This window comes from Triticum aestivum, chromosome 4A, assembly GCF_018294505.1.
Source record: "Triticum aestivum cultivar Chinese Spring chromosome 4A, IWGSC CS RefSeq v2.1, whole genome shotgun sequence".
NCBI lineage: Eukaryota > Viridiplantae > Streptophyta > Magnoliopsida > Poales > Poaceae > Triticum > Triticum aestivum.
Window position 1 is genome coordinate 751,001,487 of NC_057803.1, and position 129,769 is coordinate 751,131,255.

The 129,769-nt window shown below is 47.4% G+C and overlaps 4 protein-coding genes, 1 long non-coding RNA gene and 3 pseudogenes across 5 annotated transcripts; 3 read left to right on the forward strand and 5 right to left on the reverse strand.

Moving 5' to 3' along the window:
* Positions 1-56,062: 56,062 nt before the first annotated feature.
* On the reverse strand, positions 56,063-57,271 carry LOC123083645 (uncharacterized). The gene is made up of 3 exons (XR_006439345.1): positions 56,840-57,271; positions 56,547-56,730; positions 56,063-56,444 (listed from the first exon to the last, which is right to left on the reverse strand). It is a non-coding gene; the product is annotated as an uncharacterized lncRNA (long non-coding RNA).
* Positions 57,272-57,656: 385 nt separating this feature from the next.
* LOC123083647 (MDIS1-interacting receptor like kinase 2-like) lies at positions 57,657-59,183 on the reverse strand. Its single transcript, XM_044505623.1, has one exon. The coding sequence runs from the start codon at positions 58,968-58,970 to the stop codon at positions 58,419-58,421; it is 552 nt and encodes a 183-aa protein (XP_044361558.1). The 5' UTR covers positions 58,971-59,183; the 3' UTR covers positions 57,657-58,418.
* A 926-nt stretch (positions 59,184-60,109) lies between these two features.
* LOC123083646 (LRR receptor-like serine/threonine-protein kinase RGI3) lies at positions 60,110-61,011 on the reverse strand. The gene has a single exon (XM_044505622.1). The coding sequence runs from the start codon at positions 60,882-60,884 to the stop codon at positions 60,273-60,275; it is 612 nt and encodes a 203-aa protein (XP_044361557.1). The 5' UTR covers positions 60,885-61,011; the 3' UTR covers positions 60,110-60,272.
* Positions 61,012-65,945: 4,934 nt separating this feature from the next.
* On the reverse strand, positions 65,946-76,971 carry LOC123084605 (disease resistance protein RGA5-like; annotated as a pseudogene).
* A 5,155-nt stretch (positions 76,972-82,126) lies between these two features.
* LOC123084606 (probable disease resistance RPP8-like protein 2) lies at positions 82,127-86,281 on the forward strand (annotated as a pseudogene).
* Positions 86,282-87,320: 1,039 nt separating this feature from the next.
* Positions 87,321-88,176, forward strand: LOC123084608 (reticulon-like protein B10). Its single transcript, XM_044506115.1, has one exon. The coding sequence runs from the start codon at positions 87,321-87,323 to the stop codon at positions 87,786-87,788; it is 468 nt and encodes a 155-aa protein (XP_044362050.1). The 3' UTR covers positions 87,789-88,176.
* Positions 88,177-91,514: 3,338 nt separating this feature from the next.
* Positions 91,515-98,476, reverse strand: LOC123084609 (disease resistance protein RGA5-like; annotated as a pseudogene).
* A 93-nt stretch (positions 98,477-98,569) lies between these two features.
* LOC123084610 (disease resistance protein PIK6-NP-like) lies at positions 98,570-99,553 on the forward strand. Its single transcript, XM_044506116.1, has one exon. It carries the CDS (start codon positions 98,570-98,572, stop codon positions 99,551-99,553), a length of 984 nt encoding a protein of 327 aa, XP_044362051.1.
* Positions 99,554-129,769: the final 30,216 nt, after the last annotated feature.

The following is a 129,769-nucleotide window of genomic DNA, read 5'->3' on the forward strand; positions in this document are numbered from 1 at the left end:
TATGTATGGTGCCCCGCCCCCTACGCCTACAAGTATTTAGATGTGAGTTGCAAACACCACACATTACAAAAAATTCAAATGAAATGTGAGAATGTTCGATATATAGTATTGTTTAGATTGTTCGATATTTAGTTGTAAGCTGCAAACGCCACACATTATCACAAATTCAAATAAAATGTGAGATTGTTTGATGTATAGTATGGTTTAGATTGTTCGGCATTTAGTTGTGGGTTGCAAACGCCATGCATTATCACATTTTGGTATAACATGTGCACAACACGTCTATCACCTCTATATTCATGCATGCAATGTTTAAAACACTATGTTCTCCTGTTCAAATATACGAATCCGCTTTCATATCAAATTATGATCTTTGTTAGTCTCTTACACCCACACAATCCTCTAACCTTTGTAGCTACCACTAACTTTCTCTCATGCATGCACACGCCCTCCTCGCCCTCCCCCTCCCTCGGCATTCTATCCACCAGGCACATTCATTTTTTTCTTTAGGTCGTTCTCCCAGAGTCTCCACAACTCCTTTCCGACACACACCGGTCGATAAACCTCTCCAGCGATGCCTGCCTACAACATACACACACACCTTCAATCTCCTCCTTTATGTGTCCTTGCCTCGTGTCTCTCATACGGTCAGACACACGTGTAAACTCTCGCCCCTCCTTTCATCGATCTCACAACAGCACACTCCTCCCCCTATCTAGCTAGTAGTTGGGCCTCTCGCACCACCTCCTAGCTCCATTCTCTCTGTCTATCCATCTCGCTGGGCCTTATTTGCCTCTAACAAATGGACGTACACCGACCGGTCTCTCGCTATACATATAGCTAGCTAGGTCCTAGTAACTCGTTTTTACCCACATGTCGATCGATCTACCTAATTAGTTGTGTCTCTCCCTTCATCAGACAAACAACAATTGTTCTACCGATCTAGTTAGGTTTGCTTACCAAACACATGGTTCCCCTTCATCATCCATGGATGCGTCCCGACAGATCTATCACGCACAGGCACACACAGAAACACATCCCCACTCTTATTGATAACATTGCAGTTCCACCCTTAGTTTGTCTAGTAGGCCTCTCCCACCATTTCCGAGAAGCAACTCCATCACCCTTCCAGCACTCTACCCCTCTCCCTCCCTCTCCATCCCTTTCTCTCTCTCCTCTCTCTCTCTCTCTCTCTCTCTCTGTCCCATCATATTTCTCGTCCTTCATTTATGTATGGATGTCGACTGATCTCCCTCAAGACATAGCTGGGTCTCTCCTTCTCAACACATATATGAGTCGTTCTACCTCTATAGTTAGGCCTCGCCCTCCCCCTCGCCCCCCCCCACACACACACACCGATACATCGAGCACTCTAGTCATGTCTCCCTGCCACACACAAACTTGACATGTGCCCTCTACCGTTCCGGTAGGCCAGTCGCCCTATATCTTTGACTTGCACACACACACAATTTCGATGGCTCTCTTCATCGATCTCGCACCCACCCACTTGATCCTCTCTTCAACTCTATCGATAGCTATGACCCCTCCCTCTCTTCTCGTGGATTGCCCAACCCTCTATGTATGATATGGATAGGCCTCCATTTCACACACATTGCATGCAAAATTTTGTTTGAGATGTCATCAACACATATTCCCACAAATAATTCACGAAATCAACCCCCACCCCAAAACAAAAAACACTCACGAACGCGGTTCATATCTCTCACACACACCCACGTAGGTGGGGGACGTGCAGGAAGAGAAGAGGTGCATGCACGGCGCACGTACTCCCGCCTCTTTCCCAACCACACCCGCGCGGGTACACGGTGGAGCTCAATTCTGTACGAAAAAGGCAGCCCACGTGGTAATTTGGCACGTGTACTGGTTGTCCACTTGGTGGAGGGAGGATCGTCTACCACGGGTGAACAAACAAATTGCGACTTGACGTGTTATGTCAAAAAAAGAGGCAAACCATGTGGGGCCTACCTTAGAGGCAAGACTTTTGATGTGTCCCGTCAACTCGCAGAATGAGGAGAAGCTTGCTTAGTACGCCGTCTCCCCCGCCCACGGGCGCGGTGGCTCGCAGGATGAGGTGAAGCTTGCTCCGCCTTGCGCCCGCTCCCTCGCCCATGCGTGCGGTGGCTCGCAGGATGAGGAGAAAATTTTACTACTCCCTCCATTTACTCCTCGTCCCTACCAGCTTTGTTATAGAGATTATATCATGTTGTTTGGAATATATATGTCCTTTAGTAGATTTGAATATGAACTACTAGTACATACTCCAAACACTGATGTATATAGACGTATTTTAGAGTGTAGATTCACTCATTTTGCTTCGTATGTAGCACTCTCCCTCGCCCCTCGACCCTCGCCCACGTGGTGGACGTGCAGCAATTCATTCGGTCTCATATAGCCAGAACGATATATACTGCACTACCATTATTGCTCAACTTCCCGAAGAGGCGAAGAGCCAATCGCAAGGTTAATATTTAGGAGATGCCAAGCACAAGGTTATAGGAGAACGAGTAGTAGGTCCGTGTCATTTATAAATAAAGTTTTTTTTCTTCAGTGGCACGTACGCAATATGATAGGTTCATATGGAGAGAAAAGGAAACCGCTCCACTATATACATAGTCAGGACGGGCCAGCCTACACGGTTGCTTGCTGGGGTTGCTCTCTTCACACTCTCTCGCACAAAACGACTGTGGCCACATATCTAACATCCTGGCGGATCACGTCCGCTTGGGGAAGGGGTGTATGCTTAGTGTAGATGCGGTGGCCGTCGCCGACGGTGAAAACCCACTGTCGGCACGTCCCGATCAGGGGTCCCCGCCGTTCTCTCTCACAAAGCCGGTGAGATTGCCTTCGTCCCTTGCTCACTGCCGCGACGTGGGCAGTTGCCGCCTCCCGCCGCCCTCCTCAAGGTTGAGCTACGTCCCTCAATTACAACTCCCTTTACAGCCGGCTTGCACCACTACTCCAGCTGCCCACATCACTCCCTGTGGATATTTCTCTACTTCTTTGCCCCGCACATACCTCTACTGGCTTCTACGTACTGTATTTGTGATGAGTTTATGTCTCATCAACTAGTCCTAGTAATCTTATTCTAATCACGCTTCTTCAATTTCTTTGCCACAGGGATGCTCATCTCGATTTTGGTGAAACTGCACAAAATGATCCGATGGTCAAAAGGTTGCAAACTTCATTTATTAGGAAGCTCGAACATTGCCAGCAAATTGAAGGCCGGTCAGGGTTCACGGTTCAAGGGCTAGGGACTGCATGGATCATTTTTTTCTTTAGCTGCCTCTATTCCAAAATAAGTGTCAACTTTACTAGTAGTACAACTTTGTAGATGATGATGTGGCTCAAAATTAGATGATGGATTATTTTGTAGATTATTTTGATGATGTGGCTCAAAATTGATGATGATCGGGCTAGACGTTGAACTAAATCAGTCCATAATAGCCGTCTGATCTAGACGTTGAGAGGCTCCGCACTAAGCCACATGCAAGCATGCAGAAATACCGTAGCACATGCATGTGAGTGGGTTTTAAATCACATCAACATGTCTGCATGCAAGCATGCACCGGTAGCATGCATGTAAGTGAGCTTTTAAGTCCCATTAACATGTCAAAAAGAAAAATATAATCCCATTATGCAGTAGGAGTTGGCTGATCTTTTTTCCTTACGTGGGATGATCTAAATGATGATGGGAGTTTATTTAGTTTGGCTACCACATTTGTCATGCGGTTATAGAGTTTTTTTAGTTCTATGAAATCGATAATTTTGTGCAGAGAGATATACCGCTGTTCCGCGGCAACGCGCGGGGACTCATCTAGTAATATTTAGGAACGGAGGGAGTACTATGTAAAGAGTTAGCTGTCGCACGGTGATAGTGTGAGGTTGGCCATGTAATCACTGAGCCTGTGTGTTTTCGCTGCTCTTGCACTCCTCCGCTGTAAGAATGGAGAAAATTGTAATCTAGTACGCCGAAAGCATGGGACATCCAGCAGTCCTACCACCTCAGTAATAAAGACCAATAAGCCGTCAAATCACATAGACCCAGCAGTAAGTTGGAAGGGCAAAGCAACCATCACTCTTGCGCCAGTGAGAGGTCGCGTCCGCTCTGCCCAGGCATGCATGCAGCACCGATTCTTTGGAGCGACGCTGACCATTTCGGGCGGGAAGCACGCGCGGGCGATGGAGGGGCTTTGGGTGGGCCAGGCTGGTCAGGAGCGGGCGTGGCAGCTGTCCGCATGTCCCTACCGGACACACCCGGAAACGAGAGGATGCACCGACTCTTGCGGCTAAAATCGTACACTACACACCATCTCTCTGTAGGAGTAGGTCGATCTGTCGCACTCTCTAACACACACATGTTGTTAAACACACACACGCACCTTGGTCCCGTTGCACCTTCTGACGTGACTTATTACACCTAGACGGAGGGAGTAGTAAGTATACGAGATACGGTGGCACACTGACTTAAGTCGAATACAAGTGCCCAAAATTTGTGTGCATGTTATAATAAGGATTCACTTAAAATAGTACGTGAGCGAACAGAGGGATCAATTGGACAGTGTTCCCGAGTAGTAGCGAGATGTGTGAGGTAAGATACACCGCTGGCGCTTTTAATTTTTCTTATTAATTTATCTGTTTCACCCTCTGACTGGTGGGACCCAATGTACTACGTGGAGAGAGGTAAGGTGACTAAGGCTTCATTATTTCTGCACCACTGTGGATAGTCTTACCACCAAAGCCACATGACACGATTATGATTGAAATCTCAATGACTCCCACACACACAAAAAAACACGGCATGCTTGTCACACAAATGCAGGAACGTATAAAAGGTTATTTTCCTCTCTTTGAACATAACGGGGGGGTTGTGTAGCTGGTTAGCCTGTTCGCTCATCAAACTTGAGGTCTCGGGTTCGATAACTACACTTGAGCATAATCCTTGCCAGGAGGATTCTTTGACTGGTCAAAATGTTTTCTAGGGTTTGCACGCTTCACACTCTCTCTCCAGTATATATATACACGCTGGAGCCTCAGCGCTTGTTGTTGCTCTCTTCACACTCTCTCGCCCTCTCCCGCAAGAGCCTCAGTGCTTGTAGTTTCTCTCTTCACACTCTCTCGCCCTCTCCAGATCTAAACAAGACTTCGTTGGCCTCTCTCTCTCCCCTCACTGCTGCTCAAAGAGCCGGCAGGATCCGTCCACCGGGAAGGGAAGGAGGCTTAACGCTGTTGCTGTCGGCGAGGGAGGGAATCCACTACCGGTGCAGTTGTTCACTTTCCACCCAGCGACAATGCGGGAGGGCCTCCGACCCCTTCTTCTTCGCTGCCATCCCGTCGCCCACCGAACCAGGCCCCAAGAACCTTAAGGTACAATTTACTTACTACACATGCATTGCTCTAGCTGCATGTATACCATGAATATAGGACGTGGTTCAAAGAGGAAAGGAGTGGGGGAAAGTAGTGGGAAAAGTTGTATATATAGCATAGATCGAGGATGTGGTTCAAAGAGGAAACGAAGGGGGAAAGTTGTATAGCATGAATCTAGGACGTGTTTCAAAGAGGAAAGGAATGTGGGAAAGTTGTGGGGAAAGTTGTATCGCATAAATCTAGGACGTGGTTCAAAGAGGAAAGGAAGGGACAAGGCTGAAGAGTTTGAGCAGGACTAGATTTGCTACGCTCACATAGGGAAGCACTGTTTCGGAAGCTGACCTGTGGGCCTACTAAGTTGACGTACCAAGGGATTTGTCAACTTAGTCAATATAAACGATTCTAGCAGCAGTGACCGCACGATGTCCATCCAACGTCCGTCGTGCTTCTTCAACCTCTGGTCTTCTTGCTCCAGCCGCCCAAAGCAGCGCCGGTCGTGCCGCCTGCTCCTCCCTCCCATGGCCGGCTGTGCTGCCGCGGAGGCCTCACCGCCCCCTACTACTCCCACCGCTGGCCAGGCCATCCCTCCACTCACCCACACCCCCTGTTATTCTATGGCGACGACAGTGCAGCTGAACCAGTGAACCCTCGTACTCCTCTCCGTGTGTGCATCCACTGCCGCATCTTCCCCGGCTCCGTGTCGTCCCCTTCCTAGGCCTCGCCGTCGTCCACCGCCGTGGTGCTCTCGGCGCGGCATGGTCAACGTGGTCAAGGAAGGACTTCCATCGAACATGGACTGTACGTGGAGAGGCTGGCAGCTGGGTCCACGGCAACCGCAAGGAAGTGCCTCCTTATTACGTGCAAAATAATTATTCCTACACCTGACAGCGGGGACCCACCGGACGGGCCATCGTATTTCGCAAAAAAAATGATTCGCCCCCTGACTTCTGGGACCCACGAGCTACATCTTCGCACGCAAGGAAGTGCGTCCGGGAAAAAAACGATTCGCCCCCCTAACTGCTAGGACCCACCAGCTACATCTTCGCACGTAAGGAAGTGCGTCCGAAAAAAACGATTTGCCCCCCGACTGCTGGGACCCACCTGCTACACCATCGCACGCAAGGAAGTGTGTCCGGGCAAAAAAACGATTCGCCCCCCTGACTGCTGGGACCTAGCAGCTACACCTTCGCACGCAAGGAAGTGCGTCCGGGCAAAAAAAAACAAAACGATTCGCTCCCCTGACTGCTGGGACCCACCAACTGCATCTTCACACGCAAGGAAGTGCGTCCGGGCAAAAAAACGATTCGCCCCCTGACTGCTGGGACCCACCGGCTACATCTTCGCACGCAAGGAAGTGCGTCCGGGCAAAAAAATGATTCGCCCCCCTGACTGCTGGGACCCACCAGCTACATCTTTGCACGCAAGGAAGTGCCCGATAGTCGGGACCCACCTGGTCTGAGCGTACGTGGCGTTGTCATTCTGGTCGTGAACGTGTACGTACATACTGGTCGTTGTAGAGGCGCGCATGATAACCCACAAGTATAGGGGATAGTTGTAGCCTCTTTCAATAAGTAAGAGTGTCGAACCCAACGAGGAGCTAAAGGTAGAACAAATACTCTCTCAAGTCCTATCGGCCACTGATACAACTCTACGCACGCTTGACGTTCGCTTTACCTAGAACAAGTATGAAACTAGAAGTACTTTATAGGTGATAGGATAGGCTTGCAAGAAAGTAAAGAACACGTAAATATAAACTAGGGGCTGTTTAGATAAAGACACAACTAAATTAGTAAAAGAGCTTGTTGTCACGAGAAAGTTATTTGTCCCTAGGCAATCGATAACTAGAAAGGTAATCATTATTGCAATTTTATTTGAGGGAGAGGCATAAGCTAACATACTTTCTCTACTTGGATCATATGCACTTATGATTGGAACTCTAGCAAGCATCCGCAACTACTAAAGATTCATTAAAGTAAAACCCAACCATAGCATTAAAGCATCAAGTCCCCTTTATCCCATACGCAACAATCCCTCTTACTCGGGTTTGTGTTTCAGTCACTCACCAACCCACTATAAGCGAATCATGAACGTATTGCAACACCCTACAGCGGGAATCCCTCACGCTTGCGCGACACGGAGGGCACCATAGGACAGCACTAATAATAAAACATAAAACTCAAACCAATCACGATCATCAAATAGCCATTAGGACAAAACAGATCTACTCAAACATCATAGGATAGCCATACATCATTGGGAAATAATATATAGCGTTGCGCACCATGTTTAAGTAGATATTACAGCGGGTAAGAGAGAGGTTACACCGCTGCATAGAGGGGGGAAGAGTTGGTGATGATGGCAGTGAAGTTGTTGGTGAAGATCGCGGTGATGATGATGGCCCCCGGCGGCGTTCCGGCGCCACCGGAAGCAAGGGGGAGAGGGGCCCCCTTCTTCTTCTTCTTCCTTGACCTCCTCCCTAGATGGGAGAAGGGTTTCCCCTCTGTTCCTTGGCTCCCATGGCTTGGGAGGGGCGAGAGCCCCTTCGAGATTGGATCTATCTCTCTGTTTCTGCGTTCCCTGATTCTACCCCTTCACCGTTTCTTTTATATCCGGAGATCCGTAACTCCGATTGGGGTGAATCTTTTGCTCAGATCTTCCTTGTAAAATTAGCTTTCTTGCGCCAGAAGGAGAGCATCAACGGCCTTACGGGTGGATCACGAGGGTCAGGGGCATGCCTAGGGGGTAGGGCGCGCCCCCCTACCTCGTGACCACCTCGGATACCGTTTCGCGTCGATTTTACTTCCCAAAAATCATAAATATTCCAAAAAAAAATCTCCGTCCGTTTTTATCCTGTTTGGACTCCGTTTGATATTGGGTTTCTGCGAAACAAAAAACATGCAACAGACAGGAACTGGCACTGGGCACTGGATCAATATGTTAGTCCCAAAAATAATATAAAAAGTTGCCAAAAAGTATATGAAAGTGAATAATATTGGCATGGTACAATCAAAAATTATAGATATGACGGAGACGTGTCAGCGCACGTGTCGTAGTAGAGGCGCGCACGTAGCATGTACACGTACGTATAGCGGCCAGGGTGCAAGAAAGAAAATACGGCCACGTATGTGTACATACTGGCGGGGTCTCGAATGCCTACTCGCGCATACGTACGGCCAGGACTCGTGTACATGGCTGGGTCGGAACGGAGAAACAGCGTTATCGTCGTGTTCATGGGGAGGCAACGGAGTGCGTCGTGTTAATGGGGAGGCAACGGAATGCGTCGTGTTCATCGGGAGGCAACAGAACGCGTGGGAGCCAACCGGCTTGGTTGGAACATGCGACGGAAACGAGGCCTGGCGTACCGCACAATGGAGGAAACGGACCTCCTACGTTCGAAACGTGGTCCTGTTGATCAAGAGGGGTGTGGCGTACTGCAAAACGGAGGAAACGGACCTCCTACGGTCGAAACGGGGGTCCTGTTGATCGGGAGAGGTGTGGCGTACCGCAAAACGGACGAAACGGACCTCCTACGGTCGAAACGGGGGTCCTGTTGATCGGGAGGGGTGTGGCGTACCGCAAAACAGATGAAATGGACTTATGTTGGAGCGCTACGGTCAAAACGGGGGTCCTGTTCATCAGGAGGGGTGTGGCGTACTGCAAAATGGGACTCCACGGGATACTGTTCATCTCCACCGTCGACCTCCTCCAGCCTCCACGGGCTACCATCGACCTCCTCCAGCCTCCACGGGCTCCTGTTCATCTAGCCTCCACTGCGCGCTACTCCACCGGCTACTGTTCAACCACCCCCTCCACGGGCACCCCTCCACCGTCTACTGTTCATCCAGCCCTCCACACCATGGGGTCTTGTTCAACCACCCCTCCACGGCCACCCCTCCACCGTCTATTGTTCATTCAGCCCTCCACACCACGGGGTCCTGTTCATCCAGAGGCAACGCCACCGCTCACTGTTCATCCAACCCCCCCCCCTCCCCCGCAACGCTCACTGTTCATCCAATTGATCGGCTTCAGTTAGCAGCAGTAGCGAAAGAATCGCTCCATCGGGTTCAGTTAACAGCCATTGATCGATCGCTCGGGTTTAGTAACGTGTAGCCTGCAGTGCAATCGCTCGGGTTCAGTTAGAGCCCAACGCCTCGCTCGGTTCAGTTAGAGCCAATGCCTCGCACACACGCGCGTATGTGTACGAGAGAAACGCGCATCGCGGCCCCCAACCTCCCACCGTAACCGGCAACTCCCTGAAATTTTCCTCGCCCTCGCTTCCACCACGGTTTTTTCCATCATGGACGGCCCAAAGAATGTCATACAACTATGTCTCCGGCCCGCCCAGGACGAAAAGCTCATTTTCTGTCATGATTTTTTGTCATAGAAGTAGGAGCCCACCACATCTATGATGATACCGGGTTTTGTCACAATTATCGTCACAGAAGTGTTATATGTATGACAGAAATTTTTTTCGTTCGGCCCAAAATGTCACGGATGTGTCTTTTTTTTGTAGTGCAGTAAGCACGAAGGGGAATTAAACAATGTATGAGTTGAAGAGTTACTCTCATTAGAAGGTGGGCACAGGTGATCAATCCGTTCTTCCTCCTTTTGTTCTTCACTCTCCTCCTCATCTTTTTCATCCAATGAGCTCACAGTTTCATCAACTTCTTCTTCCATAGATTCCTGCAAAATATTAGTCTCTCCTTGGACAGCAGAGACTTTCTCAATAAGTGCATTAATTTCGTAATTGTATTCATAATTCTTATAACAATATTTGAGGATAGCTAAATTTTTAGGTCTATAAACAGCATCATCAAAATCTTCAAACTCTTTAAACATAGATTCAATTTCATAAGCACCCATAAAAGCAACAAATTCTTCTATTTGTTCCACATCATAATAATCATATATACCATTAGCATAAAAAGCTAAGGTTTTATTATCATTAAATTTGCATGAAAAGGGAAGGTGTGGAGCCTTCATCCTAGAGCAACAAGTATAATCATAACTCAAGCATACTTGCCGAGCATACCACTTCAATATATGAATTTGATCCCATAATAGTTTCCCTTTTTGTGTCAAGCGGTAATCCCTAAAGTATTCACATTGATCCAACGTTACTCCCATTACATAATTGAATGGGGTTTTCTCAGGATTATCAAAGTAGTACATAATATCTTTCACATAACCAGCATCGAGGGTTCTAGGAGGTTCCCCATCTCCATGGGTAGCAAGTACACCTAATTTTTTTGGTATTTCGTGTTCCATATCCATAACAAAAGATAGATAACAACTAAGAACAACAAATAAAAATTACTTAGTGGTAAAGCAAACAAGCACACACGAGAATATTCACCCCACGCTATGACTCCCCGGCAACGGCGCAAGAAAAAGGTCTTGATAACCCACAAGTATAGGGGATAAATTGTAGCCTCTTTCGATAAGTAAGAGTGTCGAACCCAACGAGGAGCTAAAGGTAGAACAAATATTCCCTCAAGTTCTATCGACCACCGATACAACTCTACGCATGCTTGACGTTCGCTTTACATAGAACAAGTATGAAACTAGAAGTACTTTGTAGGTGTTTTTGGATAGGCTTGCAAGAAAGTAAAGAGCGAGAAAATAAAAGCTAGGGGTTGTTTAGATGAAGACACAACTAAATTAGTTTTAGTAAAGAGCTTTTTGTCACGAGAAAGTTATTTGTTCCTAGGCAATCGATAACTAGACCCGTAATCATTATTGCAATTTTATTTGAGGAAGGGGCATAAGTTAACATACTTTCTCTACTTGGATCATATGCACTTATGATTGGAACTCCAGCAAGCATCCGCAACTACTAAAGATCATTAAGGTAAAACCCAACCATAGCATTGCTACGTCTCGAGCTTGCTTTGGTTTTCCCCGAAGAGGAGAGGATGATGCAGCACACTAGCGTAAGTATTTCCCTCTGTTTTTGAGAACCAAGGTATCAATCCAGTAGGAGGTCACGCGCAAGTCCCTCATACCTGCACAACACGATAGCAACTCGCAACCAACGCTTAGGGGTTGTCAATCCCTTCACGGTTACTTACGAGAGTGAGATATGATAGAGATAATATTTTTGGTATTTTTGATAGATAGATGCAAAGTAAAAAGTAAAGGAAAAGTAAAAGCAAAGCAAGTAAATAAAGTGATATAGAATGATATGATGAGAATAGACCCGGGGGCCATAGGTTTCACTAGTGGCTTCTCCCAAGAGCATAAGTATTCTACGGTGGGTGAACAAATTACTGTTAAGCAATTGACAGAATTGAGCATAGTTATGAGTATATCTAGGCAATGATCATGTATATAGGCATCACATCCGTGACAAGTAGATCGAAACGATTCTGCATCTACTACTATTACTCCACTCATCGACCGCTATCCAGCATGCATCTAGAGTATTAAGTTAAAAACAGAGTAACGCCTTAAGCAAGATGACATGATGTAGAGGGATAAATTCATGCAATATGATAAAAAAACCATCTTGTTATCCTCGATGGCAACAATACAATACGTGCCTTGCAACTCTTTCTGTCACTGAGTAAGGACACCACAAGATTGAACCCAAAGCCATGCACTTCTCCCATTGCAAGAACTACCAATCTAGTTGGCCAAACCAAATGGATAATTCGAAGAGACTTGCAAAGATAACTCAATCATACATAAAAGAATTCAGAGAAGAATCAAATATTTTCCATAGATAATACTGGATCATAAACCCACAATTCATCGGTCTCAACAAACACACCGCAAAAACAAGATTACATCGAATAGATCTCCATGAGAGAGGGGGAGAACATTGTATTGAGATCCAAAAAGAGAGAAGAAGCCATCTAGCTACTAGATATGGACCCGAAGGTCTGAAGTAAACTACTCACACTTCATCGGAGGGGCTATGGTGATGATGTAGAAGCCCTGCATGGTGGATGCCCCCTCTGTCGGAGCTCCGGAACAGGCCCCAAGATGGGATCTCGTGGATATAGAAGGTTGCGGTGGTGGAATTAGGATTTTGGCTCCGTTTCTGGTCTATTGGGGATACGTAGGTATATATAGGAGGAAGGAGTACATCGGTGGAGCTCCGAGGGGCCCACGAGGTAGGGGGCGCGCCCAGGGGGCGCGCCCTCCACACTCGTGACCTCCTTGGAAGCTTCTTGGAGTAGGGTATAAGTCTCCTGGATCACGTTCAGTGAGAAAATCACGTTCCCGAAGGTTTCATTCCGTTTGGACTCCGTTTGATATTCCGTTTCTTCGAAATACTGAAATAGGCAAAAAACAGCAATTCTGAGCTGGGCCTCCGGTTAATAGGTTAGTCCCAAAAATAATATGAAAGTGTAAAATAAAGCCCAATATAGTCCAAAACAGTAGATAAAGTAGCATGGAGCAATCAAAAATTATAGATACGTTGGAGACGTATCAAGCATCGCCAAGCTTAATTCCTGCTCGTCCTCGAGTAGGTAAATGATAAAAAAGAATTTTTGATGCGGAGTGATACTTTGGCATAATTTCAATGTAAATCTTCTTAATCATGGTATGAATATTCAGATCCGAAAGATTCAAGATAAAAGTTCATATTGACATAAAAATAATAATACTTCAAGCATACTAATCAAAGCAATTATGTCTTCTCAAAATAACATGGACAAAGAAAGTTCATCCCTACAAAATCATATAGTTAGGCTATGCTTCATTTTCATTACACAAAGATGTTCCCAACTTCTATACCCCCGATGACAAGCCAAGCAATTGTTTCATACTCAAATAATCTCAAACTTTTTCAACCTTCACGCAATACATGAGCGCGAGCCATGGATATAGCACTATGGGTGGAATAGAATATGATGATGGGGATTGTGTGGAGAAGACAAAAAGGAGAAAGTCTCACATTGACGAGGCTAATCAACGGGCTATGGAGATGCCCATCAATTGATGTCAACATGAGGAGTAGGGATTGCCATGCAACGGATGCACTAGAGCTATGAATGCACAACAAAAGAAAACTAGTGGGTGTGCATCCAACTTGCTTGCTCATGAAGACCTAGGGCATTTGAGGAAGCCCATCGTAGGAATATACAAGCCAAGTTCTATAATGAAAAATTCCCACTAGTATAAAAAGACAACTTATGAGACTCACTACATGAAGAACAAGGTGCTACTTTGAAGCACAATATATGAGACTCACTACATGAAGAACAAGGTGCTACTTTGAAGCACAAGTGTGGTAAAAGGATAGTAACATTGTCCCTTCTCTCTTTTTCTCTCATTTTTTTATTTGGGCCTTTTCTCTTTTTTATGGCCTCTTTTTTTTATTATTATTTGGGCTTCTTTGGCCTCTTTTTTTTCGTCCGGAGTCTCATCCCGACTTGTGCGGGAATCACAGTCTCCATCATCCTTTCCTCACTTGGGACAATGCTCTAATAATGATGATCATCACACTTTTATTTTTCTTACAACTCAACAATTACAACTCGAAACTAGAACAAGACATGACTCTATATGAATGCCTCCGGCGGTGTACCGGGATGGTGCGATGAATCAAAAGTGACATGTATGAAAAATAATGCATGGTAGCTTTGCCACAAATACGATGTCAACTACAAGATCATGCAATGGCAATATGACAAAAGTAAAGTATGTCATGATGAACGGAACAGTGGAAAGTTGCATGGCAATATATCTGGGAATGGATATGGAAATGCCATAATAGGTAGGTATGGTGGCCGTTTTGAGGAAGATATAAGGAGGTTTATGTGTGAAAGAGTGTATCATATCACGGGGTTTGGATGCACCGGCGAAGTTTGCACCAACTCTCAATGTGAGAAAGGGCAATGCACGGTACCGAAGAGGCTAGCAAAGGCGGAAAGGTGAGAGTGCGTATAATCCATGGACTCAACATTAGTCAAAAGAACTCATATACTTATTGCAAAAATTTAGAAGCCATCAAAAATCAAGTACTATGCACAACGCTCCTAGGGGGATAGATTGGTAGGAAAAGACCATCGCTCGTCCCCGACCGCCACTCATAAGGATGCACAAGCCAGGTACACTTCATGCTTCAAATTTGTTACACAACTTTATCCATATGTGCATGCTACGGGACTTACAAACTTCAACACAAGTATTTCTCAATTTCACAACTACTCAACTAGCACGACTTTGATATTATTACCTCCATATCTCAAAACAATTGCTAAGCATTGAATTTATCTTAGTATTCAATTCACTCAAAAGAAAGTTTCACATATCTTGAACACTAAGTATATTAACATTAAGCAAATTACCATGCTAATAATGACTCTCAAAATAATCTAAGTGAAGCATGAGAGATCAAGTTTCTTTAAAACAAATCCACCACCGTGCTCTAAAAGATCTAAATAAAGCACTAGAGCAAAAACTATCAAACTCAAAAGATATATGTGAAGCACATAGAGTATTCTAACAAATTCCAAATCATGTATGGCTCTCTCAAAAGGTGTGTACAGCAAGGATGATTGCGGTAGACTAACAAGCAAAGACACAAATAATACAAGACGCTCCAAGCAAAACACATATCATGTTGGTGAATAAAAATATAGCTCCAAGTAAATTACCGATGGAAGTGGACGAAAGAGGGGATGCCTTCCGGGGCATCCCCAAGCTTTGACTTTTTGGTGTCCTTGTATTATCTTGGGGGTGCCATGTTCATCCCCAAGCTTAGGCTCTTGCCACTCCTTGTTCCATAATCCATCAAAAGAATTCACCCAAAACTTGAAAACTTCACAACACAAAACTCAACAGAAATCTCGTGAGCTCCATTAGAGAAAGAAAACAAAAGACTACTTCAAGGTACTGTAATGAAGTCATTCTTTATTTATATTGGTTTTAAGCCTACTGTATTCCAACTTCTATATGGTTTATAAACTAATTTACTAGCCATAGATTCATCAAAATAAGCAAACAACACACGAAAAACAGAATCTGTCAAAAACAGAACAGTCTGTAGTAATCTGTAACTAACGCAAACTTCTGGAACTCTACAATTTCTACAAAAATAGGAAGTCCTGGAAAATCTGTTTATTGATCAGAAGCAAAAAGAATCAACGCAAAAGCACTCTCCAGTAAAAAATGACAACTAATCTCGGTAGCGCTAAAGTTTCTGTTTTTCAGCAGAATCAAATCAACTATCATCGTAGGTTATCCTATAGGTCTTACTTGGCACAAACACTAATTAAAACATAAAACCACATCCAAACAGAAGGTAGATGGATTATTTATTACTAATCATAAGCAAAAACAAAAAACACAAAATAAAATTGGGTTGCCTCCCAACAAGCGCTATCGTTTAACGCCCCTAGCTAGGCATAAAAGCAAGGATAGATCTAGGTTGTGCCGTAATAATAAGATAGATCTTGAAAGCTCATCTCGTATTCCCTATGTTCGGCAGCAAGTTTCCTTTGAGGCAAGAAAAAATAATCAAAAGGGCTAAATTTAGCGGGACAAAAATCCCCAAGATCAATCACGGGAGGAACGGGTTCCTCCCTTGGCCCTTCATAGTGCACAACTATTTCATCACTGAAAGCATTCTTTTGGCAAAATATTGTGAGCTTATACTCGAGAGAGTATCCTAGCTCATTATTTCTAAGGGCAAAATCATTATTAAGCTCGTTAATGCAATCAACTAAGACATTGATAGGGACCTTTTTTCTAAGGTTTTCATTGAAAGTGACATAGTCCGAAGATTGAAAACGTCTAATTTCCTCTTGATCATAGAGGATTGCTTATATGGGTGGACGACCGGCGTCCACCCTATAGTGCGAAAAGATTTCTTTGGCTTCTCTTATGATAAATCTAAATTCATGAGCCAAAAAGATAGTAACTACGCGCTAAATAGAATAGTGCTCAATATTAGAGAATTCTAAGAAAATTCTCTGTATGCAAGGGTGCATATGCATAAATTGTCTTTCAAGTTCAACCACAAGCATAGCTATAGCATCCGCAAGGCTACTGGTTCTATGAAGAATAGAACAGCCCATGGAAGGTAAAGCACCGACACAAGTAAAAAATCTTGAATAACGCCTTTGCCAATGATGTTACCACTACCGATTCGAAACTTTTTGGTATGCAAGATGGGAGGTTCATCGGCCGGAGCCTTGGGATTTTCTGTATTATCCTTATTGTCCATATCGACGATAATCTCCCCAATTTCAGACATAGCGGTAGAAAAAGTAAGGCGGAAGAAACCAAACAAAAGGGAAAGGAGGAGGAGATTGGGAAAGAGAGCGCGAATAAAACGGCAAGGGTGAAGTGGGGGAGAGGAAAACGAGAGGCAAATGGCAAATAATATAATGCGAGAGATAGGGATTGCGATGGGTACTTGGTATGTTGACTTTTGCGTAAGCCTCCTGGGCAACGGCGCCAGAAATTCTTCTTGCTACGTCTCGAGCTTGCGTTGGTTTTCCCCGAAGAGGAGAGGATGATGCAGCACAATAGCGTAAGTATTTCCTTCAGTTTTTGAGAACCAAGGTATCAATCCAGTAGGAGGTCACGCGCAAGTCCCTCGTACCTGCACAACACGATAGCAACTCGCAACCAACGCTTAGGGGTTGTCAATCCCTTCACGGTTACTTACAAGAGTGAGATATGATAGAGATCATATTTTTGGTATTTTTGATAGATAGATGCAACGTAAAAAGTAAAGGCAAAGTAAAAGCAAACCAAGTAAATAAATTGATATAGATTGATATGATGAGAATAGACCCGAGGGCCATAGGTTTCACTAGTGGCTTCTCCAAGAGCATAAGTATTCTACGGTGGGTGAACAAATTACTGTTGAGCAATTGACAGAATTGAGAATAGTTATGAGTATATCTAGGCAATGATCATGTATATAGGCATCATGTCTGTGACAAGTAGATCGAAACGATTCTGCATCTACTACTATTACTCCACTCATCGACCGCTATCCAGCATGCATCTAGAGTATTAAGTTAAAAACAGAGTAACGCCTTAAGCAAGATGACATGATGTAGAGGGATAAATTCATGCAATATGATAAATAAAACCATCTTGTTATCCTCGATGGCAACAATACAATACGTGCCTTGAAACTCTTTCTGTCACTGAGTAAGGACACCGCAAGATTGAACCCAAAGCCATGCACTTCTCCCATTGCAAGAACTACCAATCTAGTTGGCCAAACCAAACGGATAATTCGAAGAGACTTGCAAAGATAACTCAATCATACATAAAAGAATTCAGAGAAGAATCAAATACTTTCCATAGATAATACTGGATCATAAACCCACAATTCATCGATCTCAACAAACACACCGCAAAAAGAAGATTGCATCGAATAGATCTCCACGAGAGAGGGGGAGAACATTGTATTGAGATCCAAAAAGAGAGAAGAAGCCATCTAGCTACTAGCTATGGACCCGAAGGTCTGAAGTAAACTACTCACACTTCATCGGAGGGGCTATGATGATGATGTAGAAGCCCTCCGTGGTGGATGCCCCCTCCGGCGGAGCTCCGAAACAGGCCCCAAGATGGGATCTCGTGGATACAGAAGGTTGCGGCGGTGGAATTAGGTTTTTGGCTCCATTTCTGGTCTATTGGGGATACGTAGGTATATATAGGAGGAAGGAGTATGTCGGTGGAGCACCGAGGGGCCCACAAGGTAGGTGGGCGCGCCCAGGGGGCGCGCCCTCCACCCTCGTGACCTCCTCGGAAGGTTCTTGGAGTAGGGTCCAAGTCTCTTGGATCACGTTCGGTGAGAAAATCACGTCCCCGAAGGTTTCATTCCGTTTGGACTCCGTTTGATATTCCGTTTCTTCGAAATACTGAAATAGGCAAAAAAACAACAATTCTGGGCTGGGCCTCCGGTTAATAGGTTAGTCCCAAAAATAATATAAAAGTGGAAAATAAAGCCCAATATATTCCAAAACAGTAGATAAAGTAGCATGGAGCAATCAAAAATTATAGATACGTTGGAGACGTATCAAGCATTAAGGCAGCAAGTCCCCTTTATCCCAACAACCTACTTACTCGGGTCTGTGCTTCTGTCACTCACGCCACCCACCATAAGCAAATCATGAACATATTGCAAATCCTACAGCGGGAATCCCTCACGCTTGCGCGACACGGAGAGCACCATAGGACAGCACCAATAATAAAACATGCAACTCAAACAATTCTTGATCATCAAATAGCCCATAGGACAAAACGGATCTAGTCAAACATCATAGGATAGCCATACATCATTGGGAAATAATATATAGCATTGAGCACCATGTTTAAGTAGAGATTACAGCGGGTAAGAGAGAGGTTACACCGCTGCATAGAGGGGCGAAGAGTTGGTGATGATGGTGGTGAAGTTGTTGGTGAAGATTGCGGTGATAATGCTGGCCACGGCGGTGTTCCGGCGCCACTGGAAGAGAAGGGGAGAGGGGGCCCCTTCGTCTTCTTCTTCCTTGACCTCCTCCCTAGATGGGAGAAGGGTTTCCCCTCTGGTCCTTGGCCTCCATGGCGTGGGAGGGGCGAGAGCCCCTCCGAGATTGGATCTATCTCTCTGTTTCTCTCTGTTTCTGCGTTCTGTTTCACCGTTTCGTGTATATATGGAGATCCGTAACTCCGATTGGCCTGAAACCTTCGCCGTGATTTTTTTTCCGAAAATTAGCTTTCTTGCGGCGAAAGAAGAGCGTCAACCGCCTTACAAGTGGGTCATGAGGGTCAGGGGCGTGCCCTAGGGGGGGCCTACCTCGTGCCCACCTCGGACACTGGTTCGCGTTGATTTTTCCTCCAGATTTTCCAAATGTTCCGAAAAGTATCTCCGTCCGTTTTTATCCCGTTTGGACTCCGTTTGATATGGATATTCTGCAAAACCAAAAACATGCAACAGACAGGAATTGGCACTAGGCACTGGATCAATATGTTAGTCCCAAAAATAGTATAAAAAGTTGCCAAAAAGTATATGAAAGTTGAATAATATTGGCATGGAACAATCAAAAATTATAGATACGACGGAGACGTATCAATGATCAAGTTTATCTATGAATAATATTTGAATCTTCTCTGAATTCTTTTATGTATGATTGAGTTATCTTTGCAAGTCTCTTCGAATTATCAGTTTGGTTTGGCCAACTAGATTGATCTTTCTTGCCATGGGAGAAGTGCTTAGCTTTGGGTTCAATCTTGCGGTGTCCTTACCCAATGATAGAAAGGGTTGCAAGGCACGTATTGTATTGTTGCCATCGAGGATCACAAGATGGGGTTTATATCATATAGCTTGAATTTATCCCTCTACATCATGTCATCTTGCTAAATGCGTTACTCTGTTCTTTATGAACATAATACTCTAGATGCAGGAAGTAGTCGGCCGATGTGTAGAGTAATAGTAGTAGATGCAGGCAGGAGTCGGTCTACTTGTTGCGGACGTGATGCCTATATACATGATCATGCCTAGATAATCTCATAATTATTCGCTTTTCTATCAATTGCTCGACAGTAATTTGTTCACCCACCGTAATACGCACCCACCGTAATACTTATGCTATCTTGAGAGAAGACACTAGTGAAACCTATGACCCCCGGGTCTATCTTTTATCATATTTGCTTCCAATCTACTTTTATTTGCATCTTTACTTTTTGCATCTATATTATAAAATACCAAAAATATATTTATCTTATCTTACTATCTTTATTAGATCTCACTTTCGTAAGTGGCCGTGAAGGGATTGACAACCCCTTTATTGCATTGGTTGCGAGTTCTTTGTTTGTTTGTGTAAGTGAGTGGGACTTTTGAGGAGCCTCCTACTGGATTGATACCTTGGTTCTCAAAAACTGAGGAAAATACTTACGCTACTATTGCCGCATCACCCTTTCCTCTTCAAGGAAAACCAACGCAAGCTCAAGACGTAGCATGCTCGGTGACGAGATCTAGAGGGATAGGATCGAACAGGAGGTGGAGATGCAGCTGCCAGTACCCATTGTCGGTGTCAAAACCAGCGGATCTCGGGTAGGGGGGGCAGAACTGTGCATCTAAGGCTAATGGTAACATGAGGCAGGGGACACAATGTTTACCCAGGTTCGGGCCCTCTCGACGTAGGTAATACCCTACTTCCTGCTTGGTTGATCTAGATGATATGAGTATTACAAGAGTTGATCTACCACGAGATCATAGAGGCTAAACCCTAGAAGCTAGCCTATGATTATGATTGTTCTTGTCCAACGGACTAAACCCTTCGGTTTATATAGACACCAGAGGGGCTAGGGTTACACAGAGTCGGTTACAGAGAAGGAGATCTATATATACGAATTGCCAAGCTTTCCTTCCATGCAAAGGAGAGTCCCACCCGGACACGGGACGAAGTCTTCAACCTTGTATCTTCATAGTCCAACAGTACGGCCAAAGTATATAGTCCGGTTGTCCGAGGACCCCCTAATCCAGGACTCCCTCAGTAGCCCCTGAACTAGGCTTCAATGACGATGAGTCCAGCGCGCAGATTGTCTTCGGCATTGCAAGGCGGGTTCCTTCTTCGAATACTCCATAGAAGATTTTGAACACAAGGATCGTGTCCGGCTCTGCAAAAGAAATTCCACATACTACCGTAGAGAGTACAATATTCCAAAAATCTAATCTGCTGACAACTTTTCATAGCGTGACATCACGCTGCGGCCTGGTCATTATCCGAACCGTTTTCCAACCTACTATCGCACATATCACGAGGCGGTTTATCGGCACGTCTTGTCGAAGCAGAGATCGTGTCCCCTTATCACGGGATTTTCATCAATACGGGTTTGGGTAACCCAACCGTGCCATCAACGCGGCGCTTGGGGAACAAGCGAGTTTACCGGGCAACTGGGGAGGCGCAGGATCCCTGCCGCCTTTATAAAGAGATAAGGGCTCCCCTTTTTCACCCATGCCTTCTTCTTCCTCTGCTTATCCATTCTATCTCGCCCGAGCTCTAGCGCCCAAGCATTCGTCTTCTCTGCCCACAAAGGCCCTCCGGAAATGTCCGGATCCGGAGCAGGAGGCAAGTGGATGGCCTCTACCATCCGGGAAAAGGATATCAAAAAGCTTCGGGAGGCTGGGTATCTGGCTAATAACATCAGGCATCGTCTCCCGATGGCGGGACAGATCGTCCCAACCTCGGAACCCCATGAGAGGGTTGTATTCCTCCCTCACTTTGTCCGCGGGTGAGGGAGTCCTGGATTAGGGGGTATCCGGACGGCCGGACTATATTCTTCGTCCGAACTATTGTAGCGTGAAGATACAAGACTCAAGACTACGCCCCCTTTCCGGATGGGACTCTCCTTTGTGTGGAAGACAAGCTTGGCGATCCGAATATTATATTTCCTTCCTTGTAATCGACTCAATGTAAACCCTAGCCCTCTCCGGTGTCTATATAAACCAGAGAGGTTGGTCCTTAGAAGGACGATCAGAATCATACACATCATAGACTAGCTTCTAGGGTTTAGCCTCTACGATCTCGTGGTAGATCAACTCTTGTACTACTCATATCATCAATATCAATCAAGTAGGAAGTAGGGTTTTACCTCCATCGAGAGGGCCCGAACCTGGGTAAACATTGTGTCCCTTGCCTCATGTTACCATTAGCCTAAGACGCACAGATCGGGACCCCCTACCCGAGATCCGCCGGTTTTGACACCGACATTGGTGCTTTCATTGAGAGTTCCTTTGTGTCGTTGCTGCAAGGCTCGATGGCTCCTTCAATCATTGTCAACAACATGGTCCAGGGTGAGACTTTTCTTCCGGGATAGATCTTCGTGTTCGGCGGCTTCGCACTGCGGGCCAATTCGCTTGGACAACTGGAGCAGATCGACAGCTACGCCCCTGGTCACCAGGTCAGATTCAGAAACCTGAACTACACGGCCAATATCCGCGGAGACTTGATCTTCAACGGGTTCAGGCCTGCGCCAGGAGCGCCGGACAATCACGATGAGCACGGCTTAGACCTGCTGTCGGATAACGCTCGGGATATCACCCCTGTAGTAGCCCCGGACCTAAATCCGGAGCAGATTGTGTTGCCCAAGGACGGGTGGATGGACCCCGTCCTGCAAGACGCACACTCATCGGCGGTAGAGCCGAACACAGGCCTCACCCCTAAAGAAGCCTGTGACACTGGACCCCCGGACTCGTATCCGGCTGTAGGTTCCAGTCTGCGCGCTCCCGAGCCCGCCGAACCTGGTTGGGCTCCAGTAATGGAGTTCACCGCCGCGGAGATCTTCCAGCACTCGCCCCTTGGCGACGTACTGAACTCCTTAAAATCCCTCTCTTAGTCAGGAGAATCTCGGCCAAACTATGTCCGGCTCGAGTGGCAAGCAGGCGACGAAGGAATTCGTTGCCAACCCACCACCAACTTCATTGCCACGGTCGATGATTTAACTGACGTGCTTGACTTCGACTCTGAAGACATCGATGGTATGGACGACGATGCAGGAGAAGAACAGGAACCACCGCTCATGGGGCAGTGGACAGCCACCTCCTCATATGATATGTATATATGGTGGACACTCCGACGAAAACCAATGGCGACGAGGCAATGGAGGATAACCCCTCGGGGAAGAAAGCTAAGCATGGGCGGCGTCAACGCCACTCCAAGCCCCGCCACAACAATACCGGCATAGGAAACGAGAACAATCTGAATGGTGCCAAAGATGAATACAACCCTGATCAACCTGCCTTCAAGCAGGCCGGACTGGCCATGGTCGGATACTTAGAGAGGAACAACAATATGCCCTTCTCCGAAGACGAGGTAAGCCTTGCCGATGATGAATTCGGCGTGCCTGAGGATCCCGTGGAACAAGTTCGCTTCAAGCAACGGCTCACGGCCACTGCGAGGAGCCTGCAAGGAAAGCAACAGCAGCTCAAAGTTAACCAAGATTTGCTCATGGACAGATGGACCAAGGTCCTGGCCACCGAGGAACACGGACTCGACCGCCCCGACAAAGGGCACACACGGCACAATTTTCTACCTCAACCTAAGAAGGAGAACCTAAGGCACATACCCCGACGTCAACATACCACCACGATCCAAGACAATACGAAGGAAACACGAGGAGGCATCCTCAAGCCTCGGCGCAATCGTCATAAATGTCAAGTCAGGGAAGTTGGTGCCGAATTCCGCGCCCCCAGTCCGGTCAGCGGAAAAAGAACAGCTCGGGCCAATTCGGCCCTTGCAGGCATACTAGATCAACCATGTGAAATTCATGGTACCCCCAGAAGGGCGACCAAGCATACCAATAGAGAATGTCGGATCTTCCAAACAAAACGGCCGATCTTGCCCCCGAAACAATGAAGGGAGGTCTCAAACAACAAAAGACCATTCAAACATGGTGAGGAAGATCCCCTCACAGTACAAAAATACGGCCGATCGTCCCTTATCACATCGATCGTCCGGACAACACCAGCCATAGCAATTTTATTGCACTCACTATCTACCCAGTGGCTTGGGGGCTCCATTTTACATGAGCCCCCACAGGCATAAAACTATTAATAACATCTCCTCAAAGATGCAAGGTGCAAAGGCCAGGTTTTAACTGACTCACCATATTAATGGTTGTCTTCGAATCACCAAACAAATACCACACTGAAGAATAAGTCTTCAGCATTATCCCCTTATATAGTGATTACCACATACTACCGGGACAAACCACGTTGGCTAGATTCAACGAGGTACAACATCAGGCCAGTCCCGCATGACATAGTCACAGCTATGGGCAAGGCCGAACCCCACCATTAGAGTGGCAATCATACCGCCGCTGGAATAGCGAGTCGTGCATGTTTATCAAATTTTTATTTGGCAGCCAAACACCCGGACACCAATTCAGGAATCGGAACTACTTTATGGCATGGTTCAGCCAGGCTCCGCTCAGGCACCCGCGATTCAACCACAACGGTATATGCAGATGCCTTTAAAGCATTTGTCTTTACAGACTAACTTTGGCGCAGAACAAGACTGGCGGCGCGGAATCAGCTTGGACGCACAAGGCAGGCAGTCCGGATACACCTCAGATCCACACACAGCCTCCTCCAGTCCGGTCACGACAGGTTCTGCCAAAAACACTCCCTTTCATAAGCATAAAACGCACTCATATGCATAGACATGCCATTTTACTACAATGCGTAGACTTAAATAACATTTACGGTTTCTCATTGACGCCTCTTTTTCACAAACAGCACCCACGCCTTGTGTTATGCCCGATTATGCCAGGGGCTTCATAGTACGGCAATAAAGTCCGACCACCTTTTCGGTCGCTCGGCACCCCAAACATATAGCACTATATGCATCAGCTCCGAATCATGTCTTGGGTCATTAGTTGGGTTTGCCCGGCTCCCATGTTTTGGTACCTTACGTTCCGCCCAATCGGCTAAGGTAGCGCTGGGAGAACTACTGCGATTGTGTCCTGGTTCTTCCGGACGAGCACCTCAGTAGAGAAAGCCGAAAACTGACTGTCATGATATAGCGAGAGCTGGTCAGCTGTTCGAGAGGTTGTAAAATCTTTAAGGATTTATTCCGCATAATGCCATTATAAATGCAAAGTGCGATGGATCAGTCTTCCGACCAAGCGCCGATAGAGCCCCTAGTTCGGCCTTCCGAACACTAGGGGCTGCTGAGGGAGTCTTGGATTAGGGGGTATCCGGACAGTCGAACTGTATACATCGTCCGGACTATTGAAGCGTGAAGATACAAGACTCAAGACTTCATCTCGTGTCCGGATGGAATTCTCCTTGGCGTGGAAGGCAAGCTTGGCGATCCGGATATTATATTTCCTTCCTTGTAACCGACTCCGTGTAAACCCTAGCCTTCTCCGAGTCTATATAAACCGGAGAGGTTGGTCCTTAGAAGGCCGATCACAATTACAATCATACCATCACAGGCTAGCTTCTAGGGTTTAGCCTCTACGATCTCGTGGTAGATCTACTCTTGTACTACCCATATCTTCAATATTAATCAAGCAGGAAGTAGGGTTTTACCTCCATCGAGAGGGCCCGAACCTGGGTAAATATTGTGTCCCTTGCTTCCTGTTACCATCAGCCTAAGACACACAGATCGGGACCCCCTACCCGAGATCCGCCGGTTTTGACACCGACATTGGTGCTTCCATTGAGAGTTCCTCTGTGTCGTCGCTACAGGGCTCGATGGCTCCTCCAGTCATCGTCAACAACACGATCCCAGGTGAGACCTTTCTCCCCGGACAGATCTTCGTGTTCGGCGGCTTCGCCCTGCGGGCCAACTCGCTTGGCCATTTGGAGCAGATCGACAGCTACGCCCCTGGCCACCAGATGAAGTTCGGAAACCTGAACTACACGACGGACATTCGCAGAGACTTGATCTTCGACGGATTCGGACCTATGCCAGGAGCACCGGACAGTCACGACGAGCACGGCTTAGACCTGCTGTCGGACAAAGCTCGGGGTATCACCCCCGCAGTAGCCCCGGACCTAAATCCGGAGTAGGCTGCGCTACCTAAGGATGGAGGGATGGACCCCGCCCCACAGGTCGCACACTCATCAGCGGTGGAGCCGAACACGGGTCTTACCTCTGTGGTGGCCTATGACTCCGGACCCCCGGATTCGTATCTGGACGTTGGTTCCAGTCCGCGCACTCCCGAGCCAGTCGAGCCAGGTTGGGCTCCGGTAATGGAGTTCACCGTTGCGGATATCTTCCAGCACTCGCCCTTTGGCGACATGCTGGACTCATTAAAGTCTCTCTCTTTGTCAGGAGGCTCTTGGCCGAACTATGTCTGGCTCGAGTGGGAGGCAGGCGATGAAGGAATTTGTTGCCCACCCACCACCCACTTCATTGCCACGGTCGATGATTTAACCGAGGTACTGGACTTCGAATCCGAAGACATATGGACAACGATGCAGGAGAAGAACATGAACCACCGCTCACTAGGCGGTGGACAGCCACCTCTTCCTATGATATATATATATATATATATATATATATATATATATATATATATATATATATATATATATATATATATATATATGGTGGACACTCCGAAGGAAACAAATGGCGATGAGGCAACGGAGGATAAAACCTCAGGGAAAAAAGCAAAGAATGGGCGTCGTCGGCGCCACTCCAAGCCCCGCCACAGCAATACAGGCCCAGGAGACGAAAACAATCCGAATGGTGCCAAAGAAGAATACAACCCTGATCAGCCCGCCTTTGAGCAGGCCGAATAGGAAGATGAGCAGGTCAACCCAGAAGAATAGGCGACGGACGAATACCTAGAGGAGGACAACTACATGCCCCCCTCCGAAGACGAGATTAGCCTCGGCGACGACAAGTTTGGCGTGCCTGAGGATCCCGTAGAGCAGGAGCGCTTCAAGCATCGACTTATAGCCACTGTGAGGAGCCTGAAAAAGAAGCAGCATCAACTCCAAGCTGATCAAGACCTGCTCACAGACAGATAGACTGAAGTCCTGGCAGCCGAGGAATATGGACTCGAGTGCCATACGGCTGACCGGCCACCTCGTGGCCGGGATAAAACGGCATATCAGCCCGCATACCAGCCAGCACCCCCACGCCAACATACCACGGCCCAGGGCAATAGGCAGGACCTGCAAGATATACTGGAAAACAGAGCAGGACAGCCAAGATCGATCTACGGATCGCAAGGGCCTGCCTCAGCACGCGACGATGACCGTCACGCCGGATACACCTTCAACAAGTCCGGCCGGGCCGGACATAGCCACCCAGAGCAATTCAAACTGCGTAGCCACATAGCCCGGCACAGAGGCGCATCGCACCCCCTCTGCTTCACCGACGAAGTGATGGATCATGAATTCCCAGAAGGGTTCAAACCCGTAAACATTGAATCATACAATGACACAACAGACCCGCGGTATGGATCGAAGATTTCCTTCTCCACATTCACATGGCCCGCGGAGACGATCTACACACCATCAAGTATCTCCTCCTTAAGCTCAAAGGACCAGCCAGGCACTGGCTAAACAGTTTGCCAGCAGATTCCATTGGCTGCTGGGAAAACCTGGAAGACGCATTCCTCAACAAATTCCACGGCACATATGTGTGACCACCAGATTCTGATGACCTGAGCCACATTACTCAAAAACCCGGAGAGTCAACCAGGAAATTCTGGACTCGGTTCCTAACTAAAAAGAACCAAACAGTTGACTGTCCGGACGCCGAAGCCCTGGCGGCTTTTAAGCACAATATCCGTGACGAGTGGCTTGCCCGACACCTCGGCCAGGAAAAACCCAAGTCAATGGCAGCTCTCACAACACTAATGACCCGCTTTTGCGTGGGCGAGGACAGCTGATTGGCTCGCAGCAGCACTACGCCACATTCTGGCACTCCGGACGGCCGCGGCAATAACGACAAGCCATGGCGTAATAGACATAAGCGACAGAACAACGATGACAGCACTGAAGACACGGCAGTCAACGCCAGATTCAGCGGATCCAAGTCTGGTCAGCGGAAGAAGCCGTTCAAAAGAAATAATCAGGGATTGTCTAGTCTAAACCGTATACTGGAGCGCTCATGCCAAATTCATGGCACCCCGGACAAGCCAGCCAACCACACCAATAGAGACTGCTGGGTGTTCAAACAGGCCGGCAAAATAAACGCCAAAAACAAGGACAAGGGGCTACACAGCGACGATGACGAAGAGCCCCGGCGTCCGAACATGGGGGGACAGAAGAAATTTCCCCCCTAGGTGAAAACGGTCAACATGATTTATGCCACACACATTCCCAAGCGGGAACGGAAGCGAGCACTACGAGACGTCTATGCAATGGAGCCAGTCGCCCTCAAATTTAACCCATGGTCAGCTTGCCCGATCACCTTTGACCGTAGGGATCACCCTACTAGCATCCGTCATGGCGGCTCAACCGCATTGGTCCTAGACCCAATCATCGACGGATTCCACCTCACGCAAGTCCTTATGGATGGTGGCAGCAGCCTGAACCTGCTTTATCAGGACACAGTGTGCAAAATGGGCATTGACCCTTCAAGGATCAAGGCCACCAAAACCACCTTTAAAGGTGTGATTCCTGGAGTAGAGGCCCGTTGCACGGGCTCTATAACATTGGAAGTGGTCTTCGGATCTCCGGATAACTTTCGAGGCGAAGAGTTAATCTTCGATATCGTCCCTTTCCGCAGTGGTTACCACGCACTGCTCGGACGAACTGCATTCGCTAGATTCAATGCGGTACCACACTACGCATACCTCAAGCTCAAGATGCCAGGACCACGCGGGGTCATAACAGTGAATGGAAATATGGACCGCTCTCTCCAAACAGAAGAGCATACTGCAGCCCTCGCGGTGGAAGTACAATGCGGCCTCCTCCGACAAACCCATCCGGCAACAACAACTTCAAGCACCGTCAAGAGAGTCCGGAGCACCCCGCAACAGGATCATCAGGCACGCCAAGAGCGCGACTAGTAGTCCGGCCTCCGCTTAAGCCCCATCAAAGCAGCATTCGTGCCACGCGTACACAATTACGCACTCAAGATACCATGGGCGTAGGCGGAGGCGCAACAACGACTCAGTCAACAGTGCGGGATAACCGCCACATACCTTCATAACCTGTCCTTATTCTTTTTCAGGACATTGCTTTAGAGCAGCCTCTTCAGAAGAGCCGGATTGTCGGACTTACATAGGAGAGAAACCAAGGAGGCAACAGGCTTCGCACACAGAAGGAAACACCCAGGTGGAATCTATTTACGATCGTTATACCTGTTTTATACATCCTTACGCGGCCTGCCCCTGGATAGGACATGTTAAATAGTCCTATTTATCTCCGCTTAATGCATTCATTGTAAACATACGCTTAAACGTATTTTCATCAATGGGAGATTATATATAGCGTCAGCTCACTATTCTTATTTGAACATTTTCTTACAAATGTCTCTTTGATATTGCATCCGTACACTTTGGTACGGTCCGTTTGCCAGGGGGCTTCCTATGGTGCCCCGTTCTACGGCAAATAAAGTCCGAACACTTTAAACAGTGCGGCACCCCGAACTTATAGCACTATATGCATCAGCTCCGAATCATGTCTTGGGTCTACAGTTGGGTTAGCCCGGCTCTCTTGTTTTGGTACCTTACGTTCCATTATATCGGCTAAGGTAGCGCAGGGAGAACTACTGCGATTGTGTCCCGGTTCTTCCGGATGAGCACCTCAGTAGAGAAAGCCGAAAACTGACCGGCATGATGAGGCAAGAGCTGGTCGCTGTTCGAGAGGTCTTAAAATCCTTAAAGATTTTTTCCGCTTTAGGCTATGAATCGGCCTTGTCCGATTTAGGCGTATATAGCGCCCCAATTCGACCCTCTGAATTCTAGGGGCTTCGCCAAAAATTAAAATTATAGACTTCTATGGCTAAGTGAAAGTTATAAAGCCACATAGTCCGATTGCCTTGTTCGCTGCGCCGGATACCTCCTTAAGGGACTAAACATTTGGATAAAGAGTATCCGGGTTTTTCCAGGAACACCCCGGTACTAGGTACGCGATGGTGGAAGCCGACGACTGGCCTACTTTCAGAATTTTTATAAACAGCCGCACAGATGGTAATATTTTAAATCAAAACAGTGCTACATAGCACAGGCAACTCCGTCCTTAATTACAACAGCGGCAGAGGTACATTTAGTCAAAGATCTTGTCTTTAGTACATTCGTCGGCCACGAGACGAGCGCCCTTCATAACGCCATCATAGTACTTCTCGGGATGGCGATGCACCTTGCCCTCCGGCGGCCCGTCCTTCACTAGCTTCTCTGCATCCCACTACTAGGGAAAAGCCTAGCAGCAGCGCGGGTACCGCGCTACTAATAAGGCGCTACAGCTAACTTATAGCAGTAGCGCGGGTGCCACCCGCGCTACAGCTAACGTATAGCAGTAGCGTGGGTAAAAACCCGTGCTACTACTAATCTGTAATCTCTCGAAAAAATTGAACTTTTTCGAAAAAAAATTTGATTTTTTTTTCGAAATTTTCAAATTTATGAATTATTTTAACCTCAAATCTCTAATCACCCCTCATTGCTGCTCAATTTAATCTCTAATCACCCCTCATCATTCCAAATCATCTAACTTCCCGGACGGTCACCCATCCTCTCACTACTCCAGCCTGGGCACGCTTAACTTCCGGGTTCTATTCTCCCTCATTTCCAAGTCTGCACTTGTTGTTTTCCTAACAATAGTAAGATGTCAATCCTATTAACCTCAGGAATTTAGCTTGAGCATGAAGTCACACATTTCACTGTTTGAGTTTGAAACTATTGTTCTAAAAATAATCAAAAGGGCTAAATTTAGCGGGACAAAAATCCCCAAGATCAATCACGGGAGGAACGGGTTCCTCCCTTGGCCCTTCATAGTGCACAACTATTTCATCACTGAAAGCATTCTTTTGGCAAAATATTGTGAGCTTATACTCGAGAGAGTATCCTAGCTCATTATTTCTAAGGGCAAAATCATTATTAAGCTCGTTAATGCAATCAACTAAGACATTGATAGGGACCTTTTTTCTAAGGTTTTCATTGAAAGCGACATAGTCCGAAGATTGAAAACGTCTAATTTCCTCTTGATCATAGAGGATTGCTTCTATGGGTGGACGACCGGCGTCCACCCTATAGTGCGAAAAGATTTCTTTGGCTTCTCTTATGATAAATCTAAATTCATGAGCCAAAAAGATAGTAACTGCGTGCTTAATAGAATAGTGCTCAATATTAGAGAATTCTAAGAAAATTCTCTGTATGCAAGGGTGCATATGCATAAATTGTCTTTCAAGTTCAACCACAAGCATAGCTATAGCATCCGCAAGGCTACTGGTTCTATGAAGAATAGAACAGCCCATGGAAGGTAAAGCACCGACACAAGTAAAAAAATCTTGAATAACGCCTTTGCCAATGATGTTACCACTACCGATTCGAAACTTTTTGGTATGCAAGATGGGAGGTTCATCGGCCGGAGCCTTGGGATTTTCTGTATTATCCTTATTGTCCATATCGACGATAATCTCCCCAATTTCAGACATAGCGGTAGAAAAAGTAAGGCGGAAGAAACCAAACAAAAGGGAAAGGAGGAGGAGATTGGGAAAGAGAGCGCGAATAAAACGGCAAGGGTGAAGTGGGGGAGAGGAAAACGAGAGGCAAATGGAAAATAATATAATGCGAGAGATAGGGATTGCGATGGGTACTTGGTATGTTGACTTTTGCGTAAGCCTCCTGGGCAACGGCGCCAGAAATTCTTCTTGCTACGTCTCGAGCTTGCGTTGGTTTTCCCCGAAGAGGAGAGGATGATGCAGCACAATAGCGTAAGTATTTCCTTCAGTTTTTGAGAACCAAGGTATCAATCCAGTAGGAGGTCACGCGCAAGTCCCTCGTACCTGCACAACACGATAGCAACTCGCAACCAACGCTTAGGGGTTGTCAATCCCTTCACGGTTACTTACAAGAGTGAGATATGATAGAGATCATATTTTTGGTATTTTTGATAGATAGATGCAACGTAAAAAGTAAAGGCAAAGTAAAAGCAAACCAAGTAAATAAATTGATATAGATTGATATGATGAGAATAGACCCGAGGGCCATAGGTTTCACTAGTGGCTTCTCCAAGAGCATAAGTATTCTACGGTGGGTGAACAAATTACTGTTGAGCAATTGACAGAATTGAGAATAGTTATGAGTATATCTAGGCAATGATCATGTATATAGGCATCACGTCTGTGACAAGTAGATCGAAACGATTCTGCATCTACTACTATTACTCCACTCATCGACCGCTATCCAGCATGCATCTAGAGTATTAAGTTAAAACAGAGTAACGCCTTAAGCAAGATGACATGATGTAGAGGGATAAATTCATGCAATATGATAAATAAAACCATCTTGTTATCCTCGATGGCAACAATACAATACGTGCCTTGAAACTCTTTCTGTCACTGAGTAAGGACACCGCAAGATTGAACCCAAAGCCATGCACTTCTCCCATTGCAAGAACTACCAATCTAGTTGGCCAAACCAAATGGATAATTCGAAGAGACTTGCAAAGATAACTCAATCATACATAAAAGAATTCAGAGAAGAATCAAATACTTTCCATAGATAATACTGGATCATAAACCCACAATTCATCGATCTCAACAAACACACCGCAAAAAGAAGATTGCATCGAATAGATCTCCACGAGAGAGGGGGAGAACATTGTATTGAGATCCAAAAAGAGAGAAGAATCCATCTAGCTACTAGCTATGGACCCGAAGGTCTGAAGTAAACTACTCACACTTCATCGGAGGGGCTATGATGATGATGTAGAAGCCTTCCGTGGTGGATGCCCCCTCCGGCGGAGCTCCGAAACAGGCCCCAAGATGGGATCTCGTGGATACAGAAGGTTGCGGCGGTGGAATTAGGTTTTTGGCTCCATTTCTGGTCTATTGGGGATACGTAGGTATATATAGGAGGAAGGAGTATGTCGGTGGAGCACCGAGGGGCCCACAAGGTAGGTGGGCGCGCCCAGGGGGCGCGCCCTCCACCCTCGTGACCTCCTCGGAAGGTTCTTGGAGTAGGGTCCAAGTCTCTTGGATCACGTTCGGTGAGAAAATCACGTCCCCGAAGGTTTCATTCCGTTTGGACTCCGTTTGATATTCCGTTTCTTCGAAATACTGAAATAGGCAAAAAAAACAACAATTCTGGGCTGGGCCTCCGGTTAATAGGTTAGTCCCAAAAATAATATAAAAGTGGAAAATAAAGCCCAATATATTCCAAAACAGTAGATAAAGTAGCATGGAGCAATCAAAAATTATAGATACGGTGGAGACGTATCAAGCATTAAGGCATCAAGTCCCCTTTATCCCATATGCAAACAACCTACTTACTCGGGTCTGTGCTTCTGTCACTCACGCCACCCACCATAAGCAAATCATGAACATATTGCAAATCCTACAGCGGGAATCCCTCACGCTTGCGCGACACGGAGAGCACCATAGGACAGCACCAATAATAAAACATGCAACTCAAACAATTCTTGATCATCAAATAGCCCATAGGACAAAACGGATCTAGTCAAACATCATAGGATAGCCATACATCATTGGGAAATAATATATAGCATTGAGCACCATGTTTAAGTAGAGATTACAGCGGGTAAGAGAGAGGTTACACCGCTGCATAGAGGGGCGAAGAGTTGGTGATGATGGTGGTGAAGTTGTTGGTGAAGATTGCGGTGATAATGCTGGCCACGGCGGTGTTCCGGCGCCACTGGAAGAGAAGGGGAGAGGGGGCCCCTTCGTCTTCTTCTTCCTTGACCTCCTCCCTAGATGGGAGAAGGGTTTCCCCTCTGGTCCTTGGCCTCCATGGCGTGGGAGGGGCGAGAGCCCCTCCGAGATTGGATCTATCTCTCTGTTTCTCTCTGTTTCTGCGTTCTGTTTCACCGTTTCGTGTATATATGGAGATCCGTAACTCCGATTGGCCTGAAACCTTCGCCGTGATTTTTTTTCCGAAAATTAGCTTTCTTGCGGCGAAAGAAGAGCGTCAACCGCCTTACAAGTGGGTCATGAGGGTCAGGGGCGTGCCCTAGGGGGGGCCTACCTCGTGCCCACCTCGGACACTGGTTCGCGTTGATTTTTCCTCCAGATTTTCCAAATGTTCCGAAAAGTATCTCCGTCCGTTTTATCCCGTTTGGACTCCGTTTGATATGGATATTCTGCAAAACCAAAAACATGCAACAGACAGGAATTGGCACTAGGCACTGGATCAATATGTTAGTCCCAAAAATAGTATAAAAAGTTGCCAAAAAGTATATGAAAGTTGAATAATATTGGCATGGAACAATCAAAAATTATAGATACGACGGAGACGTATCAATGATCAAGTTTATCTATGAATAATATTTGAATCTTCTCTGAATTCTTTTATGTATGATTGAGTTATCTTTGCAAGTCTCTTCGAATTATCAGTTTGGTTTGGCCAACTAGATTGATCTTTCTTGCCATGGGAGAAGTGCTTAGCTTTGGGTTCAATCTTGCGGTGTCCTTACCCAATGATAGAAAGGGTTGCAAGGCACGTATTGTATTGTTGCCATCGAGGATCACAAGATGGGGTTTATATCATATAGCTTGAATTTATCCCTCTACATCATGTCATCTTGCTAAATGCGTTACTCTGTTCTTTATGAACATAATACTCTAGATGCAGGAAGTAGTCGGCCGATGTGTAGAGTAATAGTAGTAGATGCAGGCAGGAGTCGGTCTACTTGTTGCGGACGTGATGCCTATATACATGATCATGCCTAGATAATCTCATAATTATTCGCTTTTCTATCAATTGCTCGACAGTAATTTGTTCACCCACCGTAATACGCACCCACCGTAATACTTATGCTATCTTGAGAGAAGACACTAGTGAAACCTATGACCCCCGGGTCTATCTTTTATCATATTTGCTTCCAATCTACTTTTATTTGCATCTTTACTTTTTGCATCTATATTATAAAATACCAAAAATATATTTATCTTATCTTACTATCTTTATTAGATCTCACTTTCGTAAGTGGCCGTGAAGGGATTGACAACCCCTTTATTGCATTGGTTGCGAGTTCTTTGTTTGTTTGTGTAAGTGAGTGGGACTTTTGAGGAGCCTCCTACTGGATTGATACCTTGGTTCTCAAAAACTGAGGAAAATACTTACGCTACTATTGCCGCATCACCCTTTCCTCTTCAAGGAAAACCAACGCAAGCTCAAGACGTAGCATGCTCGGTGACGAGATCTAGAGGGATAGGATCGAACAGGAGGTGGAGATGCAGCTGCCAGTACCCATTGTCGGTGTCAAAACCAGCGGATCTCGGGTAGGGGGGGCAGAACTGTGCATCTAAGGCTAATGGTCACATGAGGCAGGGGACACAATGTTTACCCAGGTTCGGGCCCTCTCGACGTAGGTAATACCCTACTTCCTGCTTGGTTGATCTAGATGATATGAGTATTACAAGAGTTGATCTACCACGAGATCATAGAGGCTAAACCCTAGAAGCTAGCCTATGATTATGATTGTTCTTGTCCAACGGACTAAACCCTTCGGTTTATATAGACATCAGAGGGGCTAGGGTTACACAGAGTCGGTTACAGAGAAGGAGATCTATATATACGAATTGCCAAGCTTTCCTTCCATGCAAAGGAGAGTCCCACCCGGACACGGGACGAAGTCTTCAACCTTGTATCTTCATAGTCCAACAGTACGGCCAAAGTATATAGTCCGGTTGTCCGAGGACCCCCTAATCCAGGACTCCCTCAGTAGCCCCTGAACTAGGCTTCAATGACGATGAGTCCAGCGCGCAGATTGTCTTCGGCATTGCAAGGCGGGTTCCTTCTTCGAATACTCCATAGAAGATTTTGAACACAAGGATCGTGTCCGGCTCTGCAAAAGAAATTCCACATACTACCGTAGAGAGTACAATATTCCAAAAATCTAATTTGCTGACAACTTTTCATAGCGTGACATCATGCTGCGGCCTGGTCATTATCCGAACCGTTTTCCAACCTACTATCGCACATATCACGAGGCGGTTTATCGGCACGTCTTGTCGAAGCAGAGATCGTGTCCCCTTATCACGGGATTTTCATCAATACGGGTTTGGGTAACCCAACCGTGCCATCAACGCGGCGCTTGGGGAACAAGCGAGTTTACCGGGCAACTGGGGAGGCGCAGGATCCCTGCCGCCTTTATAAAGAGATAAGGGCTCCCCTTTTTCACCCACGCCTTCTTCTTCCTCTGCTTATCCATTCTATCTCGCCCGAGCTCTAGCGCCCAAGCATTCGTCTTCTCTGCCCACAAAGGCCCTCCGGAAATGTCCGGATCCGGAGCAGGAGGCAAGTGGATGGCCTCTACCATCCGGGAAAAGGATATCAAAAAGCTTCGGGAGGCTGGGTATCTGGCTAATAACATCAGGCATCGTCTCCCGATGGCGGGACAGATCGTCCCAACCTCGGAACCCCATGAGAGGGTTGTATTCCTCCCTCACTTTGTCCGCGGGTGAGGGAGTCCTGGATTAGGGGGTATCCGGACGGCCGGACTATATTCTTCGTCCGAACTATTGTAGCGTGAAGATACAAGACTCAAGACTACGCCCCCTTTCCGGATGGGACTCTCCTTTGTGTGGAAGACAAGCTTGGCGATCCGAATATTATATTTCCTTCCTTGTAATCGACTCAATGTAAACCCTAGCCCTCTCCGGTGTCTATATAAACCAGAGAGGTTGGTCCTTAGAAGGACGATCAGAATCATACACATCATAGACTAGCTTCTAGGGTTTAGCCTCTACGATCTCGTGGTAGATCAACTCTTGTACTACTCATATCATCAATATCAATCAAGTAGGAAGTAGGGTTTTACCTCCATCGAGAGGGCCCGAACCTGGGTAAACATTGTGTCCCTTGCCTCCTGTTACCATTAGCCTAAGACGCACAGATCGGGACCCCCTACCCGAGATCCGCCGGTTTTGACACCAACATTGGTGCTTTCATTGAGAGTTCCTTTGTGTCGTTGCTGCAAGGCTCGATGGCTCCTTCAATCATTGTCAACAACATGGTCCAGGGTGAGACTTTTCTTCCGGGATAGATCTTTGTGTTCGGCGGCTTCGCACTGCGGGCCAATTCGCTTGGACAACTGGAGCAGATCGACAGCTACGCCCCTGGCCACCAGGTCAGATTCAGAAACCTGAACTACACGGCCAATATCCGCGGAGACTTGATCTTCAACGGGTTCAGGCCTGCGCCAGGAGCGCCGGACAATCACGATGAGCACGGCTTAGACCTGCTGTCGGATAACGCTCGGGATATCACCCCTGTAGTAGCCCCGGACCTAAATCCGGAGCAGATTGTGTTGCCCAAGGACGGGTGGATGGACCCCGTCCTGCAAGACGCACACTCATCGGCGGTAGAGCCGAACACAGGCCTCACCCCTAAAGAAGCCTTTGACACTGGACCCCCGGACTCGTATCCGGCTGTAGGTTCCAGTCTACGCGCTCCCGAGCCCGCCGAACCTGGTTGGGCTCCAGTAATGGAGTTCACCGCCGCGGAGATCTTCCAGCACTCGCCCCTTGGCGACGTACTGAACTCCTTAAAATCCCTCTCTTAGTCAGGAGAATCTCGGCCAAACTATGTCCGGCTCGAGTGGCAAGCAGGCGACGAAGGAATTCGTTGCCAACCCACCACCAACTTCATTGCCACGGTCGATGATTTAACTGACGTGCTTGACTTCGACTCTGAAGACATCGATGGTATGGACGACGATGCAGGAGAAGAACAGGAACCACCGCTCATGGGGCAGTGGACAGCCACCTCCTCATATGATATGTATATATGGTGGACACTCCGACGAAAACCAATGGCGACGAGGCAATGGAGGATAACCCCTCGGGGAAGAAAGCTAAGCATGGGCGGCGTCAACGCCACTCCAAGCCCCGCCACAACAATACCGGCATAGGAAACGAGAACAATCTGAATGGTGCCAAAGATGAATACAACCCTGATCAACCTGCCTTCAAGCAGGCCGGACTGGCCACGGTCGGATACTTAGAGAGGAACAACAATATGCCCCCTCCGAAGACGAGGTAAGCCTTGCCGATGATGAATTCGGCGTGCCTGAGGATCCCGTGGAACAAGTTCGCTTCAACCAACGGCTCACGGCCACTGCGAGGAGCCTGCAAGGAAAGCAACAGCAGCTCAAAGTTAACCAAGATTTGCTCATGGACAGATGGACCAAGGTCCTGGCCACCGAGGAACACGGACTCGACCGCCCCGACAAAGGGCACACACGGCACAATTTGCTACCTCAACCTAAGAAGGAGAACCTAAGGCACATACCCCGACGTCAACATACCACCACGATCCAAGACAATACGAAGGAAACACGAGGAGGCATCCTCAAGCCTCGGCGCAATCGTCATAAACGTCAAGTCAGGGAAGTTGGTGCCGAATTCCGCGGCCCCCAGTCCGGTCAGCGGAAAAAGAACAGCTCGGGCCAATTCGGCCCTTGCAGCATACTAGATCAACCATGTGAAATTCATGGTACCCCCAGAAGGGCGACCAAGCATACCAATAGAGAATGTCGGATCTTCCAAACAAAACGGCCGATCTTGCCCCCGAAACAATGAAGGGAGGTCTCAAACAACAAAAGACCATTCAAACATGGTGAGGAAGATCCCCTCACAGTACAAAAATACGGCCGATCGTCCCTTATCACATCGATCGTCCGGACAACACCAGCCATAGCAATTTTATTGCACTCACTATCTACCCAGTGGCTTGGGGGCTCCATTTTACATGAGCCCCCACAGGCATAAAACTATTAATAACATCTCCTCAAAGATGCAAGGTGCAAAGGCCAGGTTTTAACTGACTCACCATATTAATGGTTCTCTTCGAATCACCAAACAAATACCACACTGAAGAATAAGTCTTCAGCATTATCCACTTATATAGTGATTACCACATACTACCGGGACAAACCACGTTGGCTAGATTCAACGAGGTACAACATCAGGCCAGTCCCGCATGACATAGTCACAGCTATGGGCAAGGCCGAACCCCACCATTAGAGTGGCAATCATACCGCCGCTGGAATAGCGAGTCGTGCATGTTTATCAAATTTTTATTTGGCAGCCAAACACCCGGACACCAATTCAGGAATCGGAACTACTTTATGGCATGGTTCAGCCAGGCTCCGCTCAGGCACCCGCGATTCAACCACAACGGTATATGCAGATGCCTTTAAAGCATTTGTCTTTACAGACTAACTTTGGCGCAGAACAAGACTGGCGGCGCGGAATCAGCTTGGACGCACAAGGCAGGCAGTCCGGATACACCTCAGATCCACACACAGCCTCCTCCAGTCCGGTCACGACAAGTTCTGCCAAAAACACTCCCTTTCATAAGCATAAAACGCACTCATATGCATAGACATGCCATTTTACTACAATGCGTAGACTTAAATAACATTTACCGGTTTCTCATTGACGCCTCTTTTTCACAAACAGCACCCACGCCTTGTGTTATGCCCGATTATGCCAGGGGCTTCATAGTACGGCAATAAAGTCCGACCACCTTTTCGGTCGCTCGGCACCCCAAACATATAGCACTATATGCATCAGCTCCGAATCATGTCTTGGGTCATTAGTTGGGTTTGCCCGGCTCCCATGTTTTGGTACCTTACGTTCCGCCCAATCGGCTAAGGTAGCGCTGGGAGAACTACTGCGATTGTGTCCTGGTTCTTCCGGACGAGCACCTCAGTAGAGAAAGCCGAAAACTGACTGTCATGATATAGCGAGAGCTGGTCAGCTGTTCGAGAGGTTGTAAAATCTTTAAGGATTTATTCCGCATAATGCCATTATAAATGCAAAGTGCGATGGATCAGTCTTCCGACCAAGCGCCGATAGAGCCCTTAGTTCGGCCTTCCGAACACTAGGGGCTGCTGAGGGAGTCTTGGATTAGGGGGTATCCGGATAGTCGAACTGTATACATCGTCCGGACTATTGAAGCGTGAAGATACAAGACTCAAGACTTCATCTCGTGTCCGGATGGAATTCTCCTTGGCGTGGAAGGCAAGCTTGGCGATCCGGATATTATATTTCCTTCCTTGTAACCGACTCCGTGTAAACCCTAGCCTTCTCCGAGTCTATATAAACCGGAGAGGTTGGTCCTTAGAAGGCCGATCACAATTACAATCATACCATCACAGGCTAGCTTCTAGGGTTTAGCCTCTACGATCTCGTGGTAGATCTACTCTTGTACTACCCATATCTTCAATATTAATCAAGCAGGAAGTAGGGTTTTACCTCCATCGAGAGGGCCCGAACCTGGGTAAATATTGTGTCCCTTGCTTCCTGTTACCATCAGCCTAAGACACACAGATCGGGACCCCCTACCCGAGATCCGCCGGTTTTGACACCGACATTGGTGCTTCCATTGAGAGTTCCTCTGTGTCGTCGCTACAGGGCTCGATGGCTCCTCCAGTCATCGTCAACAACACGATCCCAGGTGAGACCTTTCTCCCCGGACAGATCTTCGTGTTCGGCGGCTTCGCCCTGCGGGCCAACTCGCTTGGCCATTTGGAGCAGATCGGCAGCTACGCCCCTGGCCACCAGATCAGGTTCGGAAACCTGAACTACACGACGGACATTCGCAGAGACTTGATCTTCGACGGATTCGGACCTATGCCAGGAGCACCGGACAGTCACGACGAGCACGGCTTAGACCTGCTGTCAGACAAAGCTCAGGGTATCACCCCCGCAGTAGCCCCGGACCTAAATCCGGAGTAGGCTGCGCTGCCTAAGGATGGATGGATGGACCCCGCCCCACAGGTCGCACACTCATCAGCGGTGGAGCCGAACACGGGTCTTACCTCTGTGGTGGCCTATGACTCCGGACCCCCGGATTCTTATCTGGACGTTGGTTCCAGTCCGCGCACTCCCGAGCCAGTCGAGCCAGGTTGGGCTCCGGTAATGGAGTTCACCGTTGCGGATATCTTCCAGCACTCGCCCTTTGGCGACTTGCTGGACTCATTAAAGTCTCTCTCTTTGTCAGGAGGCTCTTGGCCGAACTATGTCTGGCTCGAGTGGGAGGCAGGCGATGAAGGAATTTGTTGCCCACCCACCACCCACTTCATTGCCACGGTCGATGATTTAACCGAGGTACTGGACTTCGACTCCGAAGACATATGGACAACGATGCAGGAGAAGAACATGAACCACCGCTCACTAGGCGGTGGACAGCCACCTCTTCCTATGATATATATATATATATATATATATATATATATATATATATATATATATATATATATATATATATGGTGGACACTCCGAAGGAAACAAATGGCGATGAGGCAACGGAGGATAAAACCTCAGGGAAAAAAGCAAAGAATGGGCGTCGTCGGCGCCACTCCAAGCCCCGCCACAGCAATACAGGCCCAGGAGACGAAAACAATCCGAATGGTGCCAAAGAAGAATACAACCCTGATCAGCCCGCCTTTGAGCAGGCCGAATAGGAAGATGAGCAGGTCAACCCAGAAGAATAGGCGACGGACGAATACCTAGAGGAGGACAACTACATGCCCCCCTCCGAAGACGAGATTAGCCTCGGCGACGACAAGTTTGGCGTGCCTGAGGATCCCGTAGAGCAGGAGCGCTTCAAGCATCGACTTATAGCCACTGTGAGGAGCCTGAAAAAGAAGCAGCATCAACTCCAAGCTGATCAAGACCTGCTCACAGACAGATAGACTGAAGTCCTGGCAGCCGAGGAATATGGACTCGAGTGCCATACGGCTGACCGGCCACCTCGTGGCCGGGATAAAACGGCATATCAGCCTGCATACCAGCCAGCACCCCCACGCCAACATACCACGGCCCAGGGCAATAGGCAGGACCTGCAAGATATACTGGAAAACAGAGCAGGACAGCCAAGATCGATCTACGGATCGCAAGGGCCTGCCTCAGCACGCGACGATGACCGTCACGCCGGATACACCTTCAACAAGTCCGGCCGGGCCGGACATAGCCACCCAGAGCAATTCAAACTGCGTAGCCACATAGTCCGGCACAGAGGCGCAGCGCACCCCCTCTGCTTCACCGACGAAGTGATGGATCATGAATTCCCAGAAGGGTTCAAACCCGTAAACATTGAATCATACAATGACACAACAGACCCCGCGGTATGGATCGAAGATTTCCTTCTCCACATTCACATGGCCCGCGGAGACGATCTACACACCATCAAGTATCTCCTCCTTAAGCTCAAAGGACCAGCCAGGCACTGGCTAAACAGTTTGCCAGCAGATTCCATTGGCTGCTGGGAAAACCTGGAAGACGCATTCCTCAACAAATTCCACGGCACATATGTGTGACCACCAGATTCTGATGACCTGAGCCACATTACTCAAAAACCCGGAGAGTCAACCAGGAAATTCTGGACTCGGTTCCTAACTAAAAAGAACCAAACAGTTGACTGTCCGGACGCCGAACCCCTGGCGGCTTTTAAGCACAATATCCGTGACGAGTGGCTTGCCCGACACCTCGGCCAGGAAAAACCCAAGTCAATGGCAGCTCTCACAACACTAATGACCCGCTTTTGCGTGGGCGAGGACAGCTGATTGGCTCGCAGCAGCACTACGCCACATTCTGGCACTCCGGACGGCCGCGGCAATAACGACAAGCCATGGCGTAATAGACATAAGCGACAGAACAACGGTGACAGCACTGAAGACACGGCAGTCAACGCCAGATTCAGCGGATCCAAGTCTGGTCAGCGGAAGAAGCCGTTCAAAATAAATAATCAGGGATTGTCTAGTCTAGACCGTATACTGGAGCGCTCGTGCCAAATTCATGGCACCCCGGACAAGCCAGCCAACCACACCAATAGAGACTGCTGGGTGTTCAAACAGGCCGGCAAAATAAACGCCAAAAACAAGGACAAGGGGCTACACAGCGACGATGACGAAGAGCCCCGGCGTCCGAACATGGGGGGACAGAAGAAATTTCCCCCCTAGGTGAAAACGGTCAACATGATTTATGCCACACACATTCCCAAGCGGGAACGGAAGCGAGCACTACGAGACGTCTATGCAATGGAGCCAGTCGCCCTCAAATTTAACCCATGGTCAGCTTGCCCGATCACCTTTGACCGTAGGGATCACCCTACTAGCATCCGTCACGGCGGCTCAATCGCATTGGTCCTAGACCCAATCATCGACGGATTCCACCTCACGCAAGTCCTTATGGACGGTGGCAGCAGCCTGAACCTGCTTTATCAGGACACAGTGCGCAAAATGGGCATTGACCCTTCAAGGATCAAGGCCACCAAAACCACCTTTAAAGGTGTGATTCCTGGAGTAGAGGCCCGTTGCACGGGCTCTATAACATTGGAAGTGGTCTTCGGATCTCCGGATAACTTTCGAGGCGAAGAGTTAATCTTCGATATCGTCCCTTTCCGCAGTGGTTACCACGCACTGCTCGGACGAACTGCATTCGCTAGATTCAATGCGGTACCACACTACGCATACCTCAAGCTCAAGATGCCAGGACCACGCGGGGTCATAATAGTGAATGGAAATATGGACCGCTCTCTCCAAACAGAAGAGCATACTGCAGCCCTCGCGGTGGAAGTACAATGCGGCCTCCTCCGACAAACCCATCCGGCAACAACAACTTCAAGCACCGTCAAGAGAGTCCGGAGCACCCCGCAACAGGATCATCAGGCACGCCAAGAGCGCGACTAGTAGTCCGGCCTCCGCTTAAGCCCCATCAAAGCAGCATTCGTGCCACGCGTACACAATTACGCACTCAAGATACCATGGGCGTAGGCGGAGGCGCAACAACGACTCAGTCAACAGTGCGGGATAACCGCCACATACCTTCATAACCTGTCCTTATTCTTTTTCAGGACATTGCTTTAGAGCAGCCTCTTCAGAAGAGCCGGATTGTCGGACTTACATAGGAGAGAAAACCAAGGAGGCAACAGGCTTCGCACACAGAAGGAAACACCCAGGTGGAATCTATTTACGATCGTTATACCTGTTTTATACATCCTTACGCGGCCTGCCCCTGGATAGGACATGTTAAATAGTCCTATTTATCTCCGCTTAATGCATTCATTGTAAACATACGCTTAAACGTATTTTCATCAATGGGAGATTATATATAGCGTCAGCTCACTATTCTTATTTGAACATTTTTCTTACAAATGTCTCTTTGATATTGCATCCGTACACTTTGGTACGGTCCGTTTGCCAGGGGGCTTCCTATGGTGCCCCGTTCTACGGCAAATAAAGTCCGAACACTTTAAACAGTGCGGCACCCCGAACTTATAGCACTATATGCATCAGCTCCGAATCATGTCTTGGGTCTACAGTTGGGTTAGCCCGGCTCTCTTGTTTTGGTACCTTACGTTCCATTATATCGGCTAAGGTAGCGCAGGGAGAACTACTGCGATTGTGTCCCGGTTCTTCCGGACGAGCACCTCAGTAGAGAAAGCCGAAAACTGACCGGCATGATGAGGCAAGAGCTGGTCGCTGTTCGAGAGGTCTTAAAATCCTTAAAGATTTTTTCCGCTTTAGGCTATGAATCGGCCTTGTCCGATTTAGGCGTATATAGCGCCCCAATTCGACCTTCTGAATTCTAGGGGCTTCGCCAAAAATTAAAATTATAGACTTCTATGGCTAAGTGAAAGTTATAAAGCCACATAGTCCGATTGCCTTGTTCGCTGCGCCGGATACCTCCTTAAGGGACTAAACATTTGGATAAAGAGTATCCGGGTTTTTCCAGGAACACCCCGGTACTAGGTACGCGATGGTGGAAGCCGACGACTGGCCTACTTTCAGAATTTTATAAACAGCCGCACAGATGGTAATATTTTAAATCAAAACAGTGCTACATAGCACAGGCAACTCCGTCCTTAAATTACAACAGCGGCAGAGGTACATTTAGTCAAAGATCTTGTCTTTAGTACATTCGTCGGCCACGAGACGAGCGCCCTTCATAACGCCATCATAGTACTTCTCGGGATGGCGATGCGCCTTGCCCTCCGGCGGCCCGTCCTTCACTAGCTTCTCTGCATCCCACTACTAGGGAAAAGCCTAGCAGCAGCGCGGGTACCCGCGCTACTAATAAGGCGCTACAGCTAACTTATAGCAGTAGCGCGGGTGCCACCCGCGCTACAGCTAACGTATAGCAGTAGCGTGGGTAAAAACCCGCGCTACTACTAATCTGTAATCTCTCGAAAAAATTGAACTTTTTCGAAATTTTTTTTGATTTTTTTTCGAAATTTTCAAATTTATGAATTATTTTAACCTCAAATCTCTAATCACCCCTCATTGCTGCTCAATTTAATCTCTAATCACCCCTCATCATTCCAAATCATCTAACTTCCCGGACGGTCACCCATCCTCTCACTACTCCAGCATGGGCACGCTTAACTTCCGGGTTCTATTCTCCCTCATTTCCAAGTCTGCACTTGTTGTTTTCCTAACAATAGTAAGATGTCAATCCTATTAACCTCAGGAATTTAGCTTGAGCATGAAGTCACACATTTCACTGTTTGAGTTTGAAACTATTGTTCTAAAAAATTAGTAACACTAATATTTCTTGAATAATTAGTTTGACCATAGTTTGACCACAGTTTGACCAGATTTGACCACAGTTTGACCAGATTTGACCAAAATTCAAAAAAACTAAAATAATTATTTAGTAACACTAATATTATTGAATAATTAGTTTGACCATAGTTTGACCAGATTTAACAAAAATTAGAAAAAACTAATTTTTTTTTGAATTTTTTTGCCTCTAGATCTTAAAAGCATCGTAGCTTTTTTTTGTTAGGTTTTTGAGGATTTTAAAAATGTTTAACGGGGTTCTCCCCGTTAAATTCGGATGTAACTTTTCGAGTAGATGATTTTTCATATAAAAAACTTTTTCATCCGAGTTCGTATGCAAAAGTTATGGCCATTTTACAAATTTCCAGAGAGATTTTGCAAATAAAGTCGAAATTCATATTTGTAAATTTTCCCAACAACTAGACCACATATCACATGGGAAACTTATTTTCTTTTATTTTTTTTGACATTTTTATCATTTTCTTTTATTTTTTTTAAACTGAAAAGGCGGTCCACGGGGGGGGGGGGGTAGACTTTGAAAAATAGGCCATACCCTGCGCTACTACTATGACAGACGATTAGCAGCAGCGCGGGTTTTTAACCCTCGCTACTACTAAGTTGATAGCAGTAGCGCGGGTTTATAACCATCGCTACTACTATGGCATGGTCCAGGGGCCACTTAGTAGTAGCGAGGGTTAAAAACCCGCGCTACTGCTATCAACTTAGTAGTAGCGATGTTTAAAAACCCGCGCTACTACTATGGCATATCCCGGGGGGCACGGTAGAGACCGCTTAGTAGTAGCGAGGGTTACAAACTCGCGCTGCTGCTATCAACTTAGTAGTAGCGAGGTTTAAAAACCTGCGCTGCTAGTAAGTAGCAGTAGCGAGGGTTTTTAACCCTCGCTGCTGCTAAGATTCTGTGTATAGCCTTTTCCCTAGTAGTGTCCAGCTTGCCCCAATGCACCTTCGCACGGGCAAAGGCCCGGAAGGCACCCTCAATGCAAACGTATCGCTTGATTACTTCAAGCCGCGGACAGGCATTCACCATCCGCTTGATCAGGCCAAAGTAGCTAGTGGGCAGGGGCTCACCAGGCCACATCTGGACTATGAAATCTTTCATAGGCACTTCGGCCGCCCTGTGGAGTTCGACCAACTGCTTCAGTCGGTCACTCAGAGGCATCGGATGTTCTGCCCCAGCATACTGGGACCAGAACAACTTCTTCGTTGAGCTCCCCTCCTCGGCACGGTAGAACACCGCGGCGTCAGAGACGCTGCATGGCAGATCTGCGAATGCCCCTGGAGAGCTCCGAATTCGGGTAAGTAAAAGAAACGCCTCCTACACATGTTTGCTTTGCATAAAGAATTTCTTACCCGACGTTATCTTCTTGGCGTCCTGGATTTCCTGCTGTGCCTTCTCGGCTTCGGCCTTGGCATCTCTCATACTCACAAGGGCCTTCGCAAGCTTGCCTTCTTTCATCATCAGATCATGCTCCACGGACTCGAACTTCTTGCCGAGGTCCTGGAGCTCTTGCTGTACCTCGCCCACTCTAGCACTTTGCTTCTCGCGCTCCTTGCATTCCAAGGCCGCCTTGTTTTCAGCCTCGGATAGCGATTTCTTCAGGGACGCCACTTCGGCGGTGGACCCTATTGCACAGTCACGATGCTTCGTCGTCAGACTAAACAATTTCATCTATCTTTACATACATAAGAGCGGATAATCACTCACCTTTGCTCTCTTCGAGCCGCCTCTTCGTGAGGTCGAGCTCTCCCTGCGCCTGCTCCAGGTCCTGCTTTAGTTCGGTATCCTCGGCTGTGCGGGCAGCAGCGGCAAGCAGCACGGCCTGCTTATTCACATAAAAGCTTATTAGACTCCTGCGGATTATAATTGACCCTCCATTTGGCTTTTCTTTCCAACACCAAACAGAGTATCAGGGGCTACTACCTATCGGGAGGTAATTTCACACATTTTTATTACTTACCTCGAAGCCCGTCAGGAGGCTTGTGCAGGCTTTGGTTAGTCCGCTTTTGGCGGACAGAACCTTTTGAATCACGCACTCATAAGAGTATGGTGCTCGTCATCCATGGAAGCGCCTCGAAGCGCTTCCACCAGACTATCCGGCACCACTGGCGCGACGGAAGTCCTCGGCACGGAAGGCTCGCCCTCCCTAATGAGGGGCTTTACACCTAAATCCGGAACCGTCAAGGGTTCCGGAACAGTGTTCGGTCGAGAGGCCGCCTTGCTGCGGCTCTCATCGACGCGGTCCGCGGGGATCTTGAACCCCGCGTGTCCGACATCTGGAACTCCGCCTTGGGGCGTCTCCAGGGTCACCTCCCCCCGCTCGGGGAACCTTCGGGACAACACCTCCGTGTCATCCGTAGGCTGAGGAGTGGTGGCCGTCGGGAGCGAGTCCATCTCTGAAGCGCTCAGAGACCCATCTGAAGACGACACCTCCGGATAAGTCCTGGCCGGACTGCATATATGTTCGGCGTTATTAAACAACTATGAAGTAAAATCACGATAGAGTGCGGACACTTACGATCGCGCTAGGGGCTTCCCCCTGGGCAGCCACTCTTCCTCGCTATGAGTGGTCGTGGTGGAGTAGTCCGGAAGGGACGTCTTTCCCTTCTTGGGCGTCCCAGCCTCCCCCTCCGGGGCGGCTTTCCTCTTTTTCTCCTCCCCAGTGCGTGGAGGTAGAGTTTCTTCTTGCTTTCCCCCGCCTCCACGGGAGGAATCTGTTTCGTCGTCATCGGACAACGTGGGTATGACGGCCTTGTGTAGAGGGCCTCTCCCGGCCCCATGGCCCGTCTCTCCTTTCCGGATGGGGCGGCTTATTCTTCTTCCTCCTCCTCTTCGGGGGAGGAGTGTACCTCGTCATCTTCGGACGAGGCTTCCAGCACGACCTTACGCCGGAGACCCTTCCTGGTCCCCGGGGCCTTCTTTTCGGCCTTCTTCTCCGGTGCCTTATAGGGCGCCAGGATCAGCATCTCCGTCAGGAGAGCATTAGCTGGATCTTCTGGCAGTGGAGCCGGACAGTCAATCTGCTCCGCTGTCTCCACATAGTCCTGATCAAATATACACAAATACTTAAGACTCCCCCATGAATGTATTGGGAAAAACCGAATCCGATGGTAGTCCCAAAACTCACCGGACGCGGGGGCCGCGCTGCATGGAGTCCGCGGTCCTCAGATGAGGGAGGAGGTACTTCAGAGATCTTGAACAACACCTTCCATGTGCCCTTATGCGTCATGTCATAAAGCCTCCGAAGCGTCTGGTGTTCGGCCGGAACGAACTCCCACAGATTGAATGCCCGCCTTTGGCACGGCAGGATCCGGCGAACGAGCATGACCTGGATCACATTGACAAGCTTGATGTTCTTGTCCTTCATGCTCTTGATGCAGTTTTGGAGTCCGGTCAGCTCTGTAGGTTCACCCCAGGCCAGGCCCTTCTTTTCCCAGGAGGTGAGCCGCATGGGGGTTCCGGATCGGAACTCGGGGGCCGCTGCCCAATTGGCGCCGCGCGGCTCGGTGATGTAGAACCACCCCGATTGCCACCCTTTGACGGTCTCCGCAAAGGAGTCGTCAAGCCATGTGACATTAGGCATCCTGCCCACCATGGCCCCTCCGCACTCCGCTTGCTGGCCGCTCGCGATCTTCGGCTTAACGCAGAAGATTTGCAGCCACAGGCCAAAGTGAGGCCTGATGCGGAGGAAGGCCTCACATACGACGATGAACACCGAGATGTTGAGGACGAAATTCGGGGCTAGATCATGGAAATCTAGCACGTAGTAGAACATGAGCCCGCGGACGAAGGGGTGAAGTGGAAACCCCGGTCCGCGGACGAAGTGGGCGACGAACATGACCCTCTCGTGGGGTCCCGGGGTCGGAATGACCTGCCCAGCATCCGGTAGCCAGTGTGCAATGTCTGCGGCCAAGTATCCAGCCGCCCGAAGATTTGTGATGTGCTTCTCCCTCACGGTGGAAGCCACCCACTTGCCTCCTGCTTCGGACATGTTTAGCTGTGCGGAGAAGACTTGGGCTTGGGCGCTGGAGCTCAAGGGGGCAAGAGTGGGCAAAGGAGGAAGAAGGCGTGGGTAAAAATGGGGAACTCTTATCCCTTTATAGAGGCGATGAAAGCGGTGTGCCTCCCCACTTGCTCGTTGGGAATCGCTTGCTTCCCAAGCGCCATGATTGATGGCGTGGTGGGATTTCCCATACTCGTATTGATGAGAATCCCGTGATAAGGGGACACGATCTCTGCTTTGACAAGACGTGTCAAGGAAACCGCCTCGCAATATGCGTTGTGGCCGGTTGTGGGAAAACGGTTCGAATAATGACCCGACCGTAATGACACGTCGCGTTGCCTAAAAAGTTGTCAGCAGATTGCATTTGTGAAATACCATTCTCTCTACGGTGGCATGTGAAGATCATTTGTTGGATCCGGACACGCTTCAAGTGTTCGATAATTACTTTGGAGTACACGGAGAAGGAACCCGCCCTACAATGCCGAAGACAATACTGCGTGCCGGACTCATCGTCATTGAAGCCTGGTTCAGGGGCTACTGAGGGAGTCCTGGATTAGGGGGTATCCGGACAGCCGGACTGTATACATCCTCCGGACTATTGAAGCGTGAAGATACAAGACTCAAGACGTCATCCCGTGTCCGGATGGAATTCTCTTTGGCGTGGAAGGCAAGCTTGGCGATCCGGATATTATATTTCCTTCCTTTTAACCGACTCCGTGTAAACCCTAGCCTTCTCCAGTGTCTATATAAACCATAGAGGTTGGTCCTTAGAAGGCCGATCACAATTACAATTATACCATCATAGGCTAGCTTCTAGGGTTTAGCCTCTACGATCTCGTGATAGATCTACTCTTGTACTACCCATATCTTCAATATTAATCAAGCAGGAAGTAGGGTTTTACCTCCATCGAGAGGGCCCGAACCTAGGTAAACATTGTGTCCCTTGCTTCCTATTACCATCAGCCTAAGACGCACAGATCGGGACCCCCTACCCGAGATCCGCCGGTTTTGACACCGACAGCTGCGCCCACCATACTCGAATTCCTATGGCTAAGTGAGAGTGACAAATCCCTATAGTCTGATTGCCTAGTTCATGGTGACAAACACCTCCTTAAAAGGACCCAACAATGGGATAAAGAGTGTTCAGGTATGTCCCAAACACCCCCGTACCTTTTACATGGGGGCAGAAGCCGACGACTGGCCAACTCTCAGGATTTACATACACTAAACAGCCGCACAGGAAGAACAAACGTTCAAACAAAACAGGCAACAAATAATAAAATTGCCATTATCCCGCATTACAAAGAATGGCACGACTGCCTTCAGGGAAATATAATGTCTTTGGTACACTTATCCGCCACAAGGCGGGCTCCTTTTAGTACACCTTCATAGTACAACTCGGGCTTGCGATGCTCCTTACCCTCCGGCGGCCCCTCAGTCATCAGCTTCTCAGCATCACACTTCCCCCAATGCACCTTCGCACGGGCAAACACCATGCGCGCACCCTCTATACAGACCGATCGCTTAATGACATCAAGCCGAGGGCAAGCGCCAACAATCCGCTTCACGAGTCCGAAGTAACTGCTTGGAATGGGCTCCGCGGGCCACAGTCGGACAACCAAGTCCTTCATGGCCAGTTCGGTTGCCTGGTGCAGTTCGACCAGCTGCTTCAGCTGATCGATAAAGGGCACCGGATAATTCGGTGCCAAATACTGCGACCAGAAATCCCTCTCCGCAGACTTCTTCTCCTCGGTCCGGTAGAATTGAGCAGCATCTGATATGCTGCGAGGCAAATCCGCAAACGCCCATGGAAAGACAAGCATTCAGCTCGTCGCTTAGCGCCCCTATTACTATGCAAAAAAATGGCTTTGAGTACAAAAGGCCTTACCAGCCGCAACCTTCCGTGCCTCCTGAATGTCCTTCAGAGCACCTCGGGCTTTCTTCCCGAGCATCCTCCGCGGCTTGGAGAGCTTGGGCGAGTTCGATTTCTTTCCCTATTAAACTCTGCTCCAAGGCCTCACTCTTCTTCACAGCCTCCTGGAGCTCTCGCTCAGCTTCGATGACCCTGGCCTCGTGTTTCTCACAAAGAGCCTGTTCGGCGGCAGCCTTCTTGTTGGCTTCAGCCAGAGTCTTCTTCAGTGCCTCAAATTCGGCACTCGCTCCTAAAGCATACAATACAAATACTTTTCATCAGGCACAATTACTCATTCGTGCCGAATTTAGGACAAAGTTTTAACATACCTTGCTTGTCCCACAATTGCTTCTTCACACGGCAAGTCCCTCTTCGGCCCGTTCCAGACTCTGCTTCAGTCCGGACACCTCCGCATTATGAGCGGCGGTCTTCTCTGCAGACGCCTGTTTTCAAACAAAGGGATATCTTGATGCCCCTTGAGTGAAGATTGATTCTGCATAATAGAGTAAGATCAACTAAATATTAGAATATCCATCGTTGTTGCCTTGGCGTTTAGGGTAATCCCTATTTGATGTGGCAAATCCTATTCGGCGCTTAGCACGCCGAATATAGGCTAACTGGACAACGCCCCCCCCCCCCCCATCCACCTTGGGCTGGCCATGACATCCTTTTTTCTTCTTCTGTAAAAGTCCAAAAAAGCATGATTCAACAAAAGATCGAAGTCGCTTCCTCGATTAATTGTACTAACCACGGTAACCAACTTTCTTTTAAAAACGGCGATCCTTTTCTTCATACACGTGAACTTTTTTCAAATTCAAACACCATTTTTTCATCCATGAACTTATTTATTAAAAATTAGTGAAATATATTTCTCGAAACATGTGCACTTTTTTTCAAATTCATGAACTTTTTCCTTAAATCCATTAACTTTTTTCAAAAACCGTGCACATTTTTCAAAACCTATGAAGTATTTTTCAAAATTGGTGCTTTATTTTTTCAAAATGAATGAACTCTTTTTAGTTTGGTGAACTTTTTTTTAGAATTCGTTTACCATTTTCCACAATTAATGAACTTTTTTTCAAAATCAATGAACTCTTTTTAACTGGGTGAACTTTAAAAAATATGGTTGAACATTTTTCAAAATCGATGAACTTATTATCTAATTCGTTGAATTTTTAAACAAACTATGAAATATTTCAAAATTTTGAATTTTTGTAAAAGTTAATGAACTATTTTAAAATTTGGGGAGAGGTTTTTTAAAATATATTAACATTTTTTCAAATTCGATTTTTTTTGTAAATTCATAAATTTATTCCAAATTTCGTTAACATTTTCCTAAATTTCATTAACATTCTCAAAATTCCTGAACTTTTTTCAACTCGATGATTTTTTTTCTTAATTCGTGAAATTTTCTCAGATCGATTTTTTATTTCCTTGAAAATTTTCCAATTTGTATAAGCCTTTCCAAATTCGTGGTTGTTTTCACTAGTGATCTGTGTTTCAGAGCACCATACTGGGCCGGCCCGCTACAGGTCGCCTGTGACGCGGAGGGTGCCGGCAAAGGTGCTGAAGGTGCCCGCAAACTGCTCGCACACGTCAAACTGCTACGCTTTTGCTGAAGGGCGCAAACTTCGAGCGTTCAAGCACTGCCAAGCATGCCACTTTTGTGTTCCCTCAACCAGTTTTTTATATTTTTCTATTTTGCCATTTCCCCACTTTTTCTGTTTTTTATCTTTTGCTTTTGCTTTTTATTTTGTATTTTGTATTTTTTTCTTTTTTCCTTTTCTTTTCTTTTATATTTTTTCGCTTTTATTTTTATCCTTTGTATTTGAAAAAGTATGAAATTCCAAAAAAAATCATGTTCAAAAATTATTCATGGTTTTCAAATTTTGTTCAATTTTAGAAAATTTGTGCACAATTAAAAAAATCAGCGTATATCACAAAAATATTCAATGTGTATTTAAATGTTGTTCATCGTTTAGCTAGAAATTGTTCAGTGTATATTACGAAAATGTTCATAATGTACCACAAAAATGTTGAATGTGCTTTAAATATTGTTTTGCGTATATCACAAAAATGTTCACTGTGTAGTTAAAATTGTTCAGCTTTATTACAAAATTGTTTAATTTATATTTGAACAAAATTGTTCAGCCTTTTCCTTCTCCCCACACAAGGTGTTGGCTTTTGTAACTGGACATGAAAAAGAGCAGAGCCGGCTTGTGTTACTGGTTCAGTGGGGAGATGGAAAAGGGGGCATTTGTTGCCTGAAAAACTAACCTGTGTCACTGTGTGTGTGTGCTGCTGCCCTGTTTTAACTCGTGTCCATTTGCTGGAACACCTTGTGTGCGTGTGAGCATCCACTGAGACCAAGGCGAGAGGAAGACAGGAGAGGCAGGTTGGATGAGAACGGCCGAGCAAGCATCAGCGCCAACAGCCCTGTTCATCTACGTCGTCGTCCTTCTTCAGTGACCAGCTCCAACAGCAATTTTGGTGCAGCCTGCAGGAAGTTGCTGCTGTTCTTTGCCCATTTCTCGTGTCACCTATTCATGTCTCAGTTAATGACCACTTCACATGCAATCCACAGTAATTTCTTCAGGTTCCTATGCAGGCTGTTTGTAACTTGCAAGGGCAAAGCACTGTCAGTACCCTAATTTTTACTGTCAGAAAAATGTCTGAGTCTGACCGATGTTGCCCACAAAGCAAAATCTTCAGCCATCAAACAAGCTCATCTTTTGAATCAGCCAAAGTGTCTATGGTTCAATTGGCGATGAGGCATAAGCCGCCTGTTACAACACTTTTGTCCACCAAGGCAGTAAATCCCTGAAACGTGATGCAAATCCAAGGTTGAGCTATGAACCAGAATGTGAATCCACTTCAGTTGTTGAGCGAGAATCTATCTTCTCTTTCTCGTTGATTGATGTGGTATGGCCTCACACTGAATTAGGATCTCCTCGGTAGAAGTATTCTTCAGTACTATGTAGGCTGTAACTGAAACTTGCGACATCAAACTTGTCATCAGGCAATTTCCTTCGACATCTGCATTACTTTCATATACATATTCTTTTTCCTTCAGCAAAAGTGAAAGCTAATTTTATTTCTCTATAATGCAGATATGTTGATTGGGAAGGGAGAATTACAAGGCACAGTTTTCATGGCAACTTATAGATACTGCAAATAAGATTCTGAAACCTTGAGTTAATGCAACAAGCGTTCATCTCGCAGAGAATGAGATGGTAACCAGCTTGCAGCATGAGAATATTCTCTCCATAATTGATTCAACTTTGATGCAGTCTTGTCTTGGTGTACGATTATATGCACCAGGGAAGCTTACAGTGTTTTATGGTAAAAGCATCAAGATGAAATATGCCTTCTATTTGATTCCTAATCTCTTAGTAAGTAGCCTAATACTCCCTCCGTCTCAAAATAATTGACTCAACTTTTAATAAGTGCTTATTTTGTGCTAACTTTATAAAGTTAGTACAAAGTTGAGTCAGTTATTTTGGGACAGAGGGAGTACTATGTAACTCCAACTATTCTTCAGGCGAGTGTGAGAATATTCAGTCTGAATTGTTTCTTCACATCACAAAAGGTGCCTGAATTTCTGCATCAAGTTGGTGTTACTCGATCTGTGATCTCATGGTAAGTTATCCACGGTATGCGTCATTGTAGATGCACCTGGTTTTGATGTTATCAAAAATAAAAGTGAGAATTTTGAATTGCCTTTCGCACATTGTCCGCCTTTTGCATGGTTTGCACATAGACGACTATTTATCCTGAAAGACCGCAGCTTGAGGAATACACCTGCACCCCCATGACATCATGGTGGAGACCGGCCGGCGTGTGCAGCCGGAGGGTAACAAGCTCTGGAAATAGTCCAAAGATCTTCAGATCTGGACTCTCCACATCTTTTGATAAAAGGGTGAGGTTCGGAAGAAGTGAGGAACCGATCTTTGCTCAAAGCCCAGGTTGTTTGCGCGACATGTGTAGAACATGGGAGTTGTGTAGGGGGCACATAACCTTCGAAGCAGCTGGTGCCCTCATCATACTTACTGGACAGAATAGTAGAACCGTCCATGACTTGGATTTTCTGCAGTTTGGCCAAAGACTCCACGCGAGCTCTTATCGAGCTAGCAGTATATAACCATAAAATTCCGCTGATGCGGAGCTTCCTCAACCCTGTCAGGTTGCTGATATATGTCCCGTTTAGTGTCACAGACCCCCATTGGGTACAAGTGATTTGGCAGGATCAAGCTTGAGTAGAACCAAGATGCTTGCATGTCATGTTGTTTTTGAGGAAAATGTTCTTATTTTATGATGATGATGATGTCATGTTTCATTCGGAAGCCATGGATAATCATTTCATTGTGCCAGAGTATTTGATGTTCCGTGAAAATTTAACTTGTTTAAGGCAGCAGCAAAAATTCGATTTTGTTATGCTTCATTTCATCACAGATTGTTTGTTATGCCCAAGGATAGAAACTATTATTTTTTGCTCAGATTCAGAAGTGGAACTTCCCTGAAATTCACATCTCTGCAAGTGATATGACTACTCACCTGAACCTGTCTGAAATCTTTGATAGAAAGTGTTGTATTCAAATACATCATGTTGAAGGCTGAACTCGATTAAGCTAGTATCTAAAAACGAGAGAAATGATCAGTTGTTCTGAAAGTAGTTTTCTCTGGATGCCACCTTCAGGTTGGAAAAAAAAAACTGTGCTAGCTTTACAATTGGATCTGATCAGCGAGAATCCACGCGATGAAGCAACTTGGTGTCATTTCCGTCAGTAGCACAGGAGCAGTGCCCGAGCGGCGGCGAGGTTGAACATCGAGTGCACCTACCGCGTACAGGAGCAGCAGTAGCACATCAAAGTGTCCTCCTTGGTGCATCAAGGGTTTGGAAAGGCTGAAGAAAATATTCTGCAACAGTTTGGACGACTGCAGGTAATCAAGTTTCTCCACCAACAACAGGCCTTTTTGGCTCTCAGTCGAATACCCACGCCTGCCAATGTCAACAATTAGTCGTGCCACGGGAGATCCATTTCCCTTCCCTTTTGCGTGCACCCAACAGACTACAAAGTCACAGGACCAAATTAAAACTCACCGGAATATATATGGTCGCACCGGACTCAGATGGCTTTCTCCAGTCGACGTAAACCGGCAGCGTCAGGGGGTAATCGCTGTTCAGGGAGTATGTCAGGAAGAGATCCTACGTGGAGAGATCTTCGAACTGAGCGTTGCACAGGAGGCTTATGAAGGCGCGCTAGAAATGAGTTGCAAACGCAAGCCTTGTTTTCATCATCAAACAAGCAGTGAAGCATGGTTAGTACTAGTAGTATCAATTTAATTTAGTTGGGCAAGTATAACCAAAGCAAATTGAGAGTGTGTGGGTGTCACCTGGTGGGAGAAACAGGAGCAGGATCCAGGGATAAGCTGAGCAGAGTCTTCCAGCGCCAGTCACAGGCAGCATAATGAATTAATAATGAGGATTATGGCACATAAATCCACACCAAGGTCACAAAGAACATATACAAGCAGTGAACAAAACAGAGAAATGGAGTTTGGATGTGTACATACTACATACCAGTTCTTTTTTTTTCATGTCTTCGAATGTCAGTTTGTCGAGCTTGCTGATACTCGAGCAAGCCGTTGTGAACTTCTCAGGAGGCACGCCGCAGATCTCTAGCATTCCATCGAGCAACCTTCTGTGATTTAGTTCTATCTCATACGTAAATGCCAATATCTAGCCTATATATGTAGCAACTCTGTCAGAATTTTGTATACTCAGTATCTTCCTTTCGATGGGTTTATTATTATCTCTCCTGTATCCGTTTCCCAAAGCCACGTGTTCCCTCCCTAGCAGCAGTAATGATAAACATTCAGACAGAAAAAGGCACTACAAAATTGAGTGGCTATTTATTCAAGAGATGCGTCTGAAATCTACTCAAGACAAGTAACAACACCGTGCGCAATATAATTAATGGTTCATTAATTCATACCTTGGGGACTTGAAGGAATCTCCTCCTCGCTAATTCACTGTTCGCCGTAGCTTTCTTCACTTTAACATGTACTGTAGGGACTCCAGTTTAGGACAAGTGCAGGGAGCAAACAACAGCGATAGCTTTAGTTTGGGGGGTTCCCCAATCTTTAACAACTGGAGAATCCACGGGAAGAACGCCCTTTCCATCAGTAGCATGATGCCGATGGAGCATTAGCACGGAAGAAGCAGTGCCCGAGCGGCGCTGAGGTTGCACATCGAGTGCACCAGTGTCATCAGCATCAAAGTCTCCTCCTTGGTTCCCGAGCTTCAGTACCGGACCGTTGAGCTCGTCGTGCACCCAGGCGTGGAGGGCCCACGCCGAATCCCGGAAGGCCCCGTGCACGGCGGGCACCTTGGAGAACGAGACCGCTGATGGCCGCGCGGTTGGAGGACCCTAGTAGGAGCCTCCTGAGGTTGGTGGCGACGTCGGCCCTGTCCTTGGACGCGGCGGGCGCTTCCGGGACGGCCCAGGCGCGCGTCCTCGCATGAGAGCGCGGCAACGACGTTGGTGGCACAGGCGTGAGGGGTCGTGCAGCAGTCGAAGAAGGCGGCGAGGGCCAGGGCCACCGGTGCGGGCGCCACGGCGGCGGTGGCCTAGTCGCTGGTGAGCGCGCCGGTGTCGAGTGACCCAGCGGCGAGGGTGTGGGCTTTTTTCTTTGCGAGGAGGACGAGTGCAGGAGAGGAGCAGGCGGAGTGGGCCACGGTGAGGACGTGCTTGTGCCACGGCAGCGGAGCTGGCGCAGGGGTTTGCTCCCGTTCCGTGAGGGAGAGGAGCAGCAGCAGGGGTGGATGAGGATGGTGCACCTTCTGCTTCTTGTGAAATTTTCCACAAAGATAATTCTACTGGAAGACAATCTAGGCTGTTTGTGATGAAATATGTGTTAAGTGTGTTGTTGTTAAGCTCTAGGTACTCCAAATTCAACAACCAACCTATTCTCATGAAATTTGCCCAGAAAGTTGGTTCTGGCCAAAGTACAATTCATATAGTTTTGTCAGATTGCCAAGGCTATTTGGGATGGGACCAGTTAGTGAATTATTTTTAAGAGACAAGGACTCTAAGTTGACCAAATAACCTAATTCCCGGGGAATGTGACCAGAAAGTTGGTTATTTTCAAGGTACAAGCCAACGAGTTCTGTGAGATTGCCTAGGTCTTTTGGGATGGAACCTGTCAGTGTGTTGTAGCTAAGATACAAGTAGTCTAAATTGACTAAATAACCTAGTTCTCGAGGGATGTGCCCAGAAAGTTGGTTATTATCGAGGTACAAACTTGTGAGTTTGGTCAAATTTCGTATGCTACTTGGGATGAAACCTATTAGTGTGTTGTTGTAAAGCATCAAGTCCTCTAAGTTCTCAAGGCGACCTAGTTCTCGATAGATGTGTCCAGAAAGTTGGTTGCTACTAAGGTACAAGGTTGTGGGTTTTGTCAAATTTCCTATGCTATTTGGGATAGAACCAGTTAGCATGTTACGGCCAAGATCAAATCCCATAAGTTCACAAGGCGACCTAGTTCTCGAGGGACGTGTCCAGAAATTTCGTTCATGAAAAGATTTAAGATAGTGACTTTGGTCAAATTTCCTATGCTATTTGGGATGGAACCTATTAGAGCATGGTTAATAGTATAGTCAGCTGCTGCCTATAAGCCAGTGTCATGTCATCTACAGCCTATCTTATAGTCAACATGTACAATAATAGATCAAAAGAGTGTATTACTTTTTTATTATATGGCCCACCTTTCATTCTCACAAAGTGCCTAAGAGCACGTGCTAGAGCTGGCTCTTCACGAAGAGCCCGCTTACCTTCTCTATCCTCTTCTCTTTCCTCCAACTAAGCAGAAATATACTAGTTTATTCGTTACAGCCCGCTGACTCAGCTCTATTGTACTTGCTCTTAGTGTGCTGTTGCTAAGATTCAACTCCTCTAAGTTCCCAAGGTAACCTAGTTCTCGAGGGATGTGTCCAGAATGTTGGTTGCTGTCAAGGTACAATGCTGTGAGTTTAATCAAATTTCCTATGCTATTTGGGATGGAACCAGTTAGTGTGTTGTCGCTAAGCTCCAAATCCTCTAAGTTCACAAGGCGACCTAGTTCTCGAGGGATGTGCCCAGAAAGTTGGTTGCTGTAAAGGTAAAAGATTGTGAGTTTGGTCAAATTTCCTATGCAATTCGGGATGGAACCCGAGAATATGTTTTCACTAAGATCCAGGTACTCTAAGTTCGTAAGGAAATCTAATTCTTGTGGAATTAACCCAGAAAGTTGGTTGTTGTGAAGGGACAAGGTTGTAAGTTTGGTCAAATTTCTTATACTATTTGGGATGGAACCCGAGAGTATATTTTCACTAAGACTCAGGTACTGTAAGTTTGAAAGGCAATCTAACTTTTTTGGAATTAACCCAGAAAGTTGGTTGTTGCGAAGGGACAAGGTTGTGAGTTTGGTCAAATTTCCTATAATATTTGGGATGGAACCCGAGAGTATGTTTTCACTAAGACTCAGGTACTATAAATTTGACAGTTAATCTATTTTTGTGGAATTAACCCAGAAAGTTTGTTTCCCCATAGTATTAACACAGTAAGCTTGGTCAAATTATGTAAATTTCGTGGGACGGAACCTGAGAGTGCGTTGATGCCAAGTTGTAGGTCCTTTAAGTTTAGAAGATAACCTTCTTGTGGATTTTGTCCAGAAAGTTTGTTACTGTAAAGGTACAAACTAGTGAGTTCGGTCAAACCACCTGCTATGCTGCTTGGTATTTTACCGAATAGATTATTACTGGGCAAATCTAATGCAACTAAGTGCTTTACTGTCCTATTTCACAAGGGATATGACCAACCAAGTGATTGCTTGACAAGTTGAGAGTGACAAGACTACTCATGTTGCCTATTTGGCTTGGTATTTCACCGGAAAGATCATTTTCGTGAAGCATTAAGGAATGCAATTTTGTGAGATTTCCTAGACCTAGTGGGATTGAGCCTCTTATCTGGTTGCCTTGCAGAAGGAGAGCATGGAGCTCGCCAAGGACCTCGATACTAGGAGGAATGCTCCCAGCAAGGAGGTTGTGTGAGAGGTCGAGGCGTGTCAAGTTCCTCAAGGCCGAGAAGTTGAGGGACTCCAGAGCCCCTCTTAGCCGCATCCCCCGCAGAGAGATGTCGTTGATCACTGGCCGGTGCCGGTGCACACCGGTACCACAGGTGATGCCACGCCAATTGCAGGGCGCTGGCGTGTTTCCCCAGGAGCGCAGGGCCTGCTGGCTTTGGTTGTCGATGCTATCTTTCCAGACGAGGAGTGCTCTTGCTTGTCCTTCGAGCACCGCTGCATCCGACGACGCAAGTGCGACGGAGGTGGCCATGATCATAATTAGTATGGTGATGGTGAGAGAGGCAAGCATTTTGGGTGGTAGATCCATCTCCATGACTAGCTAGGTAGGCTGGATGGAATTGGCTGTGGTTTTATTCTTGTAAGAAGTATTGGCAGCCCACTAAATAGTCGAGCACACATCTGTCGATATGTTAACGGAATATATGTCAAAGAAGAGAACAACCGTGGGCACGGAAGTCTGCGGAACATGCCATGCTTGATGGGGAGTAGGCATGAGAGTTACAGTCAGCTCCAGCTATGGGTCAAGTCGTCATTCGTGTGGGAGCCATGTGCATACTGATTTGCGGATGGCTGCGTTGCATGTCTCACACGGTATGGCAACGTTGTACTAGCTTCCAAATATTCGATGGATGCATGGCTGTGTTTTGATTTTCGGCCGCAAAAAGTGGATTTCGGCCGAATTTCGGCCATCTCGGCCTGAGGCGAAAAGTATATTTAGGCCGAAATTGCTCAAATTTGGGAAATTTTGGTCAAATTTAAATCAAATTGCAGTCTAAATTTGGTCAAATTTCAGCCGAAATTTTTGAAAATGGCCGAAATTCGGCCATCTCGGCCTGGGGCGAAAAAAAGCCCAAACCGAAAGTCAAAACACAGATGCATGGACCAAACCAGGCAGCAGAACGACTGCTGTCGCTCTTGTTGCTTAACCCAGAGAATGGAAAACTATAAATTGTACCACGGACTTTGAAGCATGTCCCTCTGTCTCGTGTACCCGGTCAAGTGTATGATGCAGTTGAACAAGACTGAATCATTCAAGATTAAAATAATGTCTGTACAAGATTTGCAGTCCGTCAGTAACCCATTTTCTGCGGATATATGCCAGCCTTCCCGATTTTCTACTCCCGGAGAAGTAACCCATTTTTCTCATTCCTTGACCGCACTAATACTAATGTACATATATAGGCAGGAAGCAGTAATGTGCTAATATAATCTCACAGTATAAGTTGCTCACAGTTTATTGATTTCATAAACAGGCTTACCCGTTGGTATTTTTACTAAGTACTCTACTTTATTACACAAAAATATAATGGCGTGTCTAAAATTACGTAAGTGTGTTCATGAAGCGGAATAGTACAGATGTTTTTTCGCGCGCAACGACCATGAAGTCATGAACACAACCACGCCATCAACGATTTCACGAAATAGTCGACCACACCTCTGTCCATGTCCGTCTGGACCGTATGCAGACCGTATGAGAGTCCGCAGAACCTGCCGTGCCTGACGGAGAGTATGCATGCATGAGATTACGGCAGATCATCCAGCTAGCGGTCAAGTAGTCATTCGTGTTGGAGCCATTCATGTGCATACCGATCTGTGGATAGCTGTGTTGCATCTCTCACACGGTAATGTATGGTGTACGTAGATATTATTCCAACACTTTGATTTGCTGGCGTATCCAAAATACCTGACAGAAACTAAAAGCTAGATTAATTTGCTGCAGGTGTACTACACAGGCTGTTGCCAAGTGCTTAGCATTATTTTGCTTCACATCTGCCGTCTGATCTTCATAGAGCGACTCCATACTGACTGCTTGGCTGGAAGTTACGAGTCTCCGCTTCTCCACACCGTCCTCTGCTCTGCTCAGGAGACGCAAACTGAGACGAAGATCTGATGCAGAGTGGCACCAATCATAGCGCGGATTGGAAGGCCATCAAGCTTACTCTGCTCTCTAATACTGAATCGTTATATTCTTTTCTCTACATAAATCGTCAGGTTGGGGAACTTTTTTTGGCTAAATATAACGTGACTTAATTTAGTTCAACTTGTGTGTCTCTCTACTTTATTTATATCACAAGAAAATAGGTGTGCATTATTTTGCATTCTTTCTTCAGGATAGGGGCATGAGAACAATTGAAATCTTCAGTGCACAACAAGCAAGCTTGGACGTAAGACACTATCCCCAAGGTAACTGATGGCAAAACACCTACGTACGGCACTGACAAATTCAGAAACCGAACTTGAAGTTGACTACTATAATTTGGTACTCCCTCCGATCCCAAAAAAAGTGTCGTGGCTTTACATAAAATTTGAACTACAGCGACAACACTTTCTTTGAATATGAGGGAGTATAGTTCATTTCCCGCATCGACAGCCATGTTTGTCTTGTAGACAAACTCAGTAACTGAACTTGAAGTTGATTACAAATTTTGTATGGATTCGTAATTCGTAGTTACTGCTCATCTTGATACTATACTTGGTTAGTGCGTGTAGCAGCCCTTTCTGTCTATATGTATGTCCCTTGTTCAATCAGCTCATACGTACAGCAGCAGCTATTGCAGGTGATGCGTGCGACAAGGCAAGGACGGCCAGTAACGAACAGGAGAACAACAAGAGGGACATGACATGCAGCAATCGGTAGTTGGATTATCGTCTGAAGCCAGGAGCATGCAGAATATGTAAGTACTACTATGATAGCAGCACCACGAGATTACCGTATAATCAGCAAAGCACTCATGACAGTAATACTATTTCTTGTTCCATCAACCAAATTTTGCTTTATAAACATAGACAGATAGATGCAAAAAAAGGACTGCTAGTGGTAGCTTGAAACATACTGTTCTGCTTCCTTCCTTGTGGATGCAAAAGGATTTAGTTTGATCAGAGTTAAAAACAAAAGCTACTACTGGATGCTCAGCAGAAAGCAATTAGGCCCCAATTTCCTCCCATTTGCTTTGCTGTTGCCTGCTCTCCTTGTGTCTTTTCTCTCTCAGTGTCTCCTCCAGAAGGCATCAAAACTCCAAATGCACACCAAAATTATAACAGAAACAACAGTAAGCAACTCAAGAAGCCTTGAGATGTTTCTTCAGGCACTTTCTCTTGAACAGTGGGTTCGGAGGAGCTTCGGACTTGGGAATGAGGCCCCGTCAGATGTCTGTGCGCCCACTGCATGAGGGAACAACTGACCTGGAGGAGCTAACTAATGCACGAGATGCCTCATGATAAGCACGCAGAGGCCGCCTTGATCGCCGGAGACAAAGTGCACCAGAGGCCTCATGAAAAGCACGCTGAAGACCGCAATGATGCAGAAACGACAGGAATGATCTCGACCCGAGCGAGGTTAATTGCTCATATTTTGAGATGTACTCCCTCCGTTCCGAAATATTTGTCTTTCTAGGCATTTCAAATGGACACAACATATGGATGTATGTAGACTTATTTTAGAGTGTAGATTCACTCATTTTGCCCCGTATGTAGTCACTTGTTGAAATCTTTAGAAAGACAAATATTTAGGAACGGAGGGAGTAGTGAGAAACTGGTGTATTTCTTTTCAGTTTGGTTGGATCGTCAGACCTCCGTGGAGTTGGAAGTTGGAACAGCCTTTGGCATGTCGCAAAGAGTGAGCCTGTTCTTCTTCAAGAAGCCTGAAAGGTTAACCAGCTGTTATAAACTTTTGGTACAATATACAAAGGGAAAAAGCTGTGGCGATGAAACGCAGTGTTGAAGAGTGTTCAGCAGGGAAAACAACAAGTCCAGTCTTGCTCTCTGCTCTGTTCAAGATTGTTCAGGTTCCGAAAGAAGCAAGTCATTCACCTGCTCCGAATGAAGACGTGTAGCTCCTCGGCCACACATTTGCGTATGAGTAAATGTAAATCTGTCACATTATAGTCTGTAAAACTACCTCAAGTGCCAATGTTATGTTTCAAAATTTGTAGTATTTGAAGTTTTTTTTTGGGGAAAAAGTAGTAAAACTACCTCACGTGCCAATGTTATGTTTCAAAATATAGTATTTGAAGTTTTTTTGGGGGAAAAAAGGAGTAAAACTACTCGACACTCTGGTTCTCAAGGCAAAGTTTGGTTTTCCAAATCGACGCTGTATGAAAAACAAAATCTATCATAGGACGGTCACCTGGAATAAAGACACATCATCACAGCTGAATGTTCCAAGAAAAAAATCACAATCGAATTTCTTCTTTTTCTAGCTGGGGCAGCCGAATTTTGGTGACCGTCTGATCAGCCACGTGGCGCTGCGACGCGGGCGTTTCTCAGTAGCAGAGGAGTCGATCTGCAGCTAGCTAGCTAGGGTTCCTGATGCTCTCGATTCAGGTGGGGGTTCTCGCAGTATTTAGTCTAGTGGCGGAGCACTCTTTGCTCCAAAGAAAAAAGAAAGATGGCATTCACCATTACCGTGAGGGTCTCCCTCCGTCCATATGATGGAGTCAGCTGGAGCAGAGGAGTCTGCTTTTTTTTTTCCCACGTCCACGTGATGTGCCAATTTCTAGTTCAGAAATAGGGATAAAAAGTTGTCGATTTATACATGATATGATCACAGATCGGTTGTGCAGTAGTTTCATTCAATCGGAAACCAAAAAGAAAAGAAAAAAATGACAACTCTGCAAAATGTAGGACATAATACAGATAGATGATCCTGTAACTGAATGGAGGACCATTGTCAGTTCATAGTTGATCATCTAGTACACATTATTTTTATGCATGTACTCAGGAGTCGATCAGTACTAGGCTACTAGCTATATCCATCATTTTTTGCAAATTGAACCATATAACGGATTTCACTGTTATGCAAATATAGAATAACACCGGGTGTCTGTCCCTGGCCTGTTTGTATCCCAGCGTCACACAGAACACGAGTATTGCAAGTGCAGTAAAAGCAGGAAAAACATGTTCATCCTTTCCTTATTTTCGGTTGCAGGTTGATCAAATCACTCAAGAAAAATAAACAATTGGAAAGAAAAATTAATCATGATTTTACACTCTTATAGCAAATTAATCTATACCAAACTACGAGTAAACACATTTTCAGAACAGCTGACTGAATCTCGTAGAAAGCGTCAAAACATTATTGGAACACAAATTGCAACTGGAAATAACAGCTAGAGACTAAAACTCGGATGTTTCTGCAGGCACTTTCTCTGGAACTCGTTCATCTCTTCTCTTTTTGTATCATCAGCGGAGCTCTCCCAGGAAATTCAGACAGAATGAGGCACAGCCAGCACTGCATGCAAATATGAACAGAAACTTTGTGTCATTCAAATCATGGAGAGCAAACTGGATAAAGAAAAAAATATACAAAGCGAGTACAAGGTAAGTAACTTACTCATATCTTGCATGCATCTAAACCTTTATTCAGTTGACCAACTCAGCAACCCATCACGGCGCTCGCAATCCAGTAGCCCCTATATGGCCGTGTGGCAAACAAATTCCACACAGGCGGTTGCCCATCCGGGGTCCATGAATGAAGCTCAACCACCTTTGAGTCAGTAGAATTGTTTGGAGGCCCAATAACAATCAGCCGGTCACCACACGCTCGGAAACCCATGTCCCAGCCAATGTTTTTTTTTTGAGGGAAATGCCATCATGGCGGTTTATATTTCATGCGAAAACAGGGCTACATCGTTTGAGAGTACATCAAGCAGAAAGTCCGGAGCCTCGGTCTGCCACACAATAGTTCTCGAGGGCTCCGACTTTGTAGCCAACAAATCAGCCGCCATATTGGCCTCCCTAGGGCAATGACAGAATTTAACTGAAATAAAATTACGACATAAAAAAGCACATTCTTCGTAGATAGCTGCCGCTGGTCCCAAAGAATTTCCTCCCTGTTGCATGGTTTGAATCATGTCCATGCAGTCAGCTTGGATCTCCACCTTATTGCATCCAGCGTTATTCGCCAAGATCAAGCCATCCTTGAGGCCTCTAGCTTCTGCTGTTTCTGCATCCTCCACGAAACGAATACTGCACGCCGACGCCGCGATAAAGGTTCCCATGGAGTCTCTAATGATAGCCCCCGTGCCGCCAGTTCCGTTGTCTCAGTCGAAAGAAGCATCGACATTGAGGCAAACGAAACCTTCAGCTGGTCTAGTCCATCCATGCCTTTTGATCTGCATCGCCCCTTGCTTCCTTGATCTCATGAAGTTCTTTGTCAAAGTGACAATAGCCTGGGCCGACCGAGCCGGTTCTCGTATGGCCTCGCCATGGGTAAAACACCTGCGCTCCCACCAGATATACCACACCGCCACCGCCGCAAGCTCCTTCCTGGTCACACCCGGGAGCGATGGTACAATGGCATTGGGCATCAGTAACAGATCACCTAGGACCGACGAGCCCTCCGACTCAGCTTCACAAAGTTCATTTATAGTGGGAAGCAAACCCAGCTTTGTCCAGATTTCTTTGACCCTGTTGCATCTGAAAAACGAATGGCGAACACTTTCACAGTCAGCTTCACAAATTGGACAGTCGGAAGTTGTGATCATATGTCGGTTTGCTAGCACACCCCGACACGGAATTGCACCATACAGGGCTCGCCAAACATGCACTTTAACTTTTGCCGGTACTCGAAGCTTCCATATAATGCGCCAAACAGGACTAGTACTTGAAGACAATACCGAATTCGTTTGCCTCAACTTTCGTCCGTGTTGATGATCTCACTCCATGTGATAAGCCGTCCTGACCGAGAAAATTCCAGATTTGTTTGTAGTGCCATGAAACAAAGTCCTCCATCATCCCCGTAGCCACGGGTATATTCAAAATACGAGTTGCATCAATGGGCCAGAATATATGTCTAATAAGTTGCTCATCCCAGCACCCATTCTCCTCATCCATAAGTTCAGAAACTTTTGTAGGTAAGATAGTACATCGTGGAGTCATTACCTTCCTGTTTGGGCTGCTGGGTACCCAAGGATCACTCCAGATACTTATTTGAGTGCCATCTCCCATTCTCCATATATAACCTTTTTTGAAAGTCTGAATACCACTCCACAAGCTTTGCCATGTATAAGAACTGCATTTCTTAAGGGAACAGTTCAGCAAATCACCGTCCGGGAAATACTTTGCCCTCAATACTCTGGCACATAAAGAATCTGGTTCTGCTAACAATCTTCAGCACTGCTTTGCTAGGAGCGCCAGATTGAAGCAGTGTACATCTCTAAAACCCATACCTCCATTGCTCTGTGGCACACACATTTTCCACTACGCAAACCAGTGCATATGCTTCTTCTCATCCTCGTCTCCCCACCAGTACTGTGACATAGCAGTTATTATCGCATTACAAATCTGTTTTGGTAGCTTAAAGACTAGCATAGCATATGAAGGAATAGCTTGAATGACAGCTTTCAACAACACTTCTCTTCCTCCAAAAGAGAGTTTCTTCTCCTTCCAACCTCTGATCCTATTCAGGATTCTATCAACAATATGTTGGAAGCAGTCGGTTCTCTCCACTCCAACGATCGGGGGCAACCCCAAATACTTATCAGTAATTGCCTCAGCCATAATGTTCAAAGATGTACAAACCTCAGCCCGCACTTCCACGGCCGTAAAGGGGCTGAAGAAAATACTTGACTTAGCCTCGCTCACTAGTTGCCCCGAGGCAGCGCAATAGTCATCAAGAGCTCGACCAAGGCTTGCTGCATTGTTTGCATCTGCTCGCATCATGATGAGTGAATCGTCCGCAAAGAGGAGGTGAGAGACAACCGGCGCCTCCCGGCATACTCTCACTCCTATCAGATTTCCCATCTCTTCTTCCTGGATGAGTAAACTAGAGAGGCCCTCCACACAAAGTAAAAATAGGTAAGGTGATAGTGGATCTCCTTGGCGGAGGCCTCGAGTAGGAACAAAGAAATCTGTAAAAGAGTTATTCAAACGAACTTGATAATTAACTGACCGTACACACTCCATAATGAGCGACACCCAATCAGCTGTGAATCCCATCCGAAGCATGATTCTCTCAGAAACACCCACTCAACCCTGTCGTAGGCCTTGTGCATATCAAGTTTAACCGCACAGATTCCAAACTTCCCCGTTCTCTTCCTCTTGATAGCATGATAGGTCTCAAAAGCAACTAAAAAGTTGTCCGTGATCAAGCGCCGGGGTACAAAAGCGCTTTGATTAGGAGAGATAAGCTCCGGAAACAGATTTTTGAGTCTGTTAGCTAGCAGTTTCGAAATCACCTTATAGACGACATTGCATAGACTATTAGGGCGGAACTGTGTAATGACCACCGGGTTTTCCACCTTTGGGATGAGAACGATTGTGGTGTTGTTCCATCCATCCGGGATCTTCCTATTGTTGCCAAAACCGTTTATAAAACACCGCATGCAAACCATCAGGGCCCGGTGCTTTAAGATCTCCAATGTTAAACATTGCTCTCTTCACTTCATCCCTGGAATAGGGTTTTGTTAGTTCATCATTCATTGCATCAGAAACCCTCGGTTTAACCTTGTCCAAAACTGCTTGGTCCGGTTCTTGCACGTCCGAGGAAAACAGTCCCTCAAAATAGTGCGCCACATGGCCCTTCAGTTGATTCTCCTCCTCAATCCATTCCCCGTTATCCCCTTTCAATTCCTTGATAAAAAATTTCTTGCGTCTCCCCGTGGCTGCACGGTGGAAGAAATCCGTGCTTTGGTCACCCCGACAGAGCCAGTCTGCCCGCCCCCTCTGCATCCAATATATCTCCTCTTGCTCTAGTAGATTTTCAATTTGCATGTGTAAGTCGCGTTGGCAAGCCACTACCTCGTCCGTCAAGGGGCCCGACATCACGTCGTTTAGCTCTTTCTGTAGTTTCCTTAAACGGGTCCTGGGGCCCTTTAGAGTCTCTTTATCCCAAACATGCAAAGCTGCATGAATGTCTCCTGTCACCTGAGAGTAGGCCTCGGTCCCACTGGCCTTGGCCCGATCCCAAGCTGCTTGAACTATTACCTCCATGTCCTCCTCCGCAAGCCACCAGGCTTTGAATTTCCTCGGTCCCGGCGGCCCCCTAGGCTGTAATCCAAGCTGAAAGTCAGTGTCAACTAGGACCGGTCGGTGATCCGATTTATTAAAAGGTTCATTCACAACACCGTATGCTGGAAAAAGATCAGCCCAAGAACTGTTTGATACTGCTCTGTCGAGTCGCTCTCGTATCCGACCTCTACGCCAGCTGAAAATGTCCCCCGAGTAGCCAAGATCATCAAGCTCACATTCGCCCAAAGCATTTCTAAATGCCTGCATGCATCTCTGAGGGCGTGCAGCCCCCCCTTCCTTCTCACAGGCTTGCAGGATTTCATTGAAATCACCTGCCACTAACCATGTCAAATTTGACATTGCATGCAATCCACGCAAGTATTCCCACGAGAGAAGTTTTCGGTCACTACTTGGCTCGCCATAGAAACCTGTGAAGCGCCATCCTGTTGTTGTTGTCTCCTTAATCCGTATATCAATATAATTTGAATGAACAACACTAGATGAGACTCCCAGGGTGGTTTGCCATAGCATGATCAGTCCACCACTTCTGCCGTCGCTCTCTGAAACTTCCATCTCATCAAACCCTAATCTCCTTTTCAACTTCCCTGACTTAGCCATATCCAGGTGTGTTTCAGACAGGAACAACACATCTGGTTTTAATCGCTCTTGGATCCCCAAGAGCGCACGAACTGCCGCGGGCTTCCGCATCCCGCGACAGTTCCACACGAGGATTTTCATTGCGACCGGTTGAGCCCCTTCTTGGAGCTCGCCGATAAAGTGTGGCTGGCATCCATCACAGCCATGTTGTCCATCTTTGACCTCTTCGAGTCATGCGAAGAAGTGTCACCATCATCATCTTCCTTCTCTGTTGTCAGCATACCGTGTGCATGCACCACCAACGTAGACGAGGCAACGATCGGGGTCTCGTGTGCCTGGCCTGGCAACATACTTGCATGGGCCACTGGATCCGCAGTCACCCCATCAAACGTGAGTCTCTTCCGACCAGAGGACTTGTCCCGGATCGACCCTCCAGTGGGTTTTACAGGGCTAGTGCACGTGTCCTTCAGTTCATCGTCCTCCGAGTCCTTCCTCCTGGAACCATCAGCTGTAGCCCTATCCCTCTGTCTCCCCATCGGACTTTGCCTTGGCTGCCTCCTCTCTCCCCGGCGCGGCGCAAGTATGAACTCTCCCCACTCCATGGACATCGGGTCGTGCTTTCCATTGTCATGCTCGAGGTATGTATGACCCATATGGCCGCACACATAGCAAAATACCGGCATCTTCTCGTAAAGCACCGAGTAGTACACCGTCTTCCCATCCTTAGTGATGGAGACATATCTCATTAGTGGTTCATGAATGTCAAGCTTGACTCTGATCCTCACAATCCTTCCCTCGCCCCATCTAGGGTTTAACATTACTTTCTCCACAACCCCCACTTTCTTTGCTAGCGATCTAACCACATGATCCTTCCTGAAAACCGGAGGGAGATCGACAATCTGAATCCAAACAGCCAGTTTATCCAAGACTACCTCCTCATACCTGGTGTATCCATCGTACTTCTCAATAAGCACACCATGATCACGAAACAGCCACGGGCCCTCCTCTGTGACCCGCTTCCAATCCCCTAGACAATTCACCGTCAGAGAGAACAAATTTTCACCCAGGGGTTTGAAGGTTACTCCTTGTGCTAGACTCCATGCGAGTCGCATCGTATCGTAGAACGATCCTCGACTGAAAGGCTTGTTCGTGTGCACCGTCGCCAGCGCCATGAACTCTGCTTCCTCGATCTCATCTGGGAATTCCTCTTCAAAGATCAAGTCATCCTCCTCCCGTTCTTGTAACTTGATTTTTCCGATCATCTCCTCAACCCCGATTGGCTTGCCTCCTGGGGCCGCACTTCCTGCTGACGATTGTGAGCCTGAGTCCGCCATCAGCAAACCCTAACGAGCTTTCTTCCAAGCCACCAAAACCCTAGCGACCCGCGACAGGAACCAAGGCCGGGTGGATAGCGAGGCTATCCCCTTAATCAGCCCGATAACCTAGCCGGGGAGGATTAGTTTTGGTGGTAGAGTCCGATCCGTCCTCACGGTGTCGCCACCGGAGGTATCTCAAACCCTAGGCAGGAGCCGCCAGGGGACTTCGTTCGGTCGTGACTGAGGGAGAGCTGAGTTAGTGGCTCATGGGAGGTGCGATGAACTAGTTCGCCTTGTCCCAGCCAATGTTTGTGGACAGCGCAGGCAATTTTCCAAGAGTGATCCACTTGTTGTCCCGCTTATCATACTGCTTCAAATCATTATCTCACCGTAATCAGCGCCATAAAGCTCGTTGTTCACAACTGCAATGAGCGGAAGAGCTCCCGTTCTTGTCTGGTTGAGCCCCAGAGACATGTTGTCGATGACCCTCCATGAATGTCGGTTCAGGTCATACTCCTCACCACATGTCAATACCTCACCGCTACTGCTACTACCACCGATGACATAGAACATGCCGTCCATGAATGCGACAGAGCATCTGCACCTAGCCCTATTCATGCTGGGAAGGGGTGTCCAAGTATGCGCCTCTGAGTCATACATCTCTGCGGAGCTCATTACACTATGCGAAGAATCAAAGCCTCCCGCGACATACACCTTTCCACCGACACTTGCTGACCCAAACCCAAACCGCGGGGTGTTCATCACATCAGCATCAGCCAGCCATGTCCATGAATTGGTAAGGATGCTATATCTCAAGGCAAACCTTCCGTAGCCCCCAAACACCAGCAGCTCGGTTCCTACAGCAAACGACTCCCAGTTGATGATTCCAGCCGGTGGCATCTTGGGCACTTGGATCCAGCGCCCAGTGGACGGGTCATAAGCGTCCCACTCTTGGCGACTATTACCACAAGAGAGGTATATCCAGTGCTCTGCGACCCCATTCTTGCGACGCAGGCGGTAGATGTCCCTGTTATGAACCACCGAATTGAAATCACGGTTGAGGGAGGCGATGGAGCCATATTCCCACCTGGAGAGGCCGTGAAGGCAATAGATGAAGAGTTCCCGACCTATCACACCAATGGTATTGCTCCATGAGACCACATCCTGCCGCTCTCCACAATCTGCACCTGACAAAACTCAATAGCTCATCGTTTTGCTAATTCGTAAAGTTTCTACAAGTAATTTATTAGAACTCCTGTTGACTAAAAAGCATACCTGGAGGATGCAGGCACGAAAGGGACTCTGGTGACCTCGATGATTTAGCTTGGACTGTACAACAATCAGAGCATGATACCTTTTTGTACGATGGGAACCAGAATCCACTAATTGCACATCCATTATGGGATTGCTTGGATGATTGCTAACTACATCCATCCTCGACACATACTTCAGATCAGCAGCTGCACCCCCAAATTTTGCAGAAACCTCTCTAAGGCCTGTCATATGGTCGATGTTGATTAATGCATTACCATGTCGATATTGTTTCCACTGGTCATGATCTGAATAAAGTTCAAGTCGTTGGTCCATTTGGGGGATGGCGTCGAAAACGAGCCTAAGCTTCCAGAGATTAGGCATTGCGTCCGCCTCAAATTTTAGCCAAGCTATTCCACTCATGAACCTCAGCTTCAAGTACTTGAGAGCTGTGAATCCGGCAGCCGTGCCAAAGATTATCTTAACATCAGGTGGGTTCTCCACATACAACGACAGAGCAGTAAGGGCAGGCAACCCACTAAGAATACCAACATCATTTACTGACAATCCATCCACTGCAATCTTCAGAATGCATAGGTTGCCAAGTTGTTTCTTCCGCTTATAAATTTTGCAAAATATGACGGGGCTGTGTGGCGAGACCTCAAATCTCTGTAGATGGTGGGGTTGTTTATCCAAAATCCACAAAATACTTGCATAGCTAACCGAGGATCCGTGAGCCACCAGTTTTACAGTTTTTAGGCTGTCATGCTCATACATTAAATAAGCCACAGCATCCATGTTTCTCACCAGATGGTCAGACTCAGAAGAAGGCAGTGTAGAAATGCAAAGATCCTGCAGGTGGTTCGGCCTGCAAAGGCTCAGATCGTCACCGACAGACCAATCAAGCAGATTTGTGTCAGGAGGAAGACTGAGGTGCAACAAGTGTGTGAGATATATAATGTCCCATGGAACATAAGTGCCTCTTGGTGTATCCATAACATCCAGTGTTTCCAAGCACTGCAGCCCTCTCATACGGCTCGGAAGTTTTATGCAGACATCACAAACAATCTTCAGATATCTAAGATGGAAAAGTTCTGATACTCTAGAGAGGTCTATGGACAGGTCTTGGTCTCCATTATGATGGCGAGACAGTTGAAGGTTCAGAACACGAACAAGCTTGAACTCTCCAATTAATGCAAGGCATGCACTCTGATAATCCAAAAACTCCAAGTGAGTGTACTTGCGACTTTCTGATATTTGCTGGTATCTTGGTATATTTTGCATCACCAAGTTGGAGAGATAGTCGACGGACCTTATGAGAAAGTGTCAAATTTTTTCGATTGTAATCTACTACCACAGTGAAATTCTCTTCAGCAGACTTGTGCAGGTCATGCACCACGGCATGCACTGTGCAGGACACCACATCATTGTTGAAGTTGATAGACACAGGTTGGATAAATCTTCTATCAACAAGTTGATTGAAATACATTCCTGCAACTTCTTCCATATTCTGCCCTTCACTTGCAGCAAGAAACCCTTCAGCCACCCATTGCCTGACCAGGTCATGGACCCCTCTGGATACATACCAAGTTGGAGCAAGCATGTCTTGAGGTAATGAGGAAGGCTGTTGTAGCTGAGGTTCAGTACTTGTCTCGTTCTTTCTGAAGTTGAATTTGGTGACAAACAAGACACTAGCGAATCATGTATGTGTGTCAATAAATCCACTGATACAAAAGGCAACTTTGCTAAAAGACTAGCACTGCTGATGGTGGCTAGCGGCAAACCACCACATATTTCTATAATTTGGCTTGAAACTTGTTTCAATTCTTCAGGACAGTCACTTTCACAGCCAAAAATCCCGCCGAAGAATAAGTTCCTTGAGGGATCATCATCCAAAGGTTTCATCTCAAAAACTTGCTCTGGGTCATCGTAGCAACATGCTAATGCAACATCTTCGATCTGTGTAGTTGTTATTATTCTGCTTCCTTGACAACACTTGGGGAAAAGCTGATTAATAACATCCCATGCTCATGTATCCCATAAATCATCAACAACGATTAGGTACCTGCATGTCAAGAATGCACACATGTCACATTTATGCGTCAGCCTAACAGTAACAACAGTTAGATACGCTAGGAAGAATGAAATTTTGGTCCATACATGTCCAGGACTTATGGTATTAACCTGAAGTTAAATGTTACTAACAGCATCAAGTTAGTGCTGACTTGAAGAGTAAAACTAATGTCCGTTGACTGGACAGGTATGTACTATAACGCTTACTATCAAGCTTTTTCAGCTCACTGTAAAGCTTGTCTGAGAAACATCTTTTCAGACATTGACTATATATCATCATGCCTTTTTTTTGTGAAAATCAAAAGAGCAACCTGTAGGGATTTAATGTAGTACATGCAATTCTGGACCATGTGGAAAATAAGTAGTACATACTATTTGCATGTGGAAAATAAGTACCTCTTGGCATGTAGATAATTCCTGATATTTTCAGCAGTAATGTGAAGTTCATCAGAAGCGCTTCGCTTCTTGGGGATGCTTTCGCTGGATTTGTGAGAGCATGTCGCGGAAAAGCCTTTTCATATCAGGCTTTTTGGACACCCGGATGAAAGCCCGACAATGGAATTGTCTCCCCAATTTATTATACAACACTTTGGCAAGCATTGTTTTACCAAGACATCTAGATCCGTGAATAGACACCACCCTGAGCTGCCGATTCTCATCATTAGCCAGCTGGGAGTTGATAAACTTGCTCATCCGACCATCAATTACTAGGCCGGAACAAGTTTTCTCACAAGGCGGTGGCGGCATTGGCATCATAGGCCCAATGGCCGAAAATCTACTTGCCACCGAGGTGCTACAACAGTGGACCTGGTATCTGTCGTACCGTCGAACCACCTCCTGGGCATAAATCCTAAATTCTGATACCTTTTCAACGATCTGTTGGTACCACTTGAGCCTCCTGGGAGCACAAATTACATCAAAACGGATGGTTTTGGAGATAACATGTCCTGACACATCAGGAGCTGCATATTGAATCTGTTTCTGCCACTTGAGCCTCTTGGGAATCTTAACATGAGTCATGTTGTGGTCAAATTTGTAGCCAAGAGACTGGTGAGGGGGCACAAAGTTGTCAATACAATCTAGGATGTCATAAGATAACTCATGTGCCTCTTTCATCCAGCACTTGGCCGCCAGGGGAGGGTCCTCCACCTCTAACAGATCTTCAAGGTATGTGGCTATTTCTTCAAGATCATCTTTGAGGAGCTGACACCTATCATTGACCCCCTTGGTCAGCTTGCATCCATGAGGACCTAGCATCATGTCAAGCTTCTTAAGAAGGGGTCTCATGCCGCCCAGAGAAACACTGAAACTAGCACCCATCTCTCTGCCTCTATCTCCCACTGAAACTTCTGAAAAGAAACATAGACAAGAAAGAATGATTTAGTTTACACAAGCAGATGTTGCATATAATACAAACTAACAGAAGAAATCAGCTGCGCCTACTTTATTTTAGATATAAGTAATACTGCCTATAGTGCAACAAGATCGAGTTATGTCAGCATCAAATAAGATATGGATCAAAGAAAAACTACTTCTTCTGGATCCTAAATTAATAAAATAAAGAAGTGAATTTTCCAATTTTTTAAATTTTAAATAAGGAATAAATCATGTATACATCTAAACAACCTTTTCTTAAATCTAAGCAACCCTTTAGTAAATCCAAGCAAACTTTTCGTAAATTCAAGCAACCTTTTTGTAAATCTAAACAACCTTTTCATAGGCGTCCTCGGATTGGCCCGGGGAGATAAGGAAACGGCTCTCTTTATAGTAGAGGGATAGGGAATTAGGAAGGAGAGAAGCCAAGTGTCACCTTGGGTTGGATAAAAAAGGACAACCTTGTCCTGCTCGTCGGCAATAACGCCGTGATCTAGCATCTTGTTGCGGGACTCGCTGCACTTTGGGCACGGCTCGGAGCTGACCCTCTTACAGGCTTGGCAGACGAAGGCCGGGCTCGGCCTTGGGGCGCCGTCGAGGAGAGGCTGCAGCCCGCCGGCCTGGTGCAGCTGCCTAACATCTTTAGGGCCACCAATGAGGCGGCCGCCCACGAGGAGCTGCGGGAGGGAGAAGGCGCAGCCGTAAGCTTCTTCTTGAACACCTCTCAACAGTACCATCGGGCCTAAGCTTCTTCTTGAACACCCACTTACATCCCAATGGTTGGCAACCGTAAGGACGATCAATGATCTCCCATGTCCCGTTATCCAAGATGGAGTCCATCTCGCTACAGACCGCATCCTTCCAGTAGTCAGCATCCAGAGATGCATAAGCTTCTGAAATGGAACTGGGAGTATCATCATCCACAAGATACACGAGGAAATCATCACCAAAAGACTTTGCCGTCCTCTGTCTTTTGCTCCTAATAGGAGCTTCCTCGTCATTCTCCGTGGAACTTTCACCACTTTTGTGTTCATAGTATTCCATCGGAATGGTTGGTTCAGGAGTCTCATCAAATTGCAGTCTAGAAGTGCTTTGTATATCTCTCATAGGGAAAATATCCTCAAAGAATGTAGCATCATTGTTGCTCAAAGTGACATTAGCAGACTTGGAGTCCTATCCTGACTTCTTGTACTTGTTAAAGCAACCATCTCTCTTCTTGTCTTTCTTCTTACCCTTCTTCTTAAAGGTAGTATTCTATTGTACAGAGTTCTGCCCCTCGAACTTGTGGAAGTTCTTCTGCACCACATTGGTGCTAGAAGAACCCTCTGCCCCTTTCACGTGTGAGTCCTTTGCTCTCGAGTTCTGCTCAACACTTAGATGGCCGATGACATCCTCAACAGAGAATTCACGTCTCAAGTGCTTGAGGGAAGTAGCAAAGTTCTTCCATCCATGAGGGAGTTTTGCAATAATGCAACCCGCGAGAAACTTGTACGGTAACTATGAAGGAAATATGCCCTAGAGGCAATAATAAAGTTCTTATTTTATATTTCCTTATTCATGATAAATGTTTGTTATTCATGCTAGAATTGTATTGATTGGAAACCTAAATACTTGTGTGAATACATAGACAAACACTATGTCCCTAGTGAGCCTCTACTTGACTAGCTCGATTATCAAAGATTGTTAAGGTTTCCTAACCATGGACATGTGTTGTCATTTGATGAACGGGATCACATCACTAGGAGAATGATGTGATGGACAAGACCCATCCGTTAGCATAGCATATTGATCATTCAGTTTTATTGCTATTTCTTTCTTCGTGTCAAATACATATTCCTTTGACTATGAGATTATGAAACTCCCGGATACCAGAGGAATGCCTTGTGTTCTATGAAACGTCACAACTTAACTATTGATTGTAAAGATGCTCTACAGGTATCTCTGAAGGTGTCTGTTGGGTTGCCATAGATCGAGATTAGGATTTGTCACTCAGAGTATCGGAGAGGTATCTCTGGGGCCTCTCGGTAATACACATCACTAAGAGCTTTGCAAGCAAAGTGACTAATGAGTTAGTTGCAGGTTGATGTATTACGGAACGCGTAAAGAGACTAGCCAGTAACGAGATTGAACTGGGTATGTAGATACCAACGATCAAATCTCGGGCAAATAACATACCGATAGACAAAGGGAATTACGTATGTTGTCCTAATGGTTCGACCGATAAAGATCTTCGTAGAATATGTAGGAGCCAATATGAGCATCCAGCTTCCACTATTGGTTATTCGCCGGAGAGGAGTCACAGTCATGTCTACATAGTTCTCGAACCTATAGGGTCCGCACGCTTAACGTTCGATGATGATATTGTATTATATGAGTTATGTGATTTGGTGACCGAATGTTGTTCGGAGTCCCGGATGAGATCACGGACATGACGAGGAGTCTCGAAATGGACGAGAGGTAAAGATTGATATGTAGGATGATGGTATTCGGACACCGAAATTTGTTTCAGAATGTATCGGGTATTTATCGGAGTACCGGATGGGTTACCGGAACCTCAGGGTGGAGGTATATGGTCCATATGGGCCATTAGAGGGGAGCACACCAGCCCACAAGGGGTAGCGCCCCCCTCCCTTGGCATGTGGCTGAATTGGAGAAGGAACAAAGGGGGTTCACCCCCTTCCTTTCTCTCTTCCCCCTTCCTTTATTCTCCGGTGGAAAGAGGAAAGGGGGGGGGGGCACTTGGGGAAACCCCAAGTAGGATTTGGATCCTACTTGGGGCGCCCCCTGGCTGCCTCTCCTCCCCTCCCACCTATATATATATGAGGGAAGGGGGGCGCCTAGAACACACAACATCAATTGTTAGCCATGTGCGGCGCCCCCTCCACAGTTTACACCCCCGGATATATTCTTGTGGTGTTTAGGCGAAGCCCTGCGCGGATCACTTCACCATCACCATCACCAGGTCGTCGTGCTGACGGAACTCATCTACTACCTCGACACCTTGCTGGATCAAGAAGGCAAGGAACGTCACCGAGCTGAACGTGTGCAGAACTCGCAGGTGCCGTACGTTCGGTACTTGATCGGTTGGAGTTAGAAGAAGTTCAACTACATCAACCGCGTTGTCAAATGCTTCCGCTTTCGTTCTACAAGTGTACATAGACACACTCTCCCCCTCGTTGCCATGCATCTCCTAGATAGGTCTTGCGTGAGCGTAGGAAATTTTTTGAAACTGTATGCTACGTTTTCCAATAGTGGCATCCGGGCCAAGTCTATGCGTAGATGACATGCGCGAGTAAAACACAAAGAGTTGTGGGCGGTGATAGTTATACTGCTTACCAGCAACGTCTTATTTTGATTCGGTGGTATTGTTGGACAAAGCGGCCCGGACTAACCTTACATGTCCACGCACATGAGACCGGTTCCACCGACAGACATGCAACTATTTTTGCATAAAGATGGCTGGCGGGTGCTATTTCTTCTACTTTAGTTGAATCAAATTTGACTACGGCCGGTCCTTGAAAAAGGTTAAAACAACAAACTTGAGAAACACCGTTGTGGCTTTGATGCGTAGGTAAGAACGGTTCTTGCTACAAGCCCGTAGCAACCACATAAAACTTGCAACAAGAAAGTAGAGGATGTCTAACTTGTTTTTGCAGGGCATGTTGTGATGTGATATGGTCAAGACATGATGTGATATACGTTATTGTATGAGATGATCATGTTTTGTAAAAGTTATCGGCAAATATCATGTAATTGCTTTACTTTATCACTATGCGTTAGCGATAGTTGTAGAAGCAATAATTGGCGAGACGACCACGACGCAACGATGAAGATCAAGGTGTCGAGCCGGTGACGGTGGAGATCATGACGATGCTTTGGAGATGGAGATCAAAAGCACAAGATGATGATGGTTATATCATCTCACATATTTTGATTGCATGTGATGTTTATCTTTTTTTTGCATCTTGTGTTACTTAGTACGGCGTAGCATTATAAGATGATCCCTTAACTAAGATTTCAAGGTATAAGTGTTCTTCCTGAGTATGCACCGTTGCCACAGTTTGTCGTGTTGAGACACCACGTGATGATCGGGTGTGGTAGACTCTACGTTCACATGCAACTGGTGCAAGACAGTTTTGCACATGCGGAATACTCAGGTTAAACTTGATGAGCCTGGCATGTACAGACATGGCCTCGGAGCACCGGAGACAGAAAGGTCAAACGAGAATCATATAGTAAACATGATTAACATAGAGATGTTCACCATCGAAGACTACTCCATCTCACGCGATGATCGGATATGGTTTAGTTGATTTGGATAACGTATCATTTAGATGACTTGAGGGATGTCTATCTAAGTGGAAGATTAACTGAACCTAATTTATCATGAACTTAGTTCTGATAGTATTTGCAAATTATGTTGTAGATCAATAGCTCGCGTTTTTAGCTCTCCTATGTTTTTGATAGTTTTTGCTGCAGTAGACGGTTGACTGCGTGGTATTAACGAAACCATCCGAATGGGTCAAAACCATGCCATTTCATAAGTAAAACCATCTAAAGCGGTATCAGGGACTAAAGTTATCCGTTTTGAAAAGTTCAGGGACAATGTTATACTCGTTTTGAAGTTGAGGGACCATTCCTATACTTTCGATATAGTTGAGGGACGAAAAATATACTTATCCATTAATATAATGAGGCTTTGCTCGTTTCTTAAGGAAAGGATCCACTGACATCCTATTCTTGGAATAAGTATGCCAAACCATGTCAAACACCAAAGACACAAAAGAAAATTAATCTTGTTCTTCTTTTATCAAGGAACGGAGAGCAACCTGTTCCTTTCTTTGCGTGATATTTATTTATATATATTCAAGGACAGTGATAGCCACTGAGAGTAAGTTAGTGCTTAAAAAAGGAAAAGAAAGTACAAGTAAAAACCTTTCGAATATAAAAAGGAAAAGAAGAAAAATAAATAAAGGCTTTCCTTCTGAGGGCACAAGAAATTAGGCAACTATCCGTGTCTTCTGGCTTTTGTTTGTTTATAAATTTGGTGCAGATCTTTGAGATCGCTTGTGGGACTGGCTATTCATTAGAAAATCAAAAGAAGCACAACTATTCTTCTCGGTTGTTATCACTGCCCAGGATAGGAGATGAACACACGCGGGCACACACACAGCACACAAGAACACACAGAGCTTTTGGTGGCAACCCACTTCGGCCTTTTTTTCTCTTGTTCCTTTTGCTTGATCAAACATGATTACAACTCCTTTTAAAGGGGAGCAAACGCACCGGCCAAGCCACACACCGGCTTGCTTCGATTTCTACTCACCACTACCCACACGCACACACGTTGAGTCACTGCCACGAAGGAGCTAGTCCACAACGGCACCACGATCCGCTTCTCTAGCTCCACGTCCATCTAATCACGACTTGGCTACTGGGACTCCACAATACACGGGTGCATGCAGCTTCACATTAACAGAACGACCACTAAGTTGGTTCTTGACTAAATCTAACTAGTACTTGCATGTACTCACAACTCCTGGTCCACTTGACTGACGATCAGGTCTCACCTCTGCTAATCCATCTGTCCACTTCACCATGATGCCATGCATCTCTGTACTATACTTAGACTTAACAAACTCAAACGGAAATAAAACACAATAAACTCCTAAACAACAAGATTAACACCAACATCTGTCACATTGCACTATCTATCACCACTTACTCTTGCTTTGCCAGATCATGAAGAGAAAGCTCCGTTTTCTTATTGGTTGGGATCAAAGCCCGTTTTAACAAGCTCTCTCACCTCCTTGTATTCTGGGTTAAGTTAATCTATTCTGTACTAGACCATACGCAACTCACAAGGTCGTCTGCTGGACTGGCGCCTTCTCCGACACGCGCCCGCACACACAAACACACGTAGAAAGAGAGAAAGAGAGCAGGGATATTCTTCAGAGGAGGCACTCCAGTCTAGTGCATACGGCCTAGCTAAGCCATGGAGGAAGCTCCTGTGACCGCTGCCACGGGGGCCTTGGGACCCATCATGGCCAAGCTGGGTGCTTTGCTGGGCAGCCGGTACAAGCTTCGGCGCCGGACTCGTAAGGACGTCAAGTTCATCCACTACTGGAGGATTTTCGTATACGACGGGTGTGCGCGTCTTCGATGAGAATCAAAACGCGGGCACTCGGCAAATTAAACGACGCCGAGAGCCATACTCGGCAAACCTGGCCTCACGGCAACTGCTTACTTTGCCTTCACTGGCTCACGGCGAACAAGCACCGAACGGCAAACGGCGCAGACGTCGAGAGCCGCGCACGGCAAAGAGGAGCCACGTGGCATGTCCGTTCGCACCAGACGGCTCCGTCAGTTAGCATCAAACGGTTCTCGGTAAACGAGCAGTTGCCGAGATTGTCTCTCGATAAAGATAAGGCCACCATCAAAGTTTAGTCCCACCTCGCCCCCCCCCCCCCCCTCCCCCCGAACAAGTCATGCACCTACTTAAATACCTTCATCTATTAGATTGTTACAAGCGTGGGTCTTCCTTGCACTCCATTTGAAGGATATGCAGGATGAGTATGATTTATCATATGTATTCATCATGTATATTCTTCAAGTGGAGAGCATGAATGGCTGATGTATTTTTTCGGAGCTATACTCGGCTACCCAAGAGTGGCTCTCGGTAAACGAGCAGTTCCCGAGAGTTGCTCCCCGTAAAGATAAGGCCACCATCAAAGTTTAGTCCCACCTCGCCTACAGACAAGCAACAAGACCTGTTTAAATATAAACAGTGGGATAGTCCAGATGCAGTAAGCTTCGGTATTCATTACACACCCTTGTTAAGGAGATGGACTATTTGTGATGTCGATGGTAGGATTGCTTGGGAGGGAACGTGTCCGGTTTGTGCAGGAAGTGTTGGTCCTGTTGCTCCGTTGGCCTCGAAAATTGTAGTGCTCTAAGAGGGGGCAGCCGCATGGCACGTGCCACGGCCTCGAATTTTTCGGGGGCGCGCAATATTAGAGAAATTTATTGCTCTGCTAGGGTTTCATCGTCGGGAATTGCAGATCAGCAAGGTGGCACATCAAATCATGTCGGGTAGCGGCATGGGGAATCATTTGTGATGTCCTTGTGGCATGCCTACGCCTTGCATAGACAAGGGAGGGGCATGCCCTGCCACCGGATTACCAAAAGTACCTCGGTGTCATTCCTAATGCAACCGTTGAAATCCTCGGAAAATCGTACGATGGTAGGATTGCTCGGGATCTGGCACGGTGTCATCACAGGGCCTCTGTAGGGTGTGGTAAAAGTTTGGACGCGTTTCGAGTAAGCCTCCCCTGAGGCCGCTTGTAAACCGCATTGTCTTCGAGCTAGTATCTGGGTATCGAGAGGGAACATGTCTGGTTTGTGCAGGAAGTGCTGGTCCTGTTGCTCCATTGGCCTCGAAACTTCTCGTGCTCTAAGAGGCGGCAACCGCATGGCACGTGCCACGACCTCGCATTTTTTGAGGACGCGCGCAATATTTGAGAAATTTATTGCTCTGCTAGGGTTTCATCGCCGAGAATTGCAGATCAACAAGGTGGCACATGAAATCATGCCGGATAGCGGCATGGGGAATCATTTGTGATGTCCTTGTGGCATGCCTACGCCTTGATTGGATGAGGGAGGGGCATGCCCTACCAGCGGGTTACCAAAAGTACCTCGGGGTCATGCCTGATGCAACCGTTGAAATCCTCAGAAAATCGTACGATGGTAGGATTGCTCGGGATCTGGCACGGTGTCATCACAGGGCCTCTGTATGGTGTGGTAAAAGTTTGGATGCATTTCGAGTAAGCCTCCCCTAAGGCCGCTTGTAAACCGCAGCGTCTCCGAGCTAGTATCTGGGTATCAAGAGGGAACGTGTCTGGTTTGTGCAGGAAGTGTTGGTCCTGTTTCTCCTCTGGCCTCGAAAATTCTCGTGCTCCAAGAGGGGGCAACCGCATGGCACGTGCCACGTCCTCGCATTTTTCTGGGACTCGCGAGATATTCAATAAATTTATTGCTCTGCTAGGGTTTCATGCTAGGAATTGCAGATCAGCAAGGTGGCACATGAAATCATGCCGGGTAGCGGCATGGGGAATCATTTGTCATGTCCTTGTGGCATGCCTACACCTTGATTGGATGAGGAGGAGTGTCATTTCCGAATGCCTCTCTTGGTATGTTTTGCCATTTCCGAGTGTGCTTTATCCTTTCCCGAGCGTTTCTCTCAAAAAAGGTGTAAAAACCTAGATTTAGGTCTCGTACCTTTACCGAGAGCCGCACCGATAGACGCTCGGTAAAGGTCGGCGAACACTTAACCCCCCGCGCGGGCTTTTCTTTCTCTCTCACACTTCTCTCTCTTTGTCAGCGGCGCCCCACACCACACCCCACCGACGCCCACCACGCCCCGGCCGGCGCACTCTGCACCGGCGCCCCCCGACCCCACTGCCCCCCCCCCCCCCACCCGACTCCGTCGGCGCCCCCCCGACCCCACTGCCCCCCCCCCACCCGACTCCATCGGCGCCCCCTCCCCAACCCCAGCGGCGAACCCCCAACCCCGCCGGCACCACATCCCCCTCTTGGTGAGCTGCATCCCCCCTCCCCGGTCTTGTATTTATGCATGACTGTATGTATGGATGCATGGATTTTTATATGGATTTAAGGATTGATGGATGCAAGGATTGGTGGATGCATGGATGTATGAATGTATGTATGTATTAATGCATGGATTGATGCATGAACTTTTTTTTGTACTAATTTTTTTGGTAGTTTCTATTAGGTATCAAACTTCAACGAGTTGGTGAACAAAAGCATGATAATGCCGGTAGAGCGGACGAGGCGTCGCTGGGAAATATATGATGGCATCATAACTGGGTGTCATGTCCATGACATGATGCTGTATATGATATGTTTATTGTCCAAGGAAGAAAAGTTTGTTACTGCTTTGGATAGTAACGAGCAATATGCAACTTCACATTGCAATGCTCGTAGGCTAGCTATTCAAGATAGTCCAACCTCTGGCTAGCACGTCAACATTACAAGCAAGGTCACTTAATGCCATGTGCAATGCAGAGATGTTGCCATCACTTTCATGTTTTGAAGTTTTGCGCGTCCTAGCTTTGGAAGGCCCCTGGTATTGGCACAGGTTTAATCATCCTGAGCATGTTGAAAAGTTAGTTCACTTGAGGCACCTCAAACTAGGGAGCATTGGTATTAGTGAGCTCCCAAAGGGCATAGGGCATCTGAAGTTCTTGCTGGTATTGGACTTGGGTGAAAATAGAATAACGGAACTTCCAGAGAGTATTGACCGACTAAGTCAACTCAAGTGCTTGAACATCTGCGAAACAAACATTGTAGTGCCATGCTGGATCGGGAATTTGACTTCTCTGGAAGAGCTATGCCTAAGAGAAGTTGGTGAGGACTCCAACTTTTACAGAGTTGGGCAAGTTGACAATGTTGAGGAAGCTCCGCATTTCTAGAACTATATATTTATATGGTGATGGTAGCAAAAGGAATAGCTGGTTTGAGTCTGTAGCCAAACTCAGCAAGATCCAAGTCATAGACATTGATACCATTTACGGGTGGAGAGATTCCATTTATGATGAGATCCTTTGGGAACAGTATGCCCTTTCTCCACAAATCCGTGTTCTACACATGGCCTACGAAGAACCTGGGCTGGTGGCAAGGATCAATACCAGGCTTCTTCCGAACCTATCCCATTTAAAACTGTGTGTATTCAGTTCAGAACTGGAGGTCTTTGGAAGTTTTCGAGAGCTTATTTCCCTCGAGCTGCGCATGTCGTCAGTTCTCCCGCATGGCACCATGGGCGGTGCAGGTGCTTTCCCCAAGCTGAGGTTCTTCAAGACACTAGGAACGCTTGGCTCGTTTCAAGAGGGAGATATGCCGTTCCTTGAATCTCTCGAGTTCAGCGTAATAGCACAGTCCAATGATGATGGCATTAGCTTTGACTTTGACTTTGCTAGCCTAAGGAACCTCCCTTTGCTTCAGAATGTCGTGGTCTCATTATATGCCCGTCATGTGGACCACAAGAAGGCTGAGGAAACGGTGGAGCGTGCAATTGATATGCTTCCCAACCGTGTCAGTCATTATATCAAAACAAGGGATAGCGGGTATCTAAGTGTAAATTTATCTATCCGTCACTATATCGGCACAATGGATATAAGGCTGGTCATAATGGGCAAAAACTTAGGAGTAACTTAGACTAGTGTCATGCATATGACACTAGTCTAACTTACTACCTTCGTAGTGCAAAATAATATAGTAGTAGTGTCATAGATTGTTTCATTTATTAGCTCATAGACTCATTTTGACTCGGGAAACGCTATGTTACAGTAACATATATTATGTTACCACAAACACCTCTTTCCTCATTAAATACTTGCCACATAAGCAAAATTGTATTGGAATGTGTTAAGTTACTACCTAAGGCTAGCCATAGTGGGAGTAACTTAGGTAGTAACATAGCACATCCCAAGAAAAAATTGCTTATGTGGCATGGAGTTAATGAGAAAAGAGATGCTTGTGGTAACATAATATGTTACTGTAACATAATACACCCCAAGGTAAAATGAGTCTATATATCAATTAATGAAGGCTTGCATGTTACCATCCATATGTTACTACCCACTATGAAGGTAGTAACATAGACTAGTAACATATGCATGTTACTAGTCTAAGTTACTCCCCACTATGACCAGCCTAATCGAGTGGACTGGGAGGTACGTAACTAACGCTGCAAGTGGGACTGTTCCTGGGAATCCCACCTTGATCCACCTAGTCCCAACACGGCTTGATGGAAAAGTAGTGGACGTCCCATCAAAACTAGCGCATATTAGGTGGGAATAAGTGGGATCCCACTTAACAGATACATCATATGCATAACTGAGAAAAATTGCAATTTGCAGCATTTGGGAAAGTGAATTGCACGCCTCCCTCCTTTGATCATTCATCAAACAAATTCCAACCCGGCCAGTACCAAACCCTCTCCTCTCGGCCTGCCTCGAATCATCCATGGACATGCACATGGATCGCCGCCGCCATCACCAAGCCAGAGAATTCGGTCGGTAATCTCATGCTCCTCCTCTTATCTTCTCCGCCTCATCCATGTATCAGCTAGCAAGCAACCGAGTCATAGCAATTCAAACTTGAATGAATGAATGAATCAACCAATCGATCGATCATTCGCAGTGGCGGACGTGGTGCTGTGGCGGCGAGGCCGGGCGGACCTGACCGCGCTGCTGCTAGCGGCCACCGTCGCCTCCTGGATCCTCTTCAACCGCGCCTCCGGATACACGGCCGTCTCACTGGCTGCCGACGTGCTGCTCCTCCTGCTGGTGGTGCTCTACGCATGGTCCAGGGCCGCGCGCCTCCTCGGCCGCCCCGCCCCGTCCATCCCCGACCTGCAGCCGGCGGCCGACGAGCTCGTCGCGCTGGTCCGCTCCGGCCTCGCCCGCCTCGCCTCCGCCTTCCGCCGCGTCGCGCAGGGCCAACCCGGCTCCGGGCGCGTCTTCGCCTGCCTCGCCGCTGCCGCCCTGCCCGGCGGCCTCGCGCGCGACCTCCCCACCCTTTTCATAGCAGGAACTGGAATCTGTGTGTTCGGGCGGTTTGCTCTATCCCTCTCGTAACAAGTGGGGTTTGGATGGGTTCCAATGGGCTAATAGGGGGGTTAGCCCACTTAATATTCTGCCCGTCCAGTGGGAATCCACTAATGCAATTTAAGTGGGATGGGATTCTTAATCCCACTTATTCCCACCCCACCTGCAATGTGACTTCTACTCCCTCCGTTCGAAATTACTTGTCGCGAAAATGGATGTATCTAGACGTATTTTAGTTCTAGATACATTCATTTTCGAGATAAGTAATTCCGAACGGAGGGAATAGTATATAGAAACAGGGTGCAAAAGGAAAACGCGGTATACAGTTTCTTTTTGAATAGTTTGGATTGCCTACCACAGGTGGTCCACAGTTTTTACGAGGAACATAGTTTGGGTCTACTTCTACGGGCAGATAAGAGGACCGTATCTACTTAAAGTAGCTAAACATCACAGCTCAACTACATAGTACTAGTACTTCCAGTCAAAAAAAAAAAACTACATAGTACTACATCATTAAAAGAAATAGGACCGTATCACTTATCACAAATATTCAGTATGCACACTCCACAAATATTATCACAAATATTCAGTGTGCACACTCCACAAATATTATCACAAATATTCAGCTTCCGTATTGCTTATCACTTGAATAGATTTATTTAACTCGAGGAATTTTACCATGTGCTAGAACAAAAATTACATCTGTGCATACACATTAAAAAAAGGATTTGCTAGAGCAGAATCAGCCGCTTGAAAAAAAATGACTCTAATCGCAACCGAATTTTGGTGGCCGTCCGATCAGTGCGGGCATTCACGCGAGCACACATGGCACTGGGCCGTGGGCGTCTCTCCGGAACAGAGGAGGCGTGAGAGAAAGATGTGCCGGAGAGACGGCGAGCCAATGTTTCTGCGGTTGGGCGGTGGTGCGGTGGTCACCCAACGCCGGCGCCGTCCCGTCCTTGGGCTGGAGTGGAGTCGTCGCAGCTTGTTCTCTGTAAGTTTTCGATCTGTAGCTCAAGCTAGGGTTCCTGATGCCTTCGAGATTCAGTTGGTGGTCGTCTTGGTTCTCGCTCGGAGCACTATTTGCTCCAAAAAAGAGAGAGGATGAAATCTGCCATTAGTGTGAGGGGGCAGCGTCTTCCTTGGTCCTCTGCTCAGGAGGAAGAAGATGGAAGTCGCTGGAGGAGAGGAGTCTGCTCTACTAATTTTTAGAAGGCCTCATCCCAATAGTCTCAGAATCAAAATTTCCCACCCTATCTTCATCCTCATTTCTAAACGCACCCTATTCACCACCCCTAGTCTCAGAATCAAAATTTCCAATCTTTGATTCTCCACCCGGAGGCACACTGCCAGACTTCTAGTCTAGCTATAAAAAACACTATATCCATCGGCTTCCTATTATCACCTGATCGAATAGATTTATTAACTCATGAATATTACTACTCCCTCCGTCCCAAAATTCTTCTCTTAGATTTGTCTAGATACGGATGTACCTAATACTAAAACGTGACTTGATACATCCGTATTTGGACAAATGTAAGACAAGAATTTTGGGACGGAGGGAGTACTTCCTAACTTCACCTCAGATCTGCTAGCTACATCACTAAGATAGCATTGAAAGAACCTAAGACAGCTGGAATTTGTTATTACCTGTGTGCCATCTTCTCATGTAGTTGAGTTGTGAAGCTTACTTATAGGAGATCCCTTGATGATAATGTTGTTAATTTTGTCTGTCTTTTGAGACAAGGGCCTGGAGCACCTAGGGACAATCAGAACTGATACATGTAGATGCAGGCTGCAATTGTGCTTTCCTCTGCTTTTGCTCTGTTTTCTCAACTCTGAATACTTCTGTAGCTTCAGGTTTCAGGTTTCTCTGTGACGTGATGCAGTGAGCGTGAGCTACATATCTCTACATCGTCAGGTTTCTCTGTGCTTTATATCAATAAAAAAAAATAGGTGTATGAAAGATCGAAATCAACTGACGGCAAAATGCGCTACGTATGACAGAGAAATTAAGTAACTCAACTTGAACTCGATTACTGACATCAGGGGTACTCACATCCTCATGATGTGCCAATTTCTAGTTCAGAAATATTGGTTGTGCAGCAGTTTCATCCAATTGTAAACCAAAAGGGAGGCAGAATGAAAAAGAAAAAGAAAACTCTGTAACTGAATGGAGGACCATGGTAAAAGTTCTGTGAAATTAAGGCATGTGATAGTCGACTGGGACTCCATTACGGCAGAAAGCCCACCAAATTGACAGGCATATGAACACAAACAACTCTTGTGCTAGAAGCAAAAGCACAGAGACGATGAACTTGTTGGAAGCACTTCATCATCTTGAGGAGACAGAACCCATAGCCGTAGCAGTGTGTCTAGCACACCCAGCACCACCTGAGGATCCAATCCAGTCCAATCCACCATTAGAAACGGATACCACATTGTATATTACAGGTACCTAATAGTCCAAACTGGAGCAACTTCTCCAACATCAATCAAATTTCTAACGTCTCCAGCAAACTCCACATGTCAACTATACATCTTCAAAAGAAACAGGAGCAACCTGAATAATACCTATGTACTTAACCACAGATATTCAGAAAAAGGGTGCAAAAAGAAGCAAGTGACCACAGTTTCTGCAGCAGAAACTACATTTGGGTATAGTTCTAGTACCAGGGAAACATAATTAGGTCTACTGCTCTACTTAAAGAAGCTAAACTTTGCACAACTATCTTCTTTCTCATTTCTAAATCAACCCAATTCTCATATCATGGAAACTCCCCGATAGCCTCAGAATCAAAATTTGCCAGCTTTGGATTCTCCACCCGAAGGCACACTGCCAGACTTCTCCTCTAGCTATAAAAACACTATAATCCACCGGCTTCCGAATATCACCCGAAGGCACACTTCCTAACTTCACCTCAGTTCTATTAAGATTTTTTTTTTGAAAAGGGGGAGAACTCCGGCCTCTGCATTAGAGCGATGCATACGGCCACCTCAGTTCTATTAATATAGCTTCCAGTTCTTGGCCTGCTTGCGCCATTGCCGGGATTTCCAATCGAAAAATATTCTTCCGCGGTGAAAGGAGTGGTTTAATTCAATGCAAGGTGCATTGCAAGAATTGAAGGCAGTTGGAATTTGTTATTACTTATTACCCGTGTGCCATCTTCTCATAAATGGTTCTCTTTTTGTAGCATCAATGCTCACAGGACCCTCCAGCAGACTTGAGAATGAGGCACTGCAAGGAAATACGAACAGATAGACGGTGTCAGTCAAACAAACCCACAAATTGACCATCACAAGTAATATCAGTTTTACCTTCAGAAGATGATCACACAACTGAACAAAATCACATATCATTGCCAATAAAAAATACAACAGTGTACGAGGTGCGCACCTGATTGATATTAGAGAAGACGTAACTTTGTTCCAGCCAAAGTTGAATCATCACGCACGTTGTATGCTTGTGAGTCTGGGCCATTCAATCCTGAGAACAGCCTGCAAAATTGTCGATTCTCCATCGCCCATCTCTCTTAGCTACAGGATATTTGCACATAGCAGGCAATTTGAACAATTTACAGTAGTTGGGATAGTAGTGTCACATTGCATGCTTGTGAGTCTTGTGACACATCGCCACTGTGCGTGTAAGATGAAATCCACGCTACCATTTTGAGAATATATTCGATCATATTCATCTGAGTGAATACGAAATGATACTCATGTGCTTCTTTCCAAATAATTTTATTTATTCAGAATTTGAGAAATTTTGAACAGAAAAGAACACAAGATACAGATTGAATTTGATGCTCAAAAATAACTGACAGTAGCATGCTACGGTAGAGATAAAGTTGGGTCATAGTAAGAGACAGTTACATTTCTGGAATCCAAATTGAAACAAGAAATCACAGCTAGCTAGCAACTGAAAAAACCAAATTGTCACTCTCTCTCCAAACTCATACATGTCTTCTCTTTTTGTAGCATCAGTGCTCACAGGACACTCCAGCAGACTTGAGAATGGGGCACAAGCAGACGTTCCAGCAGCCACCGCATGGAAATATAAACAGAAACACAGTGTCAGTACCATCCAGAAGGTGATAACACAACTGAATAAAGGCATATCAAGGAGCAAACTGGGTAAAAAAAAAACTACAGTGTATAAGGTACGCACCTGATTGATAATAGAGAAGACATGCCTTTGTTGCAGCCAAAGTTGAATCATCAACAGTGAAAAGCCATGTGGAGAACACGAGCTGTTGATCTGAATGCAAATGTAGAAATGGATTGGTAAGGAAAACACAAGTACAACAGATAGATAGATGTCCAGTTAATACAAGCTAAGGTCTGAAACCGGCATTCAGTATTTTATTCCGTGGACACTCAGCACCCCATCACTGCGCACAGAATCCTGTAGCCCGTGAATGGCCTTGTGGCAAACAAATTCCACACAGGCGGTTGCCCATCCGGGGTCCATGAATGAAGCTCAACCACCCTTTCATCAGTAGAAATGATTGGAGGCCCAATAACAATCAGCCGGTCACCACACGCTTGGAAACCCATGTCCCAGCAGCCATCTTTGTCCTTAGAATGTACAGGCAATTTTCCAAGAGTGATCCACTTGCTGTCCAGCTGTCAATTCATTATTCTCGCTGTAATCAGCAGCATAAAGCTCATTGTTGACAACTGCAATGAGCGGAGGCGCTACCAGCTTTGTCTCGTTGAGCCCCTGAGACATGTTATCTATGACCCTCCATGACCGCCGGTTCAGGTCATACTCCTCACAGCATGTCAAGAGCTCGCGGCTACGGGTAAGACCACCGATCACATAGAACTTGCCATCCATGAACGCGCCAGAGCATTTGTACCTAGACCTATTCATGCTGGGAAGGGGTGCCCAAGTATGTGTCTCGGACTCATACATCTCTGCGGAGCTCAATTCTCTATAAGAAGAATCAGTGCCTCCCGCGACATACGCCTTTTCACCGACACTTGCTGACCCAAAGCAGGACCGCGGGGTGTTCATCGCATCAGCATGACCCAGCCATGTCCATGAATTGGTAAGGATGCTATATCTCAAGGCAACCCTTCGGTTCGCAAACACCAGTAGCTTGGTTCCTACAGCGAGCGCCTCCCAGATTGTGCTTTCAGCCGGTGGCATGTTGGGCACTTGGATCCAGCGCCCAGTGGACGGGTCATAAGCCTCCCACTGCAGGGGACTACCGAAATAGAGGTAGAGCCAGTGTTCCGCCACCCCATTCTTGCGACGGAGGCGATATATGTCCCCGTTGCGAACCACCGAGTTGAAGTCACGGTTCAGGGAGGCAATGGCGCCGTATTCGGACCTGGAGAGGCGGTGGAGGCAAGAGATGAAGAGGTCACGACCTATCACACCAATGATATTGCTCCATGACACCTCTCCACCAGCTCCCGCTCCTGACAAAAGTCGACAAATTAATTGATGGGTAATAACTTATCACCTGAAGCCTGATGGCAAATTGTCTCTGTTAGAAAAGTATATATACCTGGAACATGCAGCGAGCAGGAAGTGGACTCCGGTGACCTTGCTGATATCCTGCAGATTACAACAACCATTTGGATAGCTTCGTCAGAGCATGGACAGTTAATTTAGGTTCAGTACGTAGAAGAACATGAACAACCATGTAGCTCGGCGTTGGCACTACCTTTTATCACCATGGGTACCAGAATCCACCAGTTGCACGTCAATTATAGGATCGCTCGGATGATTACTAACTACGCCAATCCTCGAGACATAATCTAGATCAGCAGGTGCACCCCCAAATTTTGCAGAGACCTCTCCAAGGCCTGCCATATGCTCCATGCTGATTAATGCAGTACCATGTTGATATTGTTTCCACTGCTCACGGTCCAAATAAAGATCAAGTCGTTGGTCCATTCGGGGGATGGCATCGAAAACGAGCCTGAGCTTCCAGAGATTAGGCATTGCGTCCGCCTCAAATTTTAGCCAGGCCATTCCACTCATGAACCTCAGCTTCAAGTACTTGAGAGCTGTGAATCCAGCAGCCATGCCAAATATTATCTTTATACCAGGTGACTTCTTCACATACAACGACAGAGCAGTGAGGGCAGGCAGCCCTCTAAGAATATCAACATCATTTACTGACAGTCCATCCACTGCAATCTTCAGAATGCATAGGTTGCCAAGTTCGATGTTCCACAAATGCATATCACAAAATATGACGGGGCTGTGAGGTGAGACCTCAAATCTCCGGACATGGTGGGTAAGATTGTCCAAAACCCACTTAAATCTTGCTTCGGAAACATCACCATAGCTAACCGAGGATCCGTGAGCCACCAGTTTTATAGTTTTCAGGCTGTCATGTTCATACCTTAAAATTATTTAGAGCATACATGCTTCTCTTCAGATGGTCGGAATCTGAAGAAAGCGGTGTAGAAATGCAAAGATGCTGCAGGTGGTTCGGTCTGCAAAGGCTCAGATCGTCACCGACAGACCAATCCAGCAGATTTGTGTCAGGAGGAAGACTGAGGTGCAACAAGCGTGTGAGATATATAATTTCCCATGGAACATAAGTGCCTCTTGGTGTATCCATAACATACAGTGTTTCCAAACATTGCAGCCCTCTCATGCGGTTTGGAAGTTTTATGCAGACATCACAAACAATCTTCAGATATCTCAGATGGAAAAGTTCTGATATCCCAGTGAGGTCTATAGCCAGGTCTTGGTCACCATTATGATGGCCATATAGCTGAAGGTTCAGAACACGAACAAGCTTGAACTCTCCAATGCAAGGCATGCACTCTGATACTCCAAAAACTCCAAGTGAACGTACTTGTGACTTTCTGATGTTTGCTGGTATCTTGTCATATTTTGCATTTCTGATGACCTTATGAGAAAGCGCCATATTCCTTCGATTATAATCTACTACCACAATGAAATTCTCTTCTGCAGACTTGTGTGCAATAAGATCATGTACCACGTCATGAACTGTGCAGGACACAACCTCATTGTTGAAGTTGATAGACACAGGTTGGATGAATCTTCTGTCAACAAGTTCATCGAAATACATTCCTGCAACTTCCTCCATGTTTTGTCCTTCACTTGCAGCAAGAAACCCTTCAGCCACCCATTGCCTGACCAGGTCATTTTTGAAGATTATGGAGCCCTCTGGGTACATACCAAGTTGGAGCAAGCATGTCTTGAGGTAATGAGGAAGGCTGTTGTAGCTGAGGTTCAGTACTTGTCTTGTTCTTTCTGAAATGGAATTTGATGCCAAACAGGAGATTAGCGAATCATGTATGTGTGTCAATAAATCCATTGATACACAATGCTGGTTTGCTAAAAGACTAGCAATGCTGATTGTCGCTAGCGGCAAACCACCACATATTTCTACAATTTGGCTTGAAACTTGTTTCAATTCTTCAGGACAGTCACTTTCAGAACCAAAAATCCTGCCAAAGAATAGCTTCCTTGAGTGATCATCATCCAAAGGTTTCATCTCAAATACTTGTTCTGGGTGATCCCAGCCACATGCTAATGCAACATCTTCGATCTGTGTAGTTGTTATTATTCTGCTTCCTTGACTACACTTCGGGAAAAGCTGATTAATAACATCCCATGCTGATGTATCCCATAAATCATCAACAACGATTAGGTACCTGCATGTCAAGAATGCACACATGTCACATTTATGCGTCAGCCTAATAGTAACAACAGTTAGATACGCTAGGAAGAATGAAATTTTGGACCATAGTCCCTCCCAGTACCCCCCGCGCCGCCCCCCCCCCCCCCCGAGCGGGGCGATCGGGGCGGCCCTCCCTCCCCTCGCCGCCCAGGCCCCTCCTCCCACCCCTCCTCCCGCCGCTGCTGCCGGCTGGCTTGGCCGGGCGTTGCCCGCGCAGCGCCGTGGCGAGGCCGGCAGTGGCGGCCCTCTTCCTCTTCCCCTCGCGGTCCCCCGGCTCGGGCGGCGGTTTCCGGCGATGGTGCACCTCGGTGGGCGGTGCTCCGATGTAGATCGGGCGCAGATGTGGCGGCGGCGCGGTCCTTTGGCAGCGGTGGCGGCCGACGGCGTGGGTCGGCCGGCGGAGCCCTGCAGGCCCAGATCTGCGCCCTTTTGGGTCCGATCTGGGTCAGGCGGGCTGGTCTGGCCTCCGGCGGGTCTCCTCCGGCTGGGCTGTCAGGATGCGGTCGTTGGGATTGGCGGCTCCGCGCTGCGTCGGCTGCAACGCGGCGGCAGGAGCTTAACGGGCCCGTTCTGGGCCCGGCTGGGCAGGGGGTCCGGCGTGCTCCCGCGCCTGCGTCCGGTCTACTACTGCTTCTGCCAGTGGAGGTTGTCCCCTCCCACGTGGCTGTGGTGCTCCCGGTCCCTATCGGCGGTGGTCTCGTTTAGTTCGGCCGGCCTCGCAGTGTCTTCGATGGAGCGGCGACGGTGGTGTCCTCGTGATTGTGGTGGCGCAGGGTGGTGGGCGGTTGGCGTGGTGGAGCCGCCGGTTGGTCCTGGGTTGTGGGTTTGAGGGGTAGGGCGAAATCCCTCTCGGGTCCGCCCGGCACCGACGCGGTGACGCCTGCGGGCGCCATCAACCTTCTTGAAGGGCGTCGGGAGTACCTCTCCCCCGCTTCCCTCCGTGTACCGGGAGAAATCCTAGGATTCGTCTGGGCAGCAGCGTCGTCGTCGTCGCAGTCCTTCCTGAAGGTGTTGCTTGGTTCACGGCGACTCGATGGCATTGGAGCCTGGTGGATATCTCCGGTGGGCGCAATGGTTGCGGGATGCTTCAGCTTTTGTTCATCCGGTGCTGCCGGCATTTCTTTATTTTGCTTTTCTCTTGTTTTTCTTTTGGGCATGGTTGTGCTGTTTGCCCCAGCGTCGAACTTCTGGTTGTATCAGGTGGTTGCTATATTAATATAGCGGGGCGCAAGCCTATTTCGGTAAATTTTGGTCCATACATGTCCAGGACTTATGGTATTAACCTGAAGTTAAATGTTACTAAAAGCATCAAGTTAGTGCTGACTTGAAGAGTAAAATTAATGTCCGTTGACTGGACAGGTATGTACTATAACGCTTACTATCAAGCTTTTTCAGCTCACTGTAAAGCTTGTCTGAGAAATATCTTTTCAGAAATTGACTATATATCATCATTGCCTTTTTTGTGAAAAATCTACATGCGATTCTGGACCATGTGGAAAATAGGCAGTACATACTATGCTATACAACTAGTACATACTATTTGCATGTGGAAAATAAGTACCTCTTGGCATGTAGATAATTTCTGATATTTTCAGCAGTAATGTGAAGTTCATCAGAAGCGTCTTTGCTTCTTGGGGATGCTTTCGCTGGATTTGTGAGAGCATGTCGCGGAAAAGCCTTTTCATATCAGGCTTTTTGGACACCCGGATGAAAGCCCGACAATGGAATTGCCTCCCCAATTTATTATACAACACTTTGGCAAGCATTGTTTTACCAAGACATCCAGATCCGTGAATAGACACCACCATGAGCTGCTGATTCTCATCATTATAGCTAGCTGGGAGTTGATAAACTTGCTCACCCGACCATCAATTACTAGGCCGGAACAAGTTTTCTCACAAGGCGGTGGAGGCATTGGCATCATAGGCCCAATGGCCGAAAATCTACTTGCCACCGAGGTGCTACAACAGTGGACCTGGTATCTGTCGTACCGTCGAACCACCTCCTGGGCATAAATCCTAAATTTTGATACCTTTTCAACAATCTGCTGGTACCACTTGAGTCTCCTGGCGCATCATGTCAAGCTTCTTAAGAAGGGGTCTCATGGCGCTCAGAGAAACATTGAAACTGGCATCCATCTCTCTGCCTCTACCTCCCACCGAAACATCTGAAAAAATGTTGATCAAGCAATTGAAAAAAATTTGAACAAGTATTTGAAAATTTTTAATCAAGCATGTGGGAAATGCTAAATGTGTATAGAAAAATGTTAAACAAGCATTAGAAAATGTGAAAATTTTGATAATGTATTTGAAAAATGTTAATCAAGCATTTGAAAAATTGTTGAACAAGTACTAGAAAAAAATTAATCAAGCATTTGAAAAATGTTAAGTGTGTATAAAAATGTTGAAAATGTATTCAAAATGTTAAGTTTCCATTTTAAAATTGTTAATCAAGCATTCAGAAAATTCCAAATGTATAGGAAAAATATTGACCATGTATTCAAAAAAATTCATCTTGGAAAAGTAAATCAAGCATTTGAAAAATGTTTAAAAGTTTTATACAAAAAAATATTGACCATGTTAGAAAAATATTAATTTTGTACTGAAAAAAGTTAAACGTATAGTAGAAAAATGTTTGTTGACATATACAAAAAAATGTGGAATGAAAGCCAAAAGAAATAAAGAAAACCAAAAAAATGAAAAGTGAAAAAAGAAACAAAATAAACCAGAGGAGAACGAAAATGAATAATAAAACCAAAAAAACAAAGGCAAGAACAAAGGAAATGAAACTGGAGAAGAAAAAAGAAAAGAGACCATAGAAAACGAAAAAACCAGAAAAAAAACCCAGAGAAAACCGGTGAAGAAACAAAAAAGATGGAGAAAAGTAAAACAGACTCGAAGCAGCGAACCGGTGGACCGCTCACGAGCCAACTTGGGGTGGCAGGGGGAAATATCAATTGTTATTTGTTTTCTTAAATTACAGAGTGAAACAGTAGACTCGTGGGAATGTTGGAATTCATTCAGACTGTTACGCGAGCATAGCAGTCAACCGTCCGTCCGTCCGTCCGTCCGTGCGTGCGTGCGTGCGTGCGTGCGAAAGCCGGTGAAGTATACAAGATAAAACCACTTTCTCATGCAAAAATGTGGTGGCGTACCTTTGGCTATAATCACAATACCAAGTTTGCTTGTTGGTAAACCAGTGGAGGTTTGGTCTAAGGTATACAACTCAATTGGTTTTGGGCATGAAGATAATGAAGATGTCGATAACACGAGAAAGATAGTTTTATTTAGCTACTATGCTCTACCTTGTCATCTGAGGACATGTTTATTATATATGAGCCAATATCGAGAAGATGCATATATTCTAAAAGATAGTTTGATATCGAGGTGGGTTGGTGAAGGTTTTGTCCAAGAAGAACAAGGGGTGGGATTGTTTGAGATCGCTGAGAGATATTTCAATGAGCTGGTTAACAAAAGCATGTTGCAACCAGCAGAGATTCTGCGCCATGGCATTATAAGTCATTGTTCTATCCATGATATGGTCCTTGATATGATACGTCTATTGGCTAAGGAAGAAAACTTTCTCACTATAGTGGATAGTCACGAGCAGCAAGCATATCCAGTATACCGCAATGTTCGTAGGCTGGCCGTTGGAAACAAAAACCGTCTGGTTGATACACCTATGCCACAAGTAAGGACATTTAATTCCATGTGCTTCCATGAATGTCACCCATCGCTTTCGTGCTTTAAATTTTTGCGTGTCCTAGCTCTAGCAGGTGGCAATTATTCCTATATAGACATCACAAATCAACTTGAACATCTTGGGAAGTTAGTCCACTTGAGGTATCTTGCACTAGCGCAGATGAATATCCATGAGCTCCCAAAGGAAATAGGGGACCTAAAGTTCTTACACACACTAGACTTCCTTGAGGTTAGACTACAAGAACTCCCACAGAGTGTTGGTCAGCTAAGTCGCCTGAAGTGTCTGTGGCTTGAAGCCACGAACACAAGAGTCCCAGACTGGATCGGGAACCTGACATCTCTGGAAATGCTATGCGTGTGTGTGCGCCACGCGTCCGTGTTCTGCACTTGTCGTACAGACAACCAGGGCTGCTAGCAAGGATTAATCCGTTGCTTCTTCCAAGCCTCTCTAATTTAGAAGTACACGTGGACGGTCCAGATCTTCAGATCTTTGGAATGTTTCCAGAGCTGGTTACTCTTAAGCTGAACACCCCAATCGGCCTCCACCATAATGCCATGGGAGCTGTAGGTGCTTTCCCCAAGCTAAGGGTTTTCACTACGAGTGGAACGCCCGGCCGGTTTGTGAAGGGAGATATGCCATGCCTTGAACACCTCGAGTTCCGCATCAATTTTGTGCAGGAATCCAATCTTGAGTTTGACTTTGCTAGCTTGGTGAACCTCCCTTTGCTTCAGAAAGTTAAAGCCTATATAGTGCATGATCCTGCTATCGTCCCTCGTGCGGACCTCCACAAGGCAGTGGAAGTGGCAAGGCATGTGATTAACATCCTTCCCGACCCTCCCATACTTCAGTTCTTTGCGGTAAATATCTACTATCCATTAGTGTTGAGCAACACATGCATGTTTATATTTTTCACATGCCAGTTAATTTGCAATATCTCCTTTCGTACAGATGCCGATCAGTTCTGACTGAGCTAAGCTAGCTAGTTGTGCATGGGATCTCCACCTACGTCAAGGTACACTCCCTGCGTATTTTACTACTCCCACCGTCCAGAAATAATTGTCATCAAAATGGATAAAAAGAGATGTATATCCATTTTGATGACAAGTATTTTCGGACGGAGGGAGTATATATGTACTACATGTCTACACGCCGCATTTTTCCAAACCATACACGTATACGTTCAGTGACATTTATTTCATATATGTAGGCTGGCATCCGGTGTTAATAAACTACCATGGAGAAAAGTAAAGGACAACAAGAGAAATTTCGGTTTGTTTGCTTTATTTGGAAAACAATAAAAAAAGGTCTTTTGTAACAAATGTAAAATAAAATAGCAAAAAAGAGTGTTTGTTTAGTTTATCGCCTTCTGCAGCAAAGAAAAAATCACACAAAAAAAAAAACTTCGCTTGTTGGTTTTGTTGTCTTTTGTAGCAAAGTAGAAATGAAAATCACAAAAAAAAAATGTTTAGTTGCTTTGTGGAATCGAGTAGTGTTTACTTCGAGAAGAAAAAAACTCCAAAAAACAAAGGATCTTCGCCTTCTCGTACCATTTATGTTGTGTGTGTATTTGAGTTTGTTTCTTGGGTTTTGGTTTTGGGGGTCAGATGTCTGTATATACGTGTTTTTCAGTTGGAAGGGGGTGGGGGTGGTGTAACTCTGCCTATGCTAATATGATGTTACACTTCATGTTGCATAGCCGGTCCCAAGCCCGGAAAAAGGAGGAGGGACCAAACATCTACTCATTAACCACATGTGGTGATGCCATTTTATGTTCTTACGGTTGATTGTATCATTTATTTGTAGTGTTTGTTCTTTATTTTCTTATAAATACTTTGTTCGAGTATAGAACATCTTAGTTCAGCATACCTAGTGGTTCAGGGTTGACTATTTCTGAACGCTCAAGGGCTAATTTGTGAACAAATCGTTCCACAAGGAATAATGCCAAGAAGACGAGCATCTGGTTTTCTTTGTAGGCTCTCTCTGCCACACAAATCCTTGACTCCTTTTTCATGTCTCGGAGAGAGCATCTCAGACAAGTAATTTTTTTGTATGTGCAGTAGTCTCAGCAGAAAAAGACTTCTATCGTCATCTGGAAAATTAACTTCATGATCATTTCTTAGTCTCGCTCTGAAATGCTTTTCCGTGGTTAGTTTCACGAGTAATTCTTTGTTTCTTGACAGAACCAGAGTATGCAGCTTTCGGATAATGAATACATGGTTACTCTTTGGAAATAACTGAAGCACTACTTCTATGGAAGTGGAGTTGAGTATATATATTTCTTCCTTCTCTGGCCCAATGGTATCTTTGAGTTTCATTTGCATTTAATGTTATTTTTTCTAACGGTGAGCTCTTCCATGTCCAGACGCATATGAAATCTTCGTAAATAACAGCCTGTCCACAAAGCTATATGGAGATGCTGTTGCGCTGCTGGGTTAGCTCTTCCATGCCCAGACGCGTATGGAATTCTCAAAAGCTAGCCGTTGGGAGATGGTCTAGTGGAAGTGTGGAACAGAGGACTGGCCAAGGTAGAAAATGTTGATGGGTTGTAAGCATAGATAGCCCTTCAGTAGAGTTGTAGTAACCAATGCAAACAATGTTTGAAAAAGCGATTCAAAAGTCCCCCTTTTATTTTTGATAACATTAAAAGCAGATGCATCTACAATGATGCATATTGTTGTACTAACTTACCATGAGATCACAGACTGGGTAGCACCACCATGATGCAGAATCGAAGTGCCTTTTGCGATGTGAAGGACAGTTAAGACTGAATATTGTCACACTTGCCTGCAGAACAGTTGTAGTTGCACAGTATTATGCTACTTACCAAGAAGTTAGGTATCGAATTGTAAGCATGTTCCATCTTGTTGCTTACCTTTCTTGGACCATACCCAAGCACAAGGCTATAGTTATCAATTACAGCTTTAATGTCCATGATGAACGTTAGTTATGCAGTAGCTGAAGGTTTCAGAATGTTTCTGCAGCATATATCAGGTGCCATCAGAACCATGCCTTGCAATCCTTTCATCCCAATCAACATATCTGCATTGGAGAAACAAAATTAGCATTCAGTTTTGCTGAAAGAAAAAAAGGAACATGTTTACAGAAATGATGCATATTTCAAGTTTAGGGGAAATTACCGATGATGAGAAGTTTGATGTAGCAAGCTTCAGTTTCACATAACTCACACTGAAGAGTAATTTGATTGAAGAGATTCTGATTCACTGTGGGAGGCCACACCACATATTTCAAGATTTGCTGCCTCGTCGCCGACGCCGATGCGCGCGGGGCCTCCACATCCCTCCTCTCCGGCTGCCGCGGGTGCTCCTGTCCCCTCCCCTGCTTACGGCGACAGGAAATCGCGGTTGCTGAAGCCCCGCGCGAGAAGGGGGGCAGAGAAGAGCGTGGATGCGCGAAGGGAGAAGAATGGATAGAGCGGTGGCGGAGGCTCGTCGCCGGCGGCGTGGAGCTGTGGTGGAGGGCGACGGCATGGATCTCTCTCCCTTTTTCCCCTTTCTTCGTGACAGAGAGAGATAGAAGCCAAGCTCTCAGGTGGGCCGACGGCCCATCGTTCCCGCTAAACCGTGACTTCCTCAACCCGCGTTCTGAGGCCCATTTCGCTTGTGGACGTGTTTTTTTCCGCGGACATGAGTACGTGTGTGCGTGAGAGAGAGAGAAAGATTCTGTGATGGAGGACGCTGTGAGCGTGGTATCTAAGATCTAGGGGAACGAGATCCTCTAACATCAATCACTAAGGGATGTTAGGGAAGCTACAATACCCTGTCTTCTCGCCACAATATGACCCCACTTAGACGGTTTCTAATGCAGAAAATTAGACTCATTTGGTTTGGAGGCTTTTGACAGGAAAATCATAAGAATCGGTGTTCCAGAAGGATGTTCTCATACAATTGATTTGTAGAAAGCATGCGCGGCAATGCCTTTGATGTTGTTCATTCTGTGTTTTGGGAACCATGAAAAACTACACATCCAATAAAAGCTTGAAATTCCGATGGGGCATGCACCTGCCCAGCCGTGCCCGGCCACACAATTCCCTCGCGATCCGTGAAGTCATTGGATTCCACACGAGGGCACAACAAGTTTTAACTTTTAGTTTAACTTGTGATTTCTGTCTTTTTTTCAATGAAATTTGGCAGCTGAAACTTAACGAAGTTTCAAAACCTCACCAAAGTGTATTCAAAATGTTTCATATGGTAATAATGTCCTTCTTAGTGAAATACTAAGTTTGGACGTATATATTCCTATAACTAATGGATTCCTAGAAATAGCCTTAATTATGTTCTAAATATATTTTTATGTGTGTTGCAATAGTGCGTGCATATATAGAGAGATGGTGCTAGGACATACCAACCATCTTCCATTGAGTTTCTGTCGTGAGGAACACAAAAAAAGCACCTGCCGCTGTGTTGCGCTAACTAGATGGAAAAGTACATAAACGCATTCCCAGCAGGACCATACTCTGTGTGCTTCTCTTGTACTCTACGACCCATACACATAGTAAGTGCCTACGGATCCATACACTACCTGCTTATTTATTTTGTACTTTTTTCTGTGATAAGCAGGTAGTGTGTATGTTGTGTATAATCTACCTCATCAACAATGTAGAAGTACATGCTCTATCTAATGCAACCAAAAGACCGATCTGATGGAAGAGACTAGGCAATACATTTAAACGTCAACACTCCCCCTCACGTGTGGCTCCCTCAGGCCTAAATGTGGACCACAAGTGGGCTGCTATTTAATTGTGTCAGCCGGGTCTTGAACTCAATACCTCTTGGCTCTGATACCATGTTAGAAGGGAAAGATGGAGATTCATGGAATAGTTGATTGTATTGCTTCAGCCTCGTGGGCAGGTACTGTGTATGAAGTACATGTCCATCTTGGAGTACAGGTCAAAATAGAACAAATCCTACGCTATCCTACATTTCCTAAATAACTCTTATACTCAACAAACAGGTTCTTATGGATTCCTAAGTAATAGTATTTCTTCCTAGGATTGTGGTGGTTTCTTTATAGCTCATTGAACAATAAATTACGAATATATTAGTGATTTACTTTTATTACGTAGGCCAAATCATGGAACGCCAAGAAAATATGAAGTTCAGTTTACCAACTGGATTATGCATCTATAGAAAAGGATTTTCACTGTGCAAAGAGAAGTCATTTTGTTTCTGTTGTTTAGTGAACCACAAGTGCTATCTTAAAATGGATGTTTGCAAGAGTGAATGTGCAAAGCATGCTCCATTGGGCATTGAGGCTTCAAAGAAACATGTTTTACCACCCTCACATGTAATATACGGATGAGTAGTATTGTGTAGCTCAGTCTATTAGTCCCTGGTATTCACCATCACATAGTGTTTCCCCTTCATGAATAAAATATTGCTTTTTATTTTTCGCATGATGTAGCAGCTTAGTAGTAGTTTTTAATACATGAGTTTGGTGTTGCATCCTTGTGATATGAATTAATTTTTGCTATTATGAAAATCAGTAGAGTTAGTAAGAGTAAGATGCATTGGACCAAACATTCTACTTTGCAGATAAGAATAACATGTAATGTAGTGTGCTATGGTAGTCACACAACTGCCATGTCCACAAACGAGATCATGCATTGTACATTTCATATTTGTTTGTTGATGCATGTCATATATAGTTCAAATCCCATTCAAAGGTAGGGAATTTCCCGTTGATATAGGAACTTTTGTACCAGAAACTATAGTATCTCCCCTCTGGGATGTAAAATATATATCTTCTCACCATTCCCATAGTGTATGAGACAAAGGTGATCTTCTAAGATTGTATTCATGTTAGTCCTCCTAGGAATTCAGACAAGGGAATAATAATTCAAACAGAGTTAGCAACGTTGAAGGCTTGACGATCCATGAAAGCAGCACCGCCGATCTGCACGCGCGGTTTACCGAAAAAGGCTTTCACCCGCTTTATAAATAAAGCAAACCGCCACAAAGCATACAAACCGAAGCAAGTCCACACACACACACCCAAGTCTCATGACAAAGTACATAGGTTCTGCTGAGGGCACAGCTCAGCAAGCCCAAAAGGGAAAGAAAAACAACACCCACACACCAAACACACGGCGTCTAGTCAGGATCCGGCGGAGGCGGCGGGGGCGGCGGCGACAGGCGGACGGCCATCGAACGGATGTCGGCGATGAAGGCGGGGATGGCGTCACGGTCCGGGGGGCGGCTAAGCGGCCGCCAAAGCTGCAAGAAACCCGAGAGTTTGTAGAGAGCGTCAGTAGCGCGACGAAGGGGAGCGTGCTGAATCACAAGCTTATAGCGAACGGTCCAAAGAGTCCAGGCGAGAACCCCAACCTCAAGCCACCTAATGTGGCGAGAGGACGCGGGGGACAACTGGAGTTCAGCAAATAGGTCCGGGAAATTGGTGTGGCACCAACTACCACCGACCACCTCGCGAAAGCAGCTCCAGAGGAACTGGGCGGAGACGCAGGAGAAGAAGATGTGGTTCGAGTCTTCAGGAACTCCACAAAGCGGGCAGAAACCGGTGCCCGGGCCATTGCGCTTGCAGACCTCCACTCCAGACGGGACCCGGCCGCAAATCCACTACCACATGATTTCGGTCAATAGGGCCCTTCTTGACTTAGGGCGCCTTGCTTTCCGTCGACCTTTTGGGCCGGCGGAATCCGCCGCCTCGCGTGAGTTGCTTGATTGCATTGCGTTGCATGAGCCGTTGGCGGATGGCAGACCGGACCTAGTGCGATGGCGTCTGGAGCCGTCGGGCTTGTTCTCCACCAAGTCGCTGTACCCGGCCATTGCCCCATCCTCCGCTCCCCTCCCTCTATCGATGGTGTGGTCCGTCCGCGTTGCCCTGATGATCCGCACGCGCGGTTTGACTTCAAGCAGGGCATCACCGACGATCCACGAGGAGACTTGAGCAGCTGGAGAAGCACCACCCACTTCTGCCGATGGCGTGGTGTGAATACCACCATTTTGTGTCACCGAGCTTAACCTCACCGGCCTGGATTTAGCAGGCCAAATAACCTCTTCTCTTGGAAACAGGACATTCCTTCGAATGCTTCACCTTATTTTTTCCAGTACGAATGCTCGACCTTGAGTGGAATAACTTCGTTGGCCCCATACCTATCCTTGGTCGTCTCCAACAGTGCACACACTTCGGAACAAGGTGACGACAATTGCAACCGACAATGCCTTCGACAAGGAGATGGCGCCTAAGGTCAACATGGTTTTCAAAGGCAATCAAGGCACACCGAGTCAGCAGTAGGCCGGATCGGCGCTGAACTATGCTGTGACGGCGCACGCATCGCCTTATACTCCAGTAGGGAATCAGCAACCCTCGCCGACCCCTCAACGCGCCGCCGGCTGGCCATAGGCAGAACCGACGACTGATCTAGGTGGGACCAGATCCACGGCTGCCACTACGCCCACCATCGTCGGAGAACGTGGGCTCCCACTGGCCATGGAGGCTAGTGTGGCCGCCGCACGACCAGGGGCACCGCTGTGGCCCCTGCGCACAATTCTCCCTGGGTCATACCCTAGCCACACTAGGAGGTCGTCGCTGCATCCAGACTCCCTGGCTCAGTCGGCGCCGGGCCCGCCGCCCGCGGTCTACGCCGGTGGCAGCGGCGGATGGGATGGTGTTCAGAAGCTTATCCCACATCCAGCTACAGGTTCCTTGTAATCTTTGTGGTTGTTCAGGTTAGATGTTGTGTTTCCCCATCCTTTATAGTCTATGAAATGGTAAACGAGTAACGCTGAGCGTTTGTTTGGTTGTCGCTTCAGTTTCTTCTCCTTCAGGCCTCTGCCTTGTAATATGTTAAGTAAGGTTAGATTGCTGGCCTGTGCTTTTCTATACCTGCAGCTGGATGTGTTCTCAGGCTGTGGCCTTTTGTTTCTGAACTTTGTAAAACCTTGATGCTGGCGGTTTCTCAAATGAAATTCAACGAGGAGGCTCGATGTTTAAAGAAAAGTAATCTATGGCCACATGCTAGCCTTTTTTCTTTCGTCGAAGAATCCTAGTATTTTGTTTGTGATGTTGACTATTTCCTCTATAGTACTTGTTCCTGCAAATTTGCCGATATTCAAACGAGTTGGCAAAGTTACGTATACAATGATCCATACCGACTCCTCCAACAAATACTATGTGTGTGTGTGTCAGCAGCAAGCAAGGGAAAACAGCGACAACGCCTGGAACGCTACAGGAGGAACCGGCAACCGCGGAGCAGGCCAGACCCAAAAGGAAGGCCCAGGCCCCAGCAAGGTTGCGTGGCCCGGAATGGGCCCGCTAGAGCTACATAGATATAGTCCTTGTCCTGCTTCTGTAACGGGTGGCTAGCGGCTTTGGCCGAGAATGGATAGGATAGCTGGCTAGAAGGAATTGGCTGTAATCTTCCTCTCTCTCTCTCTCGTTTGAATTCTCATGAATCTGAGTTGAGTCCGAACAATTTCATAGTTAATCGAGAGATCCTAGTTCGTGCTTACAATTGGTATCAGAGCCTCAGATCCTGGCGCCGCCCGTTCCCCTCCACCACCAGCACGCGACGCGATTTGCGGCCCGGCACCGCCGTGAGATGATGGAAGCCTTGTCGCCGGCGACGAAGGCGGTGTACGAATTTCTCAAGGCCGACTTGGCGGAGTCTCTGGACGCACGCTTCAAGCGTCAGGATGAGGAAGCAGCGAAGTCGTTGCGCTCCATCGTGGGGGATCTGACGACGCGCCTCGACGACCTCAAGATGTCGATCGGCGTCGACATGGACGAACTCCGCGCCGGCCTGGAACGGCCGTCATCCGCATCGACTGCGTCTCCAACCACACGGTCTCCGCCGGCATAACAAGGTGTGTACAACAACGCCGACACGCCTCTGGAAGGCGGCCGCAGAGCCCCTTCAATCAAGGGAAAGGACCACGTTCCTTACATTCTGCCGCCAGCTAGAGGTACGAAACCAGATCAGAGCTCTGTACTCAGTTCGAGGTTGGCTGAAATTTCAGCAGATCATACTAACACCTACGGATTTGGCCCACGCATCGATCTGCCCCGTTTCGACGACTCCAATCTGAGGCTCTAGCAAACGAGATGCGAAGATTATTTCAGCATGAGTGGTACACCGCGTCAGCTATGGGTTCAGTTCGCATCAACCATGTTCGATGGCCCTACAGCGCGCTGGTTGGAATCGGTTCAGCGTCGAGCGCCGAACGCGCCGTGGGAGGATTTCTGCAGGCTGTTGCAATGCAGATTTGGGCGAAATCAGCACCAGGCACTAGTGCGCAAATTTTACAGCATTTCACAAACGGGTTCAGTCGAAGAATATGTGGAGCAATTTGCTGAGCTCTACGATCAGTTATCTGCTTATGAGGCCGTGCCTGAATCCGTGCACTATGTCACTAAGTTCATCGATGGCCTGAATTCAGCGGTCAGAGTGTTGGTGGCACTACAACAGCCACCCGATCTGGATGCAGCGTACGAGTTGGCTCTGTTACATGAATCACTGACCAGTACAGCGCCTCAATATCATCAAGCGAACAGACGCCATTATACTCCACAGGCAACGGCAACAGTTAAAACAGCTGCAGGCAAGGCCACTGAAGACAGGCGCAGCAGTGCAGATGTGCAGAAACTGAAATCAGGGGAAGATAAATGGGAGGCTCTGAGGGCTTACCGCAAGGCCAAGGGGCTGTGTTTTACATGTGGAGAGAAATGGAGTCGTGACCACCAGTGCAAACAAACAGTGTCCCTTCATGTAGTACAGGAAATGGTGGAATTCTTCCAATGCACTACTTCAGAAGAACTTGAGTCAGACGAGGATGAGGAGGTCAATCTAATGGCCATCTCTGAGGTAGCTGAAGGAAGATCCGCTCGCAGTAGAGCATTTCAACTGAATGTTACACTCCTTGGACAACAGAAGACATTCCTAGTGGATTCTGGCAGTACCCACTCCTTCCTGGATACTGTTTCAGCTAAAACACTGACAGGAGTACAGGAGTGTCCAACAATGAAGGTTAAGGTAGCTAATGTGGGAGTAATGAGCTGCTCTAGTTTCGTGCCCAAGTGCAAATGGTCAGTACATGGTGTTCAGTTTGAGCATGATCTCAAGATTTTGCCTCTTAGCTGCTATGATGGAATATTGGGAATGGATTGGCTGGCTAAACATAGCCCAATGACTGTGGACTGGGAACAGCAGTGGATGTCCTTTCCTATTCATGGAAAAACAGTAACTATTCAAGGAGCAGCACCTATAGAATTTGCTTACACCATCATAGAGTTGTTTGTAGTTACTGATGAAAATGCTCAAACCGTACTGCCAGAAATTCAGGAACTGTTGGATGAATACCAGGATGTGTTTGCTATTCCTACTGGATTACCACCAGAGAGAGCTTGTGACCACTCTATTCCTCTCATTCCAGGTGCAAGACCTTTTTCACACAGACCATATAGACTGGCACCAGAATTAAAGGATGAAGTTGAAAGGCAAATTCAGGAAATGTTGGATTATGGTGTAATCAGAAGAAGTAACAGTCCATTTTCTTCTCCTATCCTCTTGGTTAAAAAGAAGGATCACACCTGGAGGTTGGTGGTGGATTACAGGCATCTCAATGCCCTAACAATTAAAGGAAATTACCCTATGCCTGTGATAGATGAGTGTCGGTGTCAAAACCGGCGGATCTCGGGTAGGGGGTCCCGAACTGTGCATCTAGGCGGATGGTAACAGGAGACAAGGGACATGATGTTTTACCCAGGTTCGGGCCCTCTTGATGGAGGTAAAACCCTACGTCCTGCTTGATTAATATTGATGATATTGGTAGTACAAGAGTGGATCTACCACGAGATCAAGGAGGCTAAACCCTAAAGTTAGCCCATGGTATGATTATTGTGATGTATGTTGTGTCCTACGGACTAAAGCTCTCCGGTTTATATAGACACCGGAGGAGGCTAGGGTTACACAGAGTCGGTTACAATGGTAGGAGATCTACATATCCGTATTGCCAAGCTTGCCTTCCACACCAAGGAAAGTCCCATCCGGACATGGGACGGAGTCTTCAATCTTGTATCTTCGTAGTCTTGGAGTCCGGCGGACGATGATAGTCCGGCTGTCCGGACACCCCCTAGTCCAGGACTCCCATAGTAGCCCCTGAACCAGGCTTCAATGATGATAAGTCCGGCGCGCATAATGTTCGGCATTGCAAGGCAGGTTCCTCCCTTGAATAATCCAGAGAAGATCATGAACACCAGGATAGTGTCCGGCTCTGCAAAATAAATTCCACATTCCACCGTAGAGAGAATAAAATGTACACAAGTTCAATCTGCTGACGTATTATGCGGCATGACATCACACCGCTACCAGGCTTTTACTTGAATCGTTTTTTTATTATACCACCTCAGCACGTTTAGCGAAGCGGTTTCCTTGGCACGTCTTGTCGAAGCAGAGATCATGTTCCCCTTATTCCGGGATTCTCATCAATACGGACGTGGGTAACCCAACCGCGCCATTGATGGTGGCGCTTGGGGGATAAGCGAGTTTTACCAGGCTGGTGGGGGGCGCATAGTCTTCACCCTGCCTATATAAGGGATAAGGATTCACCTTTTCACCCACGCCTTCTTCCTCCTTTGCTTATCCACCTCCGCGCACTCAAGCTCCAACGCCCAAGCTCGCGCATCTCGTCTTAACCTTCCCTGACCATGTCCGGAGGGGGAGGTAAGTGGTTGGCTTCCACCATCAAGGAGGAGCACATCACCAAGCTGCGCAACGGCGGATACCTTTCCAGTGATATTGCGCACCGGCTGCCCGACGAGGGGCAGCTCATCCCTACCCCTGGGCCTCATGAGAGGGTCGTCTTCCTTCTCCACTTCCTCCGCGGACTAGGCTTTCCACTGTACCCTTTCGTCTGGGGGCTCATGTTCTATTACGGCCTGGATTTCCACGATCTGGCGCCGAACTTCATTCTCAACATCTCGGCGTTCATCGTCGTGTGTGAGGCCCTCCTCTGCATCCGGCCCCACTTCGGCTTGTGGCTCAAGACCTTCAACGTCAAGCCGAAGGTAGTGAAGGGCACGCATGCGGAGTGCGGAGGCGCCATGTCGGGCAAGATGCCCAACGTCCTCTGGTTCGAAGGGGCCTTTGTGGACTCCGTCAAGGGGTGGCAATCGGGGTGGTTCTATATCACCGAGACGCACGACCCTACGTGGGCGGCGGCCCCCGAGTGTAGATCTGGTATCCCCACGCAGCTCACCTCCTGGAAAGAGAAGGGCTTGCTGTGGGGTAATCCGAAGGAGCTGACGGGACTCCGAGCCTGTATCCAGAAGCTGGTGAACAAGAAGCTCAGGCTCGTCGATGTGGTCCAAGTCATGCTCGTCCGCCGGATCCTCCCATGCCAAGAACGGGCATTTAATTTGTGGGAGTTCGATCTGGAACGGCACCAGGCGCTAAGCGGGCTCTTCGACACGACGTACGAAGGCGCCTGGAGGGTGCTGTTTAAGGGCGCCGAAGCCCCCGCATCCGCGACGGAAGATCGCGGATTTCACTCGTAGCATCCGGCTGACGAGGTAAGTGATTCTACCCCTTTACGGGACACTTGTTGTAAATAGATTGGTTCTAAGAGGGTTTCAATCTCCCTTTTCCTTTGACAGGAATGGATGCAGAAGGCCGACCAGCTCATCTGCCCGGCTCCCAGGGCAGAAGACCCAGTGGACACCCGTCTAGCGGGGCTGCTGGTTCCGGCACCGCACGTGGTGCCGGAGAAGAAGGCCAAGAAGGCGGCCGCGGGGTCTCGAAAGAGTTCCCATAATCAGGCGTCCGACGACGAGGCGGACTCCTCCCCCGAAGATGAGGAGGAGGAAGAAGACTCTCTCCCGGAGGAGGGAGAGAGGAAGAGGAAGGCTTCCCCAACAGGGGAGGCCGAAGGGTCCAAGAGGGGGAGAACTATCCCCCCGGACAGCTCCGCCAACACCAATGTTGGCGAGGAGGAGTGGCCTTCAAGGGCCAGGCCTCCGGCGAGATCGTAAGTATCCGGATCCCTGATATGCAATTTCTTTCGTGTCACATAGTGTCCTACTAATGCCGCATACTGTCTGCAGTCCGGCCGATGATGATCTTCCCGCTTCATCGAGCGGGTCGTTGGCCCCGTCGGATGTGGATTCACTTCCGACGGCCTCTACCCCCCGCGCCGATGAGGACGCCGAGGTAGTGATCTCGGAAGGGGACCCATCAGGAGGAGGCTCCGGAGGCACAGCAAGGCAGCCTCCCGGACTTTGCGCCGGACTCTACGTCGGAACCTGTAGTGGTTCCAGAGTCCGGCGGGCGGCCCCTTCGAAAGAAGGGCAAGACCGTGACTCCAGCAGCCTCCGTCCAACCGGAGGCGCCGGACAACTTGCTGGAGGCGCTCCAAGGCGCTTCCATCGAGGAAGAACACCGCACTGTTATGAGTGCGGTGATTCAGAAGGTCCAGCTCACCAAGTGCGGGCTGACCGAAGCCTGCAGTAGCCTTTTATCAGGCTTTGAGGTAAGAAGTTAAAATTGTGTAATATAATACCGCATAGACAGTAGCCCCTGATGCTCGGTTCGGTGTTCGGAAAGAAAAGCCGGACTGAGGATCTAAAAAGATATTCGCAGGTTGCTAATAAATGATGTCAATATGGGTTTGCAGGCTGTGCTGCTGACCTCTACCGCACTGACTGCGGAGGTTGGTACATTAAAGCAGGATCTCGAGCGGTCCGAGCGAGAGCTCGGCCATGCCAAGAGGCAGCTCGAGGACAAAGAAGGTGAGTAGCACCACTTCGAATTTTTACCTTACAGAAAAGGATTTTGGTCGCAATAAAATTAATCAGGATAATATAGGTATTGCAGGGGCCACGAACGAGGTGGCAACCCTGAAGGAGGCTGTGTCCGCGGTCGAATGCAGTGTGGCCGCGGAACGGGCAGAGCGAGAAAAGAAGGAGGCACAGGTGGTGGAAGTGCGGCAAGAGCTCCAGGCTCTCATGGAGAAGTATGAGAGCTTGGAGCGCGACTGCAAGACTCGAGAGTCCGAGCTTGCCTCGGCTCTCGAAAGTGCCAAGTCCGCCAAGGCCGAGGCCCGTAAGGCCCTTCAGGAGGTTGAAGATGTAAAGAAGATAGCGGAGGGTAAGGCATTTTTCATGCAAAGCAAGCATATTAATGTAAACTACCTGACACTTACCCGCATTCGGAGCTCTCCAGGGGCGTTTGCAGATCTGCCGCGTAGTGTGTCCGATGCCGCCGCATTCTATCGTGGCGAGGAGGGGAGCTCGACGGAGAAGGTCTTCTGGTCTCAGTACGCTGCGGCTGGCCATCCGGTGCCCCCAAGCGACCAGCTGAAGCAGCTGGTCGAACTCCACAAGGTAGCTGAGGAGGCCATGAAGTGCCTTATAGTCCGGCTGTGGCCTGGACAGGCCATGCCCGGGAGCTACTTCGGCCTCGTGCGGCGGCTGGTGGATGCGTGCCCCTGGGTGGAGGTCATCAAGCGCTCCGCCTATATTGAAGGTGCTCGTCGGGCCCTTGCCCGCACAAAGGTGCACTGGGGTAGGCTGGATGCGGAGAAGCTTCTTACTGACCCGCCGCCACCGGGCAAGGAGTATCGGACGCCCGAAATGTATTATAAAACTGTCCTGAAGGGCGCCCGCGATATTGCGGACGAATGCCCTAAAGATGTAATTTTTGAGTAAACTCGCTATGTATTATCCTGTGCGCTGAATGCTTTGTTCATGTGCGCTTTAAGCAACACTTGTTTAATTTAAAATATTACCTTCTGTGCGGCCGTTTATAAAATCTGAGAGATGGCAAGTCGTTGGCTTCAGTCCCCAAGCCGCAAGTGCTGGGGTGTTCAGGATAACTTGACCACTCTTGTTCCCACTTTTGGGTCCATCTAGGGAGGCGCTCAACACAATGAACAAGGCAACCGGACTTATAATGCTTGAACACTCTCACTTAGCCATAGAATTATATAATTTTAAATTTCGGCGAAGCCCCTAGTATTCGGAAGACCGAATTCGGGGCGCTATCCACGCCTTCGTCGGACATTATCCGGAACTTCGCTCGAAGCGGCGTGAGTCTTTAAGGACCCGAAAAAACCTATCGAACAGCGACCAGTCTCTCGCCTTATCATGCCGGTCAGTTTTAGCTTTCTCCACTGAGGCGCTCGCCCGGCTCAACCGGGGCGCAATCGCAGTGGTTCTCCTAGTGCCACCTTAGCCGACGGGACGGAACGTAAGGCACCAAAACGTGGGAGCCGGGCAAACCCAACTATTGACCCAAGACATGATTGGGAGCCGATTCATATAATGCTATAAGTTCGGGGTGCCGCACTTGTGAAAGTGTTCAGACTTATCACACCATAATGTGGGGAACATAAGCCCCTGGTGTATTAGGCCGTATCAAGATATACGGGTGCTAGATGTCATGTAATGAACATATATATACAATAACAGGCGAAAAAAGTTGATGCATCATTTATTAAAGGAAGTCTGCTATGAGTGCGGACTGATACAGATAGTGCGGTAAGCAAGGGTGTTGGACTAATTAAACATGTCCCCCTCCAGGGATGGGCTGCGGACTTGGTGTATATAATCAAATTTAATGCTCGTAATTGAGACCACCTGAGTGTTCGTCGCTGCATTCCTTACTCCCTGGTTGTTGCATCATGAGTTCGGCAGGTTCACCGCCGGACAGGGCCTCTGGCTAACGGAGTCCTGTGTACATAAAGAAGGAAAATAATAATAAGAAAGAGTGGCACACTTGCGAGCCCCCGGTGTGGTCAAGCCGCACTCTGGGTCTGTTGTTAGGGCCGCATTGCTACGCGTGCTCTGATCGTGCCAGGTGGTCTTGGTTGGTGTTGCTTCGGGCGCGTTTGGCTGTATCCGGCCGTTTAACGGCCGGACTCGAAAATTGCCTTAAAAGGCTGCTCTGTACTTCTGCCGCGAGAGCCGATGTATGTTCCTCCATTCGGAGGGAGCGTTCCGTATTTCCGTTGACCGTGATGACTCCACGAGGGCCTGGCATCTTTAGCTTGAGGTATGCATAATGCGGCACCGCGTTGAACATTGCAAAGGCGGTTCGTCCGAGCAGAGCGTGATAGCCGCTGCGAAATGGAACTATGTCGAAGATTAATTCCTCGCTCCGGAAATTATCCGGGGATCCGAAGACCACTTCCAGTGTGACTGAGTCTGTACAATTGGCCTCCACACCTGGTATGATGCCTTTAAAGGTTGTCTTTGTAGGTTTAATCCGTGAGGGGTCTATGCCCATCTTACGCACTGTATCCTGATAAAGCAGGTTCAGGCTACTGCCGCCGTCCGTCAGGACTCTTGTGAGGTGAAATCCATCGACGATTGGGTCTAAAACCAATGCGGTGAATCCACCATGGCGGATGTTGGTCGGATGGTCTCTTCGATCGAAAGTGATCGGACAAGAGGACCATGGATTGAACTTCGGGGCGACTGGCTCCATTGCGTATACGTCCCGTAGTGCACGCTTCCGCTCCCTCCTGGGTATATGGGTTGCGTAGATCATGTTCACCGTCCGCACTTGCGGGGGGAAACCCTTCTGTCCTCTATTTTTCGGCGGTCGGGTCTCCTCCTCGTCGTCGTTGTTTAACCCCTTGTCGTTGTTTTCGGCAATTAACTTGCCTGCCTGCTTGAACACCCAGCAATCTCTGTTGGTGTGATTAGCTGGCTTTTCGGGGGTGCCATGTATCTGGCATAAGCGGTCGAGTATTCGGTCCAAATTGGACGGACCCGGAGTGGTTCTTTTGAATGGTTTCTTCCGCTGACCGGGTTTAGAGCCTCGGAATCCGGCGTTGACTGCCGTATCCTCCTTGTCGTCGCCGTTAATGTGGCGTTTATTTTTGCTTCGACGCGACCTGCCATTGTGGTCCTTAGTATCCGGACTGCCAGAATTTTTACTGAGGTTGTTGCTGCGAGCTAGCCAGCTATCCTCTCCCGCGCAAAAGCGGGTCATTAATGATGTGAGGGCTGCCATTGATTTCGGCTTTTCTTGTCCCAGGTGCCGGGCTAGCCACTTGTCGCGGATGTTATGTTTGAAGGCTGCGAGGGCCTCTGCATCCGGACAGTCGACGATTTGATTTTTCTTTGTCAAGAACCGTGTCCAGAATTGTCTGGCCGATTCGTCTAGCAGCTGAATTATGTGGCTTAGGTCATCGGCGTCTGGTGGCCGCACATACGTGCCCTGGAAGTTGTCGAGGAATGCGGCTTCCAGGTCTTCCCAACACCCAATTGACTCTGCGGGCAAGCTATTAAGCCAATGCCGAGCTGGTCCTTTAAGCTTGAGTGGGAGATATTTGATGGCATGGAGATCGTCGCCACGAGCCATATGGATGTGAAGGAGATAATCTTCGATCCAAACCGCGGGGTCTGTTGTTGCATCGTAGGATTCTATGTTTACAGGTTTAAACCCTTCAGGGATTTGATGATCCATTACTTCGTCAGTGAAGCATAGCGGGTGTGCGGCGCCTCTATATTGAGCGATATCACGACGTAGCTCGAGAGAGCATTGTCTACTGTGTTCGGCCCGGCCGGGGTTATTGTATCCGGCGCGACGGTATTCGTCGTGGGTCGTGGGGCGCCCACGTGATCCGTAGATGGATCTGGATTGCCTTGCTTTGTCCTCCAATACGTCTCGCAAGTCCGGCGTGTTCCCTCTTGGCTTCGTACGTTTGGAGCGATGCCGGGGTACGGTCTTGGTGGAGGGCCTGGATGCCTCTCTGTCGCGACCACGGCGTGGTCGGTCGGCCGTGTCGTGCGCTGGTGATGAAGGTATGTATGCTTCTTCCTCTAATCGGGGGAGCAACTTGCATCTTGGGTAGCTTTTGGAGGGGCGTTCGAGTTTATACTCTTCGGCTGTGAGGACCTCGGTCCATCGATCGGCCAGCAGGTCCTGATCAGCTTGAAGCTGTTGCTGCTTTTTCTTTAGGCTATTTGCCGTGGCGATAAGCCTGCGTTTAAAACGCTCTTGTTCGACGGGATCCTCAGGCACGACGAATTCGTCGTCGTTGAGGCTTGCCTCGTCTTCGGAGGGAGGTGTGTAGTTATATTCCTCGACCTCTTCGTCTGCCGCCCTCTCGTGGGGGCTTGCTTCTGCATCCTCCTGCGCTGAGTCTTGCTGGAGGGGATTGTCTTCGGCACTCTCTGGGGTATTATTATCTCCTGTGCCGGAATCTCCATTCTTGCTATGGCGGGATTTAGAGCGGCGCCGCTGACGCCGGCGCTTGGGCTGTTTCTTTAAGGAATCTGCCTCCGCTGCTTCTTCGCCGTCCCCGTCTTTTGGGGTGTCCATCATGTATATGTCGTATGACGAGGTGGTCTTCCAGTGCCCTGTAGGCGCTGGTTCCTATTCGTCTCCGGCATCGTCGTCCATAGCGTCGATGTCTTCGGAGTCATAGCCTAGCATGTCGGTTAGATCGTCGACAGTGGCTACAAAGTGGGTGGTGGGTGGGCTCTGAATTTCTTCGTCGTCCGTATCCCAACCATCCTGGCCATAATCTGGCCAGGACTCTCCGGATAGCGAGAGATGCTTTACAGAATTTAGGATGTCGCCAAAGGGTGAGTGTTGGAAGATGTCCGCGGCGGTGAATTCCATAACCGGCGTCCAATCAGATTCGATTGGTAGGGGCGTGGGAGGTCCGGAGTCCGGCAAGGAGTCCGGCACCTCGGAATCACGAGTTTCGCGAGGGACAAGGTTAGTGTTCGGCTCCATCGCCGTGGAAGTTGAAGCCCCCAAGGTGGTGTCCATCCACCGGTCCTCGATCTGGGCGATCGGCTCCGGACTAAGGGCCGAAGCGGATTCGTGTGCGGCCACCAAGGCACTGTTCGGCGGCAGAGCTAGATCATGCCCATCGCAACAGTGCGGCGCGCTTGGCTTTGGCTCGAGCCCGTCGAAGATCAAGTCCCCGCGGATGTCGGCTGTGAAGTTTAGGCTTCCGAATCTGACCTAATGGCCAGGGGCGTAGCTTTCGATCCTGGACAGCGTTGTTGATTGAAGATGCCATCGATCCTATCGGTGACGACACAGAGCAACTCTCAATGAAAGCACCAATGTCGGTGTCAAAACCAGCGGATCTCGGGTAGGGGGTCCCGAACTGTGCGTCTAGGCGGATGGTAACAGGAGACAAGGGACACGATGTTTTACCCAGGTTCGGGCCCTCTTGATGGAGGTAAAACCCTACGTCCTTCTTGATTAATATTGATGATATGGGTAGTACAAGAGTGGATCTACCACGAGATCAAGGAGGCTAAACCCTAAAGCTAGCCTATGGTATGATTGTTGTGATGTATGTTGTGTCCTACGGACTAAAGCCCTCCGGTTTATATAGACACCGGAGGAGGCTAGGGTTACACAGAGTCGGTTACAATGGTAGGAGATCTACATATCCGTATTGCGAAGCTTGCCTTCCACGCCAAGGAAAGTCCCATCCGGACACGGGACGGAGTCTTCAATCTTGTATCTTCGTAGTCTTGGAGTCCGGCGGACGATGATAGTCCGGCTATCCGGACACCCCCTAGTCCAGGACTCCCTCAATGAGTTATTGGATGAACTCCATGGTGCACACTGGTTTACAAAACTGGATCTCAGGGCTGGATATCACCAAATAAGGCTAGCCCCTGGAGAGGAGTATAAGACAGCTTTTCAAACTCACCATGGGCGTTTTGAATTTCTAGTGGTGGGATTTGGTTTGACAGGAGCTCCAAACACTTTTCAAGGGGCCATTAATGTGTCTCTGTCAGAAGAACCTGACATGCTAAGGAACTTTGTGATTGCATTCTTTGATGACATTCTAGTTTTCAGTAAAACACTGCAACAACATCTAGAGCATGTCAGGAGGGTTGTCGGTGTCAAAACCGGCGGATCTCGGGTAGGGGGTCCCGAACTGTGCGTCTGGGCGGATGGTAACAGGAGATGAGGGACACAATGTTTTACCCAGGTTCGGGCCCTCTCGATGGAGGTAAAACCCTACGTCCTGCTTGATTAATATTGATGATATGGGTAGTACAAGAGTAGATCTACCACAAGATCAGAGAGGCTAAACCCTAGAAGCTAGCCTATGGTATGATTGTTGTTGTATATATCTCTATCGACTAGCCTGGCCTCGGTTTATATAATGCACTAGGGGCCTAGGATAACAAGAGTCCTAGCCGGATACGCCGGTGGGGGAGGAGTCCTTCTCTTGAACGCCAAGTCTTGTGGAATCTTCCTTGTATGCGGCAACTGTCCGGACTGGCCCATGAGTATACGGCCATGGGGATCCTCGGCCCAATCCACCTGATCGGGAGACGACGTGGTGAGTACCCCCTAGTCCAGGACACCGTCAGTAGCCCCCTGAACCGGTCTTCAAGTTGGGGACGCTCCTCGATTCTTCCGAACTATTCTCCATCTTCGGTCGTCGGTCTTGAAAACTAGTTCAACAAATCTTCTCATCTTCGATCTTGAGGATCGCCGAAATGCATTCGACGAGTTTACACGTTGGGTATCCGAGGAGCCCCTTTAAGTTTCCGGCCTTTATCAGTGCCTTGTTATTTTTATGCCACACCTCGGGTTTGAAGTTGTTCCCGGGCGGCAACGTCCTCTTGCGTCCGAGCTCCAAAGCCGGACTGCATTCGAGGTATCTTTTGCAGCCGAGCACCAATGCCGGACTGCTTCCCAGCTCTAACGCCGGACTATGTATCTGAGCTCCAACGCCGGACTGTGTATTCGAGCTCCAACGCCGGACTGTATCCGAGGTGTCGTAAATCACCTTGGTTCAAAGAAGTTTGAAGGAGTTTAGCCGAGCTTAATGCCGGAAATGCCCTCTATGGAGCCAGCCACTAGCGTCCGAGCTTTATGCCGGACTGCTTCCGAGATGGTGCACCACCCGAATGTGGGCCAAATTTTGTCATTATTTTTTATTGGTGCAATTTATTCTCTGCCGAGATACATAGCCAGTAGCCCTCAAGGTGGGTATCGGTCTAAAACCCGAGATGCACATGAAGGATGACATAAGACCGCTGATCCCAGTAGCCGCTGAGACTCAGGTCGATTTGCAAAATCGGCCTGAGGATCAAGTCCTAGCTCGGCAAAATACTTCGGGACACTAAAAGCGGCGTGCTCAGTCCTCGAGACTCAGGTTGGGTGCGGCCGACCAACCTGAGGATCAAAATCTCCTCGGAAACTATATTGCACATAAAATTTTCTGCATTGGACAAGCAATGTAGTAGCCCCCGAGACACTGGTCGGGTGGCAACACCAGATCAGGGGATCGATGTGCCCCTTTAATATGTTTAAATAATAAGCCCGAAGCCTAGTAGCCCCCGAGCCTTAATGCGGGCACGGGCGGCCGAATTAAGGATCGATATCCATAGTAAAATCACAAATTGTGTGTAATGACTCTATTTATCCAAGTATTTTACGTCATTTAATGCTCGGATCCGCATTCTACAAAACTTTGTTGACCGACCATCGGCTTCCACCTCCTCGGCCAATAGCTGAGGAGTGTTTGTCCTACTTTATAAAGCCTTTATGAGGGCAAAGATTTACGACAAACAAGGCAATCTGGCCATACGGTTTTATAAACAAAGGTACGCAGAGAGATATGTTATATTACTGTTTAACAGAAGAAATGTCTTCCAAAGAAAATAGTCCCGCTATCGGTTCCTTTCTTTGGGTTGTCATGCTAAGCATGATCATAAAACTTCAGCTCCAATGTAAGCGCAAAATATCGAGGATTTAGTTTGGGAGGCTAGTTAATAGCCCCCGGTAGTGTTCAGCGACAGTCGAGGTCAAGCCGTAAACCCTTCGGCCAATGTTATGAACGGCCTGTTATTTAACATAGTTATCGGATCACTGACCAGTTTACGCTTACTGTGACAGTCAGTTTTCGGCTTTCTCCACTGAGGTGCTTAAGCATGTGAGCTGGAAGCACAATCGCAGTGGTTCTCCCTTTGCACGCCTAGCCGAACAAAACGGAACATAGGAAGCAAGTGCGGCAGCTGGGCAACCCAACTATTGACCGAAGACACAATTCGAAACCGATTCATATATAGCAATATCCGAGAATATTTTTGCCGAAATCCCTAAAAGGTGTTCGGCGTTGCACTGCGAGACTAATGCTGGAAAAGCACAAATAGTTTAAAAGTGCCAAAAAGCTTGGAAAGCCAAGAAACGTCAGTGAAAACATGACGTCCGAACAATATCAAGTGTTCGGTGCCAATCCGAAAATTGGTTTTAGAAAAAATAAGTGCTTCTGTCGTGCTTTAACATGATACATCCTATCTCAGGACTTCGAGCGGGTCAGCCTACGGCTTCAACCTCCTATCCCGAGGGCGGAGTACTTCTCATCAGGCTAGTTTAACAAACTAAACTCTAGCAGCTTTGAGAGAGAAATTAGGCTCCCTGTCTAGTGACCGCACACTCGTGTCGAAAAAAGGAGTGCTAAATAATAAAAACTTTGCAACGACTAAGGAGAAAAACACTTAGTATAAAACGGCTCAAATAAACATAAGATCCCCCAAGTGACTTGGGTAAAAGTTGACTATATAATGTAAGGTGACATGTAAAATGCTTTCTAGCCGGATTGTAGATCGTTTGTCGTAGCGGACCTTTTCGCTTCCACCTCTGGACCCAATAGTCCGGAGTGTGTCCGAATACCCTCGCGGTTATAAAAACTGGGGCATGCATGGAGACCAGGCGTAGGGGTCATTAGTGCTTTATCAGACAAGTGCCCAACTAGTTATGTCATATTACATGGTTAGTAAGAAACATCTTCCAGGGAGAATAGTTCCGTTAGGGGTTCCTTTCCCTGGGAGGCATGCCCTAAAGTGCATGTCCGGACTGCAAAAAGAGCAGAAAAACATCTGGGGGCAGGTAAATAAATAGGTAAGAAATCATCTTTTAGTTCACCGACCGAGTATTCCCTTAAGAACGCTAGCTTTCGGCTTCACCCAGTCTGAGGTACACATCCGGCTGACCCGGCAGTAACAATCGCAGAGGTGCTCCCTTTACCACCTAGCCGAACAATCGGGAACGTAGGGGTAAGCACAGGAGCCAGGCAACCCAGCTTGGCCAAAACTTAAGTCATATCGATGCATATAATGGTGAATAAAGGGTACATGCTGAAGTGTGACACATGTGTCGGGCATAAAGCCCGTATTAATAAGCTTCTATTAAAGAAGCCCCCAGGTATAATGAGCGCGGATAGCGCGTCAAGTGTGTGCAAACAAAGTTTGGACAAGGAAAATTTTTACAAGCCACTTTTTTCCAAAAAAGTATAATGCTTGGTCGAACCGAACACAAGTTAAAAATTTAAAACTTTGAGCATGAAGACAACTTAGCTGGTTAATGTGTTCGGTATTGACGACGTGGTCCGAGCTTGATGCGGGACAAGGTTCCGTCCCCCAAGCCGGTCCCGAGGTGGCGGAGCAAAGAGCTCGGCATTCCGAAGTGGTGACATAGCTCGGTAAATGCAGAACGGCAGAGTGATGCCGAAGTCCCCGACATGGGGTAATGAAGTGTTGACGAAGCCCCCCGTCCAGCCGAGGTGACGCCAAAGGATATAGTCCGGCTGGATCATTTTCCTGTGCACAAAAAATAGTGCAAACCGGAGATAATAGTGATAATAATAATTAAAAAAATCGTTGCATAATGAATAATTTATGCAAATTGAGTAATAAAAGAAAATATGGCCTGGCGCCGAGGTCGATGTCGATGCAGGGCGTCGGCGTGATGCGGTAAAGGCGTGGCAAAGCTTTAATTCACAGGTCGGTCCGTGCTCCGGATGCGGCGTTCGCCGGACTATGTACGGAGACTGACCGAATCATGATGCAACCGTCGTTAGTGCGGCCACCATTTGATAGACCTGTGAACATATGATGGACAAACTAGAGTAATAATTCCTTGGTAAAAATGAACCCAAACAAACAAAAAATATTAGGATTAATAGCACCTGGTTTATTTGTTGTAGCAATCCGAAGGAGGATGATGCTGGCAAAGGTTGGCTTGCCGATGCAAAGCCCTCGGTCCAGCTAATCGTGACGAAGCTGGTCGCCTGGTGACACCGAAGTGTTCGGAGTAGGTTGATGAAGAGATGATGAATTCTTCGGTCCAGCCGAGATGTCGAAGTAGTTTGGCGTGATGGACACCGGCTTGAAGGAGCAACAGTGCGGCCCTGCCGATGCAGGTCGTGACGTGGTCGATACCGGCTTGATGAAGCGACCGTGCAGCGATGCCGATATTCCCGCTCCGTGTAATCCGTGGGGCGGCGATGTTGATGATGATTTGTTCTTCGCGATGCCGGACTCTTGTTCGGCTTGCTGAGATGATGATCTGAAGAAGTTGAGCTCGGCTCAACGAAGTGACGACGTGTCTAGCGCAGGTCGGCAGCCGTGGAACAATATCGCCGGACTGGTTTGACACCAGCAATGATGTTGAAGATCATGTTCAAAAGATCTTAAGGTTAGTGGGATGTGTTGGGGAACAATACACAATATCCCATACAAAACTTCCTTCAAAAAGGATGTCCGAAATCCCGTTCATAAAAAAGATGAATTCGAGTCGGATTCGTTCTCGCGCAGAAAACAGATCCGAAAAGTGATGCACTAATCGGAAGGTTCCCGGAGTTCTGACGGTCGGATTGAGCTGAAGTTTGGAGGGGTGGTAGATATAGGAATCCCGCAGCCGATCAACGGTTGGATCTTCCAAAGGACGTCCGAGCTAGAAGCTGGACACCACACCCTAAACTCGTCCATATTCCCGTCCAGATTTGACAGGGCTCCGGTATATCGTGGATTGCGAGAGATTCCTCCATCGGAACTCGACGAAATTTTCCAGGGTTGTTGTAGACTCAATTCCACACAATTCCACCAAGGCGATCGTCAAAGCGATACTTGAGGAGGTGGTGGCAGCAAATACGAGTTTGCTGTCCAGAAAAACAGCACAGTCGCTTGAGGGCAATGTTGACGTTGAGCCCCCGAGCTCCATGGATGAATCCTCCGTGATTTTGATAGAGATCGGAGTTGGTGTTGATGAAGGCCCTCATCCGAACATGACGATAGGAGGTAGGGCGCAGTCCTCGGTCAAGCCAAGGTGACCAGTCGAGCTGGTGACGAAGATGCCGATGTCGCAGTTGACCTGCAGTCGAGCCATTGATCCTTTCGCCGATCACACAGCGAAACTCTCAATGAAAGCACCAATGTCGGTGTCAAAACCGGCGGATCTCGGGTAGGGGGTCCCGAACTGTGCGTCTGGGCGGATGGTAATAGGAGACGAGGGACACGATGTTTTACCCAGGTTCGGGCCCTCTCGATGGAGGTAAAACCCTACGTCCTGCTTGATTAATATTGATGATATGGGTAGTACAAGAGTAGATCTACCACGAGATCAGAGAGGCTAAACCCTAGAAGCTAGCCTATGGTATGATTGTTGTTGTATATATCTCTATCGACTAGCCTGGCCTCGGTTTATATAATGCACCAGGGGCCTAGGATAACAAGAGTCCTAGCCGGATACGCCGGTGGGGGAGGAGTCCTTGTCTTGATCGCCAAGTCTTGTGGAATCTTCCTTGTATGCGGCAACTGTCCGGACTGGCCCATGAGTATACGGCCATGGGGATCCTCGGCCCAATCCACCTGATCGGGAGACGACGTGGTGAGTACCCCCTAGTCCAGGACACCGTCAAGGGTCTTACAAGTTTTGAGAAGGGATAAATGGTATGTGAAGCTCTCCAAGTGTGAATTTGCTTCTCAAAAGCTGCTCTATCTAGGTCACATAATCAGCAAGGATGGAGTCTCCACTAATCCTGAGAAAATAAGTACTGTAGAATAGTGGCCACAACCTGAATGTGTGAAAGAGGTCAGAAGTTTCCTGGGGTTAGCTGGGTACTACAGAAAATTCGTTCGCCATTTTGGAGTCATTGCCAAACCCCTGACTAATCTACTGTGCAAGGGTATTGTGTTTGTTTGGACCAGTATCGAGGACACAGCCTTCCAGACTCTGAAACAAGCTTTAGTTACTGCTCCTGTTCTGGCACTCCCCAATTTTCAGAAACCATTTACTGTCGAAACAGACGCTAGTGACTGTGGAATAGGTGTTGTATTATCACAAGAGGGACATCCAATAGCGTTTGTCAGCAAGGCCTTGGGGCCCAAGAATCAAACGCTGTCAGTTTATGAAAAGGAGTTCTTAGCAATTTTGCTGGTAGTGGAACAGTGGCGCTCTTACCTGCAGTTGAAAGAGTTTAACATTATTACTGATCAAAAGGCATTGGTCAGTCTAACAGAGCAGCGCTTGCATACAGCTTGTCAACAAAAAGCACTAACCAAATTGTTTGGTTTAGATTACAAGATCATTTACAGAAAGGGGACAGAAAACAAAGTTGCTGACGCTCTATCCCGACGACCTCATACATCAGGAGACTGTTATGCTCTGTCTGTGATACAGCCAACTTGGGTGCAGGAAATAATGGACAGTTATAGTTCAGATCCTCATGTTACAGCAATTCTACAGAAGTTAGCTATTGATCCTTCAGCTGTTACTAACTTTTCCTTGCAAGGAGGTTTGCTTCGTTTCAAAAAACGCTTATGGATTGGCTCGAATGAACAGTTGCAGCGTAAAATAATTGACAGTTTGCATGCTAGCTCGGCTGGAGGTCATTCTGGATTTCCAGTTACTTGTCGAAGAATCTCCCAGCTCTTTCATTGGAAAAAGATGAAGCAAATGATCAAGGCAGTCGTGCAACAGTGTCAGGTATGCCAACTTGCTAAACCTGACAGAGTTTCCTACCCAAGTCTATTGCAACCTTTACCTATACCTTCTCAGCCTTGGGAAATGATGACAATGGATTTCATCGAAGGCTTGCCAGTTTCACAGCATTACAGTTGCATCTTGGTGGTTGTTGACAAACTCACTAAGTATGGGCATTTCATTGCTCTCAAGCACCCCTATACAGCTACCACAGTGACTGAGCAATTCCTGGGCCGTGTATATCGCCTTCATGGCCTTCCTGAATCACTCGTTTCTGATTGCGATCCGGTTTTCACCAGCTCATTCTGGAAAGAGGTGTGCAACAGAATAGGTATCAAACTGCGCATGAGCTTGGGTCAACACCCACAGACGGACGGGCAAACTGAACATGTGAATCAACAAGTGGAAGGGTATCTCAGATGTTTTATCAGCGCTCATCCGCATCGTTGGTTCAGTTGGCTCCCACTCTGCGAGCTATGGTATAATACGAACTGGCACTCTTCGACTGGCCATACTCCGTTTGAATTGGTATATGGACACCCAGCATGTTATTTTGGTATAGCCCCTATGGATGCTGTTAGCAGTTCAGATGCTCAACAGTGGTTGCGTGACAGGCATGTGGTCATGGAATCAGTCAAGCAATACTTAGTGCGTACGCAGCAGCGAATGAAGGTTCAGGCTGATAAACACCGAACAGAGAGATGTTTTGAGGTGGGCGACACGGTATTCCTCAAGATGCAGCCATACATTCAGTCTTCTATTTCCCCGCGCGCAAATCACAAACTGGCCTTTAAATATTTTGGTCCGTTTGAGATTCTGGCCCGAGTCGGTGCAGTGGCTTACAAACTGAAGTTACCGGACAATTGCAGAGTACACCCAGTTTTCCATGTTTCCTTGCTCAAGCGTCAAGTCAAACCGGGCCAGCAGGTATTGCCAATTCTCCCTTCAACAGCAGCTCATCTGCAGGTTCCGTCTTGCTTCCTTGATCGTCGACTGCTCTCGCGTGGAAATAAGACAGTAGCTCAAGTGCTGGTCAAGTGGAGCCATTCTCCAGCTTCATCGGCAACCTGGGAGGACCAAGACATGCTCAAGCAACAATTCCTGCCTGCTCCGGCTTGGGGGCAAGCCGTTTTCTCTCCAGGGGGGATTGTCAGCAGCAAGCAAGGGAAAACAGCGACAACGCCTGAAACGCTACAGGAGGAACCGGCAACCGCGGAGCAGGCCAGGCCCAGAAGGAAGGCCCAAGCCCCAGCAAGGTTGCGTGGCCCGGAATGGGCCCGCTAGAGCTACATAGATATAGTCCTTGTCCTGCTTCTGTAACGCGGCTTCGGCCGAGAATGGATAGGATAGCTGGCTAGAAGGAATTGGCTGTAATCTTCCTCTCTCTCTCTCTCTCTCGTTTGAATTCTCGTGAATCTGAGCTGAGTTCGAACAATTTCAAGTTAATCGAGAGATCCTAGTTCGTGCTTACAGTGTGTATGTAACAAGATGTAGACTTGATAAGTTAACACTATATGTGAGGAAGGCTGGGAAGACTTTTTTTTAGAAAAGGAGGATGACCTCCGTCCTCTGCATCTGGGAGATGCATACGGCCACTTTATTGATTATTCTCAAGGACCTTACAAAGTATTACAACAATGTGCCTAAGTCCACCATCTTGGCAACATATGCCCCTACTCCTATCCAAAATGATGAGGGGGTGCTAGCTGGGCCACTACCCAAACCACTCACCTAAGCCTAACATCAAAAGTCGGAGCCGAAACTCATTCGGAAGCCCCAGCCAAGCCACATACCGGGTCTGGGGCACAATCCGGTCAGACGCACTCGTGTATCGTCGCCGCCATCTTCCACAGGTCTTCAGATCATATTGAGGCTTCTACCTTGTCTGGCCACTCTGCCATCGACGTCACCATGACGCCAGACAGCAACCTCCTCCTGCGCGAGCCCATCTCCGCGCATCGAATGCCGAGTCTCCACGGCGCCATGCCATCGATCTCCGCCGCCATCCAATGTGTGAGATGAAACACCGCTCCACCATCCCTCCAGCCAGCACTTGCTCCAAGACGATGCCCCCAGAAGGGAAAGCGATAGAACGCCATCATCATCCGATCTGGAAGACCCAGATCTGGGGTTTCCCCCTGAGCATCCCGAACCTGATGGCGCAGACTGTCGACGATGCCTCGACCATAGGCAGTCGCTCCACCAGACGAGCGTCGCCTGTGTCGCCGCAGCCTCCAAGATGAAACTGACCAGAATGCATATGCCGACACCGAACCGCCGCCACTTCCACCGCCGCTTGAGCAGCTCCCGAGCAACGCCTTCAGGAAGGAGCACGCCACCGTGGTGTCGTCGTCGCTTGGAACAGGGGGAGTCTGAGGTTTTCACCAGAGCTCCTGGGAGGGGTGGAAGGAAGAAGGTCCTCTCCGAAGCCTCCAACGAGGGAAGCAACACCCAAAGGCACTACCATCAGAGTGGCCGCCACGCCGGCCAAGAGATTCCCCCGGAACCCTTCCAGCCATCGGATCTGCAAGGCCAGCACCCAAGAATGGTGACCGAAGCCACCAAGGGCCGGATCCGCTGCAGATCGGAGTAGATCGGGGTCGAGGACGAACATCACAATGGCCACCAACATCCAGCGAGGAACCGCCGCCGCAGCCGAAGCCCACCACCTCCCCGCCATCCACATGGCCAGGGAAGTGGCCCACCTGTCCACGCCGGCGCCGCCCGCCGCCAAGCTGCGCCGCGTGCCACCAGCCATGGCCGCCGCCATGGATCCGAGCCGCAGGCGGGCCGCCAGCCGCGGTGCCTCGTGGGAGAGGAGAGCCGCGCCACGGCGGGGAGGACAACCCCAGCAGATCGGCTCTGGGGAAACCCCCCGCGCGCCACAGCGTCGCTCGAAGCGGCCTCGCGCCGTGCACGCGTGCCCCTGCACAGCCGTGTCGCCAGGGCACGCCGGAACCCCAGATCGGGTCTAGCCCGCGCGCCGCCCACGTCGCGCCTCGCCGTGCCTCCTTCTGCCGCTGCCTCGGAGTGGATCTCCTTTCCGAGACCAGGACCTGGCGCCCCGCCGCCGCCTTCCTTGGGGCCGGCCCGAGCTTCGCCGGGGGCGTCCTCTGGCGGCGGCAGGACGGCTGAGGGGAAGGGGAAGAGGGTGGCGGCGCTAGGTTTTTTTTACCCCCGAGTCGCCAGACGAGGCGACGCGAGGGTCGTCCTTCTCCTCACGAGTCGTGGGTTACGAAAAACACTTTGGCATGGGAAGACTTGGCTCGATAACTTATGACACTGGTGAATGGCATCAGTCAGAGCACGCTGATAACGTGTGAGAGTAAAACAAGATATGTTTAGTGAATGGTCAAGTGTTCATTATTGACCAAGCGTTATATAAGTCAACCAATACGAGCGGGAGCTGCCGTTAGCATTACTACCTCGATTAGCTAGTGATCAATAATTAAAATGTAGTCACCATCATCAACAATGGAAATGGGTCTCATAAGCAATATTAGCATGCATGTGTGCATCACAATAATGCAGAGGCCGGGGGTTTCGACCTCCTTTTGGAAAAAAAAAGGATCCGAACAATCTCACATGCATTTGTGTCAATAGTCTTCGTCCAAAAAACTTGTGTCAATAGCACTGAAAAAAATAGCGCGCTATAACGCCGCTAATAGCACGCTATAGCGTGTAGAGAATTGCTACGCTAAATTAACTTGTGTACAATGTCTTGCTAATAGCACGTTATAGCGCGCTATAGCACGCTAATAACATATTTTCAGGGACCGTGCTATTTTTTGTAGCGCGCTATTTTTTTCGTTGGTCAATAGTGATCAATAATGGAAATGGAGCCACCATCAGCCGGTACCCATGGAAGTCCCGGGCTGGCCGGGCATCTCCAA

What these genes read in the sequence shown, in the direction of transcription:
- LOC123083647 (XM_044505623.1), bottom strand. Translation starts at nt 58,970, where the DNA reads ATGGGATTTGATCTTGGCCGTAACATGCTAACTGGTTCTATCCCAAAT.
- LOC123084610 (XM_044506116.1), top strand. Translation starts at nt 98,570, where the DNA reads ATGCAAAAATGTGGTGGCGTACCTTTGGCTATAATCACAATACCAAGT.
- LOC123083646 (XM_044505622.1), bottom strand. Translation starts at nt 60,884, where the DNA reads ATGGAGATGGATCTACCACCCAAAATGCTTGCCTCTCTCACCATCACC.
- LOC123084608 (XM_044506115.1), top strand. Translation starts at nt 87,321, where the DNA reads ATGAATCAACCAATCGATCGATCATTCGCAGTGGCGGACGTGGTGCTG.